The sequence below is a fragment of the Diplotaxodon limnothrissa genome, linkage group LG8 (genome assembly GCF_057381915.1).
Source record: "Diplotaxodon limnothrissa isolate DT_005_m linkage group LG8, D_limnothrissa_male_GT1.1, whole genome shotgun sequence".
Lineage (NCBI taxonomy): Eukaryota > Metazoa > Chordata > Actinopteri > Cichliformes > Cichlidae > Diplotaxodon > Diplotaxodon limnothrissa.
Window position 1 is genome coordinate 13,803,579 of NC_140603.1, and position 129,151 is coordinate 13,932,729.

The 129,151-nt window shown below is 41.8% G+C and overlaps 7 protein-coding genes across 7 annotated transcripts; 2 read left to right on the forward strand and 5 right to left on the reverse strand.

The window, feature by feature from the left end:
• Positions 1-1,038: 1,038 nt before the first annotated feature.
• Positions 1,039-10,553, reverse strand: wdr24 (WD repeat domain 24). The gene is made up of 10 exons (XM_085360604.1): positions 10,520-10,553; positions 8,333-8,817; positions 7,716-7,893; positions 6,900-7,572; positions 5,426-5,538; positions 5,213-5,337; positions 4,756-4,860; positions 4,300-4,637; positions 3,938-4,122; positions 1,039-1,510 (listed from the first exon to the last, which is right to left on the reverse strand). Exons 2-10 carry the CDS (start codon positions 8,811-8,813, stop codon positions 1,342-1,344), a joined length of 2,367 nt encoding a protein of 788 aa, XP_085216730.1. The 5' UTR covers positions 8,814-8,817; positions 10,520-10,553; the 3' UTR covers positions 1,039-1,341.
• Positions 10,554-10,612: 59 nt separating this feature from the next.
• On the forward strand, positions 10,613-13,254 carry LOC146626484 (uncharacterized). The gene is made up of 6 exons (XM_085360605.1): positions 10,613-10,658; positions 10,806-10,955; positions 11,206-11,299; positions 12,408-12,567; positions 12,747-12,899; positions 13,073-13,254. Exons 2-6 carry the CDS (start codon positions 10,831-10,833, stop codon positions 13,252-13,254), a joined length of 714 nt encoding a protein of 237 aa, XP_085216731.1. The 5' UTR covers positions 10,613-10,658; positions 10,806-10,830.
• A 4,786-nt stretch (positions 13,255-18,040) lies between these two features.
• Positions 18,041-69,162, reverse strand: rhbdl1 (rhomboid, veinlet-like 1 (Drosophila)). The gene is made up of 8 exons (XM_085360606.1): positions 69,124-69,162; positions 61,735-61,893; positions 48,712-48,936; positions 47,606-47,754; positions 47,373-47,485; positions 23,133-23,233; positions 20,276-20,336; positions 18,041-18,312 (listed from the first exon to the last, which is right to left on the reverse strand). Exons 1-8 carry the CDS (start codon positions 69,160-69,162, stop codon positions 18,041-18,043), a joined length of 1,119 nt encoding a protein of 372 aa, XP_085216732.1.
• A 13,838-nt stretch (positions 69,163-83,000) lies between these two features.
• On the forward strand, positions 83,001-84,379 carry h1-0 (H1.0 linker histone). The gene has a single exon (XM_085360607.1). It carries the CDS (start codon positions 83,236-83,238, stop codon positions 83,827-83,829), a length of 594 nt encoding a protein of 197 aa, XP_085216733.1. The 5' UTR covers positions 83,001-83,235; the 3' UTR covers positions 83,830-84,379.
• Positions 84,380-85,980: 1,601 nt separating this feature from the next.
• Positions 85,981-95,506, reverse strand: rhot2 (ras homolog family member T2). Its single transcript, XM_085360608.1, has 19 exons — positions 95,358-95,506; positions 94,629-94,687; positions 93,652-93,733; positions 93,475-93,518; positions 93,104-93,157; positions 92,964-93,016; positions 92,505-92,613; positions 92,226-92,327; positions 91,988-92,086; positions 91,789-91,897; positions 91,552-91,672; positions 91,250-91,334; positions 90,426-90,571; positions 90,219-90,319; positions 88,763-88,893; positions 88,558-88,638; positions 88,345-88,467; positions 87,626-87,828; positions 85,981-86,967 (listed from the first exon to the last, which is right to left on the reverse strand). The coding sequence occupies exons 1-19, from the start codon at positions 95,392-95,394 to the stop codon at positions 86,850-86,852; spliced, it is 1,857 nt and encodes a 618-aa protein (XP_085216734.1). The 5' UTR covers positions 95,395-95,506; the 3' UTR covers positions 85,981-86,849.
• A 1,037-nt stretch (positions 95,507-96,543) lies between these two features.
• On the reverse strand, positions 96,544-115,260 carry wdr90 (WD repeat domain 90). Its single transcript, XM_085360609.1, has 43 exons — positions 115,213-115,260; positions 114,979-115,070; positions 114,652-114,828; positions 114,410-114,548; positions 113,896-114,066; positions 113,487-113,613; positions 113,085-113,152; positions 112,750-112,823; positions 111,956-112,156; positions 111,732-111,794; positions 111,574-111,642; positions 111,373-111,483; positions 111,133-111,278; positions 110,973-111,030; positions 110,626-110,744; positions 109,930-110,091; positions 109,697-109,827; positions 109,425-109,541; positions 108,682-108,917; positions 108,449-108,585; positions 108,238-108,368; positions 107,614-107,744; positions 107,350-107,511; positions 106,973-107,101; positions 105,595-105,728; positions 105,477-105,511; positions 105,237-105,353; positions 104,817-104,984; positions 104,629-104,711; positions 104,454-104,556; positions 104,077-104,198; positions 103,113-103,266; positions 102,776-102,966; positions 102,431-102,599; positions 102,149-102,272; positions 100,912-101,083; positions 99,693-99,815; positions 99,336-99,504; positions 98,996-99,126; positions 98,171-98,314; positions 97,075-97,191; positions 96,844-96,928; positions 96,544-96,701 (listed from the first exon to the last, which is right to left on the reverse strand). Exons 1-43 carry the CDS (start codon positions 115,223-115,225, stop codon positions 96,544-96,546), a joined length of 5,463 nt encoding a protein of 1,820 aa, XP_085216735.1. The 5' UTR covers positions 115,226-115,260.
• Positions 115,261-117,201: 1,941 nt separating this feature from the next.
• Positions 117,202-123,803, reverse strand: LOC146626489 (glucagon receptor-like). The gene is made up of 14 exons (XM_085361809.1): positions 123,753-123,803; positions 123,135-123,218; positions 122,747-122,849; positions 122,517-122,627; positions 121,781-121,902; positions 120,507-120,613; positions 120,053-120,209; positions 119,634-119,793; positions 119,252-119,312; positions 119,103-119,172; positions 118,892-118,983; positions 118,650-118,788; positions 117,624-117,665; positions 117,202-117,273 (listed from the first exon to the last, which is right to left on the reverse strand). Exons 1-14 carry the CDS (start codon positions 123,801-123,803, stop codon positions 117,202-117,204), a joined length of 1,371 nt encoding a protein of 456 aa, XP_085217935.1.
• Between the last annotated feature and the right edge of the window lie 5,348 nt (positions 123,804-129,151).

Consider the following 129,151-nt stretch of genomic DNA (forward strand, 5'->3'; position numbering starts at 1 on the left):
CTGAAAATCCACTACTGTGCCTGAGGCCTTGGCGCTAGTTCAGGAATAGTGACACTTACTGCTTAGCTACAATTCTGGCACATTGTGGATGTTGGCCGATTTTTAGCCTGCAGGTTTTTCAATAAGCACAGCCTTCACACATCACTGCTCTCCTCTCACAGCAGGACAGCTCCTGTTACTTCAGATGGAAAAATGTGACATAAGCAAACTTTAAACACCTGGCTAAAGTCCCAGTCTTAATTTTTTTTTTTTTTTGGCAGAACTGCCAGTCGAGTATCTACGTCACTATTAAAATGTGCATCTTAGCTGAGGTAAAACTATACTTTAAGTGTAGAAAAAGATGACGTTCAGGTATGTCTATGTCTGATCTGAAATTATGTAGTATTCCCTGTTTAAACACTGTGTGAGGCTCCCTACATTACTAGTTTGTTTATTAAATGTACAGTAGACAAGATCAGTGAGCGGAGGACTATCATCTATAACACCTGAAGTCACAGGGGTGTCCAAAATGATGTACAGTTACTTAGGACTGGGCTGATAAAAATCTCTGAGATGTACATGAGCAAACAGCTGCCTTCGGGCTAAACCTTTAAAACTGACCCAAGAAAAAGCAGTTTTGTTGAGGTTCATCAGTGCAGAAGCAGTCTCTCTGCTGGCTCCAACTCTGATCCGTTTTCAATCTCACCAAATGTGAGGCACAAACGACATCATGCACTCCAGCGCACTGTGTGTTTAGCTGCTGGACTAGCGACTAGACATGCTGGCAGGCAGCCAGTTGGGATTTCTGGCCCCATGGGAGTAATGTGTGGTCAGGTTACCTCGAATGTGAGCTTATTCAGGCCGACTCGTTGAGATTGGATGTTCTATATAATGAGCACTTCAGAATCAACGTGTCAATTTAGTATTTATTGCTTTAACATACTGCTAGAACAGAGAGGTTTCCTCTCCAGTATAAATTAATGCACCAATATCTACAGTACTTCAAAATAAACATTATGTACAAAGAGGAAGAAGAGCAAACAATTCTTCCTGTGCAGTATTTGGGGTTAAAAACTGTAAAAAGCAGCATCCATGTATATAAACTTCTGCTCATACAAACAGAATCAAACGTCATTTGCGAACACGTGATTGTATTTGTTCTTGCGTAGCCGTCCAGGAGACACATGTAAACCTCTGATTCTTTCTGGTCTAAGCTCACTTCAAAGCCGTCCTCCTTTTTCCTGGTGAGCAAACACTCCAGGTCCACGTAGAAGGATAAAGACATCTTGTCTGGCTGTTTGTGTGTGTGTTTTCCCGCACTCCCACAGAGGACCAGCTGTGTTAACAGTAGTTGTGAGCAGCTCAGGTGTACTCGCACAGGTGACCGCAGCCGGCAGGGCAGTGAGCGCTGCTTTTGAGCCAGTTCATCATGTGCTCCAGATGTCCACCGTGGCTGCAGCCCTGACACCACACGAACAGTCCCTTCACCACATGGTGACACACGGCGCATACACTGGCACACTGGTGGCACCTGAAGGAGAGACACACGGCAGCTGTCAGAGCTCATTCCTGTCAGTCCGTGAGAAACCAACACTCACGCAGCACATACAAGCTGCAACTCTGGAACCCACCCAGTATACTCACTGGTCCATACTGCCCTATCACTTATAGGTGTTTGGGTTTTTTAGTGGTCTTTATTAAATCAGAATGATGATGATAATAACAGACTTAGGCCAAGCAGGTATTCTTCCTAACCAAAGGAGAAAAAAGAAGCAGTTTTGTTGCTTTAAGACAAGTTTGTAAAACCTTTATTTATACAGATAATATCACTGAAACTCAATGTCTCATTTAAAAGAAAGCCCTGTTCCAGACAAGCATAAGAAAATTACAATTTAAAATAATGAAAATGGTGTTCTTGTTTTTAATATAAATAATAACTTCCAAATTCAGAGGAGCTTGTAGACAAAGGCTTGATATTTACTCCCATTTCCACCTTAACCATTTGATCCCCCAAATATCATACAGGCTGCCTGGACTTATTTTGTAATCTGTAAAATTACAAAATAATTCATCTTTCATGAACCATTCAAATTTTCTCACAATTTGCTCTGCACACAGGGCAAAATCTAGGTGGATTTTTCTGTCTGTGTTCAGACAGTGATACATGGTGAATGTTTTATGTTACCACGATGCACCGAATACCCTGTAAATATCGTCTTTCTAAAACCATTTTCATTTTAATAAACGGTAAGGGAATTATGGTCACTTTAAGACTTCTCCAGGTTGGACACCCCCCGAACACTTATCTGGAAGCGTCCAGGAAGCATCCTTATTAGGTGCTCGAACTTTAAGTCACTCCTTTCAGTGTGGAGGAGTATCAGCTCAACATCCCCTTCTGACCCCACCTTTAAGGATCAAGCTCAGCCACCCTTTGGAGAAAACTGATTTACATCGCTTCTGTCCCCAATGTCATTCTTTCAGTCACCACGCTGAGCTTGTAGCCACAGGTTAAAGTAGCAACAGAGATCTAAAGCTTCACTCTTCACCACAACTGATGCAGCAGATGCGGCACTACACTTGGAAGTCGCTGCACCACTCTCCCCTCACTCATGAACAAGACACTGAGGTATTTAAACCGAGGCCTTAGACTTTGAAGCGCTAATTCTTATTCACACTAGGGCTGCCACGATTAGTCGACTAGTCACGATTACGTCGACTATCAAAATCGTCGACGACTGATTTAATAGTCGACGCGTCGTTTGAAGCTTTGTAAGATCCCAAAAGACGCAGGAATAAGTAGCAGGATTTAAGAGTGTAATAACGGACTGAAACAGAAGATGGCAGCACTGCATGTACAAGGATGCCAGCTGCCGTTAAACCCCGAAGAAGAAGAAGCTGTGTCCCAGAATTCATAGCGCAGCCCAGCTCAGTTTCCAACAATGGCGGCAGCTAGTTAGTTTTAATATTACTCTTATTATTCTTTCTGGGTCACAAAATAAACGTTTAACATATTTTCAGGCGAGAATGTAGCTGTGTAAACCTCAAATATCTGCTCAGTTTATCAGGACACCACATGTTTTCAAAAGCGCTCCGACGTTTTCAGAGACGTCTGTTACCCACTAGCTCGATAGCGAGCCGGGGGCTAGGCTCACTAGCGCCGTGAGAACACCGGACTCCTGGCAAATCGTTTTCAAACCCACCGCTGTCTTTCGCTACTCAGGTTAAACATGATATATAAGTCACTTAGATAACTTAATGTTATTGTTTGGCTTTTTTTTTGTATTTTATTTGTTCCTGAGTAAATCGGTTTGGCTGAGATTAAAGTTATAGTTTTTACACAGCTGAATAAACGTCAAGCAGACAGCTGATTATCAGAAGTGTGAGATGCTCCAGAATTTACTCCGGTGTCCTGTTATATTTTAGATAGCAAGGAGTTTATTAAACTTCACCGAAACAATCTGCAAATTTCATTAAAATTTAATAAACTATCATCTTGTCTTTATTTTTAGTTAGCACAGACCTTAAACACTTAAAGCTGTAAGCTAATGATAGTTATATTAGAGCAGATGCTGCTGGTGCAATAAGCTGTACTTTTACATCCAATGGATGATGATCTGATTAGTCGACTAATCGCAAAAATAATCGGTGACTAGTCGACTATCCAAATAATCGTTTGTGGCAGCCCTAATTCACACCGTTTCACATTTTTCTGCAAAGAGAGCTGGAGGTCATCGTCTGATAAAACCAGAAGAACCACATCATCTGCAAAAAGCAGAGATGGAGGCACCAAAGTGGACAGCAACTAAAAATTCTATTGATGAACTGAATCGGTAACCAGCCAGAGTCCAGTGCTCACTGGGAACAGGTCCAATTAATCCTGACCATACGAACCCAAAACACCATCCCAGAACTATTTCAGCACATACACCTTAATGAAACGGTGCCACAGTGTTCATACCTGTCACAAATCCAGCCCTTGTTGCTCATTGGTCGCTTGCAGTTGCTGCAGTTGATGTGAAGTGTAGTTGATGTCTGGTTCAGGCAAGTGATGGCGCTGCACGTGCTCAGTTTGATGACCTCATTGGACACGTTCCACAACTCGAATCGCTGCAGCAGGTCTATGTAGGACATGTACCAGTGCTCCTGAAACGGAAAAATAAAAGTAACTGCTCAGACTGAAATCCGTGCTGTCACTGTATCGCTAACCTTGGATGTTTTTTAAGCTACAAATACAATTTAAAGTCATATAAAAGGCCTAAATTTCACTTGTTTCTAACATTTAACAAAACAGAGTTGTTGTTTTTTGTTTCACTAACTGACCTGGGTGAGGTCATCGATCTCTTTGCGAATCCGATCCCCCAGAACAATAAGCACCGACACGGCCATCTGCACATCGCCCTGCTCAGCGTAGTAACTCAGCATCTCCCGCACAATGGGGCAGAAGAAGCTGGCGGGCAGATGTGGACTGAAGAGCGGCTGGGAGATGGAGATGAGAGAGAAAGATTCGATGGGTGTCAAACAGGTGACTTCGGCCTCGTTGCCGCTGACGTGCGGGGAGTCGGCCTTGTCCTGCTGAAGGTGCTCCGGAGCGGATAGGTTATCCACGATCTCGTGGCGCAGCTGGAAGGCCTCCTGGGGCAGCGTGTACTCCTGCTCCTCTGTTGAAACGATAGAGGCGCAGATAAGAGACAAAAGGACGCCGAGCAGGAAGACCGTTATAAATAGCAGGCGCTGACATCGGCAACCCCTTACTGAGCAGGCGACGCTGTGACTGACCTGTTTGGTTGTCGTGCTCCATGGAATAGAGGTCATCGTCATCCAACTCGGCATCGCCGAACATATACTCAGGATGGCCCTCGCTGCCTTCCGTCTCCTCGTTTTCTGGAAGAAAATGGAATTGAATGTGATGAGTGTTGGTGTTTATAAGAACTACTAAGAAACCACTTGCCTACATCCTTTGGGTTTGGACCGTACTTCAGACGTGACAAGAATGCTTTGACAGATCATATAATGATGGTCAAAGTCAAACAATACAGAATAATCCTCACTAATAACCTTATTTTTTAATATTCTGTAAATACTGCACCATCATCGCTACAGTGATTTCTTTTGCGTGCCATCGCCACAGACGGCTGTTCAGTGACAAGTCCGGTTGACACAGACACATGCGAACATAACTTTGGTGCCAATTAAACCCACACAGATCTGCCTCTCAAGCGTTCTTAAAGCTCACCTTCATTATTGCTGATGTATGAGTTCCCAGGCTCCAGGTGGATGTTGTCCTGCCTGCTCTCACCTTTACTGCGCTCCAGTCTGCTCTCCGCACCCATCCCTGAACCCAGCTCCTTCAAACTGAAACTAAAAAAAACAAAAAAGCAACAGACACAAACTTTACCTTTCAGTCTATAATCGTACGCATGAATGGAGCACAAAAAACTCTGTTTACCTGTTCATTAAAGGCAAGGTGCCGAGTTTACCGAGGTTGTGGTTGGGACCGGGTGTAGCGAGGTTTGCAGGGTCAGAGAACATTATTCTCAGCATTGTCCATGTAGTGGAAACCTTTGGTTTAAATACAAAAAAAAAGTGATTATTCACGGCAAATATACTACAAATGAGAGTTACTGCAGTAGTATTTCCTAAAGGGGAACACAGCAACAATTTCAGCGTTATGTTACAGATCCAACAGGTTCATTTGTGTTACTTACAGTGTGCTAATATGGCCTAACTTTAAATAATGCAGACAATATGTTCATAAAAGAATGAATGAAACACGACTCAATTACTCTAAGCCAGGAATCGCAAACTCATTTACAAGGCCAGTGAAACTCGCCTTTCCATCAGCATGAAGTTTAACTACATAGTTAAACTCTAAGATAGCTGAATATAAGAAAAGAGGAGAAATTTGTACAATATTTTTACATGACAAAAAAATTCTGCTGTGGTAAATGAAGGAAATGTTAGGATGATTTATAATTGGAAGATATAAATGTGTAGTATTACAGAAAAAAAAAAAATTAATTTCTTTTAAGAGAGATAATATCCAGGTCTTTTGTTTTACTTTTTTTTTTTTTTTTTTTAACTGCAGAAATTTTGCAGTAGATCATTAAAAAAAAACAAAAAATCATCTATTACTTAATTACTTTGGTAAAGCTGAGCTGAAAAGCGTATTAAAAGACAAGTCCAAAATTTATGCCTTCCTCCTTATTTTCCAAAGCTGTCCAGTGTACCGGATTGGAATCTTTGGCGGGTTGATTCTGGCCTCTGAGCCTTATGTTTGACACTCCTGCTCTAACCCCCTTTCTTAAATTATAATCTACTCTGTATTTAATGATGCAGTGAGTGACTGGAACAGTCAGTCTGATCTGAGCTCAAAGGATTAATCTTTAAAAGTCTCAGTGATTAACAACCTTTGGTTCCAGTTTTTTAGATGTAAAAATACAAACGTTTTCTGAATATTCTATGATATTATGAATATTTTTAACAGGAGACTGCTAATCCAATTGTTCAAAATTTAGCATAATCCGCTCTCTTCCAGAGTCATAGTGGGACTGGAGTGAGAGGTGGGGTTACCAGTCCATTGCAGGGTTAACACATGCACACCTATGGCCAACTGGGAACCTTGATGTAACCTCACCTGCATGTTTTCAGTCTGAAAGGGGAGAATATGCAAACTCCACACAGCCAGCTACTCTATCGCCCAATTTACTATGATCTAAAATATTATTTAAAAGGACCAAAGTCTTTTTCACAATGTCGTCCAATACAAGCCGAAGAAAAAAAATCTGTTTTTTCAACACTGATGTTGTTACTGAACAGAAAATATTCAATAGCTTAATATATAAATCTCTTGCATTACACGTCTCATATCACTAACAAACAGCAGTACATAACAGATTTGTTCCTGTGCCGATCGGTCTGACCTGAGGTCTTTTAAGCTCCTGGGCCACCTTGGCGTTGTGATCACATAACTCAGCAAACGGCTTCCCGCTCAGGAGGTAGAGTTGTGCCGTCTTGACAAACCAGTCCATGCGGTGACTGTCCAAGTCCGTCTCAAAGACGCTGAGAGCACTGGACACATGTGCAAACTGTTCTGTCGGGTCGGGTTTCTTGAAGAAAAACATGGGGTAGCGGCGGTCGCCTCCGGGGTACGGCTTTCTGTTGGCATCACTGGTGATTAGACTCTCCTTGGCTGCAAAAGCCAAGTCACCCAGCAGTCCAAAGCACAGGCCCTCTGGGTTAGCCTTGTCCACAGGACGTGTGGCATCCTTGAACATATGCTGGTAGAGCGTACTGTCTTTAGAGCCAGAGAGCAGAAAATGAGGGTCATGCTGGTGTCGCCACACAATTCCAGTAGTCACATCCTTGTGTTCCTCAAAGGTAGCAAAGGGAATAAAAGGTCTGCGGATGTCCCACACATAGATGTTATGGTCCACCATCATGGAACAGGTGGCCAAATGAAACTTTCTCTCAGGTCGCCATTTAACTCGTGCCACTGAAGCAATCGTCTGGACGCAGTAGATCTCCTTGGCTCTGTTAGTGGTCATGTCCCAAACCTTCACCATCTTGTCCCTGCCCCCCGTTGCCAGCCAACCCCTAAAATGAAATGAGGTGAACGGCGACAACTGTGTTAATTCAGGCTTCAAAAAATGGGTCTACTGCTCTACAAGGTTACAAGAAACATGTTAGCAAGGAAAAGCTGAAAATTTTTATTTTGTGTCTCATATTTCTTTTCTTACCTGTCATCAGGATGCCAGTCACAGCAAAACACCGGTCCGGTGTGAGCAGTGAACATTCTTTCATAGCGGTCCGGTCGTCTAATGTCCCACAGCTGCACGTTGCCATTTTCAAAGGATGCGGCAAATGTGAAATAATCCTTCATGCTGAACTGGACGTCCCTTACACTCTCTGACTGACCTAGAAGAAACAGGGGAAGTTAAGGGATGACATCATTACTTCTGATAAGTGAGAAAGACTTCATTACATTAGGTGAACCATAAAAGTGTTATTAGTTCAGTGTCATTAGTCTAAAACTGGAGTTAACTCCTTCTTCATTAAATCACTCTTTTCCTGTAAAGAAAAAAAAAAGTATTTCTTTAATTACATGATTTTATTTTCACCGTTTAGTGAGAAATTCTACATTTTGTATCTCTCTACCACAACTACAGCAATCCAACCCTTTACAGCTCTGAACCACAGACATCAAAGGTGTCAGTATAGAGGGAGTTCTGTAGTGTACGCATTGTAAAGTTCTCACTTCACATATTCTTAACATATTAAGAAGAAACAGCGCTACTGTTTCATGCAAAGACTTACGTTACATTACACATGAAAGAGTTGTTGCAAACTAAATTACCTGAGAAAGTGCTCACAGACTCCTTCTTGCGCAAGTCGAAGCACTTCATGAAGCCATCCTGTGAACCACTTAGCAGCATGTAAACCTCTGTTGGGTGGAAGCACACTTTGTTGACGGTGCGCTTGTGCTCAGTAAATAGCTGGTCCTGCTTGTTGCGAGAGGGTTTCCCCAGATTCCACGTCACCACCGCCCCGTTGGTGGCCGCCGTGGCCAGCAGGTTCTCCTCCATCTGATGCCACATGACATCGGCGCAGCTGAAGTTCAGCGACGGTTTGCGGCCGACGCGGAGATTCAGTTTTTCCACGAACTGCTCCTCCTCGAGTGCGTAGATCTTAAAAATGTTCCGTCCTGCTACAACCACCTGCGTGGCATCACGGCACACGCTGATCGCGTTAGCCGGTGCGTCCAAGTGGCAGAACATGGTTCTGCCACTGATCGCATTGCTGCCAAGAGCTGTGGTGACCCTTGACATTTTTTCCATGTTTCTGTTGCAAAAAATAATAACAATAATAGTAAAGACAATATACTTTGTCCCCGCTATCAGGTCAAACCCAGTTAATGTGACATGAGGCATTAGGTATAGAGCTACAAATACAAACTTACAATAAGGCTGTTAGACTCCACCAGCAGGTGGCACTCAAGCAAAATAATAAGTTAGAGTCATTCAGCACTTTCTAGACTGGGTGGCAGCATGTCACAAATCAATAATAACCTGTGTCATATGTATGTCATCTGTTAGTTAAACATGTGTAACAGCTTATTAATGCAAATATCTAATCAGCCAATGGCAGCAACTCAGTGAACTGAGGCATGTTGTTTTCTTGGAGATGACCAGCTGCAGTTCAAACGGAGCATGAGAATAGGACAGAAAGTGGATTTAAATGACTTTAAATGTGGCATTGTTGGTGGTGCCAGACAGGCTGGTCTGAGCATTTCTGAAACTGCTGACCAGCTGGGATTTTCTAGGGTTTAAAGAGAATGGTCTGAAAAAGAAAAACTACCAAGTGAGTGACTCTCTGGGTGAAAATTACTTGTTGATGTCAGAGGATAATAATCAGAGTGGTCTGAGCTCATAGGAAGGAAACAGTATATGAAATAACAGCCCAACACAACTAGACCATGCGGAAGAGCATCTCTGAATGTACAACACATCGAACCTTGAAGCAGCAGAAGACCACTAACTGTGAGTACCACTGCTGTCATAAAAGAACAGGAAACTGAGGATACAATTCAAATTCAACCAGGTTCACAAAATCAGTCTCAATTTCTGCTTTTACATTTAGATGGTAGGGTCAGAATTTGGCATGGATACACCCTGCCTTGTATCAAAGCTTTAGCCTGGTGATGGAGGTCTAATCGGCGTGGGGGATTTTTTTGGCACACTTTGTCTCCACAGTCACCAAATCTCAGTGTACTAGAGCACCTGTTCAATCCGCAGTGACTCTGTGATGCTATCATGTCAATATGGACCAACATCTCTGAGAAATGTTTTCAGCACCTTCTGACTCTATGCCACTTTTAATTAAAGCACCTCTGAAGTAGAAACGGGTTCCAACCCGATAATAACAAGGTGCACCTAATAAAGTGGCCGGTGAATGTTTATAGAATGCAATGACATTCTGAAATGTTGCAGTGTAGTTACACTACCCGACACGTTATTGCTTTAAGTGCATGCAGTTTCTAAATACTCTTACGTATCCTGCTTTTAGTACAAGCTCACCCTGTGAGTTTGTTTGATCTACTCATCCTCTTACGACTTGTAGCCGCTTGGTGCTCACGTGATTTACTTCACCAAGTAACATAAACACACACTAGCTGGCAATGTGGCTAGTGTTTATGCATACTAACACTTTAACCGTTCACCTTCTTAATGCCACGTGTTGTTGGTGTTTATAGTTACTTCTAAACTTGTCTTTACACATCTATTTGTGACTAGTAATTGGCTTATAGTTTACGCGTCTCCTGCTAAGTTGGCCACAAGCTGCAGAACTCTCTGTACTTTGACCATAAACATGACTGGAATGACATGCTAGTGCTAGCTGGCTAGCACCAGTCGCCGAGCAGGTCTGTAAAGACAAAGCGCAAACGCTACAAGTATTTAAACAGTCTGACAGATAATTTAAAAAGCTATCAGATTAAGAAAATTCACGCGCATAAAGTAAAATACAACAACTTCTAAGAACAAACCTTGTGCTGTGAAGCTCGCCTTCTTGCAGCACCGGAAGTAGTATTTTGTTATCATCTCGCGGGATTTCCGTCTGAAATAACAGAAGCGACCATCACGCGGCAAAAACTTACTACTGAGCAGACGTTAGAAACGATCTGGGTGGGTTTGTTTTTGTGTCATGTGTACTTCAAAATAAAGGTGATATTTTTTGAATCACCGCAATACATTAGGGCGAAAGCAACACTTGTTAAGCTCAATGTTATTTATTTATTTGGCTGTGTGAAATAAATGCTTCTGTGTTTGCAGGTGATGGTGTGAGCTTTCTGCTGTCATGAGCGCTCTGTTTGCGTGTGAGGAGCCAGGCGCATGGAGGAAAGTGTATGAGAAATACTGGGATGTAGTGGAGGCCAAGGCCAAAGTCAAGAAACCTGGGAAGCTGCTGGACCTTGAGCGGTGGTAATCCCCTATTCCACCTTTTTATCCATGTCAGTTGCGATTTAAAGGTCTCCAGAAAGTTGCGAGCGGACCTGAAGTTGGGGTTGTATAGTGGATACCTTCTGACCTGGTTTTACCACCATTTCCTCTTGATGACTGTTAATTTAAAATTGAATGTGCTTTTTTAATTGAATTGAACTTGGATGAGTTGGCTTTGCTTTGACTGTAGGATGAAAGGTACACAGATCCTAATCAGTGTCTGTGTGATCAGGTACCAACAGGAGCTGCCCTCACTGATTTCAAGTCGGCCTGACAAACACGTCTCTCTATCAGAGCTAAAGAAACTGATGGAGTGGAAGCTCACTGTGAGTTATTATTTCTGGACTCCAAATCAAAAATGAAAACTTGACATTCAGGTGTGATTAGAGGTTTACGTCCCTTTATTGTGGGCTTGAATGTCATGGTGATTTGGGGCTTTTAATGATTTCTTTGGACTGTTCTTTTTTCCAGGGTGGAATGATTGCACATAGTACATCATCGTTTATTGACTTAAAAAAAAAAAAGAACATTGTGTACAAGTTTGAAATTATTTTGGATTTTCACTTGCCCACACAGGGTCAGGGTTATACACACACCCCCACTAATATTTGGTTAAATGTCAACCTCAACAAGATGCTTCTGGCATAATTCTGGCTGAATATGTAATCACTCTTCGTGGCAGAATTGGTAGAGTTCATTTAAATTAGTTGGCTTCCTGGCACAGTCCCTGCTTTTTAATTCAGTTTTATTTATAGAGCGCCAAATCACAACAACATTCGCCTTAATGCACTTTATATTGTAAACTAAAGACTCTACAATAATACAAAGAAAACAGAGAGAGCCCCAACCATCATATGATGGTTGGGGCTCTCTCTCTCATCTCCCACTGTTGCATTTTGGCAACAGTGGGAAACAAAAAATTCCTTTTAACAGGAAGAAATCTCTAGCATAAGATAACCTCACCTTTACATACCTCTTGTGCTCTTGTCATTGTCATCAAATAGCTCAATCTTTGCCTTGACTGACCGTAAAACTTTTCTTTAAAAGGCATTTGGCTGGTCCATGTGGGTGGCTACAAATTTCAGTTGAGTTTGAAAGTGCTGACTTTGAGGCAGATCTTGTTTTTTAAAATCATTAAAGATGTATGCTGTACAATCATTATATCCTGGGAAAACAACAGTTCAAAGTAATCATTAAAAATCCAAAATCACCATGACATTTATGCCCATAGTGAGTGTGTGTAAAAGTCTGAGTACTTCTGTATGTTTCCTTAGCACTTGCTTCCTTAACAAGTGCATCTGTTTCACACATTTCACCACATGCACCAGTAATTACTCCTTCAAACACGTAGTATAGCTTTGAAATAGCATGAAGAGTGTTAAAGCACTCTCTTCATCAGATGTGTCCTTGAGTGGCCTGTGGGCTTGTCTGCAGAGAGGGAAGTTCAGGCCGAGGCTGCAGCAGCTGGTGGCTTCCAACAGCGAGGACGAAGTGGAGAAATGTTCCAGAAAGGCCTTCACCCTTCTGCCTGACGTGCAGGCCGCCATCGCAGAGCTCAGCTCCCTGAAAGGAGTCGGTCCAGCCACTGCTTCAGGTCGGCACACCATCTTTTCTGGGATATGAAGACAAACGTATGAAAATTTCTGTGATCCTCTCCAAGTTTACAGAACAGTGCTTGGATTGAGTAGGCTGTAACTCTCTGTACTCTGTGTAGAAAAGTATATGCACTCGATGTTCAGCGTAGCTTGAGGCTGACTGTCCATCTTGTTCCAGCTGTGTTAGCAGCGGGAGCTCCAGAACAGGCTGCGTTCATGTCTGATGAAGCCATGGAGAGCGTACCGGGACTGAAGCCCATCCAGTACACCGCCAAGCACTACACAGTGTACCTGGAAAAGATGACTGAGAGGACCGAAAAACTAAACAGAGGTAATGACACCAAGCTGGTTACGTCGTCATCTGCAGTATAGACACTACTCATTAAAATACCACATTGGCCTGTGTTTAATGTGCCGTTTTAATGCCTTTATTATATATTTGAATGGTCGTGTTATGTAAAAGTGCTTTACCAAAAAGCTTTTGTATTGCCTCTCGCCCCTCAGTGGATCCGCTGCAGGACTGGACGCCCCACAGGCTGGAGCTGTGTTTGTGGGCGATGAGCATTGCCACACAGCTGCAGCTCCAACTTCTAAAGGACATCGATGTGAGGGGGAGCGCAGCGGGGAAGAAGTGCTCCGACAGTGAAGCTGACCAGAGACCAACAAAGAAACTCAAATCTGCATAAAACCGGACATTTTACATGAATGCCGATTTAAAATTTGTAGTTTTTTCCTTTTTCCAAAATGATAATAAAACCTTTTTGTGGTAAAGTGTTGCGGATCGACTAATCCATCACGTGTCTCGGTTAAATAACGTCAAAAGCAGTAGGATGTTGCCACAGTATTGTTCTTTATTTATATTGTTTCTAAATTAAAGCAAAGTACAATGAACAGTACAAAATAAAACAAAATATATTCATATATATACACAATAGAAAATGGTTCCGTTCAGAACATTTAAAAAGTACAATAGATTGTGAAATCATTAATGAGGACTTTGATATAAATTATCCATAGGTAAATTTAGCTGTCCTTCAATTTCCTCTTGACAGAGAGGAAAAAAAATAGCTTCTTCTTGCTTGTTCTTTTTGTAAACGCTGTGTTGGTACAACCTCTTGTCTGGGTCTGAGAGGCTGAACCTCGTAAGCTTGGCACCATTTTATAGATACGAGTAAGCAGCTCATGAGAAACTACCAGAGCAGCACAGGTACGACTTTTGTCATCCTAAACTGTGGGAGGGGTTCAACTCTTGCTTTATGAAATGACATGTTTGCATGATATCGTGTGGCTCAGCATTTGCGATCATACTAAAGCTAGAAAATGAGGTTTCAGCAGTGTTCCCTCCTCTCCACCTTTTGTTCCATCTGTACTCTAAGACAGACTTCACTAATGACTGTGTGGTTTGCAAGTGTATCTTAAATTTTAGCAGCTAGGTGGGCGCTGACTATCATTTTCTTTTGTATCAATATTGAGATTAATGTGAGAAATCCAAACTAAATATCTTCTGGGGCCCTTTAAGAACCTTTACTAAGTCTCCTAAGGGTTTAAATATAAATGTCCACTCACTCTTGTTTGTAGATCAGCTACAGTGCTATATCTAAGCAGAACTAAACACACAGAAAAGGCGACCTGGCCGGCCTGTTGTGGCACACAGCAGTTCAGAGGAGCTACTGGACACACGGATATTTGCACTGTGGTTTCCGTCTCTTATGGATTCTCTGCATCGTCGTGTAGATGGCTGTCGGCGAAGCAGCCTTTCTGCCTGGTGCTTTGCTTTGAGCTCATATATGTAACAAGGCATTGGGCGTACAGCACGATGGATTGGCATAAGAAGGTTAAAGGAAAAAAGCTTCAGAAGAATGATTATGTCAAATGAGACTATGGCACACAGCAACGTGTCAGTTAAGTACATTATAAGAAGTGCAAAAACAAGAAACAAAACACATGTGACAAAAACCAAGAAGTCAGAAACAGCCAGTGTCGAGTATGAAGCTATAAAGTTGCATTTTGAATGAGGCGAGTAGAAACTTTTAGCCTGATCTCATAACGCAGTCATCGTGACCATTTTGAGACAATTCGGGGGAGGACGTGGATCATCTGTAGTGATGGATTATTGGCTGCTCGCGCCATCCCTCACAGAGACTTCCTGTCGACTGTCAAAAACAACTACGTCACCTAACGACAGCAATTAAATTAACATCATGCCGCCTTGTCAGATCCACTTATTAAAGGAAGACATCCTGTTTAGGGTCTGGCTTCGGGCTCTCGTCGTCGTAGCAACCATGTATCAGCCCTACTCTGCACAGGGAGGGGGGTCAGGATGGGGGAAGCTTCAGGTGTCTCTCACAAACTGTCACATGCTGTCAGAGCTAGAGTGTCCTCTCCTTTAAGATGAGCTGGAGGATGTAAAGCAGGGGCATCTAAGGAGGCGAATCCAGGTGTGTTGTTGCTGCGGTTGGCTCAGGCTCAGGGGCCAGGAGAGTTGGCTTACAGGAAACTGGTAAATTAATCCTAAAAACTTCTCTCCTACTTGGTTTTTTCTTTTCCTGCCAATGCTATCGAACGCTTTGCTCTTAAAATAAATAAATTCAAACACTAGCCGTTTCACTTTGTACAGCCTTTCACTTCTTTGTTCCTGCATCTAGTTCTGGGAGTGGTTATATTCACAGTTGACGTGTTCTACAAAAACATAGCCATTGACTAGCCCTTTTTACAACCCTTTCGGGTTCCTATGAATCTTAAGTTAAAGAGGCACATTAACCTCCTCTCAGGCATCCGCTTTATCTTCATTATAGGCTAACAGGGTATGTATGCATTATTCATCAACACATCTTTGCTATCTCAAGCAGTAATATTTCCTAGTCAACACAAGAGTTTCCATCAGGGATACATCGCTATCAACTACTGGCTGACCTTGTCTTGTTTAAATGTATCTGAAAATGGCTTATTATGGCTATTTAACACCCATTCCCTCATTTAACATGGAGTCCTCTGTCACTACTGACAGTTTCATGTGGAAGCAAACGCTGAGGACGGCAAGACTGGCAAATGCTAAAAAAAAATTTTTCCTCCCTCAGGCAGCCAGTGGACATCCAAATGAATTATTGATTGAAAGACTGAAAAATGGAACGTAGCATTGAGTAAATATAATTGCCATCCTTGCCTCCACTTTCCAAAAAGCCAGAATCACTCAGAAGATAAAATATATGACAGGAGCCCTGTCCATAATTTGTTATTTGCAGAAGAGGAACTACGGAGAAGCGTCCGCACGCCGCAGGGGGAAGAGAGTCTGGGAGATGTGGGCACTTGCAGAATTAAGCTGCATTGGCTGCAAACGAATTGGCGAACAAGTCATAAATAAAAAGGAAAAAGAAAATGAGTCTAGCTACATGAAAATATCTCAAACAGTCCAAGGTATCACAGGAGTGTCTTCTTTTCATTTCACCTGCTGAATATTCACAAAGAGGATATCATTTTTCATCACTCTCCCTCTCTCTCACACACACACACACACACACACACACACACACACACACACACACACACACACACACACACAACCATGAAGTCTAAACAGAAGCTACCAGTCAGCGCATTTCAAACCAACAAATGTGTTTTTTTTCTCTCGTTTTTTTTCTTCCTCTACTTCTGCCGTCTCCTTTTAGTTCTTTCTATGGCTTATTTTGTAAAGCACTGAAGATTTATAAAACCAGGTGAGCTCGACTTGTTGGTGGTCGCCTAACAAACCCGGGGGATTCTGCCTCTCTGTGTTTCAGAGGATCAAAGCCATACAGGAGTCATCAGAAGGACAACAATCATAGCATTAGTTTTGTTTGCACCATTTTTCTCTTTTCCCCTTTAAAGAGGGGGGAAAATACAAATAAATATACTCTTGGTTATGAACATACAATATACACATCCACGATCAAATGAAAAACGGGGACAACTTATAACACTTTTTTTTCTTTATAGGTACATTCCTTTACAAATGTATACAGTCCCTAAGAATGAGAAACTGAGGTATCGACCGGGCCTGACATAGAGACCCCAATGCCCTCTGGGAAACAAAGGTCAGAGGTCAGGTGATGACACATTCGTGCCCTCCCCAGTTCAGTTTGTCAGCGAGAACAGGCCAGTGTGTGTGTTTGTGTTGTTTTTCTCCTCAGTTTGCCCACAATGACCTGCAGAATCAGGCCGCGGCTACTCTCAAAGACAAAGAGGAGAAGATTGTGTGTTTGTGTGTGTGTGTGTCTTTGTCTCGCTGAGCGCCACAGAGCATGACATGGCATATTTTACATGGTGCGTTTAGCAAGTTGGTGGCTGAAGTCCGAGTTCGCTCGCCGAAGTGATGACCATCCAGGAAACTTCAGCTCTCGTTTTCTCATCTTTTTCTTTCCCTTCCTGTCACGCGGTCACTTTAATCTCCCACCTCCACGTGTTGATGTCATTGTGTGTTTTTGTATCCACAGTGTAGGTATATTAGCAAGGAAATAATACAGAAATAGTGACGTCCGTCTTTGTTTTTAGGATTCCGTGAAGCGAAAAATGACAGAAATTTTTCTAACCTTGAAAATGACAGACGTTAGGTAAGAAATCATGAATCTAAAACCTCCTCCTTCCTTTTTTCTTTCTTCCTGTAACAAATTTCTTTCATCACTTTTAACTGGTTTCTTTTTGTCCTACATGGCAGCTCAGTTCGAGGGAAAAGCTCTGCTAGTTGTAACATTTCTCAGCTGAAAATGAAACGAAAACATTATCTTGACGCTTAGATTTAACTGCTTTTGTGGGCTTTTATTGCTGCCTTTAAAAAACAAAAGAAAAAACAAAACAAGCATTTCCTGAAATTTCTCCTAAAATCCTCTCTGGCGGGTCTGATTTGTGGCACAGATTGAGGCGTTTCTAAGCGAAAAACACCGACACCTTATTAGCTTAAAGCGTCACTGCTGCGGCTGATCCCGATCTCTCACCTCTCATCCTTTTTTAATTCATCTTCCTTTCCGCCCCAGGCACATGTCATGAGCTCAGATTCTTCTAATTTGGTTTTTACATGAATGAGAGATGCACTCAAAGAAATAAGTGACGAAAACTGCTTTTCAAAAAAAAAGCTTCTGATAGTAAAAGAGCACAATGGTTAAATGCTCATTGAAAGGTTAGTGCTGGTAATGTGGATGAGCTTTTTTCGTATATATATTTATATATATATATATATATATATAAAAATGATATTAGGCTCCTCAAAATGGATCTGAGGACCTTTCACCTGTACGTCTTGCTACTGTAATCCCTCTTTAATAAAAGAGACATATTTCTTTGATTTGCAAAGTATTTGTAAAAAGGATTCTTGGTCGATTTTTAGTTTAGATGATTTCATTTGGGTCGAACTTGAGAGGAAATGTAAAGTTAACTATGGTCGAAGGGGAACCTCTGAAGTCACCGTGTATATGACCGCAGGGGGGAGGGTGGGGCCCATCATCAGGGGGGAGGTGGTATCTGTACCCCCAGGAGCTCATATGCAAAGATGTTCCAAAAGATGGCGAAGAGAAGGAAGGTGATGAAGGAGAAGACGATGACCCACCAGGAGCACTGTTTCTGCAGACTCTCCTCGTAGCTGCGCAGGATCAGCAGGCCCATGCTGATGCCGACCACAGCCCCCGACAGGTGTGCCATAAAGCTGGGCTGCGGTCCGGAGGAGGGCAACGGCGGCGAGAAACGGAGCCAGACTGCACGACCCACCTCTGAACTCACTGCAGAGGGAAGAGGGGAGAAGACATATTTGTCACATCGGTGTCTGCTCATTACTGCAGCTGTGAGGAAATCATCTCCACATCAAAGTCCACATTTTGGGAAACATACTTGTGAAGGAGAGCGAGTTAGATGGGAAGACTGATACCAGTCTCTGATTGATCTGTTGATAAATATGCAAGGTGCAGGCAGCAGCTGATGAGCTTATCTAAGCAAAAAGACTGGAAACATGAGGGAAACAGCTGGCCTGGCTCTTTTCAAAGGTCACAAACTCCAGCTATCAGCAACACTGAATAACACATTATATCTAATTTATTCAATTCATAAAAGATGTTTAAAAAACAACAACAATTCAAAGTCAAAAAAGGAAGTCATTTAATGAGCATTTCTTAGGTGGGACCAGTAACATCCTGAGTTTGACATGATAGCATTTATATGACCGGGCATTCTACTAGTCTGCTAGGACTGGGTTGTACTTTCAGATCTGCTACAACACTTCATGGCATAGATTCAACAAGAGGTTGCAAACATTCCTCAGAAATTTTGGTCCACATTGATGTGACAGCATCACGGAGTCACTGCACATTTGCCAGCTGCACATCCATGATACCAGCCTCCTGCTGAAGTTGGCTGTGGCGTTAAAACAATACTCAGCAGGTACTAAGGGGGTCAAAGTCTACCATCCAAATGGTGCAGTAGAAATCAAGACTTGTCACACCACAATGTTTTTTTCAAATCATACAATTTTTTAGCTGACAGAAGCTCCACCTGCACTCCTTAGACGTTGGAGGCTGTTATTTGAGTTACTGTTATCTTACTATCAGTTTGAAGTTGTCCAACTAATGTGGCATCAACAAAGCATTGTGACCCAGAGCAGTGAGAGAAATGTCTAGTTTCTCTTTTTCAGACCTTTCTTGTAAATACTAGAGATGGCTGTGTGGGGAAAATCCCTGCAGATCAGCAGTTTCTGAAATACTCAGACCAGCCCGTCTGGCACCAACAACCACAGTCAAAGTCGCTTAAATCACCTTTTTATCCTCATTCTGATGCTCAGTTTGAACTGTGGCAGGTAGTGTTCACAAAGTGGTTGGTAAATATATGAAACTCTGAAAATTATTCATTATGTTTGAGTGTTTTAATGCCAAATCTTTCAGGGATCTGTAACTTTAAGTCTATTCAGATTTCCACACACAGATTCTGAAAGAAGAACTTTTTATTGTCCTTAAGCACAAGACGCCACGTGCATCACTCACTTTGCATCATATAAAGATCAGACGCTAGGTCTGAGCTGGGCTAATGTGACTGCTTAAAGATGATCTGTGTGGGGGATTGTGCTAAAGTGTTTTATCAAAGTCTGCTTCTGCAGACAAAGGTCTCGGGAGGATTTAAATGGAACTTTATTCGAAAAAATTGCTTTCAAAATATTATTCGCCTGTGGTCGTTGGGGCTATTCCAAAGTCTCTTTAGCTGAACAAACACTCAGCACTGATCCTATAAACACAGAGCAAATTATAATTTGGTTTTCACAGCTGCACACACAAATAACTTGTCGCGTTTTATTTTGAAATATCTGTCCCCTGTTTGGAAAACACTGAGGAGAAATATGAAATTCCAGCAGAGACTCGCCGCTCTCTCGGTTCGGGGGCGGCAGGCTTCGGACAGATGGAGGGAACATATTGCTCACTAATGAAAGTCAGAGTGTATCGGCCCTCGTGTGGAGAAAAGGGACAAGTAGTATGACTCAAATGCTACGAAAACAAAGCAGCATGTTCAACCAGGGAGCCTCTCGCTCTGAGCCACTATGGATGATAGCTTAAGCGGCACATATGTTGATCGGCCTTACGTGTTTTTAACCCCACTCAGAACATGTATGAGCTATACTGAAGTGTCAGCATGTCTGCTTACGTTAAACATATGCTGAAAAAGAGCAGAAATAGAAACGAGAGTAAAATCTAGAAAACTTACTGCAAACTAGCGCCAGGATCATGCGGAGCAGCTTGTATGGACAGCGCATCCCGGCCCAGTTCTGCAACACAGAAGTGTCCTGTCAGCACAAACAACCACGGAATATCTGACCATGTTATAACAGCCCGTCAGGGAACACCTCGCTTTCTCTCCTCAGGCCATATTTAGCCTATGAAGAAAGACAATCCACATCCACGACAGAGAGAAGCGGCGGCGCTTACACGAGACAGAGGCGCGATTATGCACCTGGCTGCTCTCCACTTACTGGTTCCAATCCAGTTGCACTCTATTAATTAGGACGAAGATAATTTAAGGGAATGGCAGAATGGACCAATAAGTAGCCTTTGTAAATCCCTGCGGGGGGAAAGAACAATGGCATCCTGTCTTAGAATAACACATTTACTTTCCAGGATGAATAATTGCACCAGTCCCATCCTTCCTCAGGTCCCCAGCTGTTGGGAATATGACCCAGCGCTTCTCTTTTTCTCTCACGGCACAAAAATAAATGGAGAATACCATGTAAAATTCAGGAGGGGTGTATAAATAAAACCTGCTGTGACCGTAGGTTTAAAACAAGCCAAGAGCAGGAATGCAGGTAAAGTTAAAGCAGGTTTTTTTTAAAAATATAAATGATTAATGTCGAGGAGGGGAGAGGTCAGCACAGCAGAGCGGGAGAGGAGGTCTGAGCTGGGAGTGATGTGATGTTGCTTCTGTCTGATGGGACACATTTCGCTTTGATGCTTCCACTCTTGTAGGAGGTGAAGAGCAATCTGTAGCCGGAGCACGGCCACTGCATTTTGTCTGTTACAGGTCGTGTTATAATACTCAGGGGGCTGAAATGGAGAGAGACAAAACTTAAGAGTTGCTCACTAACTATAAGAAGAAAGTTTAATGTGGCTCCAAGACAGATTGCAAAGATTTTATCCAGAGCTGTACGTCTTCTAGGCAGTGAGGTACAGAGCCTGAAACCTTTCTGAACCTGAAAATGTCTTGGTTTCTTGAAATTTAAAAAGTCAAGATCGGAAAAGGTTTCAGAATTTCTTAACCTCTCCCCACCAAACTAGACAAAAACTCATCAGTGCAGAACTAAGAGGCGCCTTAAAGGATTTCCCAACAACAAACCAAACAAACTGTAAGCTGCTGTGAGCACACAGTTACAGTTACAGAGGCTTTGCTTTGGGCCCGTCAGCACGTTTTAATTTCCATTTCTGCTGGCGTCCTCGCTGCCCACAGTCAACAGCGATTAGTTAAAGCCAGTCGTCAGATGTAACACCGCCTTGAGTTTAGAGGAGCATGAAGAAGCCGCCTTGTGCCAAATACACATAATTGAATGCTGGGGAAAAGAAAGAAGGCTCTCAAAGCAGCATTGTGGGAATTCACTTCCTGTTTCTTCAGCGGACACAAATAAAAACAGTAAAATACTTGCTCACTTGAGAGTTAATAATACAGATGACAAAAAAGAAAAAAGGAAGGGTCTAGTGTCTGAAGTACACCAGCCTTATACAACCTAAAGAATTAACCTTATTTTGTTAATAAGATGATAACAGATAACGAATATTGTGTGCTCGTGTGTACACGTGGATCACGTGCAGCAGAAAAACTACTGGGTACACTTTACAACCAGTAGTTTTTCCTGATTAATGTCGTAATTTCCTTGTAAATACACGGGATTTCATCTTTTTTTAATTAAAATGTAGATATGTTTACCTACAAATACTTAAAGGTGGGTACACTAGCAGGTAACAGGTCAGGTTTTATAGGAAACAACAAAGTAATTATACTGTAAGTAAATTTAACTAGTGTCTAATTAATTTTACATAGTCCATGAGTAATTTTAAGTATTGGATAATTTAGTGGAAAAACAAAGGATATTTCCTCATCTTAAGTTGTAACACTGTACATTTCGAGGCACAGGACATAATATAGAGTGGCTTAACTTTGCCTAACTTTCAAGGAATTTTACAGTATAGTTACTTACAATATCATTTATTTCTCTCTTCTTTCCAGTCTAAATGTGGTTTGCTAAATTCTTTACACACAACTTAAAATAAATAAAACTACATTTACCTACAAATACTTAGACACTACTTCAAATTACCTTTATACTTATTATTACTACTTATTTCCTTGTTTTCACTAAAACACAACTTGTTACTCACTTATTCTAGTGTACCTCTAACTTCTGGGTATTTTACAAGAAAGAAGAGAAATAATACTGTAAATAATTTTAAAAGCTGCACAAGTTTGTGATTTTAAGCATTTCTTAATGTTTCCACTTACAGGTATTTTACAGGAATGCAAACACAAATTATACTGTAAATAATTTGAAGCACATTGTGTCTCCTTTCCTGTAAAATATCTGGAAGTTAGGCAAGGTTGAGCCACTATATTAGAGAGCCCACTCCCTGAAAAGTACAACGTAAGTTTGGGAAATATTGTTTGTCTTTCCAGTAAATTACCAGGAAATGATGCAGTACTGCAAATCACTTACAGAACAATTTGTGTCTCCATTCCTTAATTACGCACTACTTAAAATTCCTTACACGCGACTTAACTTTACAGTATAATTATTCCTTTGTTTCCTGTAAAAAACAGACTTGTTACCTCCTTATTCTAGTGTACCTACCTTTAAGTAAGTCAAGATAAATATGATTAGAATGTAATTTCAAGTAAAATACGTTGAAATTCCATTTAATTAGAGAAGAATCATACCCTTGTTCATGGGCTAGTAAAGTAAAAACAAACAAACAAAACAGTGAAGTCCACGCTGTTGGTCTGTTCTGACATTTTGTCCCTACCAAAAAACGTTTTCAGACATAACAATGGAAGCGACGATGATGATGATGATTGCAGTTACCATGACGACATTGGCCAGATGCGCTGAGCACAGAGCGTAGACCCCCCCGGAGCCCCCCACCACTGGAGCACGCATGTCGGTGATGGACACTGTCAGCGAGCCTGCACAGACAGAAAGAGAGAAGTATATTAGGAGTGTAGGTGTGAGAGAGCGCACACGATGCAGACAGAGAGTGCGTTTTGTGTGTTTTAGTGAAAGAGAAACAGACAGCATTTTAGAGCAGAGGGGAAAAAAAAAACCAAAGGCAGCGTCAGTTTGCTCATCACGCAGCAGCACAAGTCACCTTCCTCACAGCATTTTTCCAACAGTCTCAGTGTTAAAATCACAACGCTCACAGGGGCTGTGCTACATCAGCCGACCTTCACGTGCCCGTTTATATTAAATCCATGGCCCACTCCTAAATATGTACACACACACACTCAGGCAGGTTTGCGTGGAGTCTGCTAAAACTGATTACATAAAAACATAGAGGGCTGAAAAGTAATGTTTCCTAATTGGACTTTCCTTCGGAGGCTGATGTCTGATCAAAGCAGGGCCTGAAGAACATAGCGAAACCTTGCCGAGGAGGATAATGTCCAGTTTGTGTGCTCTAAATGCTTTGTGTTAAATTCATGAGCGACGTCTAATCTGGGACGTGCAGATATGGAAAGAAGCCAAATGGGTCTAAAATGATAGTTTAAACATAAAAAAGAGTGGCAGTGACAGAGGGAAGAGCATAATGGCCCAACACCGAGTGACTGCACTCTTACGTAACGGTCACAGAATACGTTTTGACTTGTAACAGCAGGTGTAAATGATAAAATTAACAATGGCTGAGTGCCATTTGCTGGCTCACGGTCACGCTGCTGTGGTTTAGTGGGACAAAAACGGGATTATTTACACCTGCGCTTTTCCTACTATGACACGTCTAAACGCCTGCTATGAAGAGGCTCATTTACCAACAAGCCGGGATCCAGCAGCAGTTATTTGATGCCTTGTGATTTACTCCTTTGGAGTGGCGTGCTTAAAGCCACTGTGTGCACAGGTGTCTTCAATTACTGTGAACCTCGGGTCAGGTTTGGCAGAGCAGCGTTTAAAAAGATGTGATGTCGTCTGAGTGTATGGCCTTATAACAATTACGGTGATGTAACCTGTCCCATCCTTACAGGTGCATTTCAAGGAGCTGTCACTCATGCCCACCCCGGATCCATGTTTAGAAGAGGTCTGATCAGGCAACAGTGGGTGAGCTAGAGCTGTGTGGAAGCTTTAACCTTCACCCTGCCTCATGATCTGTTCAAGCGAGAGCATTTTTCTACAGTAATTAAATGGAAAAAAAGCGGCACTTACATAAAACACGACATGTTAAATTAAATTACATAATTCTCTTGGCCTCTCACTTGCCCTATGAAATAAGGATTTGCACCTACTGAGGCTTTATTTTGGTGCGCAACATGCAACAGTTAAAAAAAATGTAAAGAAATTTATAACGAGACCAAAGGGTCACTGAAATTACAAACATTTACATCAAGTGCGTGTCAGTCAATCAAGCAATTCTGAGATCAATCAACGTTTCTGTACATGAAAGATGAAGATATAGTCTGTAGCGAATTAGCAGACATATTCTGCACTAATAGAGGTTGTTCTGGCTCGCACCACAACTAGGGAACCTTGCAGCTGCTATTATTGTTACTTTTCAAGTATATGAGAAACTTTGAGTGTTTATGACGTACAATCACAGGCTAACTTATTAGAAACACCTGTTTAACTGCGCATTAACACACAGATATATACAATCAACCAATCACGTAGTAGCAGCTTGTTTAGGCATGTATTAAGGCATGTAGAAATGATACTGAACATGGCGCAGGATGGTCTGAGTATTTTGGAAACTCCTGATCTACTGGAACTTTCCCAGACAACCGTCTCCATAGTTTTCAGAGAATGGGTTGAAAAAGAGAAAATATCCATCGAGCAGCTGTACTCTGTGTTGTTATGCAGCCGAGCATCTTTGAAACTTGAAGCAGATGAGCTACAGCAGCAGGAGACCACAAAGGCTTGCTATTCCTGTCAGCTACGAACAGGAAACTGTGGCTGCCATTCAGATGCTAGAAGACTGGAAACATCATTGCTTGGTCTGATGATTCTGGACTTTTGCTGAAAGATCTTGTTTTCTGGGGTCAGAATTTGGAGCAAACAACATGGTCTGAAACACCCTGCCTTGCTTTGCATTGTAATGGTGTTTGGGAAGTAATTTCTTACCAATCTGAAGCAATTGTGTGATGCTTTAATGTCAATATGGAACAAAATCTGAGCAATGTTTCCAGCACCTTGTTGAATCTGTGCAAAGAAGAATTATGGCAGTTTTGAAGGCAAAAAGGGGGTCCAACATCATGCGAGTTGTACCTAACAAAAGGTCCAGTTAGTGTAAGTTAACAGTTATTCTATTAAATGTAGCACTGGCAGCTGGCATTTAAAAAACAAAGAAACAAACAATAATCTGTAAATACTGGCAAGGCATTAGTCATGTAAACACAGCTCCTAAAATTAGCCTTACAACAAGCAAAACCCAGAGAATCAAGTGACAGGAAATACGATGAAATAAATCCCACGGTTTGTGTTTAGTCCTGTTCCTTTGTCATCTGTCTCTTTCCTCCTCTCTTCTGTCATCTCTTTCCCCTCACCAGCCGGTGTTGGAAAATGGCTGCCCCTCACTGAGCCTGGCTCTAACAAAGGTCTGAAAACGGGATTCTTCCTACCCAAACATCGCCAAGTGTTTGATCAAAGGGGACCATCTTTTCATTGCTTTTCATCTGCTTCTAATATTGTAGGAGCTTCCCCTTGGAACATAAAATGCCTTGCTGACTGTTGCTCTGACAAGTGAGACACATTTCTCGACACCAGAAAAAGTTGAGCTCATTCTGCATCGCTATCCGAGCTCAAATGCTTGTGGGCTGCGTCGCATGTTCACACTGTCCCTAAGGATGCCGATTGAGAGCCGTGCCTTCAAACAATGTGACAGCGAACTTGACAGCGCAACATTTTGCTATACGAGTTGAATGTCGAGGCGAATAAATGTTTGTTCACAAAAAAAGTAAGAACAAAAGCAGCCAAAACACAACACAAAATCACATTTACAGTGTTACGGTGTTTAAAAGGTATAACCATGTAATTGTTGTGAGAAAAAAGGATTGCTGTGACGCTATGAAGTAGGACAGAATTCCAGGCTGGAGAAATCACTGTGGCGGTTTGCTCGCGAGGACGACGTTAGCCCCTGTTAATTATGCAAATGAGCTGATAAGGGAAGCGGAGAGGGCTGATAAAACAACACAGCTTCTTTTTAATCACAGCTGGGATTTGCTGGAGTTGTGATCTCAGATCTATAATGCATGTTGGAAGATTCACATTCTGTATGTGTGTGTATGCACGCACACTGGGACCGCACAGAGTAAACACGGTCTTAAAGAACGACTTGTCAGCCCGCGGTGCTGGTGATGATCGTGGAAAGACAGATGGTAATCAGAATGTGTTCCTGAGCCATTCATCTCTCTTCGCTCTGACACCTATGGGCTATTTCATGTGGATTTATGGTGCATATGAAGGTTGGTGCTTCAGAAAAAGATTTGAGAAGATTCACAGTGGCCCATTTTTTGTAGCTCCACCAAATTGCAATTACACAGTGTAGCATACAGTATGTGGTCTCTGATCTCTTCAAAGTAAAGAAAAAAAATTGATTTGGAGCAACTTCAGCAGCATCAACTTCTGAGTTCCCCTTTTCCGCTTCTTCTGGGACTTTCCTGCAGTTAATTTATTACTTCCATGCATTAGAGCCGGGTGATATATTGATATGAGAGATATCATCTGGGATTTTAGTTATGCTAATGCAATTGTTGTTAAATATAGTCTTTTATTGGCCTTTGAATTTCAGTTTAGTTAACAGTTTCTAATCCATTTCCATGCCTGCCTGCAATTATAGCTGGAAGCATTATATTTTCCAGTTGCTCCATTATCCATCCCATTTTTTAAGGAATTCTGAGGAAATGTTTTTTTTTGTTTGTTTTTTGTTTTTAAAACACATTTGTACCCAATGTCGACTATAGAGTGGGTTAAAATCGTTAACTAAAACTAACACAGAGGAAAAGTCAGAAAACCAACTCAAACTAAACTGAATTAAAAAGAAAACTTCAAAATTAAACAAAAATAAAATAGTGCTGGTCAGATCTTGTGCACCTGTCAAGCTTACTGCTCATCCTCAGCTAATTCTTTGCTAGCAATCTGGTTGACACGCTCTGTTCAACCGACTTTAATACAGGAAAAATCAAATATGCAGCGGCCAGAATTAGTATTCAGATTGTTGGTATCAGTGCACCTTACTCAAAGACCTTTTCCTCCACATAGTTGTCATTTATAAACTGCTTGCTACAAACCTTAGCATTGCAGCTAGCTAGTGGAATCTTCCTTTCAGTGCAGCTAGTTAGCGATGAAGAACCACTTGCTACTTAAGAGGGAGATTACGTGGATAGTGCACATGCCCTTTAGACGGTTCTTTAGTTTCAGTTTGGCTATTTTCCAACTACTGATATACTGTTACTAGTTAGCTAAATTGAACTAACGTATGATTATTGGGCAACCAAACAAACCATCATGTACTTGCACAAGATGGCACTACATATGCTCCAAAAAGTTGAAGTCTAAACACTCTTTTCTTAAATCCAGCTCCACAGACAGTGTTAAATCTGTGACAGTGTTATATAATGTATTTTCTAATGTCTTAAAGTGGTTGCTCAACTTTAAGTTGCATTGCTTTTGAGAAATCACTTTACCTTATAGAAAATATTGTTTACATATCCAACAGAAAATATGAATTTGGGTCATATTTCTGTCACCTAACAGATGTAAAGTACAATGTTCACTCTCTCTTAAAGGGAACTATTGGCCCTTTAACATCTAAGTGCTTAGTTACTTTAGCCAAATATGACTGGTTGCAGTTTACTGCTAGGCTGATATCAGGCCGGTTAGCGTCAGCGCTTTTATGATTTGCATGCAGTAAAACCCAAAAGTTAAAAGTAATAAGTTACATCTCCTCATAGTTGTAGGGACTGCAGAGAGGGTATTCTCAGTGGGTTCATTACTATCAGTAAAGCCTAATATATGTGACCTCAAAGGATCCAAAATGAATGTCAAAATACAGCTGGGAACAGCTTTATGAGCAGAGAGGTTTGCTGACTTGCTGACTCCAGTACAGATCACCTCATTTGAGGAGACATTCAGGGATGTGACACCACCATCTGCAGGTGAGGAAGAGGAAACAACCTGGGACCTCCGGCTCGGAGGAAGAGCGGAGCCCCACAGGGAGGATACGAATTGCTATCTCCTCCTGCTCACCTGACTTTGGTGAGAGGCTTCTGAATACAGTATGAATACTGAACAAGCGCATCATGTGGGCTCTTCTGCCTCAGGGGATTTAAGATTTAGGATTCTCGCACTCAGCAGGAGCTGAGACGTGAGGAGTGCGATTACTTCAGCAGTGAGCCGACACTTTCCATCTCAAGCACATGATATTTATTGGCGCCGTCATCATCATCAACATCCTCAAATCTTTTTGTGAGCTTGCAACATCCTCAAGTCAACTGCAATGTAGACAGTAAAAATGATGCATTTTATAGAGTGTATAGGTCAACTACACACTCGGGGCTATACTCTGTCTGCTGCAGTAAAGTCAATGCTGCTCACAGAACTGAGCCTCTCTGTCAAACCACACATGGATACTCCAGGCTGCCCTTAAGCAATGGGTCAAATTGGGATTTCCAGTCTCTATGAGACAAGTGGTGGTAAGGTGATCGCAGGCCAGAGTTTGACAGTGCCTGAGGCTGCGCTGCTGTGTAGCCAGTAAAATACAGGCTGTGCCCGAGTACAGTAAATGTTCTAACCTTGAAAAATACGGAGAAACATGACACGAGGCTCTTCAGTGTCTGCAGCTATGTGGCCAACTATCAACCGTAGCTACTTCAACTATTTATTTCATAGCTAATGCACTTAAGGAGAACATTTTATTAAATGGATGTTTAAAAGGCAGGTTAATGGTTGTAGATAGTTTGGGTTAAAACTATGATAGTGAGGGTTCAAGAGGGAACAGCACGATAAATTTAGCAAACGCTTTCTGAAAAAAAAAAAAACGAGTTTCTGACTGTTTTTTTTTCAGATAGTCTGTTTTAACTGATTTTTTTTCATCACCTATGAAGTGGAACAAGATGATTAGCATATACACCCTATGCTCGCCTGGGCAGCTGATAGTGGAAGCATTTTACAGTCCTGTGAAAAAGAACGGACTTTATACACTCCTGTTAATACCCAAATGCACCCTTACTGTTTCAACAGAAATTAAGAGGGTAATTCAGAGGGTTGTACCCAGGCAATCCTAATCATAAACATTTGAATAACTGATCATCAGTAAGTATGAGCACCTCTATAAATCAAACGCTTTGGCAGTTTGCTGGTCTGCAGCTTTAATACTACAATTTTCATCTTTGTTTGGATTTCATCAACTCTTGAGGGAAATATCTGGTTTTTCAACTGCTTTAAGCTCCATGTTTACCGGATAATCACTCTGGGTGTTATAGCTGTTGGGTCAGGTACATTACAGTCAGGCCTTAGCAATTTTTCCACTGGAAACTGTATCGATGAGAGTGGACCAGACCAGCAAAGCTTCAGGCCATGGGACCAAAATAATGAGCTAAAAGACTCTAAAGCACCGAGGAGAAGCGCAGAGTTTGGCGATTTATCTGTGGGTGTTTCAGTATGTGTCACAACTGTCACTTTAAGGTTGGTCATCTGAGTCATTGGTAATACAAAAATATTGACTACTGCAGATTAAAAAAATAAAACAAAACGAAAAGAAAAAAAAAGAAAAACAGATGCCGCATTAAAGATTCCATTCAGGAATGTAAAGTACGGCTGAAAACATTAATATGGATTGAGATGCATTTCTAGGTTGGTCAGCCAATAAATTACTCAGGAGAGGACAATTAAAGGATAATGAGTGTTTATTTATTCAGGTGGTTGAGTCAGTAAAGAGCACAGAGAAATCTGTTTCTATTCGCTGTTCCAATCTGCCGGTTTAAGTTCAAAAGAAAGACGACCTGAAATATATTTTCAATACATTTCACTGTGAGACATTAAAGAATTTGAGAGAAACGGTTAACTTGATAAAAAGGTTCAATTACTTAAAATGGAAAGAAGCTTCCACTTAAACTATCGGGCAGGAAAACACCTCCTCACTGATACTGTTAGACTGTTAGCTTTTAGGTTTGCTGTATGTGTACACAGTCACCTCAGACATCTTGTATGCATTAAATCTTGTGGCTCTGCACAGAGATGTGCTGTAGTCAGCATCTCTGCATCACAGGGCTGCCTGTGTTGGCTAATAAACTGAAGAAATGCCAGATCAGATTTATTTACTAAGCACAAATAAGAAGAGGGGTAGATTGATGGAAAGAATGAGTGCATGAGGAATGGTGACACAGTCAGGCTGCAATCATGCAATCAGATCTGCAGGTTTTACCTCAGTGTGCTGCCATTTAAATTTTCTGCTGTCCATTTAGAAGAGTTCCTGTTAAACAAGCTAATCACGATGCCGCTGCTTGTACCTGCTGTTTTAATAGGAATCAGATTAAGTAACAAATACATAGGAGCGCACTGTGAAATTTGCGTGGATTCTTTTGTTTCTTTGGGTTTAAAAAAATTTATCGTGTAAATATGAATGCAATTGTAAACAAAAAACACCAACATACATAGACAAAGCTGCACATATGGTGATGGTGTTAGATCTTTTAGGATGACATTATTTCACACCATACTGAATGAACTCATGTGAAAGAATAAAACTGCCAAAAATGTCATGTCTGTAATTAATAGGCCTCAAATAATAATGTTCAAAATCTGCTCAAGTTACTGGTATAGTAAAAAGAAAGTACATAAATTCTAATCTCTGCAGGTCTTAAAATGGGTTTAATATAACATCACATGACCAACAACATGTGACATATTATAACATCATTATTTATTAAACAACAGTTAAGCATCAGCTTAACTGATAATCAGCAAGTGTGAGCACTTCTATAAAAGCAGCATGTTTGGCAGTTTGCTGCTTTGGAGCATTCAGGTTTGTGTTAACACAATGCCAAGGATGAAAGACAGTGATTTCAGAGAAGTAACTGTTGCTGCCCAGTAGTCTTGGAAGGGTTACAAGGCCATTGGCGAACAATTTGAAGCCCATCATTCTAGAGTGAGACAGATTATTTACAAGTGGAAACCATTCAAGACAGTTGCCAGTCTTCCCAGGAGTGGAAATCTTAGCAAATTCATTCAAAGGTCAGACGTTGCAATGTTCAGCTTTTGTCTAAAAAGAACATGGCAGCATTGCTCAGGTTTGCAAAGCTGCATCTAAACAAATTCCAGAACTGTTTCCTTTGGGCAGATGAGACCAGAAACAGCACATTGGCCCAAACGCCTCATTCCAAATGTCAGGCACGGTGGTAGAGGAGTTATGATTTGGGCTTCTTTTCAGCCATAGGCACCTTATATTCATTGAGTCAATCATGAACTTCTCTGTATACCAAAGTATTCTAGTGTCAAATGTGAGGCTAAAACTGGGCTCAATGATCAATGAATCAATGGCCAAATGGATATGGCGCAGTCAAAATTCTCTGGCAGGACTTTAAGAGAGCTGTGCATAAACAAATGCCTGCAAACATCAATGAACTGAAGCAATGATGCAAAGAACAGCGGGCCAAAATGCATTCAAAATGATGCGAGAGACTGATAAGAAATCATGCAGAAAATAAATAGTGCTCAAGTTAGTGCTGCTAAAGGTGCTTCTACAGGCTACTGAATCATGATACAGTAGTGTCAAAAAATGTTTGTCCCCTTGCTGTTTCCCTACTGTTTTGGATATTTGTCACACTTATGTTTCAGATCATCAAACAGATGTTAATATTGGACAAAGATAACCTGAGTAAATACAAAATGCAGTTTTTTAAATGATGATTTCATTGATTAAGGGAGAACAGTTATCCAAACCTACCTGGTCCTGTGTGAAAAAGTAATTGCCCCTTTTGTTAAATCATGAACTGTGCTCAACCACAATTACTGTAATCACTAAACACACCCAGGTCTGATTACTGGCAGACCTGTTGAAATCACTTAAATATAAGCTGTCTGTCAAAGCGAAGCAGGCTAAAAGAGCTCAAAAAGCAATACAACATGTCACCATCTACAGAAAACACCTAAGAAACAAAGTCACTGACATCTATCAGCCTGGAAAGAGTTACAATGCCATTTCTAAGGCTTTGGGACTCCAGTAAACCACAGTGAGACCACCATTATACCCAAATGGAAGAAACTTGGAACAGTGGTTAACCTTCCCACGAGTGGCTGGCCGACCAAAATTACTCCAAGAGTACATTGACAACTCATCCAGGAGGTCACAAAAGACCAGAGAACAACATCTAAAGAATTGCAGGCCTCCTTTACATCAGTTAAGGTCAGAGTTCACAACTCAACAATAAGAAAGAGACTGAGCAAAAATGGCATCCATAGAGAGATCAAGGACAAAACCTATGCTGCCCAAAAGGAACACAAAGGCTCTTCTCACATATGCCAAAAAACATCTTGATGATCCCCAAGACATCTGGGAAAATATTCTGTGGACTGATGAGACAACAAGTTAAACCTTTTTTAAGGTTTGAGTCCCGTTACATCTGACGTAAAACTAACACAGGAATGTCATGTACTGTGATGAACGCAACCATGAATTCTGTCTATCAAACCATCCTGAAGGAGAATGTCAGCCTATCTGTTTGTGACCTCCAGCTGAAGGTCACTTGGGTTCTGCAGCAGGACAATGATCCAAAACACACCAGCAAGTCCACGTCTGAATGCCCTAAGAAAAATAAAATAAAGACTTTGGAGTGGCCTAGTCAATGTCGTGACCTGAATCTGATTGAGATGCTGTGGCATGACCTTAAAAAGGCAGTTCATGCTTGAAAATAGAGCAGGGCGATATGGCCAAAAATATTTATCACGATATATATTTGAAAATTTGCGATAACGATATAAATAACGAGACAAAATACAACTCCACAACATTACTAGCGCAAAAAGACAACCTTCCATTTATTTTCACTTAAACACGAAGCTGGTTTTTATGTACATTAAAGCTTTATAAAAATGTAACAGTGCAAATGCAAATTCCTTGCTGAACGTTTAACCAAAAGGCATTTCCAGTAGAAATGGGCTGACATATCCTGAGCATAACCATGTATAATATCCACTGAAGTTAAAAAGAGGTGCTTTGCAACCTTAAACTGCAGTGTGCAGTACGCATTTTTCGGACCATAAGGTGCACGGGATTATAAGGCACATTAAGCGAAACAAAGCAGTCAGAATCAAACTTTATTAAACTCATTTTTCTTGCTTCCTCCACTTCTGTACCATTGATTTATTAATGAATGAATTCTACTCTATTCCCATGTTGCTGCAGTATATTAATGACTAACCTTGTATTGTGGATGGATTATCTCAGTTGTTCTCCTGACTGAAGTTTGGTCCGTTTACAGCACCCTGCCATGCGACTGCATTTGTTTCTAACTATCAGGAACCTTCACGTTAACTTTTATAAGTGGAAAAGTGTTAGTGTTCTCCTCCAGCTTCACTGTTTATGTTATGCTAACATAGCTGTGTCGCTAGCGATCACGTAGCACATCATTATATACCAGCTAGCCCAACTTCAGTAACCCTACAAACGTCACTGCTGTTTAGTTTCCTGTCTTCATTTATGTTGGACGTGATAGCAGAGCTGTACGTTTGAATTTTTCCAGAAATCTCTCAGTCAGAACATGCTATATCATGCTTACGTAACTAGCGAAACTAGCGAGCTAACTTCCGCTAGCTTCCTGCTAACTTCTAACTCCGTTAAATGTAATAAATTTTGTTTTCATGGATGCCTGGAAGTTAAACTTCATAGTTTCACCTGGTTAAGCAGCAATGCTGATCGTTTCATTAAAGATGAAAGAATTTAGACAGTTTTTAACTCCCAGTGATGCTGCAGTGTTCGTTTGACCTGAAGCTTACGGAGTTTAGGACCCAGATTACTCCCAGATTTAAGAGCATCTTAGTCCGACAAATACGACAATCCGGTTGTTCAGTGATGACGCGACGAATCCTACTTCCGGGTCTAAAGTAGTCTGCGTTTAATATGGCTTTTGTGTTGTTAACATGTTTAATGTTATGTATTTTCTTCTATTTGATCTCAAAAAGCTCCTAAAACAGTCAGTGATCACCGTTGACCTCCCTCGGCTTTTATTACCACTAATCATTTATTTAAGCTCAGTTTTTAAAACCTTAGGATGAAACTACAGCCCAGCCCATGCAGCAGTATATGAATGACTAACCTCGTATTGTGGATGGATTATCTCAGTTGTTCTCCTGGCTGAAGTTTGGTCCTTTTACAGCATCCTGCCATGCGATTACATTTGTTCCTGACCACCGACAACACTCACGTTAACTTATCGAGTGGAAAAAAAAGTTAGCTTGTTTATAACAGCCCAAATGACTACAGGCCTGTTGCACTTACGCCTGTAGTGATGAAGTGCTTTGAGAGACTGGTCTGTCAGCACATCAGGGCCGGTCTGCCTCCCACTCTGGACCCCCACCAATTTGCCTACAGGACAAATCGTTCCACCGAGGACGCTATCACCATAGCGCTCCACACTGCGCTGAGTCACCTGGAGCACCGAGGAAGCTATGTGAGAATGCTCTTTCTGGACTTCAGCTCAGCATTCAATCATATCATCCCGGAGATCCTGGTCCAGAAACTGTCTCACCTGGGACTCTCCACCCCCATCTGCCTCTGGATCAAGGACTTCCTGACAAATAGACCACAGTCTGTCAGACTCGGCCCCCACCGGTCCAGCACCATCACACTCAGCACCGGGTCTCCACAAGGATGTGTTTTGAGTCCCCTCCTGTTTACGCTCTACACATCCGACTGCTCCCCTACCCATCTCTCAAACACCATCATAAAGTTCGCGGATGACACCACAGTGGTTGGACTCATCTCAAGGGGGGATGAGTCGGACTACAGAGATGAGGTCAACAGACTGACTGAGTGGTGTTCAGTTAACAACCTCCAACTGAACACCACGAAAACTAAAGAACTTATCTTGGACTTCAGGAAGGGCAGAGCAGACCCGGCCCCACTTTACATTCACGGGAGCTGTGTGGAGAGGGTACACTCCATGAGGTTTCTGGGCGTGCAGATATCTGATGACCTCTCCTGGACTGCAAATACTACAGCGGTGGTTAAAAAGGCCCAGCAGCGTCTCCACTTTCTGAGAGTGCTCAGGAGGAACAACCTGGAGGAGAGGCTGCTGGTGACATTTTACAGAGCCACCATAGAGAGCATCCTAACGTACGGCATAACAACATGGTATGCAGGGTGCTCAGCTGCAGACAGGAAAGTACTGCAGAGGGTCATCAACACAGCCCAGAAGATCACTGGCTGCTCTCTGCCCAGCCTGGAGGTCACTGCAAACTCTCGGTACCTCAGCAGAGCTGGCAATATCATCAAGGACCACTCTCACCCCAGCAACCAACTGTTTGAACTATTACCGTCAGGCCGACGGTACAGGTCACATAAAACCAGGACAAACAGATTCAGGGATAGCTTCTTTCCCAGAGCTATCACCGTAGTAAATAAGCACAAAAACAATTGAACCTATTCCATACCGTCACTGTCATTATATTATGCTGCTATTCATACTGTCATTATATTAATGCTGCTATCCTGTATATATTGTACATACTATTGTTTGAGTACTTACGATTGTTTTTTTTTTGTACTTTTTATATTTTACATTTATATTTATTATTGAAACTTGCACCAAGGGAGTGGCACTCCAATTTCGTTGTACTCTGTACAATGACAATAAAGGCTATTCTATTCTATTCTATTCTATTCTATTCTATTCTATTCTATATTAAGCTAACATAGCTGTGTCGCTAGCGGTCACGTAGCACATCATTATATACCAGGTAGCTCAACTTCAGTAACCCTACAAACGTCACTGCTGTTTAGTTTTCTGTCTTCATTTATGCTGGAAGTGATAACAGAGCTGTACGTTTTAATTTGTTTCCAAAACCCCGCAGTCAGGACATGCTATATTGTATTTAGATAGAAGCTAGCGAGCTAACTCCCTGCTAACTTCTAACTCCGTTAAATGTCATAAATTCCGTTTTCATGGATGCCTGGATGTTAAACTCAATTGTTACACCTGGTAGAGCAGAACGCTGATCATTTTATTAAAGATGAAAGACTTTAGACAGTTTTTCAACTCTCAGTAATGCCATAGTGATCGTTTGATATATGGACCTGCAGCGGAGTTTAGACCCAGACACGGCTAGTGACGTCAGACTGAACAATCGGATAACAACGGCCGCTTGCATGTTCTGCAAAAAAATGTGCTTTGTCGTGTATCTGACGGACAAACACCAAACCAGTTCCACATCACTGAAGTTGCACCATTTTTACAAACCAATTCTGGTTCATCTGTTTCACTCAACAATCGGCCATGTGCGTATGAAAACAAAGGCACTGCGCATGCGCGTTTTACTCATATTCTATCGCGATAATTCATTTTCCTATCGTTGCCTAACATTATACCGGTATTACCGTGAACGGTATAATATGGCCCAGCCCTACTTGAAAACCCTCCAATGTAGTTGAATTACAACATTTCTGCAAAGATGAATGGGCCAAAATTCCTCCACAGCGCTGTAAAAGACTCCTTGCCGCAAACATTATCGCAAACACTTGAGTGAAGTTGTTGCTACTAAGGGTGGCCCAGCCAGTTATTAGGTTTAGGGGGCAATCACTTTTTCACCGAGGGCGCGATTTTTCTCCCCTTAATAATAAACACTTTCATTTAGAAACTGTTTTTGTTTTCACTAGTGATATCTTTGTCTAATTTTTAAATTTACTTGATAATCTAAAACATTTAAGTCTGAAAACATAAAAAATAAATAAATCAGGAAGTAGGCAAACACTTTTTCACATCACTCTATACCTAGTGTCCCACGCTGCTTCTGCATTTAGGCTTTTTTAAAGTAAAATGTATTACATCAGGAGTTGTTGCTTATCTGAGGTTTTATTTACCTGCCTTTAAAAACAAGTAAGGAACAGATGATATGTAATGTGCTGATATATAAAAACTGTAAAACCTGAGAGAGGTTGTAACTTCATAGTCATACTGATCTGTGTAAGGGCCGAAAAAGAAATTTCTTTGTAATCATTTTAGAATGAACTGATCACTTCATCTATTACTGGTGAGAAAATATTGACCAGTACATCAGCATATACATCAATGCTCAATTCTATAGCCAACAGCCCAATATACACTTTAAAAATATATAAAAATACTAATTAAGCATGAACTCTATAAAGGCATTTGATAAGTAAAAATGCTTTCAGCATAAAAAACAAAAGCAAACATCCTCATTAATGAAAAGACTTTAACAGAGATTACAACAAAGTATAAATTATATAAATAGTTGTGAAATGGATCTGTAGTAACAGCTCAACTGATTAACTATGCATTAGCTTTATCCATAATGCACAGGACATAATATCTGATTCAGTTTGATTGTAAGACGTCTTTCTATAGGTCTGATACATGAGCACAGAGTTTGATAGTGGCTGGACAAAAAATAAGTAAATGTCTGGGTGACTAAGCTAGAGGCAGGCTGTATGTCACACGGCCTTTTGTCTACTTTACAGTCTGAAAAGCTCATAGCTTCAAATGCCATCTGCCATAGTTGCGACCATTTCTGAGCCTCATTTCAACTATAATAGTGCTGTCAGGCTGGTGGAGCTCCATTAAAGATATTTTCCACCCGAGGAAGGAGATGGACACTTCTGTGTCATCCACACAAAAAAGAGATAAGGGAAATATCACCTATGCCGCCGATACGCTCCTTGAAGTCGAGCAGCGTGGCTTGCAATCAGTCCTCATCCAATCTAACATCTTCATCCATCTTTGCGTGCCCTGGTGAAACGTGGGCGTGAAAGGATGAAAACCCTAAGATGATGTGCACGTAGAGACGGAGTCTGCAAAGTTTTTTTTTTTTTTTTTTTACTTATCTGCAGTGTCAAGCTGTGGCGGAGCAGCCACGCTGTCAGTTTCCTCAAAGTGACAAAACACTACACACCTGCGCTCCTGCACGCTAGTCAAAGCAGATCTTTAGAGGAACAACTTCAGTAACAGAAACACAGATCCAAAGTTAAAACAGAACATAAATCGGGATGGCTCCTGTCAAAATGTACAAAAGCCAGAATCCAGCGCTGCTGACGCCACGCTCAGGCCTGCAGGAACAGAAACGATTCATCAGCCTCACCGTGAGATAACAGGGTCAGTGTGAAAGCACTCGCACCACGGTTTCCTCAGAGAATTTGCATTTCTCTACCCTGTCCAAAATTTACACATGGGGAAAAAAATATACACGATAATATATGAGACCAGGGGGCATCGAGAAAAATCAATAGCATCCACTCGAAACGTCCTCAGAGCTGCTGAGAGGAAACAGCTCAGCACAGCAGTGCACCAATAGTCAGGGTAAAGTACAATTAAATCTGATCTGGGAGAGTGTGTGGGCATATGAGAATGCCTGAAATGGAAGAAACAGATACACAATGTTCAGAAATGAACAGAGTGAACAAACAAATGCTCTGACTATAAGAATAGCTGGAAAAAAAACTCGCTGCTTGCTCAATTATAAATCAAATCTACTTTTCAAATAAAGATCACAATAGCTGACCTTGGTGGGAAATTACTTAAATTTTTCCAACATCCCAGAGCAAAAAAAAAAAACAGAAAAGAGAAAAAAAAAAGCATAAAATGACTTCCAGTGCTCAAGGATATTACACCACATTGATGGCTACAGGGAGCGTGATGTGCTGCTTCATCGGAAAAACCTTGAAACTAACCACTGAAGTAAAGGGAATACAGAGCGAGCGGAGAAACGGCGTCCTCTGTGCCTCCATCACAGTGCCTGACAAATGCTGCTTTCACACAGGAGATGCACACGGACAGCTATGAACACAGGCAGCTCGCTCCATACAAATGGGCTAAACTAATTGAGGCTGCGTTACAGTAAAAATATTCACCACCCTTCACGTTTTTATCAGTGGGGCTGGAGGAAGTGAGCTTGGTGTCACCTAGGAAGAGTTCACTATGGGGTGGAATTCAGGGACTGGGAATTACCATAATCACACTGGCGGTCTCTGCACAGCTCCAAGGTCACCCTGCTTCCTCAGTCTCAGCAGCAGCGGGGGGAGTATATCAGAAACGTAGGACCAGGCTCTTCATTCGCACCACTGTACACACACACACACACTGCAGCTCTGCCAAGGTTGACTATAAAGACAGAAATCTCACCTTGCAAACTATACACACTGCAACAATGCATTGTCACAGTAACACAACTTCTCAGAGAGGCAAATCAGTGATGCTGTTAAATATCTCTACACTAGTGAGTCAGAGCCAGAGCCAGAGTCAGACAACGAGTCACATCCCTCCGGCAATAAGGGTGATTAATTCGTCCCTTTGCTCTGTAATGCTTCCTCTCTCCTGTCCCGGCCCATCTTGTCTTTTTATCTGCTCCCCCTGCTCATTAAACGTGCTCAGCTGCAGATGCTGCTGATGCAGTGTGACGTCGGCGTGGCAGCTATTTACTATTTTAACCCTGAATCCCACAGTCGGTTTGTCTGTACTGAAGTCCATCGACTGAGTGAATCCATCTTTTACATACATTTGAGTGCTGCATTCGATGTGTAACCCTGCATGTCAAACCCCAAAGGAAGTAGGATCCATAATCTGTTTAAAATAACATTTCATGTCATTGCTTCTTGGACATCTGCGCTGGAATATACAAACAGTGAGTTTCATTTGCAGTTTAACTAAAAGCCATCTGAAAAAAGATAAACTAAACACTCAGGAAACGCTAGCAAATAAGCTTAAATTACACTTACACTCTCCAATCATATTATTTTTAAATAGTAAAGTAAAATACAGTCAAATTGCTTGTGGCGTAGTACCGCATATTTATCAGAGATGAAGAACGAGCTGAAACAAATACACTGGAAATGTTGAAGTAATAAAGCTCTAGTTTTGACTGTAAGAATATTTTCAATGACAAAATTAAATATCCTTATTTAATTTTAACCCCGAAATACAATATTAGGCCTTGGGAGGCATCCATAACTCTTAGCTTGTGTGCCTGAGCTAAACATCAAACATCAGCAAAGTAGATGATAGACAAAGCCACTCTTGGCCATGCACCAAGGCCCTGTATTCACTGGCAGCAGATATAATCAATTTACCCTGCCTTAATATGTGCAGCATGCTTTCATAAAGCATCAATCAGATTGTGAATGTGAACACAGTACTATAACAGGTGGAAAAAAAAAGTCAGAAGACCTTCAGTCATTTGGAGACGGAACGGGCTTTTATTACCTTGAGCGAACGCAGAAACAATCATTAGACTAAATTAGGGCCGACAATAGAGCGCGTCTCATGGCTGCGGAAGAAATCTGACACTCCTGCAGTCCTGCCCAATTTCAGAGCTACATTAATCAACTGCTGAAGGATTAAACATTACATGTAACCTGGTGAGATGCTTTTTAAGTAATGACAACATTAACTAGCTTGCAACAATGAGGTTATACTAACATGCAGCCATTTATCACATTTCCATTACCATTTCCCATCAGGCCACACGTCTCTCAATAAGTGGGGTGAGCATGGACCTTTTTCTCATGGTCTGGCCAGCAAATTCAAAGGTTCCTGTTCTCTCTCATATACTGCTGATAAATATGGAGCTACTATTTTGCAAACACTCAAGCATTTTACATTCAAATATTTACTTAAACTTTCTAAAATCATATCCCTCCAAATTCAAGTGCATAATGCCAACTAGGGTGGCTGTAACTTTGATAAAGGAGCTTTTGAGTCAGTGAAGCTCACTTATGGTCAATGGCAGCGATACAGTTATGCTGAACCTTTCTGTAAGTGCTGCTGTTAGACTCTCTTAGCTGCTGTTAGGCGACGTTAATCAAATGGTCTTTAAAGTGGAGCTAACATTGGGGGGTGGGGGTAATGTCTAATCTGCTGACAATAACTACCTGTTACATAATTGGGAATAAGCATGTGCAGGAAAGAGAGCAGTGGTGGGGAAGGACAAAAACATAATCAGAAAGACATGACAAAAATATAGATGTACAAATGTTAAATGGTCATATTCAGTTTGAATGATCTTTAAATGAAAAGTAGCTTATAAAGAAAGACCACATGGTCAATCTCAAGAGGCAATTATGGAATTGCAATGTCCATCTCGACCAGTGTACTCACGGGGCAACGTGGCACCCACTCCTATGTATTTTTAACGGGTTAATTCTAAGTTTATGAGTGCAACATTTTTTTTCCTATTACATAACCTAAAGAAATTACTTACTAGTACCTTTACGTCAAAAGATGACCAATATCTCTAAACGTTCAACAGAAATGTACTGTGAAAATAACGATCTCTCATTGTCTTTACCATCTAATTGAATAGGTTTAGGTGTGGGACTTTTAGTTGGCCAAAATATAATAAAAAAGTAGTGTTTAGTGTCTAAAGTAGTGTGAAGACGTCTTCTTGGGATTTGCAAAGTAAAGTGTGACCAAAACAGCAGCTCTGTCTGGTAGCTCAGGAACAAACCTCCAAAGTCCAGTCGGTGCTCTGCATGAGATAATAATGAGGAGGGAGAGTCGAGCACCTGTTTGTCAGACCTCGTTTGGAAAGACAAATTGCATCAGTTTTGTGTATGATGGATGTGTGCGTCTTCTGATTTTGTCGTAGTAAATAATGGCGTGCGGCCTGTCACCTTTACCGTTTAATTCATTTGTTTATAAATTGTGTTATAAATATTCGGTGAGTCAGGAGTCGGCTGTCAGACCGGGCAAATTCTACTCTAAGCAGATTATATATGTATCATCTTCTCCCCCAGTGGAAGCAACTTAGCAGCAACCTCCTATCTGAAGCTTTTTGAATTATATTACATTCAATAAAACCAAAAATTACTTGCCGTCTCATGGATGTAGCCTCACTGGACTGCTGCCTCCAATCAGATGGTATAATGCTAACTATCAATATGTTGATTCTAACAATTACTTTGGTAGTAGGATTACAGCAGGTCCTCGTGATGCTAGCTCAGATGTGTCAGACTCACTTATCATACAACAAGGCTTCTGTAGAACTTCAGAAAATGCTTGATCCCAGATTTCTTGGGGTCCATTATGCAATAAGGTAAATGGTCTGCTCCTATGCAGTGCTGTTCCAACTTGGCAGTACCCATAGGCGTATTTCAGCACACCAGTGGGGATGCCATACAAGGTGCTCACCTCCTGCTTTGGGATCAGTATCTTTACAAAGGGGTCTCTGGCAATGGGGGGACCAGATCGAACTGCCAACCCTGATATTAATCCACAACACCTGAGCCTCAGCTGCCCGTGTGTGTTATTCATGTGTGCACAGAGCAGCATATCACTGAAGTCTTTGTGCATAAAATTGCACCTTCTGCAAGTCACTTTAAGTATCGTTGTATTGCCTTTGTTTTATTTCCAGATCAATTTTCTGTCAGTTTTATTGTGTTTATACAGCATTCGTTATCAAAGCCCATCTGAGAATAAACATAGCAAACCAATTATACGTGGTATTTTTTTCTGCTCAATACTTCAGCGCACACGAAAATAAAACTGGAACAAAGCTGAGTGAAACATCTTTCTTAAAAAACAAGCAAAATGTATTTCTTGCAACAGCAAACAGAAAAGAGAATGCATTTTACAGGATGTGCACTAACGCCTTGGCTTTCTCTGAATAAGTGGTTTAATCTTGTTCCTCTCATAACCTTTTCTTTACGACATAATGTGAAGTTTCGAGTCTGTATTGCTATTACAACAAATTCGCTTTACTTTCCAAAGTAAATCTTGTACCCCAGCTATTTGCAGAATAAACTGTAGCAAAAGGCAAGGAGGTAAAAAAAAACAGCACAGAATGTCAACACTACAACCTCATCATCACACTGATATGTAGGTTGAGCGGGACATACCTCCAGCAGCCGTCTCGCTCGTATGAGAGGCTGCTGGAAGATTTGGACCGTCTCGAACGGTAGGTGTTACAGGCGGCAGACACCCTGAGGCTCACACCGCGCTACGAGGAAAAACATGGTGTTCTGGCACCTGTTGATGTCCTGATCACCACAAGTGAGCTATCAGCCCGAGGGAAGGAGAAGCAAAAGAGAGAGTGGAGAAAAAAAAGAAAGTAGATGGAAAAAAAAGGACTCCCTGCTGCTTCTCTTTAATGTGGAGACAGACTGAAAAGTTGGAACACGGCATGAGATTCTACATTCATCTCGCCAACATAGTCTGAAATTCTGACTGACATTATTCAAATTTCTCCACATGAAACCCAAGTGGAGCTCTTCATCCAGTCTTTGTGCAGCAGAGCCATAAAGAATTACTGAGAGGATGCAAAATGAGCAAGGACAGGTACCGGGGTCTGAACAGCACTGTGGAAACACCATTAGAGAATCGATACTTTTGTAGGCACATATCTAACGACAGTGCCTAATTTTTTACTGTAATTTAGTACCAACACAACATAGTCGCGAACGGGCCCACATCAAAGATTTATATACTGTCTGCATATGCGCATCAGCAGCCCAAACCAAAATCTTTGTGACCTCATTTTTAAGATAACTGGAGAGAAGAAGCATCGGTATTTTTTCCCAACATTTAAAGGCATCCAAGAAAAAATCCCAACAGGAAGCAGACATTTCTTTTTGGCTTTGAGAGCGAGCCCTGCAGTGCAGAAATTCATGTAGTGTATTAAGGCGAACATAAAGGCACAATACCTGCAGCACTTTGCTCCATAAATGCATCCATTCAGTGTAATTATAAACTCAAATTTCTGCTGCCTTACAAAAAACAACAAGCAACATGATTGAACTCATAAGCTAGAATACGACTGCATGAATATAAACATGAGATAGCCATGGGCAAGAAATATGCAAAGGAAGAAAGAAAAAATCAAGAGTTTCACAGTGCAATCTAGCACAGGGTAACTTCTAACAAGTTCAGGTAATAAAGAACTGTGGGAGGGAGACAGCATTTAAACTAAAGTTTGCACACATCAAGGCCCATGCATATTTTGCATATCTGTGAAATGAACATGAACATGTGTGTGGCTCCTCACCTCCTTATGATATGACCTGCTGAGTGGTACAAACCAGATCCAAGACGTTTGTGCTCTAGTTTTACTGAGCAAAGTTCTGCTTTATTGCTGTGTTACCTCTGTTACTTAGAACTAAGTAGCAGCTATTTGTGGATGGACCCAACTTTTACGGAATTGGGGTTGTGCAGTTCCCAATTTCTAACTTTGCTTTTACTCTTTAGTCCAAAACGCTGATCCCAAATTAACCCATTAGCTAAATGATTAATGGCAAATCCTCTCCTTATAGAAACAGTCAAAATGATTTGACAGTTCACCCACAGACACACCCTCACACACAAAACTGGCTGGGTAGCTGACATAGTGTGACATCTCGCTCTGTCACCTGAGCAGCACTGATGATGATCATGATTACATGTCTTTGGGTAAATGCAATAAAATTTAAGATAAATGTGTGTAAGATTTACTGGCATCTACAGATGACCTCACCTTCTCCCGTCCTTACAAACAGGTAGGTGAATCAGTGGTATAGAGCAATGTTAGGCTAGTCTGTTTTGGACATAGCGAACTCTTCTTCATGGTGGAAAAGGAGCCACTCCTTCTGCAGATATAAAGATACAAACATATTTATAGATTCCTGATCGTAAACTGTTGACCTTTAGAGTTAATTCAACAGAGGCACATCTCTGATTTCAATATGTTATACACAAATTCAAAGCATTTCTGACTCCGTGCTCTGGAGGTACGGATGTCACCTCGCCTGCTGCTTTATCCTCCCTTTGGATTCAGGCTGCAGCTTAAATCTCCAAACAGCATTTCAAACTGCACTTAGGATAATTCTCCAGAGAGAGACCCTGCATTACTCTCCCATATTTCCTCCTCTAAGTCCCACGCTTGCTTGCTCTCTCTCTCTGTCATCATTGCTAAAATAAATCAAAGCTACAATAATTCATGAGTGTTAAGAGTGTGCGTACATGCAAGCGCGTGGAGGAATGGGGTTGTTTTTTTTAAACTTTTTTCTGCAGAGTACCGGGATTTTTTTGAGAAGCTTTAACTCCATCTTACTGTGTGCAGAGAGCTGCCAGGAAAGGCAAGAAATGGAGCGTTTTAATTTGTAGTCACGCAGAAAGAGGAGCCTAAGAAAAAAAAACAGGTTACTGAAAATAATAGATGATTAACTCAGTATGAATTAGACTTCTCCTCTCAACAGTAATTAAATAATTGTTAGCAAGTCTTATGAAACCCAATGATAAAAACTGTTGAAGTGAAGCTGAGTGAAACAGGAATTTAATGCAGCAGTGTTGATATGAGGTCTCGCAAATGCAATGCTGTTAATGCAAATGCTTTACTCAGAAAGTGAATCCACTTTTCACAATCAGTGTGGATTTAAAATTTCCAATCTCCGAACCGGCTCGATGAAAGTTAATGAGGTTCCCCGTCAACAAAGATTTGAGCGCTGCAGCTCGACCTCTGGGCGATGTGAGTCACTCTGCTGCGTTCACTTTGGCATATTTTGTATTTACATTCTGCACTTTTTTTTCTTCCCCAGAAGGGCCAGGCCGGGTCAAATTTATCAGAAGTATCAAATCGGGCAGCCGCACATGTTAGCTCGAGGACAAGAAGCTAAAAAAATTCAGTCTGACTCGCTGGGAGTAGATGGGAGCGGATAGTTGTGGGTATTTTATACAGCAAACATGAAGAGAAATATAACATATTTAACTTGATAAATGATAAACCACCAACGAAACCACACAAAAAACCAAAAAACCCAAAGCTTTTCTGAGGCGTCGACTGTACAAACAGTAATAAAAGAATAAACAAAGTAGGTCAGTACGATGTGCTGCAGACCGGCAGAAACACATGAATAAAGAGCAGAGCGGAGAAGAAACAGCCTTCTTCTGTTTATGTTATTGTTTTAAGGGAAGCACGGTCCGTATCGCTCTTCAAATCATCTCCACTCGTCTCGCCATTTGCTTAGAAATCCTAAACCACACACACTCACACATACTCACACACACGGAGTGTATAAACCAGCCTAAACACACAATTTGATGTGTCTCTAAACATAAGAAGGCATTTATGACCATTTGGAGATAAACATTAAACATGAAAAATTAGATGTGCCATTTCATCATTAATTTTAAAAAAGCCATTATGTCACCACATTTAGCAGTAGTCTTGTTATTTTTTTTGTTTTGTTTTATTTTTAATGCTTGCAATTGTTAAGCAAAAATGTTTTTCTGTGGATGTCAAAAATGTACGTAACAAAAATATAATCAAAGTTTATTTTTACGTGGTGATTTTCAAGAACAAAAGTCACAAAATGCTTTACAATATAGAATAAGATACAACAACTGAAATGTTATAAAGGGATAAAACAAAATAAAGGCAAACCTGCACAGGTGGGTCTTAAATCCACAGATCTAAGGTGCAGTGGAAGTGAGTTTAACTTGGATTTAGGTGCAGACAACAAGCGTTGATCAGCTCAAAGATTCAGATGTTTTGCGTGATTGTAGTAGCTCAATGATAAATGGAGGCATATTGACGATGAAGGGCTCTGCAAGTGATTGTACCGTGAACTTTATATGAAGCCAGTGAAAGAAAGACAGAATCTGTGTTACATGGGACATTTTAGAGGACCCGGTGACCTTCGAACCACATTCTGAAGTGATCCAGGGAAGATTTGCTGAGGCAGAGGAATAATGAATTACAATAATCAAGGTATGTTTAATCATCGGGATGTGAGCAAGTGATAAACCTCCTAAACATTAAGAATAAATGATATAAATCATGAGAACTGAGTGAAAGGCAAGAACGTAGACCTTCGATAGTGAATAGTTCATCCAATATGGCTTCTCAAGCAATTTGTGTATGACACCATGTAAGAAACCTGAATAATGCTCCTTGCTTTACTTACAATAAAACACTTAATGAAAAACTCACCGGCCAGCACTCCTGCCATGTAAAGCAGACTTATTCGTAGGATGCCATGGACCATCTCTAAGGGAACGCCGATCATCAGCTGTAATAAAGCGTTGAAGCCCAGCTGCTCCAAACTGAGGACAGAGCACACAATGAAAGTAAGATTAAAACTGCCAGCATTGGCCTTCGTGTGCCATCAGCTGCAGGTAACCTGAATTTTCTCTAAACCAGTACCGCAGGAGTCAAGAGCTTACCCGACGTGCATGAACATGTAGCTGAAGAAACGCCACACTTGTGCACGGTGGCCGGGGTGGTAGACCAGGGGGCTCTTCATGAAGTCAGGCTGATAGGTCTGCAGGACCCACTTGTTTAGCATGATGCCGTAGCACATGAAGACAATAATCTGCAACAAAGACACAAAGATGACACCAAACTGTCAATCTGTGCCGAGTACACGCACTCTCTGCAGAGTGCTTGTACAGAAGGTGAAAAGTGCCCCGCAAAACAAAACCCATTGTGCTTTATGAACGCCGCATGAGGTTCTCTTCTTCTTTGTATTCTTCAGCTGAGGCTCATTAGAGTCTTGCAGACAATTACTGCCCACAGAAGAAAAAAAATGGCACATCTGGTTCAATTCCATTAATTTCTTTTCATAAAATAATGACTCATTGTTTCTGTGAATTAAAATGAATGCAAACTGTTATTATCACATTCTCATTGTCATTACAGACCATTCAGTGCCATTTGGAGGCATTATAAGAGCACTTAGCTTTCTTTCCCAAAGAATTAAGATGATTTCAGGGAAAATGATGAAGTTTTGTTAAGAAGCTGTAGGTTATTTCCGCCGCTTAATCTGCAACCATTCAGCTGTAGTCTCGGAGGGCGTTTGTGCTGGTGCTTTTCTTTTTTCAAAATTAACATAATAGGTCAATTAAAGCCACTGTGGTGGTGGCCAGGGTGCTTACTGACCTGGTTTCCAAGTTCCAAGACCAGTGTTTGAAAGAAAAAAAGAAAAAAATCCTACACGCAGGCTGGCTCAAGGACTCTGCTTGGAGGAATGACATTAAATGCACCCACTAAGCCTCCGACTCCCTAATGGGTTACCAGCTCATATCAAGCTCACAGTAAAAGTGTGTGATCAAAGGCAGAAAATCTTTTCAGGCCGTCTAAGGCGAACAACTGAGCTAACAGAACAGTGTGAAGTCATATTTAGGGGATTGGATGCTGACTTTGTGGATCTTAAATAAAATGCTGGGGGCCAAAAGCTCCAGGAATGCCCAGATCACTGTGGATGAATCAGGAGAATAACCTCCATCACTTTATAACACTCTGAAACCAGCTGATAATGTTTCCCACTAACCTGGACGATGGTGACGATGGCGATGAAGACGGGCGGGGGACACAGGCGGTTTTGGTGGAAATACCAGCGCCGGTCAGTTTCGCAGGGCAGGATCTCGTAGGCCACATAACGGACGAAACGTTTATAAAGACCCAACCCCGTCTCGTCCAGAAGGATCTCCCGTTGCAGTGTGCGGCGGCCATTGGCGATGGCTCGTCGGAAACTGCTGGAGCGTTTGCTGCTCATCTGAGGAAAAGAATAAAAAGAAAACAAAAAAGATGCATAAACTCAGTGTGTGCAACATCTTGTTGGTAAATGTTTGAATGTTAATTTAGGCTAATGGCATATAAAAACATCTGTTTACTGTTTATTGTGAAGTTTTAATGATCACGTGAAGGTTTTTCTTCAGTTTATTTTGTTTGATTTCAGGGGGAAAACACCAGATAAGAAGCTCAATAACATTCTCTCGCCTGTATGCGAAATACAAAGACTGTACATAAATGATGGACATAGCCACAGCTGATTAGTAAAGTGCTGTTGAACTGAATGTGCCTGTTGCTGTCCTCCAGCTGTCTTGAAACCAGAGTGGACTGCATGCTCATAGCAAACTCTGCTTTATCCCACATTGTGACTCAAAATTGTGCTGTAACTTTCAATAAGCATTATGTTGTATTGAATAAGACTTTAAACTCATATAGTATTTACATAGGGGACAGATCCAATTCAGCAGGTTTTCATTATACTTCTATAGACCGATTTCTTTGTGCAATTGGAAAATTCAAGCAACTGCTGGCAGTTCGACAGAATAAGAGAACATGCTTCACTTTTCAGGCTACATCCATCTTTCATATACAGTCTATGGTTAAATATAAACGATATCCACAGGAAAATGGAGGAAAGACTAAGCCTGGGTTTGTCCAAAGAGAGCAAGTTTGTGTACCAGCACCTTTAGAGCTTACTATACAACACTCCACATCTCATGCAACTTCCTGAAATCTTGACATAAACATGTGGTTGTCAGGCCGCCAGTGTCTTTTCTCCACCAAGTAGTATTGGTAAAGTTTAAACACAGGACAGCAGAAAAGCCAAGTTGTCTTTTTTAAAGCTAAGTTTTAGTACGGTTCCAACAAGATGATTCATAACATGTTGGGAGTTTGTTATTTTTGGATGTAGCTAGGCTATTTTTTTCAGTCATTATGCTAAGTAAGCTAAATGAGCTGCAAGGCTGGCATGAGAGCGGTATCAGCCTTTCAACAAGAGAACACAAAAGCTTATTATCCAAAATTCCGCCTAATTATTGTATTCAGAAAGGATTAAAGACTTTAAGGAATCAGCACCTTGCATCCTTTATTCATTTGCTGCTTTTGATTTATTTATTTATTTTTAGCTATATGATGATATCATGGTTTTTTTTTTTTGAGGGGGTTTTTTGCAAACAAGAGAACCTTAGAAGCATTACTGTCAACAGCTGGAAAACACCTTGCCAGAATAAACAGATCTCATCTCGCCTGCTGGTCTCATTTCAGCAATTAAATCAATAACTTTCCTCACACTAAGTGGATCAAACAAAAACAAAGGAGGGTTTGTTCTCACATAATCTGAGAGAAGCTCATCAGTGTGACTAATCACCCTGGATCAGAACAAACTAACAGTCATAAACTTCTGCTTTCACAAAGGCAAGACTAGGGACACTGTAGTTTTCTTAACTTCTTACCTGTTATTACATTATTCTTCATTTATGGATGATTTCTATATGTTTAGTTAATGTTTTTGCAAACTTAGACTAAGTGGAATGGCTTACGCAGGACAAAGTCAAGTTATAAATATTGAGTTTATTAGTTTGTCACTTTGACAGCCAGTCTGTATGTCGGGAATGATAGACAAACGCTGGTACAGAAGGGATTTGGTAAAACAAATACACTGCAGTTTAAAAAGACTGGATATTTTTAAAGGAATGCATTATTATTTGTGAATATTGTCAATTCTGTCCAATGACAGCAATACTGAGGTGAGTTGCTGATGATATTATGAACTTTTCTATTAGTGAGCACTGCTGTTAGCCCATGTTAGCTTCTGTTAGCTTCTGTTAGCCCATATTAGCTGCCGTTAGCCCATGTTAGCTGCTGTTAACCCATGTTAGCTGCTGTTAGTTGATGCTACTAAAATGTTCTTTGAAGTGGATCTAACACTGTTGGACTTGGAAATTGGCAAACAAAACCCCCAAAGCTCTAACACAATGTGAGAATGCAATCAAACCGTTTATCAGAGGGAAGGTGCGATTTTTAAGACACTAGCATAACATTAGCTGGCATAATGTTAGCCCATCACCAGCTGCTCTTATTGTTTAGCCCACTTCTTATCAGTTGTCTGGAAATCTGCTGACAATAAGCGATTGCGACAATATCATGCCTAAATATGAGCATGTTTAGGCATGTTTTTCTGTTTTAGAGCACTGACTTCAGTTAGGGAGATGAAGCTTGTGAGGAAGACGAAATGAGGAAGATATTTTATTCAGATGCTTACTTACTGTTCCTTTGATAGTGAATTACTGTATACATTTACTGATTGAATACAAATATCTTGCTTATCGTTTTTATTTTGTGTTTCAACCTTTATTGTTCGTGCGCCCAAGAACATTGTTACAGTTTTGTTCATAAGGCCGGCATGACTGAGTATAATGTCAGTGTAATGGCAACCAGCAATATTCTGTTGTGAAGCTTTTATTCCATACAGCACAAGGCAGTAATATTTTTACAATGCAGAATGTTGCAGATTACATTAGGTACACTGTAAAACAACAGTTTAATGATGGCAAATCTATCTGCCAGCACTTAATTTAACTACAACGCTTCTTTCAGAAACTACACAGTATATGTTCATGACGAGCTTTAGATGTTATTCTAACTAAAGCAGAAGTTGAGAGGTATTTAGTGCTTAATGAATTTGTGAGAGCATGTGAATTTTTATTTTTCCTCCTACAAAAGCTATGTTACATGTTTAAAAACATGTGATTGGTTTTTAGCACACAACAGATTTTTAAAAAAGAGATAAGAAAGTTATTCAATGAGTAGGGTCTTTTTTTTTTAATTTAGACAAATGTAAGCCTGACTGCTGGCTAGATCAATTACTCCTCAGGCATTGTAATAATATGTTGTTGAAGTGTGTCCGCTCTTGAAAAGCAAATCTTAGTTGAAAGGAACTATTGCATGGAAAGAAAGAGGGCATTTGTACATGTGTGTTTGTATGTCTTCATTTTAATCATGGGCTCCAGGTTTGCTTAGTGAGCAGGGCCTGTGCAGAAGCTTGCAGGCTGACAGCACCAGCTCTTGATAAGTTATTTAATAGAGGCTTAGGATGAAAACTATCCTAATGCCACGATTTTGACAGCCGAGCCAGAGAACTGCTAGGATAACAACACAGAGTTCTTTTCCACCAGAGTTACCACTGAAAATACTGCCTGACCGGCTATCCACAGCAGGGGCACTTTAGATTCAATATCTGTATTTCCTAATAGAAAATGAGCACGCATAAGTCACAGCTATGATGATGGTGGAAATCTCTGGTGTAGCTAAAACATATGAGGCGAGCTGGCAGACTCGCCTCATAATGTATGACGAAACGAGACTCTAGAGAGAGTAAGAAGGCAGCAGCTACAACAGAAAACCTTACTGTACGTACAGGTTTCACGTAACAGTAACTTTAGACAAACATGGCAGCTTCATGTGAAGTGTAACAGAACCTCTTCAGGGGACCTGCAGGAAGTACAACCCACCATTAAAGGTACAACATCAGTAATTCATTAGCCAGGCCCTGCTGCTTGTACACTCATTATACATAGACACAGCAGGAGCCACAGTGGAAGAAATTGTGGGTCAATATCTATAAAAGCTAATGAGCTAAACATGCTAGAAGACAAAATCTGTAAATGTAGATGAACAAATAATGAAGAAATGCAAATAGCGGCGACTGTTTCTTCCCTCCTCTTCAAGAAATTGCTCAGGCAAAAATCGGGGGGTAAAAAAAGTGCTAATCCCTTTTGGAAGCTAACAGAGCAGGATGTGGTAACTATCCTAACTGTGGGTAATTATGATACTGGTGGTTGTACAGCGAGGGTGTAAGGGCCTGTTGCAAAGCGATAACCAGAACGATGTCGAGCTGGGCTGCTGGCTCTCCCACAGACGGAGGGTTGCATATTTAGTATGGAAATCAGGCCTGGAAAATGCAATTATACAATACTTGAGGCAGGAAGTGGAAGCGGAGCAAAAGGAGCATGGGGACATTAGAAGGCAGAGATGGGAAACATAAGACGGGGAGATCAGATGCCTGTCTGCGTGAGTTTGATTAACAGATTTTTCTGAGGCCACCAGTGGACAGCGAAAGGTGAGATGTCTTAATATAACTGAATGTACAGTTTAAACAAAGAAAATGGGACTGGCTTCTTTTCCAAATAAGATCACAGCTTATTTAATCTGGCTCAGTGACAGCACCTACCGCCTCTTTCTGCATTGCTACTGTATTCTCTCCCATTCATATTGCCTGAGTGAAAAGTTGTTCCCTGAAGGCACGGTTAAGCACGGCTGTCACTCTGCCTCACCTTCTCTGACATGCAGGACTGCCAACACTAAAGTGAGCATTAGCAGCCTTTTGATGTGACGACAGGAGAGAGACGGCAACCAGACAATAACACACACACACATAAACGTCAAAAGTCAAAACTTGAGGAGTGAAAAAGCAAAGTGCACAGGGAGGAAAAAATTAATTCACATGACATCAGTATAGCGCTGTAAGGGAAAATCTCTGAGGTGTGCATCAGTTCCCTGATGGGGCACAGTCTGCTAGGAAATAAGTGATGGAGAGGCTAAGAGCACAAACACATATAAAGGCAGTATTCTCCTTTAGGGATGGCTGATTGGAGCAGACTGACAGCAGTGTGTGCCTCATGGTGGCTGCAAGTTGTACGTGCTGCTCTCAGCTCGAGTCAATCGTTCTTGATGGATTAATTAGCCACACCACATGGTCAATACCATGCAGCTCAATACTAATTAGCAATAACAATTTGGGGGGGGAAAAAGCATCTTAAAGGCCATCCAGATGTCTGCATTGCAGCTGCAAAACAATCCATAAATGATTCTGATTATGCCCACTTTCCTTCCTCCTGCGATAAATCAGTTATCGATGCCGAAAGAATCGAAGGCTGTGCCAGTTAACAGTGCTACAGATTCACCATCACCAGGCTAACAGCGTCACTGTTTGCATTTACAATCTAATTTGCGAGTCATCCAAAGGGCCAAAAGCACCCTTCTCCTTTACTCTCTCTCACTCTGTCGTGCTCTCTCGCAGCAGCCTCTAAATCACTGCGGATCTCAGCCTCGCTGATTCTACCCTGACCCAGATACTCAGGTTCTTTCTTACTCAAATCCTTTTAAAAAAATCAGAGTCCACCTTTTTTCTTTTTTCCCCCTTTCCCTCTCAGCAGTTTGCGGCCACAACCCTCCTTCATGGCTTAATAGTTGCAGCGCTAAAACTCCAAAAAGAAAAAAGGACACTTAGGCAAAGTGCATTACTTTTAGTTGGGAACCCATCTCCAACACAAAGCTTCAACTGGAGTTCAGCGTGCAGTGGGATGCTGATAGGTAGCATCTGTGTCCCAGGAGAGAGATGCCCCGTGAGCACTGTGACTTGGGAGACCTTGGAAACTTTAAAAATGCTGTAATCGCCTACTTCCAGAATGAAACTTTAACTAGACTTTTGACTCTCAAACGCTCAGTTTAAGACATTTAATATTTATTCAAATTCAAAAGTGTTTCCCCAACATCACCTCCTGAGGGACTGGAGAATATTAGCGCAACATCTGGGCAAAAGGATAAAAATGAAAACAGGAAAAGGCGAAGTCCTAAAAATCCTTCAACCTGAACACAGAGAAACCCCTGCTATAATCTCTGAAGCACACACTTCACCCATGTAATTAACCATGGCTGCCATTTTGTATCTCTTTCGAACATTAGCCAAATTACCACCCGAAGGAGAGCGGTGACACACTTCTTCAGCTACATAGCTGGAACATGATAGCATCAGAGGGCTCAATAGGTGAAATTAAACATAGGATAGGAATACATCAGACTTCCCGGTGAAATCCTTTTTCCCCGAGTTCTTAAACCCATGCTCATCTTTCACACTTTCATCCCCTCCAAACCCCTAATGTATGACCTTTGAAACCTCAGGTGTCTTTTAGCCTTCTGAATTGATCAAATGTCTGCGTTTTACTGTGGAGCTGCTTGAAAATATCTATTGGTTTCCTTGTGCAGAAGTCTGCACTGATTAGCAGTCAGACACAGACCACTAGTCTTTCGTGTATGTACGAGTGTGTGTGTGCAGGCGTGCGTGAGTGTATGCACAGTTCCCCAAGAGAGGCTTTAGCAGAGCGTTACTTATTCACCCCTCTGGCTGAACTGATGGAGTTCTCTGGCTCGGATCGCCCTGCATGAAAGATGACTCGAACGTGAACGACGCGCGAGGCTTGTCTTGTACTAGTGCGAGCGCGCACGGTCTCGCGCAGACACCAGAGAAGCTGTTGCCTAACGGTGTGATTCAAAACACATTTACACCCACTGAGGTCGAGCGAGGCAGTGTGAATTCATGGCTGTAAAACTCACGGAGCGAATGTAGAACAACAAATCAGGAAAAAAAAGAAAAATGTTGAACACAGCCGCTAAGAGACACAACAGAGAGAAATCTCACCAGCTTGTGAGCTGAAAAGGCACAGATTGAGAATACACACACACACACACACACACACACACACACACACACAGACACACAATGCATCTTGCTATGTCCATTTTAATAATGTGCAGGGGTGTTACATTTTCCACAGAGGCCAGACCACAAAATCAATACAGACACCAGACTTCAGGCAGCGGCTATAACACTGTAGCAGCACTGAACCTTCCAAATGACAACACGACTGTCATCTGTTATACACTGTGGAGTATCACTTACAAATCTGCTTCAGATACAGTTATGTGAAAAGAAGCAAGCAAAATAAATAAATAAGCTAAGGGAGAACTGGACTAAATCCAATCTTCAGAGAGCGAAGAAGCCAATGAGGTGAGAGCCACGCTGTCATGGTCCTGGGCCATGTGGGCCCAGTATTCTTAGTTCTTTGTATTTTTGTATTTCGTTCCTTATTTAGGCCATGTCTTCTGAGTTGCCCTGTTGTGTTGTTCCTTATGTGTTTTCCCTTCGTGACTCTTACCCCCTGTGTGCCCCTCTGTGTATTTATGAGCCCTCGTCTCTCTTTGTGCTTTATTCTATGTTTTCCCCAGCCCGTTATGTCTGCGTTCTCCCCGTGCTCTCTCTCTCCTCCTGTTTGAACCTCTGTGTACGTCCTGCTTTACTTTGCCCATCTCCCATCAGTGTTACGTTCACTCCTGCCGTGTCTTGTTATGATTATCAGTGTCACCTGTGTTCCCCGTGTGCATCCACTTCCCCTGATCATCCCTCATGTGTATTTAGTCTCTGTGTTTCATGTAGTCTGTGTCGCGTCGTCTGTGTTATCTCCCCTACCCCTTGTCGTAGTATCCCAGCCATAGTTTGTATTTTGCTGTCTAAATCTCATTAGAGTCATAGTTTCCCAGTCTATGTTCAGGTTTTCCCTCAGTTACTTTGTTGTTCTTTTCTATGAGTTTTTCAGCCATAATAAAAGGCTCGTTTTTGTTGGAATCCACTCCTGCATCCTCGTTTGTGTTCGCACCTGGGTCCACCACACACCTTTCCGCACGGTCTGCCTCCGCAGACCTTGACAGTACGACGCGACCAGTATGGACCCAGCAACACAGAGAAGGGAGGTCGTTCAGACAGTGGAAGCGCTATGCTGTCAGTGGATGCAGCGTTCCGGGGAGGAGGATACGGAGGAGTTGCTTCACCCATTGCGGGTGAGCGTAACCGTGTTCCCCTGGCTGTGGGAGGCGCTACCCCCCCTGATTTCTGATTACCTCCGCACCATCCTCCAACCCCGTCCTCAGGAGCAGGCGCCCAGCGCACGGGCCGCGTCACCACCGTTCCGCTGTCACGCAACTTCCCCATCACCGCCTCCACCATCTTGCGGCTCCGGGGTGATTAAAGTTGGCTCACTGAGACTCGGACGCAACCTGGGGTCGCTACCATCCATTCCTTCGTACACGAGCCGCTCACCCTCGCCGTTTCGTTCGGACTTCGCTTCTCCAGCCTCCTTTCTGGCACGGATGTGGTCGGAGGATGAGGAGCCAGCCGTCACAGCTATCAATGTTGTGTCAACAGCCGCTGCTAGGAGGAAGCGGCGCCTTCGTCGCCGCCGCACATCAGCGCAGCCAGAGTCCGGGGTGTCGTCAGAGCAGTCGCCTGGGCCGGAACCGCTGGCCGAAGCCGCCTCCGAGTCCGTGTCAGCAGTGATTTTCGGCTCTGAGGAGATGTCCCCACAAATCACTGCCCGGGACATAGCTGAACGGGAGCAGGTGGTTCTCGCGGAGCTGGAGGAGAAGCTCCGGTGGAAGCCGTGGCTGACCCCCGACTGTGAGCAAGTCTTTCGGGGAACGCGCCTCGCTCTCGGGGGTCCCCGGAGTTGCCAGGGACTTCCACCGCTCACCCCGCCCGCTTCCACGGATAGAAAGAAGCGGCACTCTCGCCGCCGGCGCTCTGAGCCCCTCACAGTTCAGTTAGCTCCCTCGCAGCCACCCTCAGTTCAGTTAGCTCCCTCGCAGCCACCCTCAGTTCAGTTAGCTCCCTCACAGCCACCCTCAGTTCAGTTAGCTCCCTCGCAGCCACCCTCAGTTCAGTTAGCTCCCTCGCAGCCACCCTCAGTTCAGTTAGCTCCCTCGCAGCCACCCTCAGTTCAGTCTCCAGTGCCTCCAGTGCCGCCTGTAGCGCAGGCCCCAGTAGCTCCAGTGCCGCCTGTAGCGCAGGCCCCAGTAGCTCCAGTGCCGCCTGTAGCGCAGGCCCCAGTAGCTCCAGTGCCGCCTGTAGCGCAGGCCCCAGTAGCTCCTGTAGCCCAGTCCCCGATAGCAGTACGGTCCGCCGGTCAGCTTCACATTCAGCCAGGGGTCTCAAATCTCTCTGGCTCTGCATCAGCTCCTGCTGGGAGCTCGGATGAGCTCATCCAGGACTCCGCGGCTCCCACGCCGCCATCTACCTCGTCAGCTGGAGGGTCCGAGGGGCCCGTTCAGCCACCTGTCTCCGCTGGAGGGCCCGGGGAGCCCATCCAGCCACCTGTCTCCGCTGGAGGGTCCGAGGGGCCCGTTCAGCCTCAAGCCTCGTCAGCTGGAGGGCCCGAGGAGCCTGTTCAGCCTCAAGCCTCGTCAGCTGGAGGGCCCGAGGAGCCCGTTCAGCCACCTGTCTCCGCTGGAGGGTCCGAGGGGCCCGTTCAGCCTCACGCCTCGTCTGCTGGAGGGCCCGAGGAGCCCGTCCAGCCACCTGTCTCCGCTGGAGGGTCCGAGGGGCCCGTTCAGCCTCAAGCCTCGTCAGCTGGAGGGCCCGAGGAGCCCGTTCAGCCACCTGTCTCCGCTGGAGGGTCCGAGGGGCCCGTTCAGCCTCAAGCCTCGTCAGCTGGAGGGTCCGAGGGGCCCGTTCAGCCTCCTGTCTCCGCTGGAGGGTCCGAGGGGCCCGTTCAGCAACCTTCCTCGTCAGCTGGGGGTTCTGGAGAACCGCACCAGCCTCATGCCACGTCAGCTGGAGGGTCCGAGGGGCCCGTTCAGCCTCCTGTCTCTGCTGGAGGGTCCGAGGGGCCCGTTCAGCAACCTTCCTCGTCAGCTGGAGGGTCCGAGGGGCCCGTTCAGCCTTCTGTCTCCGCTGGAGGGTCCGAGGGGCCCGTTCAGCCTCCTGTCTCAGCTGGAGGGCCCGAGGAGTCCGTCCAGCCTCACGCCTCGTCTGCTGGAGGGCCCGAGGAGCCCATCCAGCCACCTTCTGCTACGCCTGGTCCAGCCTGTGCTTCGTCTGCTGCAGCCTCAGAGCCTTCGTCTGCTGCAGCCTCAGAGCCTTCGTCTGCTGCAGCCTCAGAGCCTTCATCTGCTGCAGCCTCAGAGCCTTCGTCTGCTGCAGCCTCAGCCTGTGCTTCGCCTGGTCCCGCCTTGACTGGTCCCGCCTCGACTGGTCCTGTGCCCACCGGGCCTCGGCCAGTACGCCTGACACTGGAGAGCCGCCGCCGCTGCCTTGCGCGCGGCCGGCCCCCTGGACTGCTCCGTCGTCTCCTTCGTCGCCGCCGCTGCCTTGCGCGCGGCCGGCCCCCTGAACTGCTCCGTCGTCTCCTTCGCCGCCGCCGCTGCCTTCCGCGCGGCCGGCCTCCGGACCAGCTCTGCCACCTGTGCCACCCGCCTGGTCGGCCCCCCGACCGTGTGACCCGTGAACTCTGGTGCCTGTGGGCTCTGGGTCGGCCCCCTGAACTTTATTTTGACTATGGTCATGTGCTCCCGTGTTTTCTGTTGTTTATTTTGTTTCCCGTTCTGGTCCCTCCGTCCTGGTCCCCCGCCTCCCGCCCTGGGTGGGTTGTTTTCTGTTTTTGTTTTTGTTTCTCGGGTTTGGGCTGTCGGGAGCCAGCCCTTTAGGGGGGGGTGATGTCATGGTCCTGGGCCATGTGGGCCCAGTATTCTTAGTTCTTTGTATTTTTGTATTTCGTTCCTTATTTAGGCCATGTCTTCTGAGTTGCCCTGTTGTGTTGTTCCTTATGTGTTTTCCCTTCGTGACTCTTACCCCCTGTGTGCCCCTCTGTGTATTTATGAGCCCTCGTCTCTCTTTGTGCTTTATTCTATGTTTTCCCCAGCCCGTTATGTCTGCGTTCTCCCCGTGCTCTCTCTCTCCTCCTGTTTGAACCTCTGTGTACGTCCTGCTTTACTTTGCCCATCTCCCATCAGTGTTACGTTCACTCCTGCCGTGTCTTGTTATGATTATCAGTGTCACCTGTGTTCCCCGTGTGCATCCACTTCCCCTGATCATCCCTCATGTGTATTTAGTCTCTGTGTTTCATGTAGTCTGTGTCGCGTCGTCTGTGTTATCTCCCCTACCCCTTGTCGTAGTATCCCAGCCATAGTTTGTATTTTGCTGTCTAAATCTCATTAGAGTCATAGTTTCCCAGTCTATGTTCAGGTTTTCCCTCAGTTACTTTGTTGTTCTTTTCTATGAGTTTTTCAGCCATAATAAAAGGCTCGTTTTTGTTGGAATCCACTCCTGCATCCTCGTTTGTGTTCGCACCTGGGTCCACCACACACCTTTCCGCACGGTCTGCCTCCGCAGACCTTGACACACGCAGAGCGAGGAGGGGAAAGAAGGCCCAAGGTATTCGCCCATGATCCGGATGAAAATGTCATATTACGCTCTGCACTCTGTCTGCAGAGCTCACGCGTCACGTGCTGCACGATGAGAGGCCAGATTCGCGTCAACATTCAAATATCCTCTAAATTACTCAGCAAAGCTGCACACACAGGGCTCATGTGTATGAATGAGAGTCTGCCTGCAGTGTGTCTGTGTGTGTCTGTGCACATCAGGGAGAGGGGAGGCGGTGAGACAGACAGCAAGGAAGTGGGAGGCTGCATCAATTAATAATAAACTTCTTGAAAATGTTTGCATATATGCAAATTGCACGCATGTGCACAACAGCGTGGGTATTGTTCGCGTTCACATGTGCGAATCAGACGAATCTTTAAAAAACAGACCTGGGGGTCGATATCTGTGTGAGACATGGGCGCTCTCAAATTACCTTAGATTGCTGCCGACTACTACCAATGCCGGCTACTAATCGAATGCAATTTGCATTTGGCTGATGGGCAATTTTAAAAGTGTCTCCCTGATGATGTTGGAGGCGAGGCTGTGTTTTTTTTTTTTTTTTTTAACCTCTTTCCTTTGCAGAACATATGTTCACAAGAAAAAGACAAGGAAATGAGATCCGAGTGCTCAAGGAGACAGGTTCATAATGAAGGGGAGGCAATATTGCATGGACTCAGAAGGGGAGGATTCAGATGAGATGCAACAAGATGAGAAGGATACGGAAAAAAAACAACCCACACTTCAACAATGGTTGCGAAAGAGAGGCTGTTCTGTGGGAGCAGCACCTCTACAGTCTGTAGTGGCACAGACCTCAGAAATGGGACCAGCTCCAAATTGAATGGCCTCATGTGGCCTTTGCTACAAATCATAGGGAGCACAACATGCAAACACAGAAGCATGCATAGAGGCACACACACACAGAAAAAGAGATAAACAGAAAAAGAAAGCAGGAGCGGGGGAAAATGAGCTTAAGGAAGAGAAAACATCCCAGGAATTGCACTGCCTTGAATTAATCACTATGCTTACACCCTACAGCACCAGGAGCCAAAAGCAGGTGCTCATCTGTGGGCTTGGAGAGACTCAGGCTTTCAGATATAAAGCTCTACATGAATTTGTAACTGCAAAAAGAAGAGCAGGGAATGAATTAAAAGGAATGCATGCTTCACATTAAGTCATCTGTGGCTGTGGTTAAGAGATGACTGCACACAGACTGTCCTCACATCAGCTTATAGAACACTTTCTGGCACATAATCACTCATCAGGGAGTCAAACATTAGAAAACGGTTCAAATTAAACCATGAGATGTATCTGGAATATTGGAAAAACAACACTATTCAGCCATATTGCGTTTAATATGTTACTCCTTACAGTATTAGTGTGTTTCAGTATATATGTGTTATAATAAACAGAATCTATTGCTTCGACACGGTGCTCTGCCAGCTCGGTGTGGGTGTTTCCCACACTTGCTGTTGCCGGCTTGTGAGGTTAAGTGTCTGGATTTACCGACACATTAACTGGAAAGATTGATCCTTCTTTTGGAGGACAACGACCTAAATGGTCGAGTCAATTTTCGCCACTGCAGAGCTCGCCGGCTCTGTCTGAATCAATTCTGTAACCTTTCTGAAATCCAACAAAAAGAGGAAAAAAAAGGTGGGATGTTTGTGTGCGTGTTGTTGTGCGCAGCGGGATACAAAGCAACTCCCAACTCGCATCGCTATTTGCGCCCGTGCACGTGCGCTCGCGGTTTCCACTCACCAACTCGATGAGCTCCTGGTAGCACACCTGCCCGTCTTCATTGCTCTGGACGAGGGCTAACAGCATGTCCAGCTTGGATGGGTCCAGCTGCAGCTCATGGTGCTCCACCAAACTGGTAAAGTTCTCCACTGCAATGAAACCGGTGTTCTCTGGGTCCAGCTGAAAATAAATAAAAAGACAAAAACAAAGCCCTTGGAGTAAAAACCGCAAGGCAGCCGCTACAATGCACTATTATGCATCTTTATTTTTTAATAAGCAGGTGTCAGTCTGCCCTCTGGGAGAACACATCAAGTAATAGACAGCTGGGGTGTACCAGTATTTACAGACACAACAGAGTCTATTCGGGGCTTGACACCAGATTTCATTAAGCTGATGCTTATATGATGTCTTTAAAAGACACTTTAAACCTCATAAAAGGAGCAAATCCATTGAAACCCAACATGTTAGGCTGTTGAAAGCAGCAACAAGAGAAGGGCGAGTTTGTCATTCTAGGTTTCCTAAAAACACGAAAAACAAATCAAAACCAAAAAAAATCCTGACCAACTTTTCAGTCTTTATTCCTGTGTGGGTGCCTCCACACAAGTCTGTTTTTGGCCACATTTGCGACTCACAGTCCGTGTGTTTTTTTTTTATAATCGCCACTCACAAAGACCCACAGCCCCGTGGGTTATTACTGCTGATGTCTGTATGCCCGAGCTGCTCCTTGTAATTGATTTAAGCAGGAGAATCTCATAAAATCATCTGAGTGTTTTTGTTTGAAATAGCACCAGGTTAAAAATGGCTTGTAAAGTATAGGGTGTGTGTCTATGCTTGGTTTATGTAATGTGGGGTCTCCCCCCCCCGCCCCTTTTTTTTCTCCAGCATAACATACAGCACTACTTCATTTTCTTCTCTTTTTAGTGATGGAGCGTTAATTTCTCATGCCCGCTCTCCTTAGTGCATCTGTGTTTGTGAGACTGTGCCCGAGGACAAACCGAAGCAGCACAAAGAGACCGCATGGGAAGAGTCCTTGCTGCTTCTCTTTTGACTGTTTCCTGAATGCTAACAGTGCCTCATTAGGTTCTGGAGAGCATACCGACGGCCTTTTGTCGCCCCAGGAAGGGAGGGGGGGTGAGGTGAGCTTTTCAGATGTTGCGTCAGGATGTAGTCAGTCATGCTGGATCATTGTTGGTCGTATCACAAGTCCATGAGAAGGATCTGATCTAAAAGCTGCCTTAGTCTGGACGTGATCTGCACCGACACTGTGTCGGTCTCTACTGCAGGAAGTTCAAAGCTAAAGGCTTTACTGCTCAACGAAGGAGCAAAGAACATGAATCAGGGAATGCATTGGTGTGAGAGTGTGCATTTCAGATTTTCACTCCCTGGACACTTTTTAGTCATCTGGGAGAGCGTTAGTGAAAGCAGGAAGTTCATAGTAAGTTTTAATGATTTAATTAGGATGAGTGTTTTCTACTGCTACGTGATGTAGTGAAGGGATATTGTTAATACTCTACAACCACTAAATAACTCATCACCAGGAAAAAATAAATCTTATACCCTCAACAAAGTGTTTGTACTCACATAAACTTACTAAATTTACATTTATGTTTGACTGATGACTGTTTACACATCACATATTGACTGTGAATGTGATAGCCAGCACTCCCATGGCAGACTGGAATGAACATATTACCAAATTTGTGGACACAAATGAACCAAAATAGGAACAACACAGCCCCCCTGTTTATTTTTAGGTAATCTCCTTAACTCTGCGTTCCACGGATGTTTGTTAAAACAGAAGAACCGAGCGCAGCAGCACAGTTCTCTTCAGTGTTGATGTGTAGTGTACCGAGATATAGAGGGGGGAGGGGGTGACAGCAAGGAGGCAAGAGGTGAAAAATGGAAGAGGTAGGTGGGTGGTTGGCGGGTTGATGAAATGAAAGAAAATGGAAAATGGCGAGATTAAAGTTGAAGGACGAGAAGGTATGAAACAAGAGGGGGGAGAGCGCCAGAAAGGAGACGGGACTGAAAGTAAAAATGCCTCACTGCCGTCTGTGCACGTCTGGCTAACCCAGCGGTCTGGCAGTGAGTCCTCTACTTCTCTTTCCTATAAGAAGGCTGTGACACACTCCAGTGCTCTGCATCCTTTTGCCACAGAGGAGAGATAGATCAGATTCTAATGTGCTCCCGGCTCAGCCCGGGCTGACAGGGGGAACAGAGAGCCACACTGGGGACGTCTGATTACTGTCAGCCTCCATATGTCAGCACATCACTACCCTACACATACAGCAGAAGTGCACAGGCACGCTGTATATGGCTGTGCACATTTACACAAACCACAAGTGTTGACACTGAGCTGTCATACTGCACAGGTACTTCTCCCTCCATGGTATGACCTTATTCAGGAAGAACGTCACATAGGGGAGACTGTCTGCAGAGGATACACGAAGGTGGAGGACTGGTTCTTGTAGCCAATTAGGGTTATCAATTACCAAGATGAGGCACAGTGAGATAAATGAGTGTTGGCAAGAGGGAGGGCCTGATTTTTTTCTTTTTCCCCCCTCCCTTGGACAGGCTGTTGACGTGCATGAACAAGGGAGCTGGGCAGAGAAACAGAGGGAAGAAAGGGTTTGGAAGAAGGAGGGAAAAGCACTGAGAGGGAAGCAGTTATTGAAGCGATCCAACACTGGTGAGGGCGACACTGGTGAGGGCGACACTTTGACAAGCTGCATGCGTTGCCATGGTTACGTGGTTTGCCTGCGTGTCATCCCTTTCTTGCATTTACCCCTACAAACATATTGGCATTCGAGAGGCAAAGGAAAGACACAACAGGGAGGGGGCGAGAGAGAAAAAGGCTGTAAAAAAGGGAAAAGACGGCAGGAAGTGAAAATAAAAATGAAGATGGATAAGAAAGAGACCAACGAGATAAGAATGAGGCGGTGCTACGATGAACTCTGGGTGTAGATGTAAAGGGAGGCGGAGCGGGAAATTATGATGGTGTCGAGGCAGACGGATCAACCGAATCGAGCTGCCTCAAGAGCAAGTGTGAGGAGGTGGACAAGACACAGGATGAAAATGTATACATGCGGAGGGTAGAGAGGAGAAGAGTGCTGACTGCAGGGAAATGATCTCAGTGTTAACCCCTGGGACCTCCATTACCTTCAGCACAGCGACTGACTGACCCCAGCCAAAGACTGATTTATCTGTCTGTTCCACAGGAACTCGAGGGCAAACCCTCGAGAACAGGGACAAACCACAAACCCCCAGCTGTGACACGGATACAGACGGCAGTGCTGAAACATGGTTCGGCCATAACATTAAAACCACTGACAGATGACATGAATTAACATTGATCATTTTGTTGTGAAAACCTCGAGACCTGGCATTCACGTGGACGTTACTTTGTCACGTTCAGAGCCTGATTCATGGATGCTCATCTTCACAACCCAGAGGATCTTCTATTAACGTCCCAGTGTCAGACACTGAAGGACACCCTCCAGAGGGTCTGCATCCAGAGCTGTTTAGGGGTTACAAGAGGGACGAATACAATAGGGCAGCCGGTTTAAATGCTGTGTAAAACTGGTGTATAATCTTACATGCGGAACTGACACTGACAGTTGCTCTGTAGCACTAATGGAGCTGTAGCTAACACTGCAGTGACATTATCAAGGGCAGAAAGCAGAGATGATTAAACTGTCTACAGCTTGTATCCATCCACTTTAATCTTTACTGCTTTTTGGGCTCTTTGATCTAAAGAAAATTATTCAACAACAATACTGATGACTGATTGATTAAAGTACACAAAAGCTCTTAATTTTGGACTGTGGATCTGACAATGAAAAGCACAACAAGGATTCTATTTCCTGATGAATACCGCTTTTAGTTTTCAAAATGTGTTCAGTAGTATAAACTTTAAGAGAAAACAACCCCTTGCTCCCCTGGTCTGTGACCTAAGAAGACACTTTCCTGATGAGTTTGTTGTCTCAAGTTTTACAAAATACTGCATGATCTTCATTTTATAAATTATTGTCAAAAAGCAGGATAAAGAAAAACACTTTCAAGAGTGGATTTACAAGTCTCTATCGAGCAGATTTGAACAAATTAGTTTCTAAGTCTAATTAGCCCCACACTAGTCATATTTGTAGTTTCATAATGTGACTTAAGTAACCAGTGTCTTTATGGACGTGTCCATCTTTTACATACAGGCTATGCACAGTAGCTACAAGTACTAAATGAATGGTTGCTTGATAAATAGCATTTAGTCATTGGAAGGATAGTGGTTTCAGTAACGCCTAACTAACAGGAACGTAGCAGCACTGCTGGCGTGGCTCCCTGGTACACACTCAGTGACACAATGCTAACCCTGTGGCACGGAGCCAAAAAAAAGACAGTCCACTTTGGTGTCTGTGAACAAGAGCACCAAGCTTGAACGCTGCTGTGGCATTTACAGGGCAAAGCGTATTTGCATGACATCAGATTAAAAAAACAACAAAACCTTCTGAATTGTCTCTGCTGCCCTCGGGATGCACTGGTGTTCACCAACAACTGGGCCACCGACTCTGTAATTATCACAATGCTTGTTCTGCTGTGCTATTAATATCAGCGTGTTGTTAAACTTTACCGCTCTAGTGCTGCGACGTCACAGGCCTAAGATCTAAATCGCGCCCAAACGGTCATCGGACTCCACTTTCTCATGTTAAGACAATGCAAACACAGGGAATTTCAATTTCAAATACAGCTGAATACAAAGAAGAAGAAAAAAAGAGTGGTGGACAGAAATGTGTCAGAAAAGCATTCAGAACCCCAAGGCCTTATGGGTGAGATCTAAATACGATTAGACCTGAATGCTTTCGCGGCTGAATGCTGCCAACCATCAAGTTACCTTATCAGGGACACTAGAATAGAAAGGCCACCGTAAGCATGCGTTTATGTGTGAGGCTGCATAGGCCAAAAATAGCCCACGCTCAGCACTACAACCTCCTGCAGACAAAGACTAATAAACTCATGTTTCTACGGTTTCGCTCGCCTTCTTCTCCCCCTGCAGCATTTTCACGTGGTTCAGTCTGACAGACCCGCAACAACCCCTCTCTTCAGACCTGCAGTCCTCACATATGCATAAGACGTCAAGTCTCCACCTATAGTGGTTTCGGAAGACTTCACTGAAACTCCCAAATGCTTAAACTCTACAACAACTAAAAGATGCTCGATCTGAGGATCTATCAGGCCAAGTTTGCCTCAGTTTTCCAGCAGCAGTGAAATGAATGATGCATAATTACAACATTCCTGGTTTGGACCTATCCCTCCAACATATACCTTTTATTTGCCCGTTGACTTGATTGTCTGATAAATGCATCACTCTAAAACGAAGGGAAATAGCATTCAAATTATATCCAAATCTATTTTTCTTTAAAAGTAAAAGACGGCAGATTCGGCATGCTAGACAGCGGAAAAACTAAGAGGCGACAGTGACTGCATGATCATCTCCCTTTACATCCGACTACAGTTAAAATACCCTTGAGAGAAGCACTTGATCTCCAGGTGCACTTGTAGATTTGCTTAGAAGCTGGCAGGATATTGCTGTTGTTGTGGAAAGCCTCCAGTGAATGTGACAAGAGAAATCTGGAGGGCAGAGCTGCATCAACATGAGGCATGTTCAGCAAAACATTTTCCTGGATAAAGATGAGGGAGGAAAGTGCTCGATGTTTAGGCAGGCAGAAGGCTTTGTAAAAAAACAAAAAAAACCAAGCTTTCCTGCTCTCCGTCCAAATGCTGTTGGCAGATTTCACCTCATTTTAGTTTAATTAGAGAGACCTTTTCCAAATCAAAGGCCGCCGCATGGAGTCCCAAAGGTGGAGAAAGCCTGTCGTCAGCCAGTGTGAATGATTTTGGTCTAGACTTGAGCTTAACAGAACTGCTCAGCTGTGGCCTTGCAAACTGACTGTATGCAAATACTGGTCCAAGCAAAAACAAAAAACATAACCCCCCCAATCAATAAAACAACTAGTAATTTACAGTGTGGAAATATTGGCTTTGTCCCCCGGCTAAAGACCTGTTACACTGAAAATGGATATTGACAGAGATTAGTCAGCCTCACACTGCAAAGTATCTGTGAAGGAATATGAACTGTGGCTAAATCACTAATGTATTTAATCTTAAATCGCGTATACAGCGCATGACTCACCGGTGCCACCACACTGCATCTTTTCAAATAACCCACACGGGCTTTTTCCAATTACTTTAAAAACCACACGCATTCATAAAAAACGCAATCACAAACGCACACGCATCCTAAGTACAAAGTCTAGATGTGTGTGTCTGCGAGGCAGTTTACTGTGTAAGCACTTTAATGTGAACATGTTTGCAGTCCCTTGAGTCAATATGTTGCAGATGAGCCACTCGTGACCCGCCTAGACTCTGCAGCACACAATCAATTTCTTCCTTCTTGGACATAATGACTGTCCATACACCCTGACAATCAGTGAACGCCCCCAGTGGGCCGGGTTCTCATTAAAAACAGAAGACATGCTAGTTAAAAAACAGACATCAAAATCCAGTTGAACGTCTGCCTTCAAGCAGCCCAACCCAAGCGTGCACACGATTTTTTTGGTTTAAACCATTTTGGTTTTGGTAAATTTGGAGATGGCAGACCAAAGATAAATATGACTGAAGAGTAAATATGGCAGCTTGGCTTGAAGACAGATGTCAAGAGGCACATTTTTCACTAGCCTAAATATAGTCACAAACCCTGTGTTTCAACTTGGCAAGAACCTCCAACATGGCTGGGGACAAAAAAAAAAGAAAGATGGAAAAGTTTAAAAACAGACACTGTTATTTGGCCTTAAAGGGGAAAAAATGACATATATATTTATATAAAACCAGGGCTTCAGGGAAACTGTCTCACTGTCTCAGAAATAAAATGTTAAATAATCCTGCAAACTCAAAACCCTCGGGTGTTAATATCGGGTGTGTGGCAAGTGCAGCAACTCAACCTAAACTGCAGGAAAAACAAACACAACCATAGACATGCAGAAGGATTGCTGCAGCATTTACAGTTGACCAAAAGACTAAAAACCATCCTTCATTTAGAGAACACAGCGATCTGTCTATCCAAGCATCCATGCATTCAGTATATTCAGTATCCATCCATCAGCACACACATCTCCTTCAGAATTCCTTCTATAGACCGTGACACGATGGTCTGCCTCCTGCTGTGGCTCAAGATCTGACCTCACATTCTTGTGGCCAACATCGCTCCGAGATGCTTTCATTTGTGCCCGTGCACGCACAGTCCCTGCTATCAATCCCAACATCAGTTCTCAGCACAGCCTCCATGTCTCAGTCCCTGGGTAGACGGCGAGGTGGCCGGGATCCTGTAACCATAGAAACCTCTGCCGCTGCTTCCTTGCTTACCTGCTCTTGTATGAGCTGAAACAGGGAGCTTCTATCCATATACTGGCCAGGGAGGTGAGAGGAGCCGCCGAGGACAAGGGCATAGGGAGGAGCGAGAGAGAGGAGTGGTGGTCTGGTTGGAAAAGATGGGAGAAGGTGGAGGGGGGAGATACGGTTAGGTAGCCGCTGGTGCCTAAATAGTAGCGTCAGGCCGTTTCGTTACTGCCGTGTTTCCCCCCCCCCTTTTCCTGTTAATGGTCCCTGGGTTTTCTTGCTAGTGGCGTCGCCGGGGTGATAAACGGGGGTGCTGAGTGCTCGTCGGGTGGTGCAAATGGACTGTGACTCTGCTCCGTGTCAGTACAGCGTGGCGCGGTGGTAAACCCAGCTTCAGCAGACGACAGGCAGGCACGCAAGGCAAGGCAGATCCAGCAGCTCTCATTCACTCTCCTCCTCCTTCTTGCTCTCCTCTATCCCATTGCACTGACTGCTACCTCTCTCTCCTGCTCTCCCTCTCTCTCTCATCCCTCTCCTCTCTCTCTCTCTCTCTCTCTCTCTCTCTCACACACACACACACACACACACACACACACTGCACCGCCTGCATACCAATGAGGCAGAGGAGGGAGGCGGCCTCTCGCTTCCAATTGCAGGAGGGGAAGGAGTGGCCAGGGGCTGCGGCTCCTCTCCTCACTACAAGTAAGGCGTCTCGGGGAAGGAGGAGAGGATGGGTTCCACTGCGGCTTTGCGCTTACTACTGCTACAGACACCCCCACCCACACACATGCACACACACAGACACATGTCTGGTCTGTTACATTCATACATACACAAAACCACACAGTGTAAACAAGACAAAAGCTACTAATACACAGACATATGGTAAAATACTATCCATGTTGTGTCTGTCAATTTCAGCCACACACGAGATGTGTTGCATAAAGGATCACAAGGAAAAAGAACTACTGATACCACTGATCAAACCTTAGCTGTTCTGCAGCCCTTTACGTTCTAATTATAATCTCTGACACATTAGCTCGTTGTAAGGACTGCTCTAATGATCAAACGGACTCCCACCTCCAACGCACACAAACATGAAATTGAATCAGACAGCTTGGCTGGCTCACTGATCGTCCACTGAGCTCAGACGAATACCACAACAACAATAACACCGACCCAGAACCCATAACTGTTCATTAAGTAATATCAGAACAATGGTTCAATCTACAACACCTGACAGGTAATAAAGAGACTGGTTGCGGGGAGGAGAACATAAAAATAGCTGAAGTTGTTAGCGCTCAGGTGGGCGTCAGTCCTTTCTTGAGATTGTTTAAAAGGTGTTTTCTTCCTGCACAAATCCACAGTGACCCCTCCTCCTCAGGACAATGGTGATAATGGCAGTGTAATGTAAATCTTAGTTTTATTTTATTTTTTTAAACCCTCTCCAGTGGAGCACAGTGTCAAGGCTGTGACTCAGGGACCGCTTCAGCTAACAGATAATGGGTGAGGCGGCGATGTTTAATGTCTTCTGTGTAACTCACAGTCCCTCTGCTTGCTGAAACGATTGCAGTGATTGCACCACATGTTTGGACCTTTCTCTTCATATAGATGCAAAGTGGTTTATAAGTTCTCTTCAATGTGAGAAAGGAATAAATAAAATATATATATACCTCATTACAAGGACAGTATTGTCTTGTGCTTTATTGGGTCAGATGGAGCCTGCGAGCTATACAAAGCCATAAGTAACTGCCGTATTTATTCTAATGGTTTTGGCCTGGGCCACAGTGAATATGGCATAGCTCCCAGACCTTCCCTTTGTCACCTCCCATTATGCCAGTCTGACACTCCTGTTTGAACAAAACCTTAATAATTACCCTCCAAGTCTTTGGAGATGACAGGATTCCATTTTTTTCCTCCCTGCGTGGAAAGACTGAAGTCACACCATGACGTTCTTTGTTCGACTACTAATCAATGTTAAGAATTAATTTGTCTCCAATACTCGGTAGTTGTGAGCCTGAATACGACCGAGCTAATTACGAGGTCACTGCTGGAGGATCTGCAAACTGCAATGAGCGAGACAGATTGAAAAAGCTGCCAAAGTGAACCTGGATTCAACTGTTGCCTTGGTAACCTCAAAGGACTTCCATCAAACAATGATAGACAAGTAAAAAAATACATATCCGGTGCGGTAAGAAAAACAGCAGAGAACCCTCCTAAGAGAAACGCCCAGACTTTGGAAAACTGAACACAAAAGATGAATTTAATGTAGTCTTCATGAGATTTCTTAGCATAGAAATCCAAAATTAAACACATACCGCTCTATTGAGCCACACTACGTCAAGTCAAATGCCCTCTATGGAACAAAATGGCACTTGATGCAAGTAAACAGCATTTTCAGCGGTGTAAATAACATGCCAACAAAGCTCACGGCCCCACCAAAGGTCAAACAAGCATCATTGTTGCCATTAAACCGAAACCAAGTGACATTAGTCGACCCAAAGAAAGTCCAGTCTTCGGCTGCCTGAAGCATCGCCAACTGAACGAGCCCGACTAAACCCTTCACCTCTGGTGGATGGATGCAGACGGCAGGATGAGCCCAGGCAGACCTGCTCCTCTTTAACAAGCCCTGAGAGCTGCAGACAAAACACTGGTGTAGCCTCTGCGTGAGAATGGGGAGAGAATAACAAGGCCGTTCAGGGAGTGCAGAAATGCACGTTAATTAGACCACCAGTCTACACTCTTCCTCACCAGCTTAACGACCTGCAGGTCCATAAGGCAGGTGTTTGTGAGAATAGCTGTCCTTCACTGAAAGTGCGGTAAGATGAAGCTATAAATGAATGCCTTAAAAGGTCTGAATTCAGTGTGCTTAATTGTACACAGCCTGCACTAGCATTATTAGCACGAGAGTTGGATACGTCTGTTTACAAAGCAGAGACTCCAAACTATGGATTCATTTTAAACAGGGTGGGGGAAAAAATCATTGTTTATCTTAAACAATCTTTAAAAGACTTTTGTTAATTCTTTTGTTCCAATCTTTATTAAATCTAATTGATATTCAGACCTGCTGCTCAGTCTGGACTGAAAATAAGGCTCTGTTAACGATGCAGTTTTGATTGTTGCAGCAATGTGAGGTTCTACACAGATTTTATATATATTTTTTAAAGCACTTGGCTTTAATAACACAGCATCTGGGAAGAGGCAGCTGTCACATGTCTGCTGTGGAGTAAATTCTTTTACAACACAACCGAGCAAGGTTTGATTGGCTAAATCTAGAGTTTTCATAACTGAAGACGAAGTTATTGGAGATCAGATCCTTAGGTTTAAATTTAACTTCATATGTAAGGAATCTACAACCAGTTTGAAAGTTACACTTCACCCTGTAAACACACTGTGTTAAAAGCTGGAGTACACGCAGTCATGATGTTTTTGTATTTGTTTCATTTCTCTAAGTAGCCACTATTTCACAAAATAACACTTAAACCCCCCAAAACAAACAACTTGCCATCTCAGTGTTTGAAAGACGTCCGTTAAACAAAAGAGGCAGAAAAATCCGTTTTGCCTTTTGTTTTGTTCCCTTTGTGGAGATGTTTGTTATGATGTGTCATGTGTCATGCCTAGTATACCATTTCACACAAAACGCTTAAACACTCCAGTCAATCAAAAGCCCCGTGAATGCCCCGATATTGCATACTGCTTCAAGATGATACACTATACCTCTTGAGCCTTTGTTTACCTCGCTGTACCTCATATTCAGTAAAGTAAAACATCTCAGCCAGACTCATCGATTCCTGGCCCCGTCTATGAAGAGTATAAACCGCGCTGCAGAAAGCAATAACAAGAAATTACCTCGTGAAATCTTATTTGTCTGGTTTGTTGAAAGGGGAGTAGTGGGAAGGAGACACATCGACACCTGAGGATGTTTCTGTGTGGACGCTCAGCTGGAGCGCTGTCTGGTGCGCGCTGGGAAACATTGCTGGAAAACAACCAGGGGGAAGAGAAAGTTTGTGAATTCACTGAGAGAAAAGAGACAATAAACTCAGGGAGAGTGGCTGGTCTGAAAGTTGTTTTGGAGTGCAAATATAATCCAGTCTGCACAATATAATGAACGCTCAGCATGCTGCCAATGTGCTTGATCTCAGCATTTAAGTGTTGCTCTATTGTTTTCTAATCTAATCTTCTGTAAATTAAGGACACGGCTTGTTCCAGGAGGGGGTTTTCTAATAACCCGTTAGCCTCCGCTAATCACAAGGATTAAAATAGATGAGGGGCTTCACACTCAAGCCACTGAATATCAAGCAGCAGGTATTGTGCAATAGAGGGAATCACCCACATGATAAAAAAAAATAAAGAAAAATGGCAGAAAAATGAATCAGGTCATTGAATGACACAGTTTTAATCCAAACTGCTCTACTTAGAAGATTTCTTGGGGACATAAAACAGAAGAGGAGGGGAAGAGGAAGGAGAGAGTCAGAGGAAGGAGGCAGAAATTGGAGGGAAATGAGGAGGGGGGAAGGAAAAGCAGAGGGGAAAATTTGTCATGGTTCGGCTGTGTGGCAGGCAGGATGAGGACCCAAAATGCAAACTCACGGACTCAGGGGATAAACTCAAAATCACAGCTTTAATGCTGGAAGGCAGATCACAAGAAATACAAAACTTAAACCGGGAACAATAACTAACACTTGCAGAGAGACACAGGGAAATCCACGCAGCTATGAGGGAGACTACGACACAGAACTGAGGGAGACGCAGACATAAATACACAGAGGGTTAACGAGGGAAGTGGGAGCACACGGGGAACACAGCTGACACAGATAATCATAACGAGACAGGGCAGGAGTGAACACAACATGACGCATACTGACGAGAGACTGTCAAAGTAAAACAGGAAGTACAGAGGTTCAGACAGGAGGAGAGAGCACGGGGAGAACACAGACATAACAGGCTGGGGAAAACATGGAATAAAACACGAAAGGGGACAAGGGCTCATGAATACATAGAGGGGCACACAGGGGGTGAGAGTCACAAAGGGAAAGCACACAGGGAACCACATAACAGGGCAACTCAGGAAACAGAACCTAAACAGGGAACTGAATACAAAAATACAAGAGAACTAAGAATACTGGGCCAACACGGCCCAGGACCATGACAAAATTACTAAAAAGAGGACTGTATTATATATTCTATGATCTCTGCCAACTCTAAGCTTCACAATATTCTCTTTCTCTCTCTCCCACACACACACACGAAAACATGAAGTGCAGATTAGACCCAAATTTTGTTTTCAGTGCTACAAATGTGGTGTAAAAATCAGATTTTCCGAGGATCTTCTCATTGATAGGATTGGGAGTCATGGAGAGACCTCTGCTGTTTAAGGCTGCAGTTGCATCATCTGAATCCAAGCTTGTCCTCCACGTGCTTTCATGTGTTTTACACATGAAGTACAGCGATTAAAGTTTTAGGCCCTACAGATGTAAATATTTCTATTCAATGTGCTGCACCGCTCTGACCATCAGTCATAAAGAGCCGTCTTCAGCGAACAAGAAGAAGAGGGGGGTCATAAAGATGCCCCACAAAGCCGTATCCTCCGTAACCGTAACCACCAGTGATCAGACTAAATACTGATTATTATTGGTGGTATAAAACAAAACATCTGGGCAGAACTGCAAATGAACAAAACAACCCAAGTGTCTCTACTGCCTGCATTTATTTTTTCTTTTTCAACCATTTACTTTCATCATCATCATCTGACACAAGCAGAAATTTCTGACACGGTTTTTGTAATTTGAATTCCCCTCAAGTCAGTGATTATGTTGATAGATGCCAAATAACACAATTTCTAACCTGTGTTTAAAATGCTGCTGCCCTCTGTTGGTAAAACTCAGCACCGCAAGACACCAGAACTGCACTATGTGCAAAAGTATTCTCCCAGATTTTTTGAAAAACAGTTTGCAAAATATTTTGGTAGCACGGGAAAAGTGAAAAACAATCAATCAAATTTTAGTTTTTATAGGAGATGTTGAAATAAAACCATGAAACTAATGGGGGAAAGACCAAAACGCAAAAACAAAAACAACCCCAGACGAACCAAAGAAAGGTTCAATTAAAATGAAGCTGGCACACATTACACAGCTCAGAGTTAGTGTCTGACTGCTGCTGCAGCTTGTTTTGCTCATGTTCTCTACCTACTGTAAGTCCCAGTGTATTAAAGGGGCAAAGGCTAAAGTCAGGATTAGAGCTAAATTCAGCATTCTTTACGAGTGCCAGTGTCAATCAGATGTGACAGCATATAACCAAAATATCACTATAAGTGTTTGATTACAAACTAAATGCTGCTCTGGTTTAGTTTTATTGCTACTGAGAAAGAGAGAGAGAGACACTGCAGACGAATTACATTTTTAATAACAGTTATCACTTTGGCTCTTCCCCAGTTAAGAATCATTTCCTGTTATATTGTAAGTTCTTTGAATGTTTTGTTGCAAATTAGCAACTGCTCAAAATTCTTGTTTCAGATTTCCACAAATGGGAAAAGCCAGAAAAAGCACATTTTTGCCATTTTTAAGGGGAAAAAAGTTCTGTTAGTCGAGCTCTGGGTGACATAAAAACAAACCCGACTGTAAAACATTCACAGCCAGAAATTAGATTTTTAAATGCAAGTTGCCAATGCTGCATTTGTATATTTGACAAAGTCTGTGTACACTCGTGGGCCACTTTATTAAGTACACCTTGCTAGTACCTGATTGTACCTATAGAACTGCTTTAATTCTTCATGGTGTAGTTTGAACAAGGTGCTGTGATGTTTAAATGATGCTCAGCTTGTTGTAAGGGGCACGAAAATATCCCCCACACCATTACAGCACCACCAGCCTGAACTGTTGATACAACTGCAAATTTGCAAAGTGCCCAAACGACCCATTCACTGCAGATAAAGACTTAAACTTATTATTGGAACTATTTCTTTCAGGTAGCATGGGACAGGATTTTGCCTGTGCCATCTCACCTTAATACGATAACTTTAGTTTACTGAAAGAACTCCAGATGGCTGCTTGACATCATGACTCAGCACTTCAGTTAAAAAACCCCAAAACAATCTTTCAACTGTCAGCTGACAATCCCTCACCAAAGCTTCTGCTGGTGTGACTGACAGCTCGCAGGTGCTCTGACACACTGTGTCCAGTGAGCAGCCTGTTATACGAGAGGTGGTTTGACAGCTGACATTGTGGAAATAGTTAACTACTCTACATACCAAAATGACAGAGGGCGTTTTTGAAGAGACGCTCACAAAGAACCTCTTGGTGCGATGCGAACTGACGGCCTCTGTTGATTCGGATGCGCAGCAGTCAGCGCAGCACTTGGCCGTTGACACCTGCTCCGACATCGAAGCGATGACACAGCTGTCAAAACCAGAACACACACTTAGACTTCGACGGAGAGCACACACACCCAGCTGGCCTGAAGACAACAATATTAAAACCACTGCAGTGTCAAAAAGCTGTTCTCACTTTCTCAGCAAGGCCTAGCGTCACCGTGGTAAAGGTCTAATCTCACAGAAAGCTGTGACAGCGTAAATGACAGTTGAACTAAACAATGTCCACCTCAGATCCATAACTGGCATTTTGAGCCTGAACAGGGATAAAATGATGATATACAGTCCAGACAGTAACAATTTGGGCAGTTGCACATTTTTGTCACTCTTCGGGCCCTCTACTGCATCACAATTCAAATCAACCTGAGAGATTTGACTCTCAGCACAAACTGAAGGACAGACAAGTTGTCATACAGACAGTGCCAAAGGTTTCTAAAGTAGTGAGACACATCATAAACAGCAGAAACAGAATCATCTTATGCATGCACCAAGCTGACACACGCTAGAGGTGGTCATATATTGATTGGAGATTTGTGGGTGTATCCCTGGCTCCTCCAGCCTGAATGCCAAAAGTATCCTTGGGCAAGATACTGAACCCTGATCTGCTCTCCGATGTGTTCATCAGAGTGTGAATGCTGGATAGAAAGCACTTAGGTGTGGAAAACAGTGTGTGTGAATGGGTGCATGCATAAAGAGCTCAGGTAGAGTAGAAAAGAACTCTATAAGTCCATTTCCCTTAAGTGAGCAAAAACAAACTACTTTCGGCTGCTCCACAGAAGGTCGATCTGCATGTTTGATTTGGCAGATTTTTGCTCCGGATAGACTTCCTGATGTAACCAGATTAAGCAAAAATGACCAAATATTTCACAATTTCATCCTAAAAACCTCTTTGGTTGCTTTGGCTGTGAGTGGGGGAGTTTAGATTAATCTAAGAATTCATCTTGTTGCTTCCATCAGCTGTGAAATCGCAGGCAGATGCCACTGGGCCACTTCTATTGTCAGCTTTATTAACCCAACCCAGGAAAGAAGCACCACCATGTTTGACAGAACAGCTTCATATGAACTCTTCTCATTTCTTTGTGGATGTTTGTGATTTACGCTCAGTTTTTTTTTGCTTCTAAGGCTTACCAGGGGCTTACATTTTATAGATCCACAGAGGATCTGATAATCAGTACAGCAGTTGTGATCCACAGCAGCGTGAACCAACACAGAAATGACACACAGCGAACCAAACGCACATTTGTCAGCCAAGTGTCCGATTACTTCTGGAGACTTGCCATATTGCCACTATGTGCTGAAACATGGCACAAATGGTTCTTTCAAATAAAACCAGCCAGACTAAAGCCCAGACTTGGCAGTTTGAAAGATTTAACTGGTGAACTTTTAAAGAAGCTGAAGCACAAAGCCTGCAGAAGAACAAAAATGTGCTGCTGGGTGCTGCTGGTTAAATGGCTGGCCTGCATTCAAGTCTATCATAAAGCAATGCAAAACAGCAGATTTTAAGTAAAGTGGATTTATTGGAAGGTGCAAGTGTTAAAAGATTAACACGCTTCATTTCGTATCAGCCTCGATTTGCCCTTTTCTAGCATGGATAAATTATACAGTGTACAAGGATCTGTGTTTAATATTTAGGTTATTCTGGAAGCAATGTTACACTAGCTCACATGCAGATCATGGTACAGACCATCAATTGACATACTGTGTGGAAAAGATGATCTTGACAGGTAACAGCTCTGGTTTTTGTTCAGTGTTTAGCAGGAATGGGGAAAAAATATTCACAAAACTTTTGAAATTTTGTTTGTCAGTACTATATCGATACAAGGACACCAAATATCAATATTTTATTAAATATATTAAAATACAACCAAGTCAGCTCATACTGCCCGATGGGAGGGGAGCTTTCTGCACTAGTCTGACTTGGACTGACTGCAATCACTCAGAGAGAGACTGTCAAAGGTTTGCAAATAATAAATAATTTGTCTAATTTATAAATGCAGACAAATTGCCGACATGTTGGCATTAGTCTGAATGAGTCCCCGTCAATGAGCACAACTAGAGGGGACAGGCTGCCAGCTGATTCTGGCATATTCTGGTTATGTTCCTTTTTTAAAAAAAATTATCATTATTTAGAATTTACCAAAAATATACATTTTTTTAATAGGGAGCCAGACTCAAAATGCCACATAATAGCTTGGTCACTTTATCCACGTTTACTGAGTATAAACAACCAAACAAGAGTTCATCCCAAACCCAGTTCCCTTATCATAAAACATACAGTATACTGTTAAGCCCTGTCCTGCCCAGTTTTCATAACTTGCATCTACCTTATTAAGTAAAAAAAAAATCAAGCTCATAAGCGCACCATCTTGAGGTCCTAGCCTCTTCATTCCAATCATTCTTGTTAAGAAATTGTAACCAGAGTTTTAGAGGCAACCAACTGGTTATATTCCTGTGGTACAGGAAGACCGCTGAGCACAAATGGAACAGTTAAATGTAAATTTCAGTCTGTGTGGACAACAACAGATGTGTGATTTTGACGATTTAACACAGTTAACTACTGTATTATCAGAAACCGATTGCATGTCATTTCCAACTTGACCGCATTCATGCAAAGACTAATAGACTGACTCAGTCTTATGGCAACATTTACGGCCAATTTTAATAAGTGATAACTGAATTGAGAGAAATTGATTTTATTGGATAAGACATATACTGACAGAGTTTAACTTTGCGGACATAATTTGCAATATTATTTTTATAATTGTTGCAATACTCGTTTCTAATTATTGCAAAATGTTAAAAACTGCCGTATCATATGATGAGTGTTGTGATATTTTGTATCATGGGATGTCTGGCGATTCCCACCTTCCCGTTTAAGAGGTGGTGTAGTCATCCGTTTTATTATCATAGTTGTAGATATGGATTCTGAGACTAACTGTTGGCAGCTAAACAAATTTGGAGCCTTTTACATCCCTCTCGCTTCCAAAATGTATTCATAGAGAGATGTTCCCGTCACACATTTTAGTTTAAAACAGTCCTTTTACTGTAACTGACTGGAAACTCTTCCACATAGGATAATCTCACTAGATATACATGAGGTAAAATATGACAAATTACTCAAACAATGCTCAATGCTGCTCAAACAATGAGGGAAATTGTTTGTGTGGTGTATTTACGAGACCGTAATAAAACCAGTTTTACAAATACTGAATTTAAAGCAGTGCTCTTTTAAACGTAACACAGTGTAATTGTCTGCTGGGCAGTTCTGGACCCTCTGACATCCGATCAACTTCTCTGATAGGCAGCACAATGAGGCCTTCAGAAGCAAAATGGTGGCTGATGTTACCCAGAATGCTTTGGACCAGCGACAGGACGAGACTTGAGATTGTTTACTTCAGCTAAAATTACAAACTGGCATCAGATAAATTTAGAGTGGGAACGCTAACACACGTGACGCGATGGTGTAGCTGTCTTCTGTAAATACATATGTAACATAACTCCGACTCCACTCTCTCCAACTTTAGACAACTACACCAGCACTGGGTCAAACATTATGTAAGGCGAATCTCAGACACACATGACCCATAAATGCACAGTCAACACCAAAGTGGCATCAGGATCTTTTAAGGTCACAGGCAGCATGTATGGACTGTTTTTTTTCTCTTTACTCTATTTGAACACTCTAAACACTAACATATCTCTCTTTTTTAACCTAATGTACACACACTCACACTCTAATAAATACATTGAAGCATCTTGCCAATAATACTGTGATGTAGAGGATCCAGGAATCAAACCACCAACCTTCTGATTAGTGTACAACCCGCTCTACCATCTCAGCGCCGCCTACATAAGGCTGCAACTATTACAAAACTGAGAAGTAATTAAGCGACAGAGTCCAAAGCCACCTCAACAGCTTCTTTTGTTTAGTTTATTGTAATGTGAAACACAAAAAGAAGCAGATACCGGGGAACCAACCCATGTTTGCATAAAATACTAATCAATCAAAAATTATTTCCTTTCGAGCAACTAATTGATTAATCGACTTAATCACTTGTCCCACACCACTGAGACTCTAATGCTTGAGGGGAGGGGGGGGGGGGAAGGGGCCACAGCAGGCTACAATTGTGGCAGGGATTCAGACAATCGGCGGATAATTGTTAATTATGAGTCGCCTGTGAAACAGAAACGCCTCCGCGACGGTCCTAATAAAAGTGCCACGTTCGTCAAGTTACATATCATTACCCCGATAATTACTTCGATGCTGCGCGCTGAGCGGGGCTCGGGAGGTCCAGCCTGTGTGAAGGACATCCCTCTGCCGGTGAACGCAGGGAGTGGTCTAACTGGACTACAACTCCGTGTTTGGCTGCTGTTTTTCAGCACCGCTTCCTAAACGGGGCACAAGCGGCCAAAAACAATGACGCGTCACTGCGAGCAACCGGTGACAAAAACAACGGCCCCGGAGTCAGCCCTCCACTCCAATCAAACAAGCCGAAACGCGAACGCTGTTCTTGTTACTCCTGACCCCGAAAAGGAGCCACAAACAATAGAGATGTTGTCCATATTATCATAAAACCAACAGTGAGTATTTATACAGTCAAACGCGTACACGCGCAACGCACAGCCCAATTATTCTCCTCCATTCACTTACACCACATTCATATTTTTGTTCCCTCCAGCTCGCCTGAGCTCAATTATTCACTCCTTCACCTACCTACACCACCAACGCCACCCGTGCACTTGTGCTATATGAGTATAAATACTATTTCATATGGACCCTCCTACACACACACACTCATCCATTCATAACTCATCCTTTCATCTTTTCCGTCCCTCTTAAGCTCCATGTGTACCACATGAAAGGGGGGGAAAAACACACACACACACACACACACACACACACACACACACACACACACACACACACACACACACACACATTCATTCACTCTACGCCCCCTCCCCTCTCTGATCGTTTTCACCCATTCAATCCCTCCTCACTCACTAACCCACTAACTCACCCAGACTGTGGTTAACAGAGAAACACACACGCCAGAAGCCCCCCAAAACAAAACCCACTCAGTCCTTAAACTCACTATAAACACACAGGTGGATAAACAAGGGAGAGAAATAATTTATATGTCATTCATATATATTTATATAGAAACAGGCACGCGAGATATTATTGCAATCTAGCTAAATGTAATTTTATAATAGTGGGTACTTTAGTGGGTACTCCAAAATGGGCAGAATCCTGCAGTAGCCTACAGTGGAGGACCTCCTCTGTGAAAAGCTGCCTAGTTGTCGGCGTGGTTTTTGTGTGTGTATGTGTGCAAGATTTAGTGTGATGCGCAGGAGGACAGAAACTGGTATCCATCCAAAAATTAGTCCCCAATAACTTGGATAAGCACGTCACAAAAGTCGAGTGAGAGCACTACTCCTGTGGCTGTGAGTTTCATATAGGAATCAAAATGGCGTTGCAGGGAGGGACAGTAAACCTGATATTAAAATGAGAAATAATGTAGCAGAATTGTTGCAAAGTTCATTATCTGGGATCTATTTTTTGCTGCTTTGCATCGGCACCCCAGACCCTCACTATCATGAGCAAAACCACACGTCCAACCTGTTATTGACTGTGGTCTGATGCGCCAGTTCCTGAACAAAAGAAAGCCATCACTGCGCCCTATACTGAAGGACTTTGGTTTCGGCTGCGGTCCCCCGTGTGCAGCTGGACTCACACCTGGTCATACAGCGACCACTCATCCGTGACCCCTGTCAGAAACGGTGTGATCAATTTTAAGACCCGCTATCAGAATCCCTAATCTTTGAAGGTGTTGGCAACTTTCCTGACAATGAAGCTCGAGTGGAGACTGCCATAGTGACAGTTATAACCAATTCTGCCTCAATATGAGCAAACACGGGGAACCCACGAAGCGTGTCACGATCCGAATAAACCCACATTACCGTCCCGAGTGTCACCTGCAACTTGGATACCGTGACATTTAATTTATACGTGGTTTAACAGTAAATAATCTCGACCACGTCACTCAAAGTCAATGGCCGGACTGTGTTAGTTGTGAAAATGTATCCATGTATTAAAAGGAAAAACGGACTCCTGCATTGCACGAACAGCGTGCATCAGCACGAGCATAGATGCAGTTTCGATGTGCGTTGGGTGATTTTGTCCCAGGTTCCGCGTGTTTGGGTCAATTTAATGCGAATTGTGCAAAATTGTTCACGGCACGCGTTACTTCCAGCGGGTTTTCCTGGAATAAAAGTTGTTGGCCGGCGCGGATGGAGGACAACAAGTGTGCCGGCGTGAAGCCCAATGTCTCTGCTATCAGCCCGTGATGTTCCGCTCGGTAGTATTCATCGGGAGTTTTTATATTTGTCAGGAGTTGGAGGATGAAGAAACACAAACGGGACGGCGCCAGTTCCATGGAGTCCGCTAGATCAGCTGCTGGCAGTTGGTGTTCTCAATCACGTCCGCAGATAGGCTTCATAGGCTCACTAACGCGCCTGTGGAATAAGACACTTAAACTGATCCCGGGTATTAAAGCGTGACTTTGTGTGGATGAGATTTTTTATTATTTATAAGCAGAAATAAAGTAGCGCATTGTCCGATAACCTGGACTTAGAGGAAAAGCTTCATTTCTGACTGCGCGTTTATTTCGCTCTTCTCGACGTTCCTGTGCACAGAGCAGGGTGACACTTACACCTTCCAGGACTTGCTGGTTAACTTACTCAAAACAAAGAAGAACAAAAAAGTCATCATGACGGAGACATCCACGGCTCCAGCCAAAGCCAAGAAGGCATCCAAGCCCAAGAAGCTCGCTTCTCATCCCAAGTACTCGGACATGATTAAAGCGGCTATTGTTCACGACGCGAGCCGGAGCGGAGCGTCCCGTCAGTCCATCCAGAAGTACGTGAGGAAAAACTACAAGGTGGGCGACAACGCCGATGTCCAGATTAAAATGGCCTTGAAGAGACTGGTGGCGGCTGGGACGCTGCGACACACCAAGGGAATCGGCGCGTCCGGATCCTTCAGGCTCACCAAACCGGAGGACTCCAAAAAGTCCACCAAGGCGGTAGCGGTGACGGCCGCCAAGCCAAAGAAAGCGGCTAAGCCCGCCAAACCCAAGAAGGTGGCCAAGCCCAAGAAGGTGGCCAAGACACCGGAGAAACCCAAGAAAGCAGCTGCGAAGAAAGTGAAGAAGGTCGCGAAGAAGGCGACGCCAGTAAAAGCCAAAAAGGCACCGGCGAAGAAACCCAAGGCAGCCAAGCCCAAAGCAAAACCAGCAAAGAAAGCAGCCAAGCCCAAGGCAAAGACACCCAAAAAGGCAGCCAAGACATCAAAAAAGAAGTGAATGGACAATAGCGGAGGCAAAATCACTGTAAATACTTAAGGAAATGTTTTCGTATATGTATTATTTTTGTAAGGTGTCATGCAAACTTATACTGTTTTTACCAGTAGTTTTCTCTCCATTTGCACTATAGCCTAAAAAAGCTGTAGAAATAATTGTGAGCATTGTTTTTTTGTTTTTTTAATTATTGCGTTAATAATAATATTAATAATACTGTTAATTCCCGTCTGATCCTCGGTTACTTATGGGCTAGAGTGAGATCTTGCTGATAAGGAAAACTTGTATATACAGTGGAAGTCATGAATAGTTGTTGTTAGTGCACGAGGTCATGCTGAAAATACAAATGTTTCAATGTTGAGCATTGTTGAGCCTTCACAATGTACAAACCATGGGAGGCGAGCGTCAGCAAGAATTTCCTAAAGCCTCTATAGTGGTCATTCAGACTCCATCCTGTATATATATTTTTCCATGTTCAGACGACTCATGATGTACAAGCACCACTCTGTATTCAGTCACTTTTAAAGACTGCTTACACTGCGACCCAATAAACCTTTGTCATCTTCTAAAAAACAAAAAAGTGTTTTCAACTTATTGCGCGCATGTGCGTAATTCGCTCCGTGAAGCGGATGGATAAAATACTGTGCACAGCAAAACTCTAAAGGCTTATATGTCATTTATTTGGCTGCAAGGACAAAGAACACAGTGTTCTCAATTTTGGATGTGTGGATATTTGGGATGACATATAAACCCTCTTTTCCATAGTATTAGTTATGCGCTGGGATTTAACAAAGCCCACCTACGGAAGCCTTAATGACATTTTAATCGCATAAGAGCTGATTAAATATAGTGAAACTTGAGATGACTTCAAGTTATAACGTGGCAATTTACACTATGAAGCAATACTTCAACTTATCAAGTGCAACCTGCTCTCCGTGGGTGCAGACAATAGGTTTGATTTATAATCCGAGTGACATAAAGCACGAAGCCTGCACACAACAGAGCGGGAAATGTGCACAGGAATAAAGCACTTTAATACAATGAAAATGCAGTTGTATACAATGGCAGGGGCATTAAATAACTGGGGGTTAACGCTTTTTAGTGAAACCCACAATTCAAACGCTCCTACATAGAGGACATACAGGTTAACCTGTAACAATCATTCGCACATCAAACTCAACATCTATCATGTAGAGGGGCTGCAGATCCCCGAGGAGGTGCCTTTGCAGACACACCCATCGTTTGCCGTCCTCCTCCTTACCTGAGGAGCAACTCTGCCATCTTGTGGCGTCCTGAAGGAACAAACGGGCTCCTCTTCACTGCAGTCGGCACAAAGGCGGCAGCAGACTGGATTCCCAACTGATGATGAGAGTCAGGAATCAGGATTACATGTAAATAACTCCCCTCTTGTTATCTTTATATAGGGATGTAAGATTGCTGCACTAACCTTGTTTAAAAGCTCCCTGCTGAGCAATCAATGTGCAGCGGGCAGACCAACCAAAGCATGCCACTGTTGAAACCGCATCAATGAGGAGTAATCTAATTTTCAGTATTTTAACTCTTTACGCATATAAATAAATAAATAAATAAATAAGGTTTTGTGATTAAGTTTACAGAGAATCCATTCCTCCTGTGACTCATATACACTCGGATGCCAGATATTAAAAACATCTGCTCTCGCTTGAGCGCTAAAAACAAAAAACTTCAGTAACGACAGAAACTTGGTCCAAAGATAAAAGTGCCAACTATTAAACATCAATAATAATTACAGTTTCACAACATCTCTTTCAACAGTCATGACGTCTCCACCCAGTCTGGTCTGGTCTTTTATTAAGCAACTAAAATCAGTAAGAAAACTGTTTTAAAAGTCAAAGAAACGTCCGGGGAAAACAGTGGGTTCAGAGCTAAATCAGTCAACAAAACAGGTATAATAATCAAAGAGTCATAGTGGGAAAACAATACAATGGTGGACTCTGTGACACAGGAAAATCATTGGAAGGGTGTTAGGGGGGAGAAAAAAAAAAAAAAGCACAAATCAAACAGTTAAAATCGATTAAAATTAATTTAACTTCAAAGTGAAATTGACAAACCTAGCAGAAGCAAAGATAAATGACCACATTTTTCATTAAAAATGTAAAATTTTGTAGGTGTGCCTGGTCTCCTTTTAGAGCAGAAAATATTTCCTACATTCCGGCAAATGCAAAACCACCATCTTCCACATGAAAGGAAAGTTTCTTTCTGCACAAAGAGAAATCTCTCCCTGCCACAGCATTCCCCATTAACACTTTGCTACTAAAAAAGAAAAGAAAAACAATACTTCATCAGTCCAAACAGCATGCCTAAGAGGAAAGTAGCATGCTACAACTACCCACTGCCACTGGATTAATTTGGCAAATCGTATACGATTAATTTGTATCTCCGGTATCTCAGTCAGAAGAAACAGCGATTCTCATGTGTGGGTTTCAGCAGCAGCCAATCAGCAAGTAGTCTTTGCCAAAATGCTTCACATGCTGCCCTTTGGTTCGTGTTTCAATTTGGCATATTTTGCTTTATGCACGTATATAAAAATCTCTCATCATTAGCACTATATTGACACTGAGGGGGAAAGCAGTGGGCTTGACACTGCTTTCTTCCTGCATTTCCTCCCCTCTGATAAAGCACCTTTTTGGATATTAACAGTAGCAGTTCTTGGAGTGTCAAGCACAGAAAGGCTACCCACTACTTAGCCTGGACGAACAATGTAAGGCGGAAAAAGCTGGGCCCGGCAGCATGGGGAATAATACGATCATCAGCTTGCTGCTGGTGTGATGTGATCAACTGACTTCAAAGTGGAGAAGAGATCAGATGATGGAAATGGCAGAGATATGGAAAGTGTCCTGGAAGCCTTCAGGGTATTAAAAAAAAAAAGTAAGATGACATGGACTTTGTCTAGTTCAAGCTGTGGCGGTTCTGCATCTGGTCACAGAGGTTTGGTCTTGATGGATGGAGCATCAGGCTGGGGGGGGAAAGCCTTTCCAGCTTGTCAGTTATTTCAGTCTGGCAACAGCTCTGTAGATAGCAAAACCCAGAACTGCAACCACAGCCGAGCCCAAAGCCACTCTCAGCCAGAATGTTGTGTTGCTCATGTCTGAACCATTCAGGTGCCTGGAGATTGAAAGGGAAAAAGAGCAATCACAGAGGGTCAGCAATAAAATAAAAAAAAACCATGAACAAGCATTAATATTACAAACATCTAGCTTACTTTACACCTTCACCTAGCACCTTTTATTCATTCAGCTTTATAGTTTCTACAGTTTTAATGAAACTTTCTCCTGAATACACCCCTAGAAACTCTGTATATCAAAATGATTTTTAATGATAATAAAATGTGGTAGATATAACTCTACACTTCATTTAGTATGTGCAGAGCCATAAATATGCAATTAACCCCTGCCTCGGCTTTCTGCTGCCTGCCTGCCATCATCTCCCTCTGCACGTGCAAACCAAAGTGACTGTCAGAATCTGTGTGTATGATGTTTATGAAACTGTCATTGGTACTATACAGTTACAGGTAACAGTGTTATCTAATGTCTGACAGCACTTAGGATATTTTTAATCTGTGCGCAGTTTACCTAAAACAATATACGGTTCCTATAGGTGGATATATATAATATATAGAGACATTTACCTCACATATACTTCTCTATTAATAAATCTAACATGGGCTCAACCTGGGATGTTCTCCCTGTACCAAAGAACCTAAATGGTGACTGAAAACAGGAGGTGGTGACTGAGTGCAGCAGGCTGTCTAACTGAAACATACGGGTACATGGCTGCCCAGGCAAGTCTTGTGTAGATGTTCTTGCTGGTGGAGTCAAGGGACAGCGTGGAGAAGGGCATCGGTGGAGGCAGTCTGTGCTTATAACAGAACTCTGCTGGGGTCATCCCGTGGAACTGCTTCACTTCAGGAAGGTCCACCTTGCAGGCGACCAGCACGCATGGGATGTTGCTTTCCATGTAATGTTGCTAAATTAAAAAAAATTAACAAGTTCAAACAGTGAAAAGCTGAGTTGAGAGAGGAGCAAATTTATATAAAAGGGTGTCCTAATGTAATTCAGATAACACATAACTATGGGGTTGTCAACTAATTACAGCCAGTGGGTCCAAATACAAGCAAATTAAATCACAGTTTATGTTTATGTGTTGCTTAGTAACTGCAGAGTAATTGTAACTGAATCTTTCTTTAGTCAAACAAATATTAAAAAACTAATAATGATGCTGGAAGGATGTCTGTCTCAAGTCTATTTAATATGTTGGACCGTCTAATCTCTGCAATCTTCAGCTCTCCAAACTTATCTTTCTGTAATTACATATACGAACGGTAAAGACTGGGAGAGGCTGCAAAGTGAGCTGTGCTGGATTATCAGATAGGGTAACTGTGGGCAAACAGCAGCAAAACACACAGTAAAAGTAGAACTGATCTCAAAATTAAAAAATAAATAGAAATTGACACTTTGTCCTTCAAATGGTCCTGCAACTGACCTTGTATATGCTGGCACAATAGTTGAAGGAATGGGGGTCACTGATGTCGTACATGAGACAAGCAACATCACAGGAGGCGTCTGACTTCTTCAAGAACTCTGTCTCCACATCTACCTCGTTAAGCTGCAGAGAAGAGAAGGTTGCTCAGGTTATAGTCAGGGTCAGATAGAGAGAGACGGTGATTTAAAAAAAATCCCCATGGGAGCTACTTACGATAAGGTACTTTTCCTGGTTACTGACTTGTACAGTATTTATGACATAAGGGCAGAAGGCACTGCTGGAATCGCCTTTATTCTATTAAAGGAAAAAAAGACACTTTAGCATGATCAGAGTTAATAGTAAAGAGTGGTATTTGTCTATCACTACCTAAGAATGCAACATATGACATTCAGCTCCGGACTAGGTGATGGGGACATACCACAGTGTGGCGATCCAAAAAGGCCTGGAGGAAGGCCGACTTGCCTGTCCCTCTTGGTCCAATCACTTTGCAGAGAAATACTGATCTCTGGGTCTGTCGCTTTTCTAGGTCCACCTTTTTCTCTCGTGTCACTTCACATATGAACATTTAAACAAACAAACAAACAAATAAATCACAAAACGGGCAAAAACACTGATATGCTATTTTTTTCCTATGAAGCTGGTTAGACTTCAACTAGCTTAGCTGTAAGAGCACCACCGATGCTCATCAAAAGAAAAACGTTAAACATTTCAGATGTTAAAATTCTGGAAAAAAACATAAAACACCAAAACATAAGATGCCAAAAGATCAGCCTGTAAAAACAGTGTAGAAATTACCCAAAGATAAACTGGTCAACACATGTATTTGCTACTGCCCCATCTAATAAGCCACTTTAGTTATCTTAAAATGTTTTGCCGTATTTCACATTTGACATGAAAGTTGCTGGTGAACATAAACCTTGAGTAAAGTGACCTCTAGTGGTTGTCAATACCCGTACACATAAACACTGCATTAGTTTTAAATGAAGTGTAAAGTTTAAAGTTTGTGCTCAAAGCAACCAATAGAAATAGAGCTAAGAATTTAAACTTTAAAATAAATCTATCAGAAAAGATAAAAAGAAGAGCAAAACACTGGCTTCTACTCACTGATGTTACTTAAGTGCAATCTTTAGCCTGAATGTAGTTCTCAATGACACTAAAATGAGGAGGTTTTATCCTGCGCACAGTACAAAAACCCCTGATGACAGGCAGTTATTAAGCAGACTTTCCCTGAATGATTCTGCTAACATGGCTAAAACCAAAGTACACAAAGAGGTTAATTTATTTATTTAAAAGAAAATCAAAGTAAGATCAGGTTTTCTTGCACAAAAAAGGCTGACTCACCAATGGACATCAAACTACCTAAAAGAAAACTAAAACCAGCACGCACATGCACAAAAAGTCTCTTTGAAAAAATGAAAGACTTTTGATGTTTTCCTGACAAATGTGTAACATTACATCACACATCCTTACAAAACTGTTCTCAAACTGCCCACAATGTGTCTGCAGATATCTTTAAGTCACATCCTGTCATATACTGTCAATCACAAAATACAAACTTCATCACTCATTGAGTTAATACCCAGTTACTTTGCCATGCAGAGAGTGCACTGTGCTTCAACGCATGCATCCATAAATGTATTGAAACACATGCAATTTATAAACTTCCATTTCAAGGGGAACTATTAGATCAGATCACCGTGCACAAGCTAAACTTATTCAACAGCATTAAGACTAATCTTCCAATATAGAGCTTAACATATGAGAATTACATTTAAGAAGTACTGATATCTCCTATGTGTCACAGTAATAATGCCTTTTATTCACCATCCATGTTAAACACACACACAAACACACACACACACACACACACACACCTGTGACTCCAGCAGTCTGTGAGTCCTGTTCAGTGAGAATAGGGTAGCCTAGATATCCTAGGTGCTCCAGGCAACGGTGGATGTCAAGGTATGCAGAAAGCCTGTGAAGGTCATACGTGTGCAGACAATAAACTCCTGGACGTGCATTAAAGTGTAAACCCAGAGCTTACTTAACACATAATGTCAATAATTTACAAAGAAACTTACGTCCACTGACAGAGGTAGCCGTGATTTGAGATGTAGCCCTTATTTGTGGTTGGGACAGTCATGTAGACTTCAGGACCCCATGGCATGTAAGGACATACGCAAAACAGGTTTCTAAGCTCTTTCGGTGACAAGGCGGAGTCCTTATCCTAAGAGGGAAAGCAATGCACTTCTTCAAAACCAGAATGTCAGTAATGTAACTGCTCATCTGGCTCACAATCCATCGCAGTTCACTGTTTATTATGACAAATGTTGTGAGACCCTATAGATGATCACTGTGTGTAACTTTGATTAAATTCTTATCAATACCGTAGGAGTAGTGAATCCTGTGAATTGTGGATGAATGGATGGATAGACTCAACATGGTATGAGCTACCATTTAACAGGGAGATCATGTTTACACTAATTTTACTGTGCAGCATGACACGAGACCCTTTCAAACACTCACTGCATTCTATTAATCGATCTGGCTTTATGTGTTAGCGGCACCCTGTTTATTTTTCATAACAAAGCTGAGACAGCAGTCATTACAAAAATCTATGTACCTCCTTTAACACAGAACTGAATTCATACTGTCACATTAACAGCACACATAAAATTACAAGCAGAGAGAACAAGAGCCAGTTTGTGCACTTTTTGTTGTCAGAGGCATATAAACATTCAGTTTACTAAACCTAAGTGTGTACGGACACTTTCCTTGACTACATACATCAAATCTTGTGCATAATAGACAAAATTGCACAAGTACTGAGGTACCTTCCAGCATCAAGGTCAAGGAAACTTTTTAAATAGAGCTCATGACTCAAACAACTGAACTTGCTACTTACTTCATCGTACTTGTCAAACAACTGCTGGATGAACTGGTAACCCTGATGATTGAGCTCTGTGGTGCAGCCAACAGGAACTCTGAGTCTGACAACAGAAGAACATTTAGATATTTCAATATTTCTCTGACTAATGCAGAAAAACCAAACAAAGTCAAAACCACCTGGATGAACAGGATGACAGATTACTGTAACTGTACAGGAGCAATGACGTTTTCAGTGTAATTATATGCCCCACTGGTTTACTGTGGCCTTCAGCAATGTTATGTTTTTGGACTGAGACAGGATGCAGGCACTACACATACTCAGGGTAAAGGTAATCATCAGTCAGCTCAAGGTTGTCATCGTAGCCAAACTTTCTGAGGATAGTCCACGTGGTTTCATGTCGACCCCTCTGAATAAATAATGTATTAAGGAACAAGAAACCTGAAAAAAGAAGAAGAAAAAGAAACGTGACACCATTAGTTGAATATGGCCCTCAAACAACCTGGTTTAAGGTTACACGCTGACATTCATAACTTTGTATTTAATTATTTTTTAACCATTTAGGGTCAGGCCATTGTCCTGGACTCCATCGCTGGTGTTCTTCCAAACTACAGTCTTTACATCTTCTAAGGCTTGTGGTGCCAGAGGATTCCCAAAACAGGATTTCTACATGAAGACATGTGTTTTTAGTAAACAAATCAGATGTTTGTCTGAAGTAAAAGCTGAGAAAACATTTGATTTGTTTAAAATGAGCACCTGAAAGCTGTTGAGTTCAGCATCACTGAGGATGCGATCGTTGTCCTGGTCGGAAATGTAGAATATTCGGGTGAGGGCTCGGACACACGACGGTTTTAGCTAGAGATAAACATTAGATATAAAATTAATTAATTTGAATGTATGCTTGTATACAAGTGAAGTGTTTCAGACAGGAAGAACCACACCTGGCATGCAGCTCCAAAATAAATAAATAAATAAATAAAAAATAATGGCTGACCTGTTTGTCCTCAGGGTCATAAAGAGGAGCAGTGGGGTGTAGCACTGCCTTCTGTGCATAATAGAACAGCTCTGAAATGTTTTTTAGGTTCTTTGCAGAGCACTTGGAAAAAAGAGACAAAGTGCAAAGAATGGTTCAGATATCATTGTCACAGAAATCCCAAAGGCAGATAAGGTGTTCATGTGTAAATATTTTTATGAATCCAGGCGAGTCCAGGTAAAATAAGCAGGTGTGTACAGACAGGAGAGATTAGATGTGTGTGTGTGAGTTAAGTTTCACCTCAACACATGTCTCAATCTCAGAGAACTGGTTCATGATGGGTAGAATGGTTTCCATGGAACTCCCACAGCGCAGATCAGATTTGTTTCCCACGAGGATGATGGGAACCCTGATGTAGCAAACGGAGACAGAAGAACTTTCAGCACAACACCGTCAGGACTTATTAAACACATACATCACAACCTAAGCTCCTGGTCACTTGTGGGATTCAAATACTAATACTCGTTCCACATTTTGAGAATTTCACTGATGCGCTAAGGTCCACTTTATAAAATGTCACAAGAAGCTCTAGTTCCCAGATTACAATGTTTGCCAACATCATATGCAAACAAACACTGTAAAAGAGTGCAAAGTTCAACAGATTAGAGGACACCTAGCCGCAGACACACACACACACACACACACACACACACACACACACACACACACACACACACACACACAGACTCTAATACATACTTGTTTCCCTTCTCTGCATCTCCGTTGACTAAAGGTATCCATTTGGTTTTAATCTGAAAAAAGAAAAGGCGGCATGTAACACATGTGCGTGGGATCACTGTACAGTATGACACAATATAAGACAAACAGTAGTTTACTACCTTGTCTATTGTGTCCTCATTGGTGACATCATACACTACACACACCACATTAGCCTGTAAGGGGTGTAAAAAGAAAGTTGGATCTTAATCCTAAAAACTGAGAGCAGACTCAGTTTAAACGGTTTAAATGATTGCTACTTTACACTCATTTCAAAGACAAACAAAACAAAAACTAGAACAATAAAAGAACTTTAAGTACTGATTACATTTCGCAAGAGTGCATATATGTAACTGGAGTCAGAGAAAGGAAAAGGATCAGTCTGAAGTTTTATGGCCCCAGCTTTCATATTTTTATTTACAAGTATGCAAAGGTGCACTCCAGCTGGAAATAATAACATTTATTATGTTCTCTTGCTGCTTGCTGCATTTACCTTGATGATCTCATCTCTAAGGACCTCGTCACTCTGCTCTTTTTCTGTTAAAGTTGAAGATAAACATTAATCTCAAACTCATGCCATTCAGACACATGTGCACAATTTGCAACTTCGACAAACTGCACACACAGTGTACAACAAGAACAAATCAATGGTGTAATAATGATGTGCTACCTGAATAGTCCACTATGTGTGTGGGAACCTTCTCTGGAGTCACATCAGCAGGGATGGTTATCTCTTCAGCTCTGGGGGGAACCTGTTAGAAATTAAACATCATTAACTGAATTAATAATCACAAACTACTGTTGGATGCAGTCATAATAAGACTCTGGTCATAAAAAGACAGATATGGTCAGCAACAATAAGTAGGCTGTGGTGTTTAACCCATGCTCAATTTGTGTCAAGCAGTACGTCAGTAAAATATCCCCCACATCATTACACCACTGCTAACCTGAGCTGTTGATACAGGGCAGGCTGGTTACATGCTTTCATGTTGCTTACACAAAAATGCGACTGCCATCCAAATGTCACAGCAGAAGTCGTCACTCAAAAAATTGCGATTATCCAATTGTTGTTAGTCTGTGCTAACTATAACTTCATTTTGACAGCTGACAGGATGGTATCTACTTTAGTGTTGTACATAATGTGCTTTTAGCTTTAATTTTCTGCATACTCCAATAACCTCTTTTTACTATCAAGGTAACTGTTGCTTTTCTATCAGCTTGAACCCATCTAGCTATTCTGAACTCTTGCATGAACAGGATGCCTAACCTGAGAACTGCTGCTCAGTGGATATTTTTTGGTTTTCAGACCAACTCCCAGAGATGCTTGCATGGGAAGATCAGATCAGTGGTTTCTGAAGTACTCAGACCAGCCTGTCTGGCACCAACCATAATGCCACGTTCAAAGTCACTTTAATCACGTCTTTTGGCAATTGTGATGCTCGGTTTGAACTTCAGCTTGTCATCTAGAACATGTCTACGTGCCTAACTGCACTGAGTTGCTGCCATTTGATTGGCTGCTTAGATATTTGTGTTAGTAGGCAGTTCAAAAGGTGCACCCAAAAAAGTGAAGGAGTGTACATAGCAAGAAAAGGCAAATGTTTAGATGCTTAGAAAGGCACAGCAGTGGTGAGCTGTGCTTACAGTTACCTGTTCAGGAAACTCCTCTCCAACCAGAGACATGATGAGAGATGTCTTCCCCACTTTGGCTGTCAGAGAAGAAAATGAGAGGATGAAAGGCGCTAATCTAGCTCGTATTTTGATAGCACCTAGTTATAAAGTAGTTATTATGCGGAGTGACCGCTTCATAGCCCACTTAATTGAAACGTGTTCACTCAGAAGAAAGCATGATTATATAAAAGACATACTATTGTTTGGCAGCTAACTGTTACTCTGTTTACCTTTAGTTAGTTTATATGGCTCCTTGATGACTGTATCGACCGTTAGAGAGTACTGATGTGTTAGCTTACCTAACTCAAAGCAAACTTTCCAAACTAACAATAAACGATCAATGAAATATACTTATGTTTTGCACAGTATGGCTTAAAACTGTTCAGTCAATAAGATAAAAATACATAAAATGATAACGTTATTGCGATTACTCCGCGCTAGAATCCAGCAGCGCATTATTAACTGTAACTTTCCAGTCAAATATTTTAAGCTAGCGAAATATAAACGACAGACAGGAGTATATTGTACCAGCATAAAACATATATTTTTATATGAGTAACTTCTTTCCTTTTAAAGACACTTATCGCCTCTTGGCATCAGCAGTAACCCAGAACATATTCAACTAGAAGTCAAAAAGTTAGTTAGCTACGGCAGCTAATGGCTGCTAGTTGCTTAGCTTGTGCTCGGCTGTCAGTGTGAATGACTTACGTTCCCCCAGTAAAAGTATCCTGACGTCTTGCTTCATGTTTCCTCTCTCTCTGGAGAACAGTCAGACACGTCGCGGCACTAAAGTGACATCCACCATTCATTTGAATGTCAAATTTCTAGCTTAAAACAAACGTGTGCCACTCCACAGCGATATGCAGCCAAGGTGAAATCATATCTTTCCGGTTCACAGAGGAGACTGTGAAACCACGCCCTCTGCTGGGCACAGGCCAGGCGTTACTCACTGCACTGTTGTCTTTGGATTTACTGCACTGGATCAGGGTTTGTTTGCTCAACTACACACTGAAATCACAGGGAATACACAACAAGTGCAAACAAGAAAAAAATAATATCAAACATGATATGTGGTTTCACATCAATCTGTGTTCATCACTCCCAGTTTAGCATTTTTAAATCACATTTCATCCTCGCAAATATAAATACATGGAGCACATCATCGGGGTCTATATTTTAACATTTGTCCCATTTATTGCCAGTCAATACTATAATTAGAGAGTTTGCTTTTCATTAATTAGAATCTTATTTTTGTAAACAGAATAATTTGGGTGTATAGATGATTGGATTTTTTTTTTTTTTCCAGAAAAAACTGTTGAAAAGCCCCTGACAGAAGTGGTGACTAGTATTGGTAATTAGTGAGACTGTCATTGACTGGGAAGCCAGACTTCAAGACTTTGTCACAGAATATCACTTGTGTGTGTCCTTTTATAGAAGGAACGCGGGGACAATGAGTACAACATATTTTGAGGAGGGCACCTGTCCACCTGTCATTCTGGTCCACAGCCTTAGTAAAAACATGTTGTAATTTTACACTTGCCTTTTATTTTCACACCAATGGAAAAATAGTAAATGCCAAGAGCTGTTTATCACTCATTTACACTAACACACATTCATACACTCTGTATGAAAACTCTCAATATATACATCTCTATATATAGAAATAACTAGACACACACAAAAGATCTTGAATTTAAAAAACATTATATTTCAAAAACATACATATAAAAAATGATTCAGTCGATAAACTTATGTGACAAATCTTTCAACAAGTCTTCCACAAACAACACCAGTTCCACCAAAAATATTCAACTGATTGAACGATCTAAGAAACAGTAGGGTTACATAAAAAAATAAAACCTAGGTGAAAAATAATGAGCCTGCACAGATCAGGTCAGAGGCCTCGCACTTCCCACAGCAGGATCTCATTATAAGCCACAGAGAAAAGAAGTGTCCCAGAGGGAGAGAACTGGCACGTCTGCAGTGAGTCGCTGTGCTGCAAGAAGTCCTGAAACCTGCCACTTGTTGACTTGATCAGCTTCAGCACTCGCTCTGATAAGACACGAGATACACAGCGAATAATTCATCACTGGCCAGAAGCCAACCAATGCAGCTTTAATGTTTTTACTGGAACCATGTGACACATCTAAAATATAAGCAAACAAATGAAAAAGAAAAAAACCTCAGCATTTACCATGTGATCCCACAGCTACAAGATGACTCTTAGAAGACAGGCTAATGCATGTGGCCCAGTGGGGGAAGGAAATCTTCTTGATTATCTGCAAATAGGAATAAAAACAGGCTTCACACACTGTCTGTGTGCAACATTTGCTAGTATACGTTCATAAAAAATAAGAATAAAAAAAAAAAAAGAATAATTCGAAGCACTAATGCAGTGAAGCAAAGAGAAAATGTACAGTGGTACCTGTTTTTTAGTGAGGCTATAAAAAGACAGCTCTTTCTCTACTCCGTAGCCGGTGTAAACCACCAGGCTGTGGTCTGCTGGGCAGAAGGAAGCCATGCTGGGGGGCAGGCTGTCACCCTACAACATATGGAAGGAACAAAAAATATTAGATGGAGACGGGTAAAAAAACCCCTGTTTCTTTAAAATGGAAAATGTTTATTAATTAACAAGAGAACTTAAACTCATCATATAAATATGCCTGATGTAGCCACACAGACTCATTTTCATCTGCAGTCGTTGGCTAGTTGATAGCATATTAAATTCGTCAACAAAACAGAGCCATGTGAGCAGAATTAAAGACAGAAACACATGTAACGCAAAGCACATACCCAACATTTCTCTGGTTACCGAATTAGAAGCTCGACTGCAAAAAACTTGTTTTCTTGAGGCATATTTTACAGTCACCTCTGGAAAGCGCTCTGAATGTACATTCCCTTTGTTTAATGTACTCATTAAGAGGAGGTGGAGGGGCAGAAGAATCCTGCTTCTTGGTTTTAACATACAGATACATCCTCGTATCATCAGCATATTATTAGCTCATCATTGTGTCATCTGGCAAGTTACTGTAGGAGGGCAGTTTTTTTTTTAAACAGGTTACAACTAATATTTTTTCCCTTTCACTGTACAGAGCAACACAATCTTTTGTTTACAGTGCATTACTCACTAAAACTCTGTGCATATTTAAAGTCTAAATGTACTTCAGTCCTGTGCTGGTAGGATTTATGCTCAAGCATAAAATGAGGATGAGCAAAAGAAATACAGCCCTTCAATCCTACATTGGGGTTGAAGGGCTCTCGCTATGCTGTTGGAATGTTTTTGCAGACACTGCAAGCCAATATAGAGTTCTATATAGTTCTGTGTGACCCTGTTTATGCCAGTCCAGCTGTAGCAGCAGTTTCTATTTATGCACTTATCAAAAATTTACTTCATATATTAGCTGCATCAGAAACTTGACATCCCCCCCAAAAAAACCAAAAACCCCCAAACAAAACAAAAAGCCATTGAAGTGACATTTCAACTCATTACTATGCACTGTTACTTAAAATACCGATTGTACCGTGAAATGGGCGGGAGCAGGAAATGACAGCCAGTCTAGCAGATTACACTTGTCCTTCATCCAGTCGGCAGCCCACACACTGACGCGCCTGTCAGCGCTCGTGGCCAACCACAGGTCATTTCCTTCCAGCCCAAAATTTTCACACTGGGGTCGAGAAGATAAAACAGTGTCAGAAAGGTACTGATGAAAGAAAAATGGTTTTAAGTATCACTAAAGTTAGACGTCTTGCTTTTAAATAGTTTCACACAGGATCATTAACTCTAGCTAATATATTTCTGTGTATAAGAAGCAGGGTTCACTGAGGAATTTTAGTGTTTCTCTCACTGATTAATACTGACCATAGAGTTTATTACCAGTTCACATTTACATCTTCAGCTTCATTTTCACACATGCAGTGGGATTTGCAGACATTACCCAGAGGAGTGACAATGCACATACCCAAATGAATCAGACTTCGCTTTAGCACAGTCTATGTGATGTCCAGTTAGGCCCAGTTAGGTGTCAACAGTGCAGGTAATTAAAGAAAGTGTGTGGGTTATGTGTCCTGCCTGCACGTTGTACCTACATCAGTGTCGCGCAGGTGTGAGAACGTGTGCTGTGGGGTCTATGAGCAACATGTGAGTCTCTGCAGAACTTTAAACTTAAGGATGAAAATATCCAAAAAGGAATGATTCAGAACACTGTTTTGATTCTGTGACTGGTTCTATCGAAACGACCTCAGCTGCAGGTTGTTTATATATCATTTTCATATATATTGCTTAATCTCTTGTGGTTGGTTTCCAACATCTGCCACGGTTTCTGTTGTTCTGACTTCAGAGAGCTGACCTGTTCAATCACACACTGGATTGTGGTGATCATCGCTCCTTTGTGGTCCTTTATGACTCGAATAGTTGCTCCATTTACCGGGCTGCTGACGGCTACCAGACCATTCTTCCCAGCTGAAAGGATCACATGACCTGTACAGTGGGGGACAAAAAAAAGTTCCAAAGCTACAACTGGATGAAACATTAAATTTTACTTCCAGAACAGTAATGCACAAAAGAGCAAGTCCTTCCTGTGAGTATTTTCACTGAACAAAGTGACGTAGCTGAAATATATTATCACACTCTTATTCCTGCAAAGCAGATAAAATGTAAATACACTACATTCAGCTCTCCTCTCTCACCATTAGCTGAGTACTGGATGGCAGAGATAGCCACGTGATGGGGATGCAGCTTCATCTCCATCTCTGTTGAGGCGAGCCGAAAGATCCTTACAGTCCCGTCACTGTATCCCCCAGCCACGTACGTGCTGTCTGCACTGGAAAAAGGGCTCCAGCACACACAGTCACAAGCCTGATGAAGACATGAAACAAATGCATGAGCTGCTTATTAATTTTCAGCTTCAATAATTCTGTGATATTACTGAGATTAGCATCGATGCCAATGTGTTCATTACAGTTTTGCTTTGATGCTTTCAGTTGGTGTAGAAACTATCCAACATGATTCTTGTGGCAAAATCCCCTTTGAGTGTACTCACTCACCTGGTTGAGCACCTGGAACTGCACCACCAGCTCATAGCTCGAGGTTGACCACACCCTCACGCTGCCGTCCTCGCTGCAGGTGGCAAAGTGGCTCTCGTCAAAGCTAAACGCTACGTCATTCACCTGGAGAGCAGAGAACACACAGAGACGCAAGTGTTTTCTCTAGCCTGAAGATAACATTCAACAAGCAAACACAGCATCCTCAGAGATCTTATTAAGACATTTCTGGCATTTTCTTGCTACAGGTTCTGCATATTTTTTCACAACAGCCCATTCTGTTGTATCAGGCGCAGATTATTATTGTGATTAATGCCTGCTGTGCATCTCTCTTAAGAGAGAAAAAAGGCTTATAGAAAGACCAAAAAATAAACAAGAGAACAGCTGTGGGAGGTCAGATAAACAGACAAATCAATATGTAAACTGAACGTGAATAACCAAAAGCAATGTCAAAAAAGAAGCATTTAATAAAAACTGATCTGATAATGTCAGGCTTTTCACAGTCTACTCTTTGTGCTGTGGACAGATTGCACTTACTTAATGACAGGCAGCCTTTGAATTTCATAAAGAAGCCAATTAACTAATCATTAAACCCTTAATAATTTTATATTTTCCGTTCCTCTGAACTCCAGGGAGTCATTTTTATGCTTTTGTCTTAGAACTACCAGAATCTCCAAGTCTCTAATGCTTTATAATCATTTAAGTGTTAATTTTGTTGAGGTCTGTTATTTCTTTATCATTTTTCCCTGTTCAAACAGGATTATGGACTCTATCTATTAGCAGGAGAGGCAGAAAGGTTTTCTGCTGAGTATAAAAGAGATAATGGTGGGCTAATTTATTTGAAATGAAGAGGAAATGATTAATAGTCTTCAACATCTGAGCTTGAAGCACTTTCGATTCTTATCATACATGGACTGGATCTGTGAGGGGTAAAATCAGCAGCTTGGATTGATTATACCTGCAGCTATACAAATATAAAGAAACATTTTCTAAATGAAAAAGGAAAAGAGTGTCAAGTCGACATTACAGAGAGCCTTCTGTAAACAACACAGGACACATCAGCTCTATAACAAATCAGTTTTTATAATGATGCTATGTGCAGTTGTATATTTTAACAGTCACATTCATTAATACACATTTAAGGTATAACATGCAATCAGCCCACAAGAACATTATTATTTCTGTGTCACGAGCTAATGATTCCTAAATGTCACACTGGTACCTTAGTTTTGTGGCCGCTGACCAGTCGGATGTTGCTGTTATCTGACCAGTTGATGTACCAGAGGGTTCCTGCCGTGGTTCCAACAATCCCCATGTCCATTGTGTTATCGAACGATGCACTCACTGTTGCCCCATCCAGCATTATCTCTTGCGCCAACACCACTGCTGTCCCACTGAAGCACAGACAGAGGTGCTCATAAGCACTGATCCACCATTAAAGTAGAGACAGGTCTCTGTTTTATTCTTTACCTGGTTCTTAATGTTTCAAAAAACACGACAGAGCATTATGCAGAGAAAGAGGTCAGCTTATAAGTGAACCACGAAGTGAAAAAGAAATCTGCATAAATACTGTTTCTCATTTTTTGTTCTTATTCATAACACAAATAACACTGCTCACTGTTAGAGACAGACAGCCAATGACAACCATTTTATTAAGCACATTTTAAGACAACTGCCCAGATAACTTATTTTTATGAAGACAAAGGATAGAAAACAGACCTAAAGTGAAAAGGGGGGAATGAGTTGGCCCACAGTGAAGGAGAAGTAGTCATGAAATGTTCTGCAAATGTGGAAAATATTTCAAGACTATCCGATGATGACAACAAACTGGCTGAGAGAATGGCAAGTATGTGCAAAACAACTCGAATGTCAGGCAACTTGAAGAACACTAAATTTTAAACATGGTTAATTTACAAGGTTTCTCTTACTTGCACATTTCCACATGAGTTATTTTACCATGCTCACACCTTCAGAATTCTTCTCTTGACTTACAATACTGAATCAGAGGAAAACCGGCAAAATCTGTCCATAACCTGTGAACTTTTTACCTTTTACTTGGTTGTTTTGCACACACTTGACAAACATCTTTTCTTCCTAACGCTTTCCCCCTCTTCTAGAATTAAAGAGACCTCTGGGATGAGAGATGAAAGACCATTTCTCTTCTTTTCTAGAGCTCAAGTCGACCACAGACACAGACTTATGCTCTTCTACCCATTATTTACAAGTCAGTAATATAAAAATATAAAAATACAGAATTACCTGTAAATCTATGCTATGATTATGTTATTGCTCCTGCAACATACACCCAGACAGTGCAATGGATGAAAGCAGTAAAACAGTTAAACATTATTTACCTTTTGCCCTGTATTCTCGTTAGTAAACTGACTGAGGATTGTATATTTGTATTAATGAGATGATATAATGAGACAGGAGGGATCATTCAAAATTGAGCAACAGACCTGTCTTCCACACCTCTGCCCTTTTCCTCAGCCTTCAAGCTCTGAACCGCTTCTACCTCCCACAGTCGCAGCCAGCGGGTGTTGCTGCCTGTGAGGAGGCGGTTCCCTCGACACAGCAGCACACCTACACCAAGAAAACACATCAATTCAGTTTCAAGTGGCAGAAGCTGTATATCCAAGATATCTCTATCTAAGCTGCACTAGTGATGCTGTTGTGTTTTTTTCCTGTGTGGTGAAATGTCACGCTATCATGAACACATGGAGGATTTTGCCTATTTGTACCAATTTCTCCTTCGTCGGCTTCCCAGGTCATTAAGCAGCGCTGCGTTCTAACATCCCAGGTGCAAACATGTCCTCGGTTTGTGCCGGTGAACAGGAAGTCATCCATGTGGTAGCAGAGAGCCGTCAGCTCCACATCACCCACCTCTGCTGGTGTTTTCACCCTCTGGACCTATATGGGTAAAGGAAAAGTCAATCTTCATGTAAGTAAAGTAAAATCTTCACCCACTTCAAAACTAAATGCATTTCTTTTACATTTCAATGATGGCTACATTATGTGGCCCAAAACTCCTGATCAGGTAAGAAAATCTTATTGTGTGTGTTTATGGATTTTTTGTGGTCGTTAACCTTGAGGTCTGCATCCTGGCCCTGTGTGTGGAGAAAGCAGAAGTATACCCCATCGGTGCCCACGCAGGCCATCTGACTGGCTGCTGATGGGCTGAAAGCAGCATCGTGGACTGGTCCTGACACCCTTACACTTGACAGCATCTGGAAGTTCCTACTGCTCCACAGAGCCACTTCCGGGTCAGAGAAGTCTCCTGTGTAATGGTGAAGAGTCACAAGCCAGTAGCAGTTATACGATTTGCAGCAGATGAGACGATTGCTGTCAGCTACTTTATCAAGTATAATACGGAACAAACACAAAGAAAAGAAAAGTTCAACTGCAATCGGATACGACACTGACCAACAGAGAGAAAGAAACAATCATCCCTGGAAAACGCAAGACACTGGACGGCGCCGCTGTGGTAGGAGACACTGCGACGACATGTTCCACTCTGGACGTCCCAAATGGAGATAAGGCTCCTGCTGGAGTTAGTGCCACCAGCTGATGCTATAGTCTGAGAATGAAATAAAGACACAAACAACCCAATACACAGTTGATTCATATTGCTGACAGTTACATCATATAGCTCTCTGTGATGAAAGCATTACACTCTCGGAAAAACACAACAAAAAATGACTGTCACATTGTTGTGGAGGAATTTTGACCTACTTTACTTTACAACATTGCTTCAGTTGATTGAGGTTTGTGGGCATTTGTTTGTGCACAGCTCTCCAAACGGTCTTGCTTGAGGTCAGGTTGAGGTCTGGACTTTGACTGTGCTATTGTGACGCTCTGATTGCTTTCTTTTTCAGTCATTCTGTCGTAGATTTGCTGCTGTGCTTGGGATCATTTCAGCCAGGCTGTAGCTGCTGTCCCCACATTTTACCCTAGAATACTTTGATAAATAGAGGAGTTCATGGTCGACTCAATGACTGCAGGGTTCCCAGGTTCCTCTTGCTTTTGTCAGGCCAAACAACAGTTGCCTTCTTGGATACAAAGCAAAGAAGTGTAATCTTCTAGAAACTTTTCATATAATACAACTCTAGTTCCCTATATGTGCATTCATTTTAATTAAATATAATTATCAATCACTATTTGGCTGTGGTCACTTTCCCTCTCGTTTCTCTTTGATTTTATTAGAGAAGCCTTTTCATAATGACCAGGAGTGTTTGGTTTCAGCACACAACTAAAAAATGTGGTTATTTTGTACCTTGATCATAGCAGACCACACCTGATGCTCCACCAGTCATTTCATATCAGATAATATTTCAGATAACATACCTGTAGAGTTTGAGTACTGAGTTTCGAACTAAATTTTTTTTACCTGTGCATCATTTGTAACCGCAAGGCACGAGATCTCTTCTCTGTGGCCCTGCAAGTGTCTCTGACTTCCTGTATGAAGATCCTCCACGACCACCACACATCCGCAAGAGTATGCAAATAAACCTGCAACGGAAAATAACTGCTGGGTTTAAGCAATGCTATACTAGGTGGCTCGTTTTAAAAGCTGCTATGAGTAGAAAAGTGTTTCGTGCATTTGATTTGAAAGTTGGATTTTTACTCAGGTTTCAATAGTAGTAGCCAGTGTGCTTTAGGTTACTTTTATTTGTTTGATCAAGCTTAAGTTCATACCATAACTCTGATGTCACACAATATTTTCAGTTTTACTTTTATGTTTTTCTTTCAGAATATCATCTTAACCTTGGTCGGGGCTCCACACCATGTTGCCACGCCCATTGCCATTGTAGCCAATCACTGCTTTGAGCCTTATGCCTTCTTCTTGTGCTTCTGGAGCTACAACAGACTAGAAGAGAGAAGAAAATAAGACAGGACAGCAAATCTAAAGAAGCATATTGTGGCTGCAGTGTCTGTTTACCTGATCAAGTGATGATGTCTTGAAACGTGGGATAAAGTGCTTGTAATAGTCTGGACGTACTGGCTTCTTTTGTTTCAACTCAGCTGAAAGGCAAAATGGCACCAATTTAAAAAACAAAACAAACAAAAAAATGAGAAAGCTAAACAACAGCAATATAATACCAAAACCCCCCAAAACATTGCATTTACAAGTGTCCATATAACTGCTATTTAGGGGAGAACCGTTGATCAGATCTGTCACTTTGAGGAAGGAGACAGCAGGTCTGGGATCAGAGGAAAGACCTGAACCAGTCTCTGGTGCTGATGCAGTTGGGATTGTCTTTGCTGGGGTGTCACAAGAAAACAAGGACCCCAAATCTGAGTGAGACAGAAAAAAACTGTTGCTTTAAAAGCAAACTTGACTGTATTAAATTTACAGATTATATGACAAAAATTATCAATGGCAATAACTCTAACAACTTAAAATCTACAAGCAGATTGATTATCAGTTTCTCAGAGCAAACCATCAGTATAAGACTGTGCACAAAGTCCCAGACTGATCAGCTAATCATACAGTCCACCACAGACAGGAACTACAAGCGGAAGCAGACGAACAAAACACAAATTTACCTCGGTGTCCAACCCGGTCAATGCTGCTGATGTCCAGTCGTGGTGGTGGTGAGGAGGGGAGCGGCGCTGTCTTTCGAGGCATACCGTTGGACAATTGTATATCATCAACTTCAGTGTCTGTTAAGTTGTTATATAAAATTGCAAGACCAACTATTTATTTCAAATTGGTAAAAGCAAAAGAATGAGATGCATTTTGCATCATTAAAGCAAGACTGAACTGGAGCAAACTAAATATGTCACCTGGTTTCGGAGCGTAGCTTATTTTGAAAGGTGAGCTGTGAGTGAAGACAGAGACAAATAAATATGAACCAATATAGGTTATAAACATTTGTTAAGAAGCCTCAAGAGTGATTATTACCAACTGTGAGCTGTAGAGTTTACAGGATTTGCCAGGAAGTCCCAAAGAAAAATGGCGTCCCCGACTGAGATCACTCCCAGTTGGTCAGGGGTGAAGCTAAGCTGCCGAATAGGATGACTGTGGCCTATGAACATCTGGTAGAAATGAACACATTTAACTTCACAACATTAACTCCTAAAACATCAGCCTCCTACTACTGTCTGTTCTCTACAGCTGACATAATTTCTACAATCCTCATCAAAATTAGTGCAATGTGACCTGTAGCCACTCAATACTTGCAAAACTATAACTACAATCAGACAATTGTATGAAATAATATGATCCATTACAATAAAATCTTTTAGAATCCATTAAAACACTGACATAATAAGCCTTCTTTAGACTTTTTCAACATGTATGATTATGTCACCCGTACTTGTAAAATAAGGCAGCAAGCACGACTTTATCAAACATTTAGTAATACTTTATAATACAGTCCATGTCTAAGGGATCATTTCCTTTTTATCAAATGGTAAATCAATGTACCTTAGTTTGAAAGTACAGCATACACTTAAAGATAGATACACGAGAATAAGGGAATAACAAGTCAGGTTTTTACACACACACACACACACACACACACACACACACACACACACACACACACACACACACACACACACACAAACACAAGAAAAACAAAATTACTGTAAGTAATTTCAAAAAAGGCCAAACAAGTTATGCTGTAAGCAACTTTAAGCACTACATAATTTCTTGATAATTTTAGAAAAAAAAACCCATATTTTACAGTTTTACAAGTACAACAGTGTACTTTTCAGGGCGCGGGCCATATGATGGCGGGGTTTAAACTTTCCTAATTTCAAGGTGTTTTACTTTTGAAATTTACATTTGAACAGTGATTGTGAAAGAAAATAAATAAGTCAGACTTGGCTCCATCACTATAAGGTCACACGGTGATGCAAATGTTGATGCTATTATTTTCTTTCTTTCCATTTCTAAGTGAGAACAGTCCTTATCACATTTATATTGGTGAAATAAAGGCACAAGTAATCCACTCCTTGATGTGACACACACAAAAGTATGGTGTGTATACAATTTAAAATGCACCTACATTCTAATTATTTTCTTGCTTTCTATAAAAACCTGGCTTGTTATCCTCTAATTCTGGTGTGTCTACCTTTAAGCACTTTTTAGGTAAAAATTATAATGTAATTTGAAATAAAATACATTTAAATTCCATGTAATTGTATTCATCATTATTATATATAATCATATTAAAATTACACCCTTTGTCATGAGCTGTATTGTAAAGTTTTACCAAGTACTTTAGTTGATAATATTTGTTCTAAAGAGTCTAAGTTACTCTTTTGTTGACTACCTGTGAGTTAATATCAAGCTGCATGTTATAATCCCACACTTTCACAGCGTTGTGTCCGGCTGTCAGCAGGAAACGACCATCGTCACTCACAGCCAGGGACGAGCAGTAGTGTTTGTGCACTTTAGACAGCTGTCAGAAAAACCGAAAAACAACACTCAGAAACAAAGAGATACAAACTGTGTTCATAAAACGATACAATAATATCTTAGTTACTATATTATGACAAACTTCTAAGCTTCTTGTCTTGTAGCACCATATATCTCTAAAGAGAAAACCAACCCCAGGCATCTCCCATGTTTCTGTCTTAAGCAAATAGTCTTGGAACCACTCAACAAGTAATTCATGGATTTTACAACAAAGCTGTTGTGAACAGTTACCTCTCGGAGGAGGCGGCCTGTCTTGGTGCAAACCCAGAGGATCTTGTTACCAGATGTGGCAACCAACAAGTGTTTGGTGGAGGCCGGAGGGAAGCAGACCTTCAGGGCAGAATCCAGACGGGGACTCTCTACATCCAAAATACTCACATCTACATGTAGCAGCTACAAAAGAAGTTATGTGTCAGTGTGGACAGGGTAAGACAGAAGAACCCAGACTCTAATGCTCAAAGTGAAAAGTGCAGATTGTACGGTGTGAGAGTTGACCTCATCAAGAGTCCGTGCGTCAGCAACGGTGACAGTGTACTCTGAGGGACCGACAAAAGCCAGGCAGCGACTGTCGCTGCTTACTGTGAGCGCGTCTGGAGCGCGCTCAGTGCCTCGAGCCACCACATTACCTAACCGAAAAGGTATAGAGTGTCAAGCCAGCTTATATTTGTAATTTAAAATAGTGTAAGTAATTGACCATGTTCAACCAAATAAAAAACATTATCTACATAACACAGTTGTTCCTAGTAGAAGTGCAATGAATGAAAATCAGCACTTTTGTTGCAATAAAACAAACGTTGGAGAAAAAACTAATCCAAAGGAAAAGAAAAGAATAACAGCTTTTAAGCTTTGTGGGCAGATAAATCCAACATGTGGCTCTGCAGCAGCCTGCAGCAGAGGGTAGATAGACATAAGAGTCCAGTTTAACTACACTTTTTCTAAAACTAATAACCAAACTAAAAGTCTGGTTTACGTGTTATCTTATAGGCTTTTAAAATTAAACAGTACATGTTATGGCACAGTGAGTTATTCCCATTTGATGCTGTGTCTGCAGAAAAGTTCTACTTATGGGTAACATATGGTGTACTAAGAATAACTTGAAGTGGTTGTTTGTATACATACACACAACTTTGATGACACTGTGCTCTTCCTCAGAGGAATTATAAAGTGCCAGAGACCCCTGTGAGTCGGCGCTGTACATGAACTCGCCGTCTGGAGAAAAGGCAAGACCCACCACTTCACCTCTGTGCTGCCTGTGTAAAAATAAATACATATAAATGGAAAAAGCTTCTTCACTGCCACCGGTGCCGACTCCGGGCTAGTTAAAACGTACTTATGATCCGCCAGCAGCTTGGCACTGGAGATTGCAAAGACTCTGACCATGCCAGAGCTGAAACCACAGGAGAAGATCTGCTCCCCCGGATGGAAGGCTACTGAGCAGGGGCTGTCTTCAGATACAAAATCATACAGCTGAACACAAGACAAGAGAAACATCGCTCTGATCAATAAATGTGCTACTGGTAATGGGGACAGTTTCTGTATACTTGTTTTCTTTTTTAGTTAGACCTGGTGGAGGGAATCCATATTCCAGATTCGCACTGTGCCATCAGAAGAAGCTGTTGTGAGATGCCGATGAATGCCGTCGACGCTGAAGCCGAGCACAGTGTCTGTATGTGACCTCATCAGTGTGTTGTAACCACGGCTGCTCACATCAAGGAAGCCCAGGTTACCAGTAGAGGTGGCAGCTAGGACGCGAAGGCTATCAAATGAGATTAGCGCCGTGCTCACAGGTCCCTCGTGCTCTGGAAAAATACAAATAATGTACATAGCCAGCTATTTTTAAACAGCCCAGGATCACCAACAGTTAGCCACACTAACAGCAGAAAATGCCATAGCTGCTGTACTCCTTGATGGAGAGCCTGTAGAGGTGGCTGCTTCAAATTCAAATCCGCTCATACACCGAAACTCCTGAAGACGGAAAGTGAGTGTATCGAGTTCACAGATTTCTCATATCAGGCAAATACTGCTCATACTCTTAATTTAAACACCACTAAAACAGAGAGTACACTTAAAGCTTAGCTCAACCTCATCCATCCATCTACAATGTCATCAAAGTAGTGAGAATGTTTTAATTCAGTTATCTAATGTGTGTCTATAACATTAGTTAAATCAGAAAGGTCTGAGAAACAAAAACATAAATAAATCTTACCCATCAAAGCTCTAAATATTCATCACCTAAAGATTAAATCACTGCCTCTGGTAACTGTTAGCTACAGGTGAATGTTAGGCCATCTCATGACTGCGCCTACCAGCTTCCAGGAAGACTGTAGAAAAATCAAAGGGCCAGAGCCGCAGGAAGCCATCTTCAGAGCCTGTGGCGCAGAATGATGAGGACACACTGATGCTGTTGATAGCAATGCCTGGACCTGGGATGGGACGAACACAGTCACATTATGGTCGTTTGACTTATTTTTTCAGGTGGGGGTTAATCATGTAAATTATCAAATGTTAAATTGAAGACAAGTTAAGTTTAGATAATGTCACCTGAAGAGAATCACGACTGTGAATTCTAACAACCCACCTGTATTAAAAGTCCATTTCTCTCTGCGGTCAGCATGTTGCGTCTGTGCAGGTAACAGCCTCCTCACGTTTTTAATAACAACGCTGCTGTAGTCTATTTCAAAGATATGCCCACTCCGAGTGCTGGCGTATCTATGGGGAAGAAGTTACAGAGCGAACATGTTCAGTGGAGTCAGATTCGTTTCACACTTCTCCTGAAGTTAAGAAAACCCGCGTGCTGATTTGCTCGCTCACAGTGTTCGATCATCAAGATGCTGCTCATCAGAGTTTCCCTCCTCAAAGGCCACATCTGTGAAATCCAGTGTTTGGTATTCATCCAGGTTGACTGGACAGGAACGCAGTGTGCCATTCCGCACTCGCCACAGACGAATATTTCCCCGACCGCATGACACCATCCTAAAAGCAGCACACATGCAGATTTTCCCATTGTCTCCATTCTCAACTACAGTGCGATACACTTAATTTTTCACACATTGCTTCTGCATTTTTATTTGTTTTTAATAAATAATTAATGGCAGAGTGTACTGTTGTTCATCTGAGGTTGAATTGTTATAAATGATGAGTCGATTGGTTGAAACTGTCTTTGCGGAATATCTCACTCCACAATGAAGTCTTCATTCTTGGGCTCTTCCTCACAATCCCCACAACACTGTTTGCAGTGTGACTCTTTGCATGCCTGCATTTAAATCTGATAAACCTTCACCTGTTTGCAGTTTATGAAGAGCTTCACAAGATCCACATGATGTCAGCACTAGAGATCAAACTGATCAACCTTCAGAGGACAGTGTCCTCAAAGCTTCCAACAGCTGAGAGAGTGACAATCCATTCGTTGAAGACTAATAACATGATGCTATACAGTATGGTAGAATGTGTGATTTCACATTTACACAAGTGCAAATGGTAAAACACACATATGCAGTACGGAGGTACCTTGTATCGTCAAAGAAGGCGACCTTCATGGTGTGAATGTCCACATCTGTGTGCGTTTTGGCCAAGATGGACACCTCTCCACCTTTGCTAACATTCAGAGTGTTCCACACCACAACCATCTGTGAAATAACACACAGACGCAATCACCCGACAGCTTTGCAGAATCAGACTCCAACAAGAAGAGCCATTTATAGCCTGATAAAAATAAAGTGGGTCAGTTTGGGTTAATATTATTAAAAGCTTCTTAGAATTGTTTCATCTTGATCTAACGACCTCTGTGACTCTACATCTAGAGATAATTCTTTTCATACATGGATTTTCATAAGATTTGAATGAATGGAACTCACTGTTTTATTGTGCTTATCTTTACCAACTCCACAGAGAATGCCACCGCCGTAGGAGAAGCTTCAAAATAGGAAGAGATGAATAGAAGAAAAATCTAATTTAACAAAACAAGGTTTTTAACAAACTTACACGTTATTGTTCTGTGTGATTGCAGTCGGTTACCTAAGACAGGATAACGAATGTGCATGAGTCCTGAACATGGCCACACAGTTTGCTTTGTGATAGTTCCACACCCGAACTACACTGTTGTTGCCAGTTTGCGCTGAGGCCAGGAGGGTTGTGTTACCATTAAAAGCCAGCGCAGACACCTACAAAGACACCAAGTGTAATATTGAATTTTAAGTATCTTATTTTGGATGTTTCACATTGCTGAGTTGGAGCAGGACACCGGATCTCATTTACTTTATCGGTGTGGCCGATGAAGAATCTCTGCTGGTTAGAGGATATCTTCATAGAGACGATAATTGCATGGCACGGATACACCACTTCATCGCCAGATTTGGACCACAGGGCCTACGGTGCAATGAAGTGCAGTTATTAAAATTTTTTTCAGGATTGATGGTTATGCGTTTTATTTAGGGGTTTAATTCCAGAGAACCATACACATTTAAAAGTAGCTCCTCCAAAGCCGATGATTCGATTGAGCCTGAGAATCGGATCTGGGAGCAGCTTCTAAAAGAAAGAGCAGAAAAAAAATGCTAAGATTTTAGAAACAAACCACGTCCTGGCGGCTGTTTTCGTTTCAATCTCCACCCTTTTACCTGCTGTTTGGCTTCTCTGGACAGTGACAGACGCATAGGCCGTGGAACAGGAGTGCACACAAACTGTAACATAACAAGGTCGACAGGTTTTCTCAAGCTCACACACAACTGTACAAAGAGCACTGAAGGACAAATACAGCAGAATGTACAAAGAATAGAATGTGCTATATAACAGGGCATCCTAAGCTTGGACATTTATTTTAATAGGAGGACTGAAGCATCACCTCATCTTCACTTTCTTCCCCACGTTTGCTCAGGCCTTCCTCAGCGTGCACATACACATGAACTCCACCATCATCAGCCTCAGAAGGCGGCCTGGACGCGAGTTTGTGTGAACCGGAGGATGCCAACAGATCATTCTGGTGAGTGGAGACTACACCCAGCTCAGGTATGCTGGCCACCACAGGGGTGTTATTTCTTGATAGCTAAGAAGAAAATAACATATATAGAAAGATGTACGCTTAAAAAAAAAAAAATCATAAGCCTCCACCTAATTATATACTTGGAGTGAAAACTGGTCCAATTGAAAGTTCTCTCTGCTTGGACCAATTTCTTCTTATTTGTGTGTCTATACTGTATGTGTAAAAATGACAACCAGTACAGCAAACGCTCTCAAAGTATTTTTACTAATGACCGTCTAAAGTGAGAAATGAGGAAAAAGGGGCTTTTAAAAGTGGTCTGGTTACATCTGGTTACAATGCAGGAGTTTAAATCTGTTTTAAAGGGTGAGAAAACAGTTCATTTGGTCAGAGTGACTGGTTTTGATGTTGCTCATGTAGTGACCTGTTACTGCACATGATTCAGATGTTTGCCTGTACTGAATGTCAGCTGTATCTCTTTTCTTCACATGTTCAATGTAATATTTATTGTAATTTATGCCGTTCTCCTGGCCTGGTCTCTCTTTAAAAAAGGATTCTTAATCTCAAAGATACATATTCCTTTATTTATCCAGGTAAAAGTATCTATACCGTACTATTCACCATGGAAGGAAAAATGTGCTAAATGTTATCAGTCTTACTAATTTTGGGTTGGTGATCTGGTGGATGAGGGACACACGATCTTGAACTGGTTTGCTGAGGCTGGGAGTAGACCCTGGAGAATACAATGGAAAATGGAAACCAGTCATCTACGATACATTACTACTGGTATTATTACCTTGATGAACACAAGCACCTCAGATTCCACATCCCATGAATCAGGCATGTAATATTGAGCCAGTAGTTTCATTTTCTTTGAGTTAAGACTTAATTTAACACCAGAAAGAAAGAACCGATTTAAGCATAATTGTGTTTTGAGGTGAGGCGAGCTCTTTCTTCAGTATATTTGGTGACGAGTGTCCTTTTCATTACTTACGATGCTCTGACTGTGGACTGCCATTCTGAATGGAGTCAAACGGTAACTTTGTACCTTCAGAGGGAAACCTGTTGGGTTAGGAAAAGTTGAATGACTTTGTAGCAGTGGTAAAGGCAGATAACATCTGTATTAAATCAATAACAATTTAGGCTGCAGATAGGTGTAAATATTTCTAAAATCATCACAAAAGGAAAAATCCACCCTTAAGACAGTATTCAAGTACATGTCCACATATTGAGAGCCTAAATGACTTTGCAAACAAAGAAGTTGTTGATATGGATTACAAATATTCAGCGTGGCTATGAGACTAATCTTTACCACTTTGCACCAAAATTTCAGTTTTTGTATCAAGAAAAGTGTTTTTTCTGGACTTTGCTTTAAACTGAATATCTATAGCTGTACCTGATGTAATCATACAGATCATGCCAGGAGCCTCCCTTGGGCACAGGAAATGACATCTCTCTGGGTATGGCACCTGTTCCCTGAGACGAGGTCAGACCCATTAACTTAGCTTGACTGAAGGAAACTCCTGTTAAAAGATAATAACAATGAATAAGCAATGACTGGGTTAAAGATTTTAAAAGCTTCAACATGTGTGTCTGTGTGCAGCTGTATTTCATCATCTTTGCTCGTTGAATTGACTGGTTTTGCAGTTTTCTGTTCAGAGACACAGAAAAACACTGTCCAGTTTTCTTTTTCATAACTTGATCTGGCCATTTTAAACGAAAAATAGCAGTTAAACAACTAACTGCACATATAAAATATATACATGTACAGTAAGACGTCCATTGTTTGAAAGTTTTGCCCTCACCTGGGTCTAGCAGTAAGTCACTGGTAAACATGTTTTTCACTGTCATGTTGGCACATAACTTGATATTCTTCAGGTGACTGTAGGAGCGGCTGAGGTAGTCAGAAAGCGTGAGCTGCAGGTCCAGCATCAGACACGTCCAGCGCACTGATGTAGGAGCTGGACCCACCAAACCTATATCAAATAAAAATGTGTGATTTTTACAAAGTAACAGTCCCTCTGTATTAAATAATACTTTTATAGGATTTCTAAGAGTCCACAAGCTCATTAAAAAAGCGTCTGAGGGCATAGCTCAAGTAAGCAGTAGGGTTGTTTTCTCATAGACTTCAATACAAAAGCAGAGATGGGGCTTCTTTATGAAACCAAACTGACACTCCTCTAAGTCAGCCCTTAGAAATAATGCTGATTTTAGGCATTTCTGCATTAGCTTCACTTTTTAGATCCTTCTTATACAATCTGTGCAATTACTGGAAATGGCTTAAGTATACCAGGCAGCGTGAGTGTGAATAGTTTTTACCCCGTCTTGCAGATTTAGCTGTGTTTTCATAAACTGAATCCTTTGCAGCTCCACACAGGAAAGGAAACTGAAGCCATGTAGCTGTGGACTTGAACTCTTTGAACGTGTTGGAAAAGGAGATACGGACAACCTGACCCTCCTATAAAACACAGCACAGAGAAAGAGGGAACGCAGTCTTGATTTCTCTGAGCAAAAATGAATGATATGCACAATGGATCATGCAGCCAAATAAGGGATGATACCCCTGCAGCGACATCTAGGTGGACCACAAAGTATTTGCCGGGGGTCGGCCTGAAGAGGAGGTAGAAGAAGCGTCCTGTCAGCCCCAGGGACTGGCTGCTGTTTTTGGGAAGCAGGATGAAGCTGTTGGCAGGAACAGGGCCCCTGATCCTGAACACCGGACACTTCAGTGTCTTATCCTGAGAGACGCAATGTTGGACAAAACATTCAAACAATTAAAATTCTATTTATCTTTAGAAAAACTAATCCTCAACCTGTGTGAGGAGACAAACTAGTCTTTACTGATTTCATAAGGGTAATTCAGGCAAGTGTAGTGTGTACAAAGTTACCGTGTATGCTGACACATCCCCCTCTTTTGCCGACCTCTTCCACTCTTCTACTCGGACATATTTGAATATGTTAACGTAGGGATGCTGCCAATCTGCACAATTAGAAAAGCTGGAGTTAGGTTTAACTAGTTATTAACAACGTTTGACTCTCGTTTAAAATCAGGGTTTCTGTCTCTCGGTCTTCGTTGTTGTATTTTATATGGATTTCATTCAAACCTTTAAAGTGCACTTTACCTTTGTAGGCCATTGATAAATGCAGCAAACAGAAAATCCACCTGTTGATATCCCAGTCTGGAAGTTAGCTAGCAAGCAGACAGTTAACTAAATAACCGGGAAAGTTCCTTCTGCCTTCTCCGGAGCTCAAAGCCAAACATAACCTTTTATTGTTCACATCATAAGATGCGGGGTTTTCCAGTTTTCCCGGTACCGTGTAAACAGCAGCTCGTTCAACATTTGATACATATCAAAGCTGTTATTTGCTTCCCGCTCCAGCCTCCGCCGTTGCCAACGACAGCACGACGGCCATGACGTCATGACGCTTACTAGCGGGTTGCTTCCTTCTTCTTCTTCTTCCCTCGGTTTCACATGGCAGTATGCACATGTGATCCCCCTTTCGGTACAGAGTTGTGTCCAGCAATGCACAATCTATATCCAAAGTAAATATACTGTATGTTCTATGAGTCTTTTCGATATCTATCGATCGCATTAATTTTTTAACAATTACTGCAACAAATTTAGCACATTTGCCGTCTTCCCATAAAGCAAAGCTGGGGTTTTCAATCCCTGTACTCCTGGGTGATAACGTTTATAGAAGAAAATTAATAATGAAAAAAGCAAACTATATTACAGGACATCTCGCAAAGATGACTCTACATCGAATTTCCGTGTATAACTGCTTTTTCTTTTAAGTTTGCGATCTAGTCTGTGACTTGACTTGATCGAACTGTTCTATTCTTTACTTCACAACAGTTTAGTTTACTCATCGGTCATATTTTACTATAAATACCTGGGGTCAGCCATCCAAAGCAAACATGAAGAAGTGAAGTAGAGAGGTGATGAAGAGAGTGCAGGCAGGGGAAAGCAGGTGGAGATGAGTGTCACAAGTGTAAAGAGTCAAAGGGAAGATTTGCAAGATGGTAATGAGACCTGAGTGAAAGCTATGATATATGATTTGAAGATGGTGGTACTTTCAAAAAGATGTGAGACAAAATTAGAGAGGCAAGGCTGAGATGGTCTGGACATGCACAAAGGATGCTGAAGATGGAGATGAAGATGAAGACCACAGACAAGGTTATAGATGGAGTGAAGGAGGACATGTAGAAGGTTGGTGTGACAGAGGAGGATGGTAGGGACAGGGTGAGATGAAGGCTGATGATCTGCTATGGCGACAACTAAAGCAACCAAAAGAAGAAGAAAGGTCTCATCAACCCATAAACAAATCTATTTGCTTGGCTGATGTATAAACTTTTTAGTAGAGCCGCTTTATTCACACATTAAAAGTGTCAGTAAAAACAAATATCCATGTAATCCTTATCCTGCTTATAACACTCATTTCTCATGTGATATCTCATGTTTTAACTCATCACTGTCACCGGTTTTTACAAAGTGCATCCTCATATTCACAGTTTTAAACATACAAACTACACTAAGTAGTGTCCAGCTGGGACTCAGGAGGTTTAGTGGATTATCTAACAGTAGGTGCAAAATACCGAACCCCACATTGCTCCTGATGCCGCCATCCAAGTGATATTTAGAACGTGCTGTATGAATGTGTCAGTGAGTGGGTGAATGAAGCTTGTAATATTTACTGTTCAAGTGTTATATAAGTACCAGTTCATTTACTATTCACCGAAAATGAAATGTACAATGAACGCAAGGCTGTATTCAGTCTGAATCTGTATTCACAACATGTGGGAGTAGCTCCACAGGGAATGCAGGTGTCCTCCACAGGAAGGACACCTGCATTCCCTGTGACTTGTCCAATCCAATCGCATCCTGATCCACATGGCTTTGGATGTTGTCTTTCTCTAACTCTGATGGAAAGTGCTGTAAAGAAGCATGTGGTTGTGGAGAGGTTGGTGGCTGCTGACGCCTCAAAATGCGTGCACTACCAGGACTCAGGGAACAATCAGGCACCGGTTGACTTGCTGACACAAAGGATCCATTGCGCTGTGGCACTGTGGCAATGGAAAAATTGTCTTCTCGAGGATCCAGCACAGCTAGTCACTGTCCACAGCATACAGTCTCTGTCGCCATTCTCCACCTGCCCACCTTCCTCTTTAGCTCTGCCTGCACCTGCACCCAAAGAGGATGATAACTTATTTAAGAATTAATGTTCTTTTTCATAAAGCTTCCGGCAGTTTAGACGTAAACTTAAAGCCCATTTGTTGTGATGTCATTAAAATTAGACTGTTAAGGATGCAAATCCTGCAACAGAACATTTAGAGTAAAAAAATAAAAGAATACAGAAACAATAATGCCTGTTTTTTAATTGTGATGTTGTCCCATCAGCCCTAAGAACAACGTCTCAACATTAAAAATATACACTTTTAAACTTATGGTTTAAGTATTTTGTCTGTTATTTACAAAATCACTTATAGCTAATAGTTATTAGCACCTTCTGAGAAAGAAATGAAACAACAAACCTCTTTATTGCCAAAGCAGTAGAGCACAGCCACCAGAAATCCCTGGAGACACCAGTTCATAAAAATAGTCCAGTTTAGTTTGAGCAAGATGTTCTTTGCTCAATGAATCAATTAGATCACATCTAGGCAGCTTTACTTTTCTTCCCCCCCCCCCAGTGACACACATAAATTGATCAGCCACAACGTTGAAGTCTCTGACATGTGTTCAGAATTACAATGATCACGTTGTCACAGCTTTGGCCCCTCAGCACCAGTGTACTCCCTGACTTCTCATGTAATGCTGTGTGGCAGAGAGAGGACTCAAAATGCAGGCTTAACTCAAAACTCAGCTTTAACACAGAGCACAGCTGGAGTAAACTAACTGAACCACTAATGCTCCTGTCTGACTGACTGACTGACTGACTCACACACAACATGAGAAGAAGTACGATGTCAACATGACAAGAAAGCAAGGGAGACTGAGGGCTTAAATACACAGAATAACAAGAGGATGGGCAACAGGTGGAAAGACAGCTGGAATCCAACTAATTAAACAGGAAGCAAAACTGAACATAATGCACATGAGACGAGGAACAGTCAAAGTAAAACAGGAAGTGACATACACAGTAAGACTCACAAGGATGTGAGCTTGACATTAGGACAGGGGATAAACAGACATGGAAATACATGACAGACCTGGGAGACAAAACACAGACTGGACATGAAAAAGGGAACATACATGAAATAGAGCAGTAGCCAAAAGTAGAAGATAACTAAAACTCAAAGAACATCAACAAACATAACAACTAAACATAACCATCTCAAAAGTCCAAACAAACTCAAAAACCTGGGCCAAAGACTCAGGACCACGACACGGAGGCGCCTTTCTGAGGTGAACAAAGCGTCCTGTCACACCATAAAAAAACTCCACTCAAGCATCTAGGGAAGCCTGATCATCAGAGGAGGAAGTATCACGCACTTGGTTTTAACGTCATATCTGATCAGTGTGCCTGCAAAACCAGCGGTCACTCACAAGTTCTTGCCTACCTGAAAGGAACTGATAAAAAGTGTGAAGAACACTTTGATGTAGCGCAGAACGCCTGTCGTCTGCTCATCTGTAGCAAAGACGAAAATCACCTCATGAATTCCAAACAGAGGAATGAGGGTAAGAGTTGCCTTGGCGAGCCTAAAAAAATGCAAATAAAACAGATAGGTAACTTGTCCCACTGCAGAACTATGATCTGTCTATCTCTGATCCAGCTCACTAAACAAATGCTGAGAAAACTTGCCGAAGTTTGTAATCGGTGTAATGAGTTGGGTTGCTGGCTCGCAATTTGGAAAATATGACCTTCAGGATCTTCATGAAAATCAGAAAATTTATCTGTTGATCAGAAAATCATAATATGTATTGTTATTTATTCAGATGTATATCATGCAAAGTATTATGAGCCATGCAATATAAATGCAGACTTTTGGGACTATTTGCAGAAATCATCTTACAAGTGAAGCTAAAAGAACCGGGAAACGAATAATCCACCAGTAGTTCATGTTCTCATTGACAGCCCAACACCTAAGAAAAAAAGGTAGATAGATGTCACCACCCCTTCTCCACAATGATCTGTCACATGAGGACACGTCTGCACACTTACTCTTTGTTTTCTTTCAACATCTTCGCCACCACCCAGGGAACAACGAACAACAGTGGAGTTCCTAATGTGAAAGCATCAGAGATCACCGGGTTCAGTACTGCAGGTTTCAAGAATAAGTTTAAGAATCAAATAGCATGCTGTGTGTATTGTTCCATGGTATCCATATTATAAAAGCTCTCCTGCTGATGCAGAGCGTGCTTTGTCCTTTGAGTGCTAGAGTAAAGGCAGCGCTAAAGAGGAGCAGAGGCGTCGTGGTGACACATTTCTATTGTTCTGCAACATGTCAGCTTAAAGTACTGTCAAGATAAAGTGTTCTTTGACAAAAAGCAGATTTAACCCCTTGAATGTATGATTCTTTTTTTTACGAAGAGATGGAACTCACCCCAACCGAGATAGATGTAAAGTAGGTATTTGTTGCTGTCAATGAAGACTGAAGCAATAAGCACTGAGTACAGATAAATAGCCTCTCCGAAGAACCAATAATGATTGGCCAGGACACAGTACTGCATGATCACCTGTGCTATCCTGCAACCAACAGCAGCCTAAAAGAAATTGGAAAAAACCCCCATAAAAAATACAAATTGCATATCAAAGGTCTTTGCATGGCACTTGTAAAATTTCTAAAACTTGCTATTTTTCATAAAATAGTTTGCAAATTAGCCACCCATTTCCATGGGAGTGGTCTTTAAACATGCTTTACGTAATTACCTGAATGCACTAGCATCAAAGCAGTACGTCCTACACACTGATCTATTGCCAAATAATCTAAGCAAATAATTAGCAGTAAATTTCGAGACGTACCTGATGACTGAGCATCTCACTCACATCAGTCGGCTTCATGATTTCTCTTCCCCAGTGATGTTCCAACATTGTGTCTTTAACAATGACCGCTACAGCTCGCAGGATGAAGGACAGGAAGAGGTTAGCGTGAATGTAGTTTCTGGTGCAATGCAGTTTCCTGCCAAGGAACACAGAGTAATACAATTTCAAATTGCCTGGATTTAAAAACATGCTGTGGATTCTGGCGCTTTTAAAAAAATGATCTGATTCACCAAGGAACATAATTTACAACTATTGTGCTTTTAGAATCTTGGATTACGGATCTTAGCAGCGGTCACTGAGTAAGGAAATAAAAGTTTCAGCATGTTATGTGATGATCTGATGATCAGACTTTTTACAAACTTTTTATGTTTTGTGGAGTTTTGTTTGACAGTATAGTGAAAAACAAGATTTCCACATCTATCACAGAGCTTACCTAAAGCTTAGAAGAATGATGAGAGCTGTTATAAGCGTGAAGAGGGACAAGGAATAGCCAACGGTGTACAGCATCCTGAAGCTCACCATTAACTGTTTGAACCACAGCTGTAAAGACAAATTTTCACTTTTATTAACTAAAAAACTAAAATTACTTAAAGTGAAGAGTGAACAAAAGCCAAATCAGGAAGGGCCTCTGCTTTGTTTGCAGATAAAAACTTTTGGCATTATCAGATGATTGTCATTCACCATATCAGGACGAGTTGAATACACCAGTGCTCTTGGAAGCAAGCCGTCCTGGCTTCTTTTCACCGCAGGCTTATAATTTTCTTAATGGAGCTATTTTGAATGAATGATTTGCCGGTTATTTTTGAGCCATGGGAAGCTTTCACAGTGACTCACACTCTTGCAGGGTGAAAGAAATGTGGCTGAAGTTGTAGTTTGAATGGGAGTGAAGGACTTTTGTACAAGCAGCTACTCTTCAAGCTTTATAGAAACTTTCAAAAGTACAAAATAAAATGGAAATGGAGACCGTAAAAAGTAAACGTTTCGCCCTTTGAAACTTGTTGACTGCAGCACTGATATTTTACACTGTGTGTTTATTTATTACACAAACGTTAACCCAAAATGAAGCAATGTGTGAAAAATGAAGTACACAGAGTGATTGAGTAGCTTGTAGAACCACCTTTAGGAGCAATAAGTTCAAGTATTTGTTTCCTGTCTGACTTTATCGGCCCGTCTACAAAATTGGTCCAATTCACTGAGTTTTTGGCAAAACTGTGAAAAGGATACGTTGCAGTGTGTCATGTTTAGCAGGTCGTCATAGGTTGCATTTACCCAAGTTTTAAAAACAAAATTTTTAGATGCAGTTTTTTCACATTTTAGTTTTTTCCAGCACTGAATGTTTTTTTTTATATTCCTGTTTTTTCAGTGGCTAATGTGCATTTTGTAAAGGTATTTATGACTTTGGTGTATTCTTGTTTGTACAAAGAACTTGTGTAACCCCTTACGCTCTTGTACACAACTGTGTTATTATTAATATTATTAATAAAAACAAGCCTCGAGGTGACTGTTGCTGTGATTTAGTGCCATACAAATAGATACTTTATTGTTCCACAAGGCAAATTGTCAGGAATGAGTTGAGTTGTTTACTCATGGAGACCTGTGTGTGATAAGAAAGGACCACAGTTTTAACACACACTAAGCACTAAACAAAAGAAACTATGTTTCCCCACAGAGGAAAACAAAAGAAAAAAAACTACTTTGTAGCCATACCTCCTGAGACGCAACCTCTTTTTCCTCCTCACATTGTGTCATATCCCTCCACACCTGTCCATTGTCCTCTCTCTCCCAGTGGCCATCGTATCCACATCGCCTACGCACAACACCCTGGGACACTGGACGAAACACAGTTAGTCCTTCAGTCACCACCTGCCTAGTACAAGTTAAGGGAAACTGGGGGCTCAAGCATGCAGAGGCAAGCTAAATCACTGCTCACAGGACATAAAGATGCATAATGTTCATGATTGATGAACACAGGAAAAAAAACTGACTTAAAGCTACTATATAAAAACCCATAGTTCATTCTGTCCTGGAAGTCACTGCAACTCTTCCAGAAAGAAGAAGAAGAAGGAGAAGAAGAAGAAGAAGAACCCAGATATGAACATGATCCAGAGATATATAAATCATTTTGCATATCTCATAAATATTTACTATTTACAGAGCATCCAAACATTTGGTTTGTAGATGATCAGCATAACTTCTATTTGCAGTTGGCTTAGCTCTGACAGAATGTGCACCATCTCCTGTTTTCTAGTTAAGCTCTCACTGCCAACACTTAGTGTATGCTTTACTTTCATTTTAGTGTCAGCAGTGAGGATCAAAATGTACAATTAAATGTAAGATTGGTTATCCACAGCAAAATCTCACTGACCAGTAATAAGAAGAGACTGGCAGCTACTGAAAGGGGAAAAGGACAAACTGACAGACACAGACAGTTTTTTGTTGTTACCTTTGTCATACCAGGGCAGGTAGAAAGGGCATGAGATGTTGATCATAACACCAGCAGGAGTATCTGGCCAGCAGGCATACCTGTCAAACGTCCGGTTACAGAACAAGCCCGCTGGAAGGCCAAACAAAAAGAAACTTAGGAGAAAACCCCAGGTTTGATTTAACATTTCAATAACTCCTTTGCTATTCCATCACATATTGCCATATTTCCTCTACCACGCAGTTGCTTACTTTGAGGCAGTGACTCATTTCTTATCGTGTTGAAACAGTCTTCTTTGTACTGAACCCACTTTCGATAAGTCTCCTCCAGAACTTTAGCACTCACCTTTTCAACCTGTAATGAGATACATATAAAAACACTATTCAGAACATGATGTCAAAGAAGAGCTCTGGCTCTATCATGATTTACTCGCTCTCAGGCTCAGACCTTCACTTTAAACCTTTTGTTTATGAAGGGCAGCCAATCAGAACGAAAACTACTAAAACAGGGGATAACCTTAAAACCAGAAGAGCTAAACCGGCTTGTTTCATGAAGAGGATTAATTGAAGAGATGTATCAAAGTTAGATAATAAAAAAAACAGCCGTAGATATCCTCTTTGTCTATTTTCACTGGCTAACCTTAAGTGGGTGGAGGAACAGCAGGCAGGTCAGCACTATAAAGTTGTGAGTAAGGTCCATCGCTGCAGACTTGTTCTTCTTTATCTGCAAAATTGAGAGGAGGCAGTGAAGTACAGTATATGTGACGGATGGAAGTTGTTAGAAGTTGTTAGAAAGTGGTTAAGATCACAGAGTAAAAACATTTGAGAGAGTGATTTTTCATGAATTGAACTTCAATGGCCATATCTTTTCTAAAGCACTCCAGTAACCTCAAAATGGATCTGAGCTATTACAGCTCTAAAAGCACAGACTTTGTCCTGCAGTCCTGGACATTTTCAATTCATTCAGTTTAATTCAACCAATTTTTCTTAAGTTTAATCGTTTCTGATGGTACTAAAATACAAAAATGGGGCTGCACATGGGAGGTCTAACAAGATCTCCACTCTCTCCCACTCTTCCATCACTTCGATCTTCTCGTGTTCAAGTGTTTTCTGGACTTCCAACAATTTCTTCTTTGTATTTTTTACATTTCCATCTTTGTCTAATGAATTCCTATTTTGCTCATTTCAAGTGTTTTTGCATAATTCGCATCCTTTTTGCACTCAGCTCATCGAGTTCCTCCTTTTCGGGACCTCAGACCTTGCTGAGTTTCCCGATTGTCACCTTGTTCTTGTCTAGGTTGATGCACATATCTGCTCTTTCACCTAGCAGCCTTTGCAAGGTTTGCTTAGCTCTTTACGCGTCCTGCTTAACTGAAAATTCTCAGCCTGTTTCGCTTTAAGGGCCTTTCGCAGCTCAGTCAGCTCATGATTCATAGTTTGTGGATCAGTGCTCAACAATCTTGTTGTAGTTCTTTGATAGTTAATTTTGGCCTTTTCACCGGGAAATGAAGCTACCTCAGAAGTTCAAAGCAGTCAATACTTTTGTCCTCTGAAGTTGCCTACAGCAGAATGAGGTTTTGTTCCCAATACAAATACTTGTTCACAGATGTGTCGAGCAGATGTGTTCTGGTAGTCTGAAAAATGCTGAAACTAAGAGAGATCAGAGCTCTAACAAACATTTTAGCAGGTAATAAAAATGAAAAAAAAATCTCAATCACAAGATTACTTCATTGTTAACACCGTGCACATACTCATTTAAAATCAGACTTATATATATACTTTTATACTGTATGTATTTTTTGTTTTGTTTTTAAATCTCATTATCAGTCTTTGACCAGACAGCAGTTTAAATTGTACAATAAAATTTGGAAAAAATGCTTTTCCTCTTTTGACTTTCTTAAATAAAATAATGCTGACTGGCGACCTGTCCAGAGTATACCCGCCTCTCTACCTCTGTGCTGTGTGACATGGCTAAAGGTTAACCCACTGGTGCTACTGCACAGGAACTCCACTATTAGCAAAAGCCTCTCAGGGGCTCCATGTCCCAACCATCTGTGGGAGGTCCACCTTAGGCTGAGTGCAGCCTGCCACTGTGTACCAATAAGCTGCCAAAACACTGATTTCTGTCTCCTGGCAGGCGGCATTTCTGAATCATTCCCTGCAGCAGCGTGAAGCATCACATGGGGCTTGGTTTCTTTCTAACCTGCCCCATGTGGAGCTTCCTCTGGCCTGTCACTCAAGTAGTGATAAAAAAAAAATCCAAAGACAGAAATGCGATTCTTGTAAACAACTGGAGCCAGGGACTTGCTAAGTGTGGCCATGGTTACCTCAGTCTTGACTCACGACACCTCTTTGCCCCCCCCCACCCCACCCCACTCAACCAGTGGTGAAGGCACATACTCATTGAACTGGGGTCATGTGTAGTAAAATAGCAGTGTTGTATTTCTTTCTTTCTTTGGTTAGTTAAAATATATTTCAGTGGTGTTTGTTCCCACGCATGGCAGTTTAACTGTAATAATCCTGTGAGATGTGCTGGCTATTTATCAAGTATAACTTAGGCAAACTGAGCATCTGAGAAGATTAACAGAAAATAAAATATTTGAACTAAACAGTGGAGGGAGAAAAAAAACATTCAGGGGACATAGCTATCCTCGCTGCCCTGATATCAGCAATCATCTCTGACAGACTCCACTATTTAAAAAAAAACCTGTCTGCTTCCAGCACTGCAAAGATAAACACTGCACAGCATTTCCCTCACAAATGTTTCTTTCCAAGTGTGGGATCTCTACATGCTTGTTCCAGCTTTTTAAACCCCAATCCAAAATAAGTTTATCCTAAACTGCTCATTAAACCAGATGAAAACTAACCTTCTAATATTGTGTGGTTTCACTGAAAGGACTGCTGTGAAGGGATGCACAGTAGCTGTGGGGTCTTCCCATTAAGATTAATGCATTTTAACATAGAATAAAACTATAAGAGCAAGAAACTCAAAGCATTTTAACAAGAAGAGAATGAAGGTGTGAAGTCTTAAGCACATCACACTTTTTGTACTTGCAAAGACAATGTGTCACAGTCTGGCGAGGGCAGACTGTATGAATTGAAAAAGGACCCAAAATGCAGACTCCAAGGAACAGGGAACAAAACTTGAATGTTAACAAAAAGCGAGCCGTTTAATATGGCTGGAAAAAAAGGTACAAACAAAGGGCAAGGCAAACTGAAGCAAAATTAACTTTTTAGTTTTTTTCTCTTTTTTTCTTTTAAATCTGTCGATTTTTCAACCTCGGAAATTCCCTTAAAAATGCGACGCTACGTTAGTAAATAAATTAATTGAGTCCTGCAGCATATTTTTGCAGAGTGCTAACACTTTCCTTTTATATAAAGAAATAACAACAGTATTTGGGGACATCTGTGGAACAGCTCTAACAGGTTATGGAAAACAAAGAAAACATGTATTTACTTACAGCTTTTACGTCCTTTGGAAATGAACTGCGCTGCTCTCAGATGCGCTGTGGGCTGTGGAGATGTTTGGTCCTGAGCGTGTGTGGAAGAAACTGCAAGTTGAAGCTCCACGGAGTAATCCGTGATGCCCTGCCCACCATCTGCCTTTGAATACCGATTTCTCCTTTGGTGTTATTTTTAGAATATAGCTCTATGTTATTTTTCTCAAATTGTTTGAAATTTTTTACTTTTCTTGCTGTCAAAGCATCCATTGATTAAATGTACATTAAGTGACACTATCAAATCTTTTTGAGTAGTATATTGTCTTAGTCATACGTAATTACATTTCTGTGTCCATATTTTGCTCGATGATTAAGATCGAAGCATGGAGCAGGGGTGTGTCAAGAGTAGTGGCAGGGGTGGCAGTGGCCCCAATGATGCCTCCCCTACTTGTACAATACCGCCCCTCACCAGCAAACCAGAATCTGAGATTTATTTTTTTCCAACTGGTTGATGTCAGAAAATAAACATTTTTTCCATAGTGACTCACAACTGCTGAGGGTGTCACTGACCGTGTCTCGGACTGGATGGACAAATGTTCTTTTGTTCACTTATAAATTCTGAATAATTTAGCGCCCAGCTATCTTTCTGAACTACTCCACTTATACAATCCCAACAGAGCACTTAGATGATCCAATCACAGGCTCCTAGCACAACCTAGGTCTCGAATGAAGTCGAGAGGTGACCGGGCCTTTGCAACCGTGGCACTTAGACTCTGGAATAACCTCCCTGTTCATATTCGTACTGCCGAGTCTATCCAGTCTTTTAAATCACGTCTTAAAACTTATCTTTTTACTTTGGCTTTTGATTCTAACTAGTTGGCTGTTCTAGCTTGTTGTGTTGTTACCTATTGTTTGTTTTAATTGTCTCATGCTTTTACTGACTGTGAAGCACTACGGTCAACACTGTTGTTTTAATATGTGCTGTATAAATAAATTTTGATTTTTTTTATTTATTTTGAAATGTTGAAATATTGCCATGTTATGCTGCTTTCTGCTTTATTTTTGCAAACAAATATTGAGCTTTTGCCAAACCATTTATTTAAAAGCTTTAGTTACTTAATTAAATTCTAACACAAGCCAAATCACATTACATAGTAGTAACCAATACTTAAATAAATGGTGCTTTTTTTCAAAATGAGCTATTAGCTAATGTGATTAACTATCACAATAGTAAAAAAGCATTACTTTGTTAACCACCAGTTTGCTTAGTATTAATAAGTTTCATCCCCCTAAAATCTGTTATAATTTTCCCTTTGTTGGCCTCATCAGATTGTTTAGTTTCAACCTTGTAATTAAAAACATGGTTTTAGTCCAGCAGAAGAGACTTACAAATCTTCCTCTAATGAATACCTTCACAGACATTTTGAGCACTTTGAGTGCACCTCGTTCATTGAGAACTGATTTATTACCTAAACCTCTGAACACAGAGTCACATTTGGGGTATTATATTTGTGCACCCAGATGAATGTAACCCTTCAGGCCTTTGTGAGCTGCTGCTGAGCGGTTTAACATTATTATTAAGCAGAACTTTCACAGTGCTATCTTTGCTACAAAACAGTACTTGACTGTTGAATGCTGTGTGAATTTGTTTTTTTAAACCTGGTAAAAATATGCATATGCATTTGAATAGGCTCTAGTCTTCTGTATGTACTTGGGGTTATTGTTTGTCTTGACACTTGTGCGTTTACAGATGTTGTTGTTGCAGGACGCTTCTCTATGGTTTCATAATAAATTTCCTCACCTGTGTGTGTGCCTGACATGTGCTCCCTGCCACAATGGAGAGGTTTATTGTTTATTGTGACATTTATTATTAGTCTTGCCTGCTGTGGGCAGCGGGCTCTGGTAATCACAATACTGACATACTTTGCAGAGCTATGCTAGAATGTGACAAGACAAATGAAATGCTAACACTTTATAGCTTTTTGTTGTTCTTTTAACATTACTGCTTATTATATTATCATTGCGCAGGATGTATAATGAATTTACCAAAGCTTTCTATTGCCGTATAACAACACATACTTATCCTTAGAGTTTACTTTGAACCCACATAAAGCATGCTGCACAGTAGCCATGATGGTTGTCTCTTTCAGTGAAGGTCAGTACCTTATTGGACTCTGAATGCTGGCAGATGTTGAAGTTTCTGACAAATTGAACCAGGGCTATTTTTAGGCATGGATAAGCTCTGTGGTCACCAAGGGTGGTAAGATCCCTGGTGAGGGTATGAGTAATTCTGTATGAGCATGTGTTCTGAGCTGTAGTCACTTATCAGTGAGTAAGTAACTTTACAACTTATATATAATATATATAATCAGTTTTACACTTTGTACTTCTAAATGTTAGAGTAACATTTAAATAAGGGCTTCTATTTTCTTATCAGATCATGAGTTTCACAAATCATTCAAGTGTGGGTATATTAATTGTATTATGTGTTATATAAATACATTGTCAGCTATAGAAAGCCTTCATTTGACAGCCTGACTGTTAGACCTGTCCCTCACTGGCAAAGGATTGTAGTTTGTTGTCATCTATCATCCACCTGCCCTTACTCAGAGTTTTCATCTGATTTCTCAGTCTTTTTTAGCTGGTTTAGTGCTCAGTTTAGATAAAATAATAGCAGCGGACAGTTATAATATTCATCTAGATGCTGAAAGCAAGAGCCTTAACAGTGGATGTATTCTATTTTTAGACTCACTTGGTTTCTCTGAAAATGTGAATGAGCCCACACAGCACTGTGATCACACTCTGGAAATTGTTCCCACATATGGCATAGAAATGGAACATTTAACAGTATTCTCTATAAACCCTCTTTTGTATGACCATAACATTTAAATTTACAGTAATTGATGGCACAGCCTGACCTGTCCAGGGTGTACTCTGCCTCTCGCCCTAAGACAGCTGGAATAGGCTCCATCCAGTCATCCCAGAATGAATGGATGGATGGATTAATTAAGCAGGAATACATAAGCAGGAATATTTCATTACAGGAGATGTTATCTTCAACACCACGTGCCAACAGATCAGAAATGCTAGATTGACTGGTGTAACTCACCAATGTCCACCTTAAAGTAAAGCATTACCTTACAACTACATTCATTACAGTTTATGTCTTTTTGAAATTTGGGCTTAACAAGCGTTGAGAGATTTTTTGTTTGTTTTT

Bases quoted from the DNA above. Each gene is read 5' to 3' on its own strand.
- wdr24 (XM_085360604.1), bottom strand. From the start codon at position 8,813: ATGGAAAAAATGTCAAGGGTCACCACAGCTCTTGGCAGCAATGCGATC. The intron at 4,861-5,212 runs GTGAGCTTTAAG...ATTTTCTTCCAG, and splicing joins ATACATCAGCAATAATGAAG to AAAACGAGGAGACGGAAGGC. The intron at 4,638-4,755 runs GTCAGTCACAGC...TCGTTTCAACAG, and splicing joins GGAGCACGACAACCAAACAG to AGGAGCAGGAGTACACGCTG.
- LOC146626484 (XM_085360605.1), top strand. From the start codon at position 10,831: ATGAGCGCTCTGTTTGCGTGTGAGGAGCCAGGCGCATGGAGGAAAGTG. The intron at 10,956-11,205 runs GTAATCCCCTAT...CTGTGTGATCAG, and splicing joins CTGCTGGACCTTGAGCGGTG to GTACCAACAGGAGCTGCCCT. The intron at 12,900-13,072 runs GTAATGACACCA...CTCGCCCCTCAG, and splicing joins GACCGAAAAACTAAACAGAG to TGGATCCGCTGCAGGACTGG.
- rhbdl1 (XM_085360606.1), bottom strand. From the start codon at position 69,162: ATGGATAGAAGCTCCCTGTTTCAGCTCATACAAGAGCAG. The intron at 48,937-61,734 runs GTGAGTGGAAAC...TCTTTTCCTCAG, and splicing joins ACCAGGAGCTCATCGAGTTG to ATGAGCAGCAAACGCTCCAG. The intron at 20,337-23,132 runs GTAACTGCAATC...TCTGTGTTGCAG, and splicing joins ATCTGGCCAATGTCGTCATG to AACTGGGCCGGGATGCGCTG.
- h1-0 (XM_085360607.1), top strand. From the start codon at position 83,236: ATGACGGAGACATCCACGGCTCCAGCCAAAGCCAAGAAGGCATCCAAG.
- rhot2 (XM_085360608.1), bottom strand. From the start codon at position 95,394: ATGAAGCAAGACGTCAGGATACTTTTACTGGGGGAAC. The intron at 88,468-88,557 runs GTAAGTAGCTCC...TCTTCTCTGCAG, and splicing joins ACCAGGAAAAGTACCTTATC to CTTAACGAGGTAGATGTGGA. The intron at 86,968-87,625 runs GTATGTTTCAGT...TTCAATCTCCAG, and splicing joins GCCTGGGCAGCCATGTACCC to GCACCTGAATGGTTCAGACA.
- wdr90 (XM_085360609.1), bottom strand. The intron at 114,067-114,409 runs GTAAAAACTATT...TATTTGATATAG, and splicing joins AGCTAAATCTGCAAGACGGG to GTTTGGTGGGTCCAGCTCCT. The intron at 111,643-111,731 runs GTAAAAGGGTGG...TCTTTCTTTTAG, and splicing joins CCAGAGAAGCCAAACAGCAG to AAGCTGCTCCCAGATCCGAT.
- LOC146626489 (XM_085361809.1), bottom strand. From the start codon at position 123,803: ATGTGCATCAACCTAGACAAGAACAAGGTGACAATCGGGAAACTCAGC. The intron at 122,850-123,134 runs GTTAGCCAGTGA...ATCTCATTACAG, and splicing joins TGTTCCTCCACCCACTTAAG to GTTGAAAAGGTGAGTGCTAA. The intron at 117,274-117,623 runs GTTTGTTGTTTC...CTTTGGGTGCAG, and splicing joins ACTGCTTTGGCAATAAAGAG to GTGCAGGCAGAGCTAAAGAG.